Below are 144179 nucleotides of genomic sequence, written 5' to 3' on the forward strand. Positions count from 1 at the left end.
GATAGTGTGGCTGCTAGTAAATAATAACAATGATACAAGAGAGTTTTTTCTTTAATTTCACTGCAAACTATATTCATTTGTCTTCAGAGCAGCTTATACAACAGTGAAGTAAAATTTTCTGAAATTTGATTAGCTAACACAGCTAATAAACATAATGGTCACTGCCATAAGTGAGCATGGAAAGCCATTGTTATTACTGTGTCACAGATTCACCCCCAGTCTGGAAGACCTTCACAGGAGTCTCATACAGATGGCACACATTGCTTTTGAGTGTGACCAGAAGAGGGCGCTGTGGAAATGCTGATGCATTTGTTGCATGACAAAAGCTTCAGTAAAAGCTGTTAGTATTACTGCAAACTATATTTACAGTATTTGTTTTATAGTAATTTTACTTTGGTTGGGTAAAGTAAAAAAAACAAAACAAAACATAATAGGGTTAGTATTTAACTTCTTTTTAAAACCTCGACTACCTCAAGACTACTCCCCTTTTTGCATGTAACCCTGCTGTGCTTCTCATATATGAAAAAGAAGGATATGTAATCGTTCGAAACGCTGTTCAACACAAGCCACACAACAAATGACAAAGGTGGAACTAAAAGATAAAGTAGAATGACGAGCTGATTGTCAGGCTGCTTTTATTTGACTGGTGCCAATGTTCTTAACATGAGACACTTTAATGTTTTTACATATGGTTAAGAAATGGATGAACAGAAGCCATGTGTCATTAACCCCATGTCAATGTCCTCCAGCTAATTTCCACAGGAATCAAACTCTGGATATCAGGCCCTCTGAGAGCACACACACACACACACACACACACCGTGATCTCTTGTTCACACCACCCTCTGATCTCTCGTTCATTGGCATTTGCATCTTCCATGGTTAGTAGAACACGATCCTCTACATATAATATCTGGAATATAGCATCATGAAGAATAATAATAATACAATATTTTATAGAAAGGCTCGTTCTAAACTTATGTGGGTCAGAGGGGCTATAATAGAATCTGTGTGGGTGTTTGGGGTCAGTATGTGTATGTGTGTGTGTGTGTGTGTGTGTGTGTGTGGTGGCCTATAGGTTGCTGAAGAGTTCATTTTTCTTGGTCCAGTCCATGGGTGGTGCTCTCTTGTTGGAACGTTTCTGGTGAGCGAGCTCTTTGACCTGCTGGAGGCTCAGGTTGAGAGCTGGGATGGTATCAACAACCAAACCCTAAAAAATGACAAACACAAAAACAGAAAAAGATAAGTCAAGAATCCAGCTGAGCTTCACAATATGACTGTGTACCTGTTTTCGAAAGTGAACCTTTCACCTTCTCGCTGTGAGCCAACAGAGCTAACCTCTAAGCCACTAAGCCGCCCATCATGCCCTCTCCAACTACCCTGAAATTATTATTATTTTGTTGTTGTTTTGCTGTTAAATGCATGCTGAATTCTGAAAATGTGATGCGACTGTTAAAAATGCTTGTGAATAACTGATAAACAAAAAACCTTTCAAAGTGCCCTAAATCATTTTTTCAGCCACTAGATGTCACACTCGTGCTGTTTTCAGAAGTTTTCCTGCTTGGCCACCTGCTCAACATCCCCCCCCCCCCCCCCCCCACACACACACACAAAAAGCACCCCACCCCCCACCCTGCCCCTCCCTTCCCTGCGTAAACAGCTCTCTATGTGGGAAAAGCCAGATGTATGTGGATTCTTGTCCAACCAAGTTCTTGATCAGAGGCATTTTTAGCCCCTAAATTTGATTTTTGGATGCTTTTCTGTAAAATAGCCATCTTGAAAAATATTCAACAGCTATCTTTCATAAATTAGAGGAGGACCAAGAGTTTGAAAGAGAGGACTCACACCCACTGAATGTGCACACTTAGAAATATCACACACTAAACATGAACGTGCGCCCAGAAAGAGAATATAAACAGGGAATAGAAAAGCTCAGAGCACAGAGGGAGTGTTGCTTCACTCTCTGCACAAGATGCCATTAATCCACAAAATATTTATATAAACAGTCATTACTGGCAGCTACATTAATGTATATAATGTAATTTAGGACACCCTTAAATATGTAGATTTTGCATTATATTCAAGCTTTGCAGGAACACCTATGACTACCGTGCAAAAGAGTATTTTTATAGCAAGTGTAAAGAGTTCTATTTTTCCTATGCTTAAATATGGCGAACTTTTCATGCTAAATACATTTTATGTCCCACAGTTCTTTGTACATTGGTTTACTTTAACCATGTACAATATGACCCTTTGTACCTCAGGTAGAGTGTTTGTGGGTGGAGTTGTAAGCGAAGCGTTGGATGATGCATTGGATGGAGAAGGACTGACTGACAGCTTTGAGTGCCTCTCTGATTCGATGGCCTCTTTACAGTTCACCTGACCACACAAATACAAACCAACGCATTAGTAAGTATGTGCACTCACAGCCTCATTGGCCTAGAGTGAACCTGTCTGCAACAACAATGGACAGCAAAAGACACACTATGAAGTAAAAATTCTAATCGTCTGCAGACTTGCACTACTAAACATCATCACAGTGAAGCAGACTTGCATTTCAGATAGAAGCACAAGTTTATAACAAGCAGCATAAGATTAACAGTTTATCCAGTTTCAAACATGCCAACTTGAAGCTGATGAGGAAGCAGAAAGACACATTTAGGTTCCTGCAGTCTTTAGCTCATATGTCACAAGTTTAAAGCCACAGTGTGTAGGATTTAGTGATATCTAATGGTGTGTTGTAGAATGCATTATGTCATCACTGGTCACCGATTCTGTCCCTCCACATTTTCTCTTCTTTGGTGATGAGGATTCATGCTCCTTTGCCTTCTATTGTGATAAACAATATGTCGGAGCCCCCCCCCCCCTTTTTTTTTTTTTTTTATAAAATGAGGGCTCTCAAACTTCTTCACCTGCACTAGCATCCAGTAGACATCGTATGTGGAAGCAACCACAGGTTCTCCTTCTTTTTTTTTTTTAATCAGCCTTCCAGCCATGCTCTAAAATGTGAAAAGAGGAGTCTGAAAGTTCCTTTTGAGCTACTGTACCAACATGGCCGTGCAACATGGCGGCCTGCATGAAGGGGTCTGCCCCACGTAGACATGAAGGGCTCATTCTAAGCTTATGAAAACATTGTTGAATCATTGTTGCAGATAATTCTAAAATAATGCACAAATGCTTAAGAATTTGTGGTGTACCCGCAGAGAGACTGTAGCTCCCATTGAAGCTGCACACTCATGCAGCCCGCAGCCTCATGCTCTGCTATGGACAGGCTCATTGCACATCTGCAAGAAGAATTTCTGTTAATGCTAAGAGATGAAGACAAAGTGACTGTCATCTCTTCCATGTGCAGCCATGAACCTACTGAACAGAGCGTAGCACTCAAAGCATGTGCACAGCCGAGGTGGCTGAAAGTCCACAGCTCTGGAAAAATAACGAGTATTCCTGACTGTTTCTGAGTGTCTGCTTGCCAGGATCAGTGGGTAGGACGAATGTATTTTTGCACAAAGCGTTGTTGCCTTCTCTTCAGATAATATAGACTTCCTCATCTCTTGTGAAAAGAGAGAAATTGAAGTTATAATCGGAGATTAGTTTTGCTCCTTTTTTGTACTTTTCATGACTTTGACAAAGGCTATTTTTATTCACTGATACTGTTCATATAAAACTGTATCCAATCCGATGGTCTTTGTGATCAGTGACGCCCCTATAATGAATGCTGTATTCCATTTTTTGCTTCGAAACGCCCTAAAATCCTACACATTGTAGCTTTAATAAAACTGGCCTTGACTCAAGGACTTTGCAACCGACTCTACTGCTTCATCCTTTAAATCAAACAAATCTCTCAGCCTTTAACTGTGACTATCACCTGTTATGCAACAATACGTGGAACTTCAGCATTGTACATGCAGTCCTTGAGTAATGGGAAGCACGGACCAGGCGTCATTTTACATACATGGCAACGTGCCATGTATGTAAAATGCGAGCGGTGGGAAGCTGAAGACACAGTAGTTTCTTTTAGTTTTTGTTCTGCTGACTTGATACATTATCTCAGCTTATCAACGTTGAGTTGAAAAGTAGTTTGATTGCCTGGGACCTAGATACTGGCAACTTGAAGGGTGCTGAAAATGCATTCTTGTGTTGGCAGATATGATCAAACACTCAGTTCTTTTTTTGCCATAATATTTTTATTTTAAATTTCACATGCAGCCTTGCATTTACCACCATTTACATATGATACAAAACACGTATTTTGCTCTGATATAATTTAAAAATAAAGCATAACACCTAACCCCCCATGCTGCTTCAGTTTGAACAAAAAGGTATTGAATTTAAATAATTAAATATAAAATAATATAAAAATATTTAAAGAATACAATTTTAAAAAATTGTATTTTATAGATTGTAATTCAATCTTTGGACGATTTAAATTTGTATTCAACTTGTTGTCCTTGGCCAAAGCACTTCAATTAAGTTAATGGAATACTAAACTGGGCGGACTTTCCTGCATGGTACCACACAATGAACCCCAGAGTGTTTGGACAATCACAGGAAAGTCAGCCTAGTACATGTCTCCATGATTAATAACTGAGCGCTGTGGATATGATGTGACAGTGCCAGCTTAATGAATGTTTGTAGTACATTTTATTTTCAAATATGGTTTGACCTTAGCCTGCCGGGTCATCAGTATTCAAAGCTTGACTATTATTGTCCTTCACTCTGTTTGGGAAGAGAGGCGGCTACCCTTTACAATCTGGGTTTAAGCTTCCCAACCAAATTTGTTGGTCATAAAGCACACAATCTGGGACAGGCTGAGAAGTTCGACTATCCGGGAGAGACTCGAAAGCTGGTTCGGGCATGTGGTGAGGATGCCCCCTGGTCGTCTCCCTAGGGAGGTCTTTCAGGTATGTCCAACTGTGAGGAGACCCCGGGGAAGACCCAGGACATGCTGGAGGGATTGAATTCCCCAGCTGGCTTTGTAACACCTCGAGATCACCTGAGAAGAGTTACAGGAGTTGGCCGAGGATAGGGAAATGTGGGTTGAGCTGCTTGGTCTGCTGCCGCCAGATAAGTGATAGAAAATGAATTAGTGGTCATAAAGCCAGAAATCCAATACTCCATCTGTTAGTGTGTGCATGTGTTGGCTGCACTTTCTTGCATGCATTATAACTTTAACAAAATTCACCTGATTTTCACTAAATTTGAACTGGACATCCAAAATGAATGTATCTTGGATGAGCTCAAATTTGTGCATTATCGAGTTTCACAAAGAGCCTCTAAGAACCCCTGACTTTATGAAACAGAATATTATTCTGTTCAGTGACACCTCTCTGGGGAAAGGCGCCTCAAGCAGAATCTCTACCAAACCTTGGTGGTAGAAGGGGTGCGCAGAGAGGATGATGCAACGAGATGGTCCAAGATCGCAGCACAAGCCAAACAGGGCCGTTGGACAAGGTGGGAGGGTCTCGAAAAGAGGAAAGTCACATGGAGACAACTCTGGGGCATGGAAACCAACAGGCTGAGTTTTATTGTTCAAGCCACCTATGACGTGCATCCATGGCTCGGAAAGGTCCCATCCTGCCCACTGTGCAAACCTTAAGCACATCCTGGTTGGCTGTAGGACCAGTCTCACTCAGGGCAGGTATACATGGAGACACAACCAGGTCCTCAGATGTTTAGCGGAGAAGATTGAGTGCAAATGGGTAGCCATTAACACCCAACCCTGCCACAAACAGGATACCTGCCGCTGGCAACAATTGTTTGTCCGGGAGGGGGACAAACCACTTGCTGGCACCTCAGCACCTGACCTGGACCCACTACTGCCAGAGACTGGCAGATGTGAGTCCATCTGGATCAGAAGCTTATCTTCCCCACTGAGATCACTGGGGAGGCTGAATCCAATCCCAGCAGTCACAGGGCGAGAGGTGCGGTACACCCTGGACAGGACGCCAGTCTATTGCAGGACCCTTTTATTATTAAAAACTGAAATTTCTGTAGATGGGGCAGGCTCTGCAGCTTTATTGGGGTCAACGTGAACGCTGTATAAGACAAAATGTCAAAAAATGTAGATCAAAACTGAAAATGTTGTAAAATTCTCTAAAATAGATATTGAGCTTTTTGACAGCTCACATTAAAGTCTGTTACTAATTATTAATATAATAATAACTGTTCGTATAATTTTTAATGAATTTGTACACTTATTCAAGCTCGAGTACAATTGCTTTCGATTCTGTGGCGAGGCTGAGTCAGTGACAAGGTGGTCTTGAGACCAAGACTGGACTCAACTACTAAATCAAATCAAATCAATTTTATTTATATAGCGCCAAATCACAACAAACAGTTGCCCCAAGGCGCTTTACATTGTAAGGCAAAGCCATAGAATAATTACGGAAAAACCCCAACGGTCAAAACGACCCCCTGTAAGCAAGCACTTGACGACAGTGGGAAGGAAAAACTCCCTTTTAACAGGAAGAAACCTCCAGCAGAACCAGGCTCAGGGAGGGGCAGTCTTCTGCTGGGACTGGTTGGGGCTGAGGGGAGAGAATCAGGAAAAAGACATGCTGTGGAGGGGAGCAGAGATCAATCACTAATGATTAAATGCAGAGTGGTGCATACAGAGCAAAAAGAGAAAGAAACACTCAGTGCATCATGGGAACCCCCCAGCAGTCTAAGTCTATAGCAGCATAACTAAGGGATGGTTCAGGGTCACCTGATCCAGCCCTAACTATAAGCTTTAGCAAAAAGGAAAGTTTTAAGCCTAATCTTAAAAGTAGAGAGAGTGTCTGTCTCCCTGATCTGAATTGGGAGCTGGTTCCACAGGAGAGGAGCCTGAAAGCTGAAGGCTCTGCCTCCCATTCTACTCTTACAAACCCTAGGAACTACAAGTAAGCCTGCAGTCTGAGAGCGAAGCGCTCTATTGGGGTGATATGGTACTATGAGGTCCCTAAGATAAGATGGGATCTGATTATTCAAAACCTTATAAGTAAGAAGAAGAATTTTAAATTCTATTCTAGAATTAACAGGAAGCCAATGAAGAGAGGCCAATATGGGTGAGATATGCTCTCTCCTTCTAGTCCCTGCTAGCACTCTAGCTGCAGCATTTTGAATTAACTGAAGGCTTTTCAGGGAACTTTTAGGACAACCTGATAATAATGAATTACAATAGTCCAGCCTAGAGGAAATAAATGCATGAATTAGTTTTTCAGCATCACTCTGAGACAAGACCTTTCTAATTTTAGAGATATTGCGCAAATGCAAAAAAGCAGTCCTACATATTTGTTTAATATGCGCATTGAATGACATATCCTGATCAAAAATGACTCCAAGATTTCTCACAGTATTACTAGAGGTCAGGGTAATGCCATCCAGAGTAAGGATCTGGTTAGACACCATGTTTCTAAGATTTGTGGGGCCAAGTACAATAACTTCAGTTTTATCTGAGTTTAAAAGCAGGAAATTAGAGGTCATCCATGTCTTTATGTCTGTAAGACAATCCTGCAGTTTAGCTAATTGGTGTGTGTCCTCTGGCTTCATGGATAGATAAAGCTGGGTATCATCTGCGTAACAATGAAAATTTAAGCAGTGCTTTCAAATAATACTGCCTAAGGGAAGCATGTATAAAGTGAATAAAATTGGTCCTAGCACAGAACCTTGTGGAACTCCATAATTAACCTTAGTCTGTGAAGAAGATTCCCCATTTACATGAACAAATTGTAATCTATTAGATAAATATGATTAAAACCACCGCAGCACAGTGCCTTTAATACCTATGGCATGCTCTAATCTCTGTAATAAAATTTTATGGTCAACAGTATCAAAAGCAGCACTGAGGTCTAACAGAACAAGCACAGAGATGAGTCCACTGTCTGAGGCCATAAAAAGATCATTTGTAACCTTCACTAATGCTGTTTCTGTACTATGATGAATTCTAAACCCTGACTGAAACTCTTCAAATAGACCATTCCTCTGCAGATGATCAGTTAGCTGTTTTACAACTACCCTTTCAAGAATTTTTGAGAGAAAAGGAAGGTTGGAGATTGGCCTATAATTAGCTAAGATAGCTGGGTCAAGTGATGGCTTTTTAAGTAATGGTTTAATTACTGCCACCTTAAAAGCCTGTTGTACATAGCCAACTAATAAAGACAGATTGATCATATTTAAGATCGAAGCATTAATTAATGGTAGGGCTTCCCTGAGCAGCCTGGTAGGAATGGGGTCTAATAGACATGTTGATGGTTTGGAGGAAGTAACTAATGAAAATAACTCAGAACAATCGGAGAGAAAGAGTCTAACCAAATACTGGCATCACTGAAAGCAGCCAAAGAGAACGATACGTCTTTGGGATGGTTATGAGTAATTTTTTCTCTAATAGTTAAAATTTTATTAGCAAAGAAAGTCATGAAGTCATTACTAGTTAAAGTTAACGGAATACTCGGCTCAATAGAGCTCTGACTCTTTGTCAGCCTGGCTACAGTGCTGAAAAGAAACATGGGGTTGTTCTTATTTTCTTCAATTAGTGATGAGTAGTAAGATGTCCTAGCTTTACGGAGGGCTTTTTTTTTATAGAGCAACAGACTCTTTATCCAGGCTAAGTGAAGATCTTCTAAATTAGTGAGACGACATTTCCTCTCCAACTTACGGGTTATCTGCTTTAAGCTGCGAGTTTGTGAGTTATATCACGGAGTCAGGCACTTCTGATTTAAGGCTCTCTTTTTCAGAGGAGCTACAGCATCCAAAGTTGCCCTCAATGAGGATATAAAACTACTGACGAGATACTCTATCTCACTCACAGAGTTTAGGTAGCTACTCTGCCCTGTGTTGGTATATGGCATTGGAGAACATAAAGAAGGAATCATATCCTTAAACCTAGTTACAGTGCTTTCTGAAAGACTTCTACTGTAATGAAACTTATTCCCCACTGCTGGGTAGTCCATCAGAGTAAATGTAAATGTTATTAAGAAATGATCAGACAGAAGGGGGTTTTCAGGGAATACTGTTAAGTCTTCAATTTCCATACCATAAGTCAGAACAAGATCGAAGGTATGATTAAAGTGGTGGGTGGACTCATTTACATTTTGAGCAAAGCCAATCGAGTCTAACAACAGATTAAATGCAGTGTTGAGGCTGTCATTCTCAGCATCTGTGTGGATGTTAAAATCACCCACTATAATTATCTTATCTGAGCTAAGCACTAAATCAGACAAAAGGTCCGAAAATTCACAGAGAAACTCACAGTAACGGCCAGGTGGACGATAGATAAGTACTACAACACTACATTTGGGCCATATGGTGCATTTCTCTGGGCATGATCCAGCACGCGGGTGCCTCAGTCATGAGGACCGCAGCAGCTGCAGGACGCCAAGGGCACGCCCACAGCTCACCTGGTTGGGGCAGATACATAGTTACATTTGGGAGGTGGGGATGGACTGGTTCTCCGCCTGGGTTGTTTGACATTGAGGACCTTAAGGCAGTTCCAAGTGCTTGCTCCCAGACCTGACCTGTAAGATTTTTAACTGAATTGTCTCAAAATAAAAGTAAGTCCCTTCAGCTTCTCCCTTGTTTCCATAACGGATACGCATGTTGATTTGGCACAAAAGCTTGACACTGCGTGTCTTTCTAGATGCAACTCCGCATTACATTGAGAATGGGCAGGGGTGGTCTTGAAGCAGGAACCTTCCACCCCTGCCTTGAACAGTCTCAAAATATGGTTGATATAACTACAGGAGCTTTATGAGCCACTTAGAGGAAAGTTTGATGTAACTTCAATGGGAGGCCACCAGTAAAATACCTTGGTGCCAATTACCCGCGGGGGATTCTTTGTGCATTAGTGTGCTTTTTGTTCTCGATTTGAAGTGTAATCATTCTGTCAGATCTTTGTGAATTTTACCTTGTCGTCCATCCCTCCATTAACAGCCGGCTCAGGCAGTGGACCTGCGAAAAAAACACACAACGATCAGTCTCCAAAAATCCTGTTAAAAGTGAAAAGCACCACTGAACGTTTACGTACACTGCGATTCAAATACACAAATATCGGCGGGACTGCACTCGAATCCGTGTGGCGTCCTTGCGCTCCTGTCGTTTACTGTGCTCACTGACAGAACTTCACTCCACAGCTCCTCCGCTCAGCTACATCTGAAGTCATGGAGATCACCTTTCATCCCACTAGTGCTTACTTTGTTACATAGCACAGGTATGGTCTGCTCATCTATTATTCACACGTGGCTCATCTCCTGTGAGATGTTCACTGAGCATGCTGCTCCTTCTCCTGCATTTCCCACATCAAATAGCTGCAGGGGAACATTTAGTTATAGAAACACCTTCATACCTCACTTTGAGAAGCACCCACAGCTGCAGTGAGATGGATGATGCACGAGGACCGCCTAATCTCTGTAGAGGGCTGACAGATCTCTTACCTTCCATTCCTCTGGTTCCCCTGTGCAGCCATGAAGTCTTCTCAATTAATGATGTCATATTACTGCAGATATTAGTTGGTAACCAGGTGGCAATCTGAGTTCTCACTGTTTTTGTGGGCTCACTCCAAGAGGAGCCCCTCTAAGGCTTAGTTACGGCCTGAGAGGCCACTTGGAGCGAACACCTTGGAAACCAAACAAAAGTGTCGCCCAGCCTGGCTGCCGATGTGTGTGTGATGAAGTTAAGAGTCAGCGAGAGCAGGTGCCCTGTGAGTGGGCAGTATATTCAGTTACCTGGGAGACACCTCACTGGAATTTCTCCTCCTGTCTGGTATTACAGTTAATCCAGGACTGGAAGGCCACCATTGCGGAAACACTGTAGGATTTGTAATGATATCTGCCTCGGTTCCTCTTTAAAGCACATGGGACATTTCCTGGCCTCTGTGGTGTCATTGTACGAGACCCCTCAGCTGCACGTGGAAACACAACGTGCGCTGAGAATCAGCAGCTGGTCTCTAAGCGTACGGGCCTCATAGACATAAAACAGTTCACACAGCAGAGCGCCCCCTGAAGGCGTTGAGAAGTATATCAGGCTTTCAGGAAAGCACAAGTGGTTATTGAGTTCAGCACATGGAGGAGCATTACAGTGACCTCCTGGGGTCACAATATTTCTAAATAAATTAAGACAGCACAGATACATAAAACACCTGCATCAGTGCAACAGCTGGTAGATGCATCAAAAAAAGTCTTGCAAATTGAAAAAGTCTTTGCAAGCATGGAGAACACAAACAGAACCGAAAGCATAAGTAACATTTGAATATGACAAAATGCCTACTGCAGATTCAAACAACACACAAACACTTTGCAAAGCTCCACAAGACAACAGCAGTACTAGTAACACAAACATAGGGTTCTGTTTAATTTTGTGATACTGGTCCGAAAATGTGGTGCATTTTGTGATGGTATCATGAGCTAATAGATTAATTCATTTTTCATGATGCTTTCATAAGACATCAGATTGGTGGATCCAACATGATCATGCTGGTAGATCCCCCACATGTTGGTAGATCCAACGTGGGGGGGGGGGGGGGGGGGGGTCTAGAACATATGCATATTATGGATTTGGATCCTGGAAGGTAAATGTGACAAACCACCATGTGAAAAATCATACAGTAAATTTTGCAGAGTAAAATATACTCTGCTGGGAAAACATTTGGTCACAGTCTAACTAGAGTAAAATAGACTCTATTATAGAGTGAAATCACCTCCACCGTCTTGTCAAATCAAGTGTTTCTACTCCAATATGAGTTGATTTTACACTATGGTAGAGTTGATTTAGCACTGTGACAGAGTATATCTAACTCTATTTGGACTGGGACCAAATGTTATCCCAGCAGAGTAAATTTGACTCTGCAAAATTTACTGTGCAGTGGTCCATGAATGGGGTCTAGGGAGTGATTTCATGGCATAATGCCCCAGACTTGAACCATGGGACATATAAAAACAACAGCAGCACTTCCATAGTGTGACTGTAGCACAACCTAGGCCACTCCAGAAAACCTCCAGGTGATGTCACAGCTTGTACAAAAATGTTATGGGCTCCATGGAAGTGCAAGTCATTCTCAAGGAATGTCAAAGTTTTAGACATGTTCAAAATTATTTTGATAACTTAAAAGTTTTGTTTGATCATATTGACACAAACTAAGTCCATAGTCAGTGAGCCTGTCGTTGGTTCCATTAAAGCTATAGGGTAGTGATGGGACGAACAACACTGGTGTGTCAGCACTGTGCCGAGCACACAAGAGTGAAAGCCCGTATTGGTGCGTGTATCGCTTTAAGAAAAAAATCATGTGACCGATACAGGAAGTGTGTTGTTCGGATGCGCCGCGCCAAATTGTGTTTATAAGAAAACGAACTGTATCAACATATTGCGGATTTGTTGGATGGAGTTTTGCTGTTAGAGTTGGATTTTGGATTTTTGCTTGCCCTCACCTTGTTCCACTGACTTTGTCGCTCGTTCAAAGAGGTTTTCCACAGTCTGGAATAAGTTTGATTTTTTGACGCCAAATAAGGTAAATCTTTTTCTCCTTTGGGCATTGTTTACTGTTATTTTTTCAATTAAATGTTTGTACTCCTTTTTGGTAAGAGTTTTGAATTGTTTTCAGATAAATTAACATTTTATTTTATTGTAGGTGAAGTGTCGGCTCTGCTCCACAGAGCTATTTTACATCAATAAGAGCACTTCATCAATGCTGAGGCATTATAGAGCTTGGCATGGCAATGCGGAATACTCATGTGAGTACCCCAGGTATATTTTAACTCTGAATTTTATTACAGACAAATTTGCTATATTCTACATACCAACTCAGTTTAGCATTTACACAAACAAGGTTTTAAGCAAAGTTTAAGCTCTTCTCATTAACAGCTTAACTCAATACACAAATTGAGCACATGAAATTATGCAATGATGAGATCATATTTTAAATAGACTGGCGATTGGATATTTCACAGGCTGATGTTGGGTTTTCAGCATGTTAGGTTTTCCATCTTATTTTCATTTTATTTACCTGCAATGATTTTATAACTACTGCAGGGGTCACTATTGAGTGACGAACACAGTGTCAATACAGTGCCGACACAGTTTGTGTAGTGTGTCAATACACTAATACACTCCTTGAGGTATCATCATCCCATCACTACTATAGGGTCACTAAGCCTTTTAAGATTAAAGCATAAAAAGAGTTTTCTTTGGGACCACTGTAATTTTATTTATTATTCTTTAAATAGTAGATTGATAATATGACATCACCAATACAATCAAAATTCACATTTTCAAGAAAAAATTAATAAAAACTTCCCCTAAAGGGTAAATGTTTGGTGTTTCTCTGGCTGCTGATCCAACACGGCTGAAAACATTCAGAAAGCACTGCTTTTCTGTGTAAATCTAAGATGTTTCTCATACATTATGTAAAAGTGAGCGAGAAACACTTCTAAAACTAAAAATGCTGTTCTTGTAACCTGATACCACCTCTGGAGTGATTTACGAGACATCTCATGGACGTCAATGTGCACGTTACGTGTGCGTGCAACACCCATGGTCAAAGGTAACTTCCAGCCTTTTCAAAAGCTCATGCATGAGCACACGCACGCCCTTCTGCAGACAGTGTTAAAAACAAAAGAAAATATTCCTCCCAGATAAATATTAAAAAGATCGGTAATTTTACAAGATGTTTCTAAAATAAATCAACATTATAATGCTTGGATTTAAGTAGAAACCAAATCTGGTCAGTTAGTGAAATTTGGGTAATTGGCGGTACCTTTAAGTACCGCCAATTACCCATGATACACTTAAAAAATAGTCACAAAAACACAATAACGCAAACTTTTTAATCCTGACTCCAAGGTACAGTTGTCACATTACTGAAGCAGTTGGACGAGGACTTTCAGGTTAGCATTTGTTTTATAGGTCCAGTAAACGTTTGTCATATTGATGCAGAAAAATATGTTAAAATAATAAAACTGGCAAAATCCATTTTACAGTGAGAGAGGTGGAATCTGTTTGACCGCGTTGCATCTCACCAGTGAGGTGGTCCAAGGTCGGAGTCACTCTGCACCGTTTGAAGAAGGTGTCTGCTTCGGGATCGACAACCAGAAGGTGGGTCTCACTCCCACCCGCTTTAATGGCAGCCACCACTTCTGAATGCGTCTTCCCCTCTACTGTCACACCATTTACCTGAAGAGAGCAGAGACGCTCTTTAAGACCTGAACGGTCAAACTCAAGAACCTCATAAGTTACATTTTACCATCTCAACAGTACAGTTTGATTTTTGATGTCACAGTAAAGGTACCAAAATGTGGCTTTTACATTGAATTCAATCTAATCACAATTTGTTCCACAGCGCAGCACCCGAGAACAAACATCAGGTCAACAGACAAAGTGGCTGGAGCCTGAATATGGGGCCATTATTGTAGCAAACGTATTTACAAATGTATATTTTGATCCACAAATGTGTAACCAGATCCACAAATGTGTAAATAAATAAATAAATAAATAAAAATCTGTGTGTAACCAGATCCATAAATGTATATTTTGATCCACAAATGTGTAAAAAAAACATCTGTGTCTGATCCACAAATGTGTAAAAAAAAACCTGTGTGTGTAACCAGATCCACAAATGTGTAAAAAACCTGTGTGTGTAACCAGATCCACAAATGTGTAAAAAACCTGTGTGTGTAACCAGATCCATAAATGTGTAAAAAACCTGTGTGTGTAACCAGATCCATAAATGTGTAAAAAAGCTGTGTGTGTAACCAGATCCATAAATGTGTAAAAAACCTGTGTAACTAGATCCATTAATGTGTAATCACATCCACAAATGTGTATTTTGATCCACAAATGTGTAAAAAAACAAATCTGTGTCTGATCCACAAATTTGTATAAAAAAAAAAACCCCTACATGTGTAACCAGATTCACAAATGTGTAAATAAATAAATAAATAAATAAAAAAATCTGTGTGTAACCAGATCCACAAATGTGTATTTTGATCCACAAATGTGTAAAAAAAAAAAAAATTATAATAATGTGTGTCTGATCCACAAATGTGTAAAAAAAAACCTGTGTGTGTAACCAGATCCACAAATGTATAAAAAAAAACCTGTGTGTGTAACCAGATCCATAAATGTGTAAAAAACCTGTGTGTGTAACCAGATCCATGAATGTGTAAAAAAACCTGTGTGTGTAACCAGATCCACAAATGTATAAAAAACCTGTGTGTGTAACCAGATCCATAAATGTGTAAAAAACCTGTGTGTGTAACCAGATCCACAAATGTGTAAAAAAAAAAAAATAATAATCTGTGTCTGATCCACAAATGTGTAAAAAAAAACCTGTGTGTAACCAGATCCACAAATGTGTAAAAAAACCTGTGTGTAACCAGATCCACAAATGTATAAAAAAAAAACCTGTGTGTGTAACCAGATCCACAAATGTGTAAAAAAAAAAAAAAAAAATTATAATAATCTGTGTCTGATCCACAAATGTGTAAAAAAAAACCTGTGTGTGTAACCAGATCCACAAATGTGTAAAAAAACCTGTGTGTGTAACCAGATCCACAAATGTGTAAAAAAACCTGTGTGTGTAACCAGATCCACAAATGTATAAAAAAACCTATGTGTGTAACCAGATCCATAAATGTATAAAAAAAAAACCTGTGTGTGTAACCAGATCCATAAATGTGTAAAAAACCTGTGTGTAACCAGATCCACAAATGTATAAAAAAACCTGTGTGTGTAACCAGATCCATAAATGTGTAAAAAACCTGTGTAACCAGATCCACAAATGTATAAAAAACCTGTGTGTAACCAGATCCACGAATGTGTAAAAAACCTGTGTGTAACCAGATCCACAAATGTATAAAAAAAAACCTGTGTGTAACCAGATCCATGAATGTGTAAAAAACCTGTGTGTAACCAGATCCACGAATGTGTAAAAAACCTGTGTGTATTTTGATCCACAAATGTGTAAAAAAAAATCTGTGTCTGATCCACAAATTTGTAAAAAAAAAAACCTACATGTGGAACCAGATCCACAAATGTGTAAAAAATGTGTGTGTGTGTGTGTGTGTGTGTGTAACCAGATCCACAAATGTGTAACCAGATCCACAAATGTGTGTGTGTAACCGGATCCACAAATGTGTAACCAAGTCCACAAATGTGTAAAAAATGTGTGTGTGTGTAACCAAATCCACAAATGTGTCACCAAAATCCGTGCGTGTGTAACCGTGTGTCTGTGAAAATCGGGCCACTCGGATATGTTCTTACACGTGACTTTTGTTACACTTCTGCCGCAAAAGATCCACAAATGGGTGCAGCAATTTGTACTTGTGTGGAGAATAACCACCAGGAGGCGCAAGCACCAACGATATCAGTCACCGCAACCGTTTTAAGCCTGGTCAGGCTCTCCAGGGACATCTTTAAGGGCGTTTTATTTATTTATTTTTTCCCTGTGTTTCGAAGATCAGGAACATGAATGGATCTTCTTGCGTCTTTTAATTTTAAGTAAACACAAGAATAGAAATGGTAATAATAAGAAAATGTTAAAACAAATAGTACTGTGTCCTACAGAAGAGCATTACATTCACTGGATTAAAAAAAAAAATCCTGTACTTGTAATATGAGAGCTGGAAGTCTGGAGGGGGCCGAGAAGCGGGCTAAGGTTAGCCGATGATAGCACACTGTGATCAGACACACTGTGGATTTTCCCTTAAGGTGTTCCTCTATGAATCAAATTCCTCCAGGGAGGGGCATGGGGCCCCCAGACTGAAAAGCACCTGGCCAGGAGTTCTTCTGGAATTGATACAAATCGAATCGCCATTTTAAATTAAATGACACCTCTCTCCAAACATTCTACAACAGACCAAACAGTTTTCCCGCAAATGAGACGTCCTCCGTTCTTTGTGAATTGTTTCTGTGTAGGCTCTCAGTTGTCCAGGTGGTTTCCATAGTAGAGAAGCTTGAATCTTTGACTGGACTGGGTTGCTTGATGCGAGAACGTTTCACTTCAAATCGCAGAAGCTTCCTCAGCTAAAATTCTTGCTCTGGTAGTCTGACTTCTGTCTGACCCAGTCGAGAAGAACAAACAGAAGCCACAAAAGCTGGAGTTTTAAACCTAACCAGACACCTCCTACCGAGAGGCAGACTGCTATAGGCTAGTGACTAAACAATTGCTTTAATTAGCACCTATTGTGCTCTAGTTAACACCCTCCTAAGGACAGGGTAGCTGTCCCTTCTAACGATGGGACTGACGCCTCTCCTGATGGATCAGACAGAAGTCAGACTACCAGAGTAAGAATTTTAACTGAGGAAGCTTCTGCGATTTGAAGCGAAACATCCTCGTGTCAAGCAACCCAGTCCAGTCAAAGATTCAAGCTTCTCTACTATTATTTGTGAATTACACGGATCTTGACATGCAGCTGGCTTATTACCATTTTTATTCTTGTGTTTATTTAAAATTAAAAGACGCAAGAAGATCCATTCATGTTCCTGGTCTCCAAAACATAGGAATAACAAAAATGAAACACGCCCTCAAAGATGTTCTTCAAGGGCCCAGTCAGGCTTAAAATGTTAGTGGTGACTGATATCATTAATGCTTTCGCCCCCTGGTGGTTAGTCTCCACACAAGTACAAATCGCTGCAAGCATTTCTGGATCTTTTGCGGCAGAAGTGTAGCAAAAGTCACGTGTAACAACACATTCAATCGAATGGCCTGATTTTCAAAGACACACGGTTACACACGCATGGATGTTTTTTTTTTTTTTTTTACACATTTGTGGATCTGATTACACATTTGCTGATCGAAACACACATTTGTGGATGGACACACCAGTGTCTCAACAAGAAGCCATTTCAGTGTGTGTGAGAGAGAACAGGAAACACACGCTCACCACGGCGTGATGGACTGGACTCTATAACAGGAAAGAGGTGAAGACAAAATGTCTAAGAGAAGATGTGCATGTGAATGAGGGGGTTCAACAACAAGTTGGACAAATTCTCTGCAGTTTGTGCCCAAAATAATTTAAAACATACAAGCTGTTTTGTAAGGATTTCTTTCATAATATTCTCAATATCTTTTGTCAACTGTTGCTCAAAGACAGGAAATCCTGTGTGTCCACACAAGCACAGCTCAGTTTAGACTCTATGTCAGACATCATCAGCTTCCAGTCTTCCCGTGTGCTTGCTGATCAGTAGGTTACTATCTCCGAATGTACAGTGGAATGCAAAACTACGGGCAACCTATTCAAAATTTACTCCACAAATTTTTGTATGACATTGAAATGATTAAATAATATATATAAATATGAAGGCCCTTTGGTAAATCATCACTGTTACAGGCAGTTTTCTTTAGACAACTCAGGGGATGGATACATGAACATTTTGTAGTCACTGAATATGTCTTAAACTTCATTTCTATCAATCATTATGACATATATGTTGTGTGGGCCGCTGAAGAGGAGGTACTGCTGGCCCACCACCACCAGATGGCGCCCTGCTTGGAGTGCGGGCTTCAAGCATGAGGGCTTGGCGGCTCCGGTGTTCTTCAGATCCGTTGGTGGTGGAAGCTGTGTGGGATCCGGCTCTTCTCTCGCCAGACGTCTTCTATCTTCGAGCCTGCCCACACGTCACCTTGTGTATAATTGACATTCCACAATATTGTTATTGTCTGTACTTCGTTGTGCGATTCACAACATTAAATTGTTACTTTTTGGCTTATCCATTGTCCGTTCATTAACGCCCCCTGTTGTGGGTCCGTGTCACGACACCTTCCCAACAGGATTTCTCAGCCAATGTCATGGATCCCGAGGGGCGTCAACCACAGCTTGAACAGCCAATGGAAGAGCGAGGTGCACAGGCGCCAGCAGGAGGCGTGTTAGGTGAGCTGCAGCAAATTCTAACTGCTTTCACTGCTCGGTTGGATTTGGTAACCGAGCAGAATGTTATTCTCAATCGGAGGATGGAGGCTCTCACCGCCAGGGTGGAGGCGCGCGATCAAAGCGCTGCTGCAGCACCTCCTCCTGCTGGTCCCATGTCAGACACAGACATTCCACTGGTCGTTCAACGACCCCCCCCCCCACCGTCCCCTGAAGCATACATAAGCCCTCCGGAGCCGTACGGAGGTTGTGTCGAGACGTGCGCAGACTTCCTAATGCAGTGTTCGCTCGTCTTTGCACAGCGTCCCATCATGTACGCGTCAGACGCTAGCCGGGTGGCTTATGTCATTAATCTGCTTCGAGGAGAGGCACGCGCCTGGGCTACGGCGCTCTGGGAGCAGAACTCACGGCTCCTAACGTCATACGCTGGGTTTGTAAGGGAGTTCAAACAGGTTTTTGATCATCCCAACAGAGGCGAGACCGCTTCGAGCGTGCTACTGTCAATGAGACAGGGGCGCCGGAGTGCAGCCGAGTACGCAGTCGACTTCCACATTGCGGCTGCGAGGTCCGGCTGGAATACCGTTGCACTCCGCGCCGGCTTCATAAACAGACTGTCTCCGGTCCTGAAGGAGCATCTGCTGGCTAAGGAGGAACCGCGGGATTTTGACGGGCTTGTCGACCTGGTTATATGCTTAGACAACCACTTAGAGGAACACCGTCGGGAGCAGGGCGGGGGGGCGTGACCAGGCACGAGCCGTCCCTCTTCCTTCCGGGTCCGAAAGGGTGCCGTTGTCCCCACGCTCCACAGCCAGAGGGCCCCGTGTGGCAACAGCTCCCCCTGCTGACGAAGCTATGGACACGAGCAGGGCCAAAGTGAAACCAAATGACAGACAAAGGAGGCTGGCCCGTGGGGAGTGTTTTTTCTGTGGCTCTAGTGGTCATATACAGAGGAACTGCCCCAAACGGTCAAACTACAACGCCCGTCCTTAGAAACTGGGCTAAGGGTGGGCCATAACATGCACGCAGGGAAGCCCCGTAGATCTGCACGAATCCCAGTCACGATCCTTAGTGAGGAGTTAACCCTTCACGCCCCAGCACTCGTAGACACGGGGTCGGAAGGGAATCTGCTGGACAGCAGATGGGCAAAGGAAGTAGGGCTCCCTCTGGTGGCTCTGCCTTCACCTTTGAAGGTACGGGCACTAGGATGGCACCCTTCTTCCATTAATCACACACCAGACACAGCCCGTGACATTGGTTGTGTCTGGGAATCACAGGGAGGAGATTGTGTTTTATGTAACACCTTCTACCTTCCGAGTGATTTGGGGTTTTCCATGGGTGTTGAAACACAATCCCTGGATTGATTGGCCGTCTGGGGTTGTGACGCAGTGGAGCGAAACCTGCCACCGGGAGTGTTTAGGATCCTCGGTTCCACCCGAGGGACAGCTAAAGAGGAGGTCAAAGTCCCCCCCAATCTGACGGCGGTACCGGAGGAGTACCACGATCTTGCTGACGTCTTCAGCAAAGATCTGGCACTCGCCCTTCCCTCGCACCGACCGTACGATTGCGCCATCGATTTGATCCCGGGCGCTGAGTATCCGTCCAGCAGGCTGTACAACCTCTCACGTCCGGAACGCGAATCAATGGAGACCTACATCTGGGACTCCTTAGCTGCCGGGTTGATCCGGAACTCCACCTCCCCGATGGGCGCGGGTTTCTTTTTTGTGGGTAAGAAGGACGGCGGACTCCGTCCATGCATCGATTACAGAGGGCTGAACGAGATTACAGTTTGCAATCGATACCCATTACCTCTGTTGGATTCAGTGTTCACGCCCCTGCATGGAGCCCAAATATTCACCAAACTCGATCTTAGAAATGCGTACCACTTGGTTTGGATCCGGAAGGGAGACGAGTGGAAGACGGCATTTAACACCCCCTTAGGTCATTTTGAGTACCTGGTCATGCCGTTCGGCCTCACAAACGCCCCCGCAACGTTCCAAGCGTTGGTTAATGACGTCTTGCGGGACTTCCTGCATCGGTTTGTCTTCGTATATCTAGACGACATACTCATCTTTTCTCCGGACCCTGAGACTCATGGGACCAAGAACCAATGATCGGATGCCATGTCCCGGGTGCATGAAGAGGAGGCCAAGGCCGAGTTGTCAGACCCCACAGAGACCATCATCCCCGAGTCCACTGTCGTGGCCACTCTCACCTGGGACGTGGAGAAGACCATCTGGGAGGCCCTGACACGGAACCCGGACCCGGGGACCGGCCCGAAGAACAAACTGTACGTCCCACCAGAGGCCAGAGCTGCGGTTTTGGACTTCTGTCATGGTTTCAAGCTCTCCTGTCATCCCGGGGTGCGCAGAACCATGGCAGTGGTCCAGCAGCGCTTCTGGTGGGCGTCTATGGAGGACAACGTCCGGGACTACGTCCAGGCCTGTACCACCTGTGCCAGGGGCAAGGCTGACCATAAGAGGACTTCGGGACTCCTCCAGCCCCTACCGGTACCTCACCGCCCCTGGTCCCACATCGGCCTGGACTTTGTGACGGGCCTCCCTTCGTCCCAGGGCAACACCACCATCCTCACGATAGTGGACCGGTTCCCCAAGGCGGCCCACTTCGTGGCCTCCCGAAGCTCCCTACGGCCCAGGAGACAGCAGACCTCCTGGTCCACCACGTCGTGCGTCTGCATGGGATACCAGTGGACATCGTCTCGGATCGTGGTCCTCAGTTCTCCTCCCAGGTTTGGAGGATCTTCTGCAGGGAACTGGGGGCCACCGTGAGTCTCTCGTCCGGGTATCACCCTCAGACAAACGGACAGGCAGAGCGGGCTAACCAGGAGCTGGAGCAGTCCCTCCGCTGCGTAACCTCCGTGCACCCGACGGCCTGGAGCACCCATCTGGCCTGGATCGAGTACGCCCACAACAGCCAAGTGTCGTCAGCCACCGGCCTCTCCCCGTTTGAGGTGTGTTTGGGGTACCAGCCCCTATTGTTTCCACTTGTGGAGGGAGAGGTCGGTGTGCCCTCGGTCCAGGCCCACCTCAGGAGGTGCCGCCGGGTGTGGCGGACCGCCCGTTCTGCCCTGTTGAAGGCCCGGACGAGGGCCAAGGCCCATGCAGACCGCCGGCATTCCCCGGCCCCTGCATACCAGCCCGGGCAGGAGGTGTGGTTATCGACCAAGGACATCCCCCTGCAAGTGGAATCACAGAAACTCAAAGACAGGTTTATTGGACCGTTTCCCAACCTCAAAGTCCTCAGTCCAGCCGCAGTGAAGCTAAAGCTGCCAGCTTCACTGCGGATCCACCCGGTGTTCCACGTGTCACGTCTCAAACCCCATCACACCTCACCACTCTGCACCCCTGGACCTGCACCGCCTCCTGCCCGGATCATCGACCGGGAGCCGGCATGGACCGTGCGTCGGCTCCTGGACGTCCGTCGTAAGGGTCGGGGGTTCCAGTATCTGGTGGACTGGGAGGGGTATGGACCCGAAGAACGCTCCTGGGTGAAGAGGAGCTTCATCCTGGACCCGGCCCTCCTGGATGATTTCTACAAACGTCACCCGGACAAGCCAGGTCGGGCGCCAGGAGGCGCCCGTTGAGGGGGGGGTCCTGTTGTGTGGGCCGCTGAAGAGGAGGTACTGCTGGCCCACCACCACCAGATGGCGCCCTGCTTGGAGTGCGGGCTTCAAGCACGAGAGGGCGCTGAAACTAGTGGAATGACAGCTGTCACATCATCAACACCAGCTGTCACTCATCTACGTCATCCTCCATAAAAGCCGGACTGCAACTCCACCTCCCCGCCGAGAAATCAGCTACCATTCAGGTAATTTTCTCTGCTGACTTAAAACATTGAGTAATAATCTGAACTTCTTTGCAGCCGTTTTCCTGTGGTGTTTTCCTTATCTGTGGGATTGGCGTTTGGTGTGATCAGCGACGGCTTCGCTTCACACCCCAACCAGATAAGTGATTAGACAGGAGCTGCATGAGTGTGTGATTGGAGGTGGAGGTGCTCCCTCCCAAAAGAACACAGACTGTGGGATTACTGAGTGTGCGAACTCACACTCATCAATACTGTTTCTGTTCTCTGCCAGCAGTACCGGGTCTGAATGCTGAAGACAGTGGCCACCTGGGGCGCAGGGCTTGGCGGCTCTGGTGTTCTTCAGATCCGTTGGTGGTGGAAGCTGTGTGGGATCCGGCTCTTCTCTCGCCAGACGTCTTCTATCTTCGAGCCTGCCCACACGTCACCTTGTGTATAATTGACATTCCACAATATTGTTATTGTCTGTACTTCGTTGTGCGATTCACAACATTAAATTGTTACTTTTTGGCTTATCCATTGTCCGTTCATTAACGCCCCCTGTTGTGGGTCCATGTCACGACACCTTCCCAACAATATAAATAGTATGGTACTGTGTGGTAAATGGTATGTCTAGAGTAGGTGGTTCTGACAGACCTTTAAGGTTTAATTGTTGATCAAACACACCAACACACAAACAGACACGCTATAATAACAAATAACAATAAAGAAATTAAATGAAATAACAAATAAAACCAGAATTCCTGTTCACATTTTGTGTAACTATTTTAGAAAGTACTGACAGCTCACACAATATGAATATTAAAAAGGTGCTATGTTCAAACAATACAAAACAGTGTAATATAATATAAATATAACACAATGCTAAAATACCCTCAGCCATATGAGCATTGTGATCTTTATAATTTGCAGTTGTTTCGTTAATTAAGATCCTATTGTCTTACGTACAATTTGCACATGTTCAATAAATCCCCTCTATCAATCAATCAAAAACAATGTTTATGATTTAAAGGCATCTACAGGAGGCCTTGTGTGTGTGTATACATGGGCTTTTGACAAGAGCAGAAGTTGTGCAAATCAAGGAATATTTGTAGATCACGCTCTATGCATTTGCTGGTATTAATAAGACAAATTTAAATCCATAGAAAGTTAGCTTTGAGTTAGCAGATGTTAGCATGCATGCTAACACTGCAAAATGTCATAAATGACTCCAGAGGAGTTATCGGGTTACAAAAAGAGCATTTTCCATTTTATAAGTGTTTATTTTTCACTAGCTTTTACACAATAAATGACAAAGATAATATATTTACACATAAACTAAACAGAGTTTTGCAGATAGCTACCAGCCTGTGACATCACCATGCTAACGTCTGCAAAATGTCTTTAAAATGGGTACAAATGCGGTCCTTTAAAGGGTTTGGTGTGGGGGAGAGTTGGGGGGGAGTTGCCCACACCTCACCCCTGTGGGTGCGCCTCTGCACCAGAGGCCTGCAGAGTGTGTGTGCAGCAGCTGCAAAGAAATAGTTCTCTGTCTGCTCTTATCGACTTCATGCTCTCAAACAGCAAGCTGATCTGAAATTGAGTTATTGTGTATTTAAAGTGAAGCAGTTTGTTCATGTATTAAAAAAGTGCCCTGGAGCGAGAAGACGTGCATGTTTTTCAAGTGAATCAACTGACTAATAAAAAAAACACCTTTATTGGATTTGATCAGAGCTTTCTTCTGTTCATGAACAGGATGGATTTATCAATCTTTTGTGCTCCACAGCCTCACACGAGGCTGCTATGTGTGTCAGGAATGAGCCAAAACTCACGACAATGACAAAAAAATGATTTCACCACTTTCGAAAGAAAAATTTAACTTGTCCGGTTCGGGCAAAATTACAAATGATCTGTGCTGTCTGATCAGATTTTTTTTCCTTGTCCCAGACAAATGGATAAGCGTGACTTTTTTCTTTTTTGTTTTTTGAGGGCTTGCAGCAGCGCCCCTCCAGCAGGTGGCACCCTAGGCAGCCGTCTATATGGCCTATGCCAAGACCCGTCTGAGCAGAGGTAACAATGGCCTTTTCTCCGGCGCTCAGTGGGGGGTGCAGCCGATTGGGGCCACTGGGGGACTGGAAACGTCTTGCTCAACTCCAACAGTTACCCTAAACTCTGGATTCCTTTGAATATCACTTCTCCTGCACTTCCACCTCCTCATCTCTGTTGCCAATGCCTCCGTAAGGAAAGTCGCTATTGGTTGTCCTAAAAGTCGCTAAATGACGTTATCATCCAATTTGCATAATTGGCATGTGCATGTAATTGTCACTGATGCTGCTCTGAGAGAGAGGAAAAACATCGTGGGAGGGACAACAAGTGAGTAAAAACACAAGAAATATGTTAAGAACTACAAATGAACTTTCTTTTGTTTATTCTTAGGTTTGGAACCAACAAAAGTGACCCAAAAGAGACACTCTAACAGAGTTACTTGTTTTGTTGTTGTTGTTGTTTTGGGGGGGGGAGGGGGGTTCAATTCAATTCAATTTATTTAATTTATATAGTGCCAAATCACAACAAAGTTGCCTCAAGGCGCTTCACACAAGAAAGATCGAACCTTACCAACCCCTAGAGCAAGCACACAGGCAACAGTGGTAAGAAAAAAACTCCCTCTGATGATTTGAGGAAGAAACCTCAAGCAGACCAGACTCAAAGGGGTGACCCTCTGCTTGGGCCATGCTACCAACACAATTAACAATATAAATATACAGGAAATTTTGGGAGTCATGCTTAACTTTACTTTACTTTACTTTTCTTAATCTGGTATTTAGTGCAGCGATTTATTTTTGACAAAGAAAATTCTGACCAGAATTGACGTGACACAATTTATTTATTATTTTTCTGTTCTGCTTTAATTTTGCATGTTAGTGAAAAAAACATTTAACACTTGGGCTAAAAATGATTTATGAATAGAATCTTATGTGGTGAAAAATAAGCATGGGCAGCACGATGGCTTGGTGGTTAGCACTGGTGCGTCACAGCAAGAAGGTCATGGGATCGATTCCTACCTGTGGCCTTTTTGTGTGCAGTTTGCATGTTCTCTTCATGTTTGTGTGGGTTCCTTCCCAGTGCTCCAGCTTCCTCCCACATCCAAAAGACACACAGGTTAAGTGAATTGGGAACTTTAAATTATCTGTAGGTGTGAATGTGTTTGTTTGTCTATATGTGGCCCTGTGACAGACTGGCGTCCTGTCCAGGGTGTACCCCATCTCACACCCCATGACTGCTGGGATAGGCTCCAGCCCCCCCCCCCCCCCCCCCGTGACCCTTAATTCCAGTAAGCAATTGAAGATGAATGTGTGTGAAAAATAAGCATGCAAAGTTGCGACGTCGGAGGCAGGAACCAGCCTGTGTTGCATCTGTATGAGCCAATCAGTGCGCAACTCAAAGAGCTCTGAGCCAATGAAATGGAGTAACAGCACCTTGACACTTGCACGCATTTAACCCCCCCGGCTGCCGCACAATTCATCGTGCCAATGTGACCCGCTTTGTGCCGCTGGACACTGTGTTAGATAAAATAATCGTTTTGGTGTGGATTAATCATTTACTCTCAGAATTTGACTGATGAAACCACCTCTAATCACTCCGGAATCACAGAGGACCATTTCAGCTGCAGCTGTTCTGGTGTGCTTCATGACACGGAGAACGCATTTGGAATCATCTAAAAAGTAATTATCTGTAATATTTACATTATAATGACTTGGTAAAACAGTTGCATTTTCATTCCTTTTTATGAGTATCTGTAAAATTTTGTTTATTATAGATTCAACATCTCGTCATAATCGTTCGGATAAGCTGCGCTGTGGTGCGCAGCACTGACGCAGTGACTTGCAGTGGCACAGTGTTTTTTAATTGTTTGTGCAATGTTCACGAGTAAAAAGTAAGTCCCTTCGGCTGCTCCCTTGTTTTGTACTCGGGGTCGCCACAGCAAATCCAAGGTGGATCTGCATGTTGAATTGGCACAAGTTTTATGCCGGATGCCCTTCCCAACGCAACTCCACATTACATGGAGAAATGTGGTAGGGGTGGGATTCAAACCTGGAACCTTCCACACTGAAACCAAGTGCATTAACCACTTGGCCACCACCCCTACGCAATGTTCATAAGTAGTTCACAAAATTAATGCGTGAAAGAGATTTTGAACATTTCAAAATTTTCTTTGCAGACTTGCACAAAGCTGTGCACAGTTTACAACGGTTTTCAACGGGTTTACTCTCTGGCACAGCAGATTGCGAGCCAGTGCACGGATCAAATTCATGCAAGTGTCAAAGTATCTTAACCCGCCACTGGTTGTCTGCCTCCTCTTCCGCGCGAGTGGAGGAGGCGGGCGGTCTCCTGTGAGTGCTTTGGGATAGGGGAGGGGCCCAGTGCCACAGCAACAGCCGCTGCTCATTTCACATCAGAGTGTCCAAACGTCTCCAATAACACAGAGAAAAGTCGCTACATTTCTTGGTAGTCGCTTTATTTAAGAAAAAAAAAGTTGTTAGAGGGGTCTGAATATAGTTGCTGCATTTACGCAGCAAAGTCTGTAAGTTGGCAGCACTGCTCCTCATTTCTGCCACTCTGATGTGGCAACATACTAAAAAACTATATGACTCATTCAAACAGTGTTTCTGCTTTTGGTGGCTAAATCTTTAAGCAAAGTAAAAAAAAAAAAAAGTGACCAACCAGGATATTTTGGTGCAGTGTGCAACTCACACACTTTGCAAATAATTTGGTTTATGTAAAGCTTTAAGATAATAATGACTGAGGAGTTCATTCTAGGCTGTCGTTATGCAGTTTGGACACACCGATGCTTCATAGGGTGTTATTTTCTGTCTCTCTCTCTCTCTCACACACACACACACACATGCCTCTTTGGACCAGCCGATGTTGTAAAGTGTGGGCGGAGCAGACTTCACAGCAGTGATAAAACTCGTTATTCCTGACCTTTAATGATTTTGAGCAACGCATGTGTAAAAAATCTGGGCTGTTTGTATTCTCTGTAAGTCCTGTGTGGGGTTTAAGGCCACACACAGTCAGCGCCTGTTGGTCTAAATGATGTTTTTCTCTGAACATGGTTAACACCAGGAAACGATCCAACCACTTCTGCAGTTCAGAGAACAGTATTTAGCATATCTGAGTTTGGGGAACTAATGATTTACAGGACTGTGCAAGAAACCTGATTAAATACAACCAGATTTCCTCATCAATTTCAGGATTTAATCCAAAAGAAATTACATTTTTTCTAAAATGGTCACACATTTTGCTAACTAATATTTATTTATGTATTATTATCGAGCAGATGTTCATTATTTCAAAATATATCTGACACATTAAATGCACCTAAAGCTTTTGCATAGCGTGTAGTTTTTTCAAGACAAAAAAAAAGGATGCATACAACTGACTGAAGCTTTATGGCTTAAGAAATGTTAGATGCAATTGTACGTGTATATACTTTAATTTTGTATAACCTAATATCACAATACTGTAAAAGCACTCAGGGGTTTTATGTACATTTATGTCTTTAAGTCTTTAATTTGTAAATCTGAAAACAGATCTCTATCATGTGAATGTATAGTGTTGAAAAAAATTCCACTGTCCCATTCCTTCCCATTTTGGAAGCCTTCCTCCCATTGCTAAATTTTGATTCTCTATGATTTGGGGGGCAAATGGAACACACAACTGGGGCCTGAAATTGGGTGTAATCAATGGCAAAAGTAGCATTAAAAATATGATTAAAATTTGTGATGTCAGGTTAAATTATGATCCAAAAGACTGAGTAATTGGAGTTAACTGGTGCAGATTGGGGACAATCTTGGGTAAAAGTAGGTGTAAGTAGATAATAGGCCTTATCAGGACCTTCCTTCTGTGTGTCAAGCAGTTTCACCCAGTAAGTCCTGTGTATTTTTCCTCCTGTTCTCTGAGTAGAAGCCTCCTGGTAATCCTCCTCCTCAGCACGAGGCCCATGAAAAGCAACAGAAGACATGTTTGAGATTTAAATAGAGACGTTTTAGCTTTTTGGAAAAGTGTGGAGAAAACACGGTAAGAGGAAGAGGAAGTAGGGTTTTGTACACATATTTGCACACACACACAAATAAAACATATAATGAGAATTGTGTGAAAGTAAATGCATTCAGCCCCCGTTCTTTCCATTTCCATCCCCTTCTTTCCACGTTACTGCTTAAGGTGCATTTACACATAAGCAAGACATGTTACAAATGTCATTTTTCTGTCATTCGTGACACATTCCTGACATTCTTAATGTGACTTAACGCATCTGAATAGGTTTCTTAATAGTGCGTGATATTCTTGATATTTGTGGAGCATGTTTTTGCCTGTCAAAAAATCTTCCACGAATGTCACACCCTCATTTCGTCTCACGTCGTGGAGGTCGCAACTGAGCATGTTGATCCGTCTTGATGAGTAGTGATCCTTAATAGAACGTGACAACGTTCGTAGTGATTCCTGTGATGGTTCTTGGAGCCCAAACTGTCACGCGTTATTACGAAGTGACACAGAAACTGTCAAGTTTGACACGACTTGTAACGCGGCGTCACATTTCACTGCGCGCCATGACGAATCAGTTTTCTGTCACGTGCGCACAACTAAATTCGGCTCCAAATGTCGGTCCACAGTTCCTGCTGAAGCTCCTCAGGACGCTCCTGCAGGTGTTCCACCTGCTGTTGTAACCGATGAGCGGGAGAACGAGTCTGAGCAACCAGAGGAGCGAGAGGAGACTCACGTGCAGCCAGACATCTCTGCACCTTCTCCAGTCCGGCGGAGGAAGAAGCGTGCGCACAATTAAACCCTGCTGCACAACATTCAGTTTGATTGCTGACACCAACTCGGCTAAAAGTCTAATTTCAGTGCTCTTCAGCGCGCTCCTGCAGGTGTTCCACCTGCTGCATGTGCCTGATGTTTGGGAAAATGCGCCAGACGAGAGCCGCATGAAGCCACACATCTGGCGCTGTCCTCCTCCTCCTCCTCTCTGCACCACTCCATGGCACAGAGCCCAAATATGCATGCAGTCACAAAGTTCTGAAAAACTGGAGTGATATGAATTCGGTTGGATGAATATGGGTGTGTGTGTGTGTGTGGAGACAATTCACTTCGTTCACAACGTGACAGAACTTAACGATGCGCTGTTACGCGCAATAGCGCGCGATAACGCGTAACAACGCGGAACACTATTCTTCACCGTGCGTAATGGTTCCTAATAATTCTCCGGCAACATGTGCCATTAATCGTAACGTGTGGTAACAGGTTGGAGCAGTTCCTGAGGACACCTGACGCCTCTGCCCCGAATAATCACATTTGTGATCAGCGGCCAAGAATGTGTAGTTCGTGGCATTCGTGACTTGTCGCTATGTGTAAACGCAGCATTAGCTTAGTGGTGAGTGGAAGGACATGTCTACTTTCCTCAATCAGTGAAAAATCATGATATATGTCTCTCTCTCTCTCTCTCTCTCTCTCTCTCTCTCTCTCTCTCTCTCTCTCTCTCTCTCTCTCTATATATATACATATATAACTGCTTCTATGGCTGCTCACACTACGGCTATTGGATTTAGCTTTCTTGTATCATGGAAACATTTTTACATAAAGCTAATGGAGGCATTCAATACAGTGAATTGTACAGGAGATAAATGCATGGTAAATAGTACTAAAATGCACAGTAAATAGTACCAAAATATACAGTAAATAGTACTAAAATGCACGTTAAATACAACCCCAATTCCAATGAAGATGGGACGTTGTGTAAAATGTAAATAAAAACAGAATACAATGATTGGCAAATCCTCTTCAACCTATATTCAATTGAATACACCACAAAGACAAGATATTTAATGTTCAAACTGTCAAACTTTATTGTTTTTGTGCAAATATATACTAATTTTGAAATGGATGCCTGCAACACGTTTCAAAAAAGCTGGGACAGTGGTATGTTTACCACTGTGTTACATCACCTTTCCTTCTAACAACACTCAATAAGCATTTGGGAACTGAGGACACTAATTGTTGAAGCTTTATAGGTGGAATTCTTTCCCATTCTTGCTTGATGTACGACTTGTTCAACAGTCCGGGGTCTCCGTTGTCATATTTTGTCCTTCATAATGCGCCACACATTTTCAATAGGTGACAGGTCTGGACTGCAGCCAGGCCAGTCTAGTACCTGCACTCTTTTACTACGAAGCCACACTGTTGTAACACGTGCAGAATGTGGCTTGGCATTGTCTTGCTGAAATAAGCAGGGACGTCCCTGAAAAAGACGTTGCTTGGATGGCAGCATGTGTTGCTCCAAAACCTGGATGTATCTTTCAGCACTGATGGCGGCATCACAGATGTGTAAGTGGCCCATGTCATGGGCACTAACACACCCCCATACTATCACAGATGCTGGCTTTTGAACTTTGCACTGGTCTAGATGGTCTTTTTCCTCTTTTGTCCAGAGGACACGACGTCCATGATTTCCACAAACAATTTGAAATGTGGGCTCATCAGACCACAGCACACTTTTCCACTTTTGTGTCTGTCCATTTCAAATGAGCTCGGGCCCAGAGAAGGCGGCGGTGTTTCTGGATGTTGTCAATGTACAGCTTTCGCTTTGCATGGTAGAGTTTTAACTTGCACTTGTAGATGTAAATATCACTTGACCCAGCTATCTTAGCTAATTATAGGCCAATCTCCAACCTTCCTTTTCTCTCAAAAATTCTTGAAAGGGTAGTTGTAAAACAGCTAACTGATCATCTGCAGAGGAATGGTCTATTTGAAGAGTTTCAGTCAGGTTTTAGAATTCATCATAGTACAGAAACAGCATTAGTGAAGGTTACAAATGATCTTCTTATGGCCTCGGACAGTGGACTCATCTCTGTGCTTGTTCTGTTAGACCTCAGTGCTGCTTTTGATACTGTTGACCATAAAATTTTATTACAGAGATTAGAGCATGCCATAGGTATTAAAGGCACTGCGCTGCGGTGGTTTGAATCATATTTGTCTAATAGATTACAATTTGTTCATGTAAATGGGGAATCTTCTTCACAGACTAAAGTTAATTATGGAGTTCCACAAGGTTCTGTGCTAGGACCAATTTTATTCACTTTATATATGCTTCCCTTAGGCAGTATTATTAGACGGTATTGCTTAAATTTTCATTGTTACGCAGATGATACCCAGCTTTATCTATCCATGAAGCCAGAGGACACACACCAATTAGCTAAACTGCAGGATTGTCTTACAGACATAAAGACATGGATGACCTCTAATTTCCTGCTTTTAAACTCAGATAAAACTGAAGTTATTGTTCTTGGCCCCACAAATCTTAGAAACATGGTGTCTAACCAGATCCTTACTCTGGATGGCATTACCCTGACCTCTAGTAATACTGTGAGAAATCTTGGAGTCATTTTTGATCAGGATATGTCATTCAAGCGCATATTAAACAAATATGTAGGACTGCTTTTTTGCATTTACGCAATATCTCTAAAATCAGAAAGGTCTTGTCTCAGAGTGATGCTGAAAAACTAATTCATGCATTTATTTCCTCTAGGCTGGACTATTGTAATTCATTATTATCAGGTTGTCCTAAAAGTTCCCTAAAAAGCCTTCAGTTAATTCAAAATGCTGCAGCTAGAGTGCTGACGGGGACTAGAAGGAGAGAGCATATCTCACCCATATTGGCCTCTCTTCATTGGCTTCCTGTTAATTCTAGAATAGAATTTAAAATTCTTCTTCTTACTTATAAGGTTTTGAATAATCAGGTCCCATCTTATCTTAGGGACCTCATAGTACCATATCACCCCAATAGAGCGCTTCGCTCTCAGACTGCAGGCTTACTTGTAGTTCCTAGGGTTTGTAAGAGTAGAATGGGAGGCAGAGCCTTCAGCTTTCAGGCTCCTCTCCTGTGGAACCAGCTCCCAATTCAGATCAGGGAGACAGACACCCTCTCTACTTTTAAGATTAGGCTTAAAACTTTCCTTTTTGCTAAAGCTTATAGTTAGGGCTGGATCAGGTGACCCTGAACCATCCCTTAGTTATGCTGCTATAGACGTAGACTGCTGGGGGGTTCCCATGATGCACTGTTTCTTTCTCTTTTTGCTCTGTATGCACCACTCTGCATTTAATCATTAGTGATCGATCTCTGCTCCCCTCCACAGCATGTCTTTTTCCTGGTTCTCTCCCTCAGCCCCAACCAGTCCAGCAGAAGACTGCCCCTCCCTGAGCCTGGTTCTGCTGGAGGTTTCTTCCTGTTAAAAGGGAGTTTTTCCTTCCCACTGTAGCCAAGTGCTTGCTCACAGGGGGTCGTTTTGACTGTTGGGGTTTTACATCATTATTGTATGGCCTTGCCTTACAATATAAAGCGCCTTGGGGCAACTGTTTGTTGTGATTTGGCGCTATATAAAAAAAAAATTGATTGATTGATTGATTGATGTAGCGACGAACTGCGTTAACTGACAATGGTTTTCTGATCTTCTGATTATATTATGGACTGTAGATGATGGAATCCCTAAATTCCTTGCAACTGAATGTTGAGAAACATTGTTCTTAAACTGTTAGACTATTTTTTCAAGCAGTTGTTCACAAAGTGGTGATCCTCGCCCCATCTTTGTTTGTGAACAGCTGAGCCTTTTGGGGATGCTCCTTTTATACCCAACCATGACACTCACCTGTTTCCAATTAGGTGTTCTTTGAGCATTCATCAACTTTCCCAGTCTTTTGTTGCCCCGTCCCAACTTTTTGAAATGTATTGCAGGCATCAAATTCAAAATGAGCAAATATTTGCACAAAAACAATAAAGTTTCAGTTTCAATCAGTGTGAACATTAAATATCTTGTCTTTGTGGTGTAATCAATTGAATATAGGTTGAAGAGGATTTGCCAATCATTGTATTCTGTTTTTATTTACATTTTGCACAACGTCCCAACTTCATTGGAATTGGGGTTGTAGTTCCAAAATATACAGTAAATAGTGCTAAAATGCATGGTAAATAGTACTAAAATACATGGTAATAGGACCAAAATATACAGAAAATAGCACTAAAATGCATGGTAACAGTACCAAAATATATGGTAAATAGTACTAAAATGCATGGTAAATAGTACTAAAATGCATTGTAAATTGTACTAAAATGCATGGTAATAGTACCAAAATACACAGCACAGTAAATAATACTAAAATGCATGGTAAATAGGACTAAAATGCACAGTAAATAGTACTGAAATGCACAGTACATAGTACCAAAATATATGGTAAATAGTACTAAAATATACAGTAAATAGTATTAAATGCACAGTAAATAGTACTAAAATACATGGTAATAGTACCAAAATATACAGTAAATAGTACTAAAATGCATGGTAAATAGTACTAAAATTTACAGTAAATAGTACCAAAGTATACAGTAAAGAGCACTAAAATGCATAGTGAATAGTACTAAAATGCACAGTAAATAGTAATAAAATGCATCGTAAATAGTACTAAAATGCACAGTAGATAATACTAAAATATGTTGTATGGGCCGCTGAAAAGGAGGTACTGCTGGCCCACCACCAGAGGGCGCCCTGCCTGAAGTGCGGGCTTCAGGCACAAGAGGGCGCCAGAGCAACCGGGAGTGACAGCTGTCACTCATCATCAGCACCAGCTGTCACTCATCACCACATCACCATAAAAGCCGGGCAGCAACTCCACCTCGCTGCCGAGATATCATCTACTGCTTAGGTAATATTCTCTGCTGTGTCTGAACTGTGACTTACATTTGATCTGTTTGCAGCCATTTTCCTGTGGTGCACTTTCAGCTGGATTGGCTATCAGTGAGAGAATTGACGTCCTCGCCTCTCACTCCAACCAGATAAGTGGTTAACAGGAGCTGCTATTGTGTTCCTACTTCGGAGGTGGAGGTGCTCCCTCCCGGAGGAACTGTATCTGTGTGTGGGGATTTACTGGGTGTGTATCCACACACCCACCATTAACTGTCTCTGCTTCCTGCCAGCAGTACCAGGTCTGAAAGCTGGAGACGGTGGCCACCTGGGGACTCAGGACTTGGCGGCTCCGGTGTTCTTCAGATCCGTTGGCAGTGGAAGCCGTGTGGGACCCGGCTCTTCTCTGGACAGACGTCTTCTATCCTCGAGCCTGCCCACACGTTACTTTTCGTATAATTGACTATCATTCTCAAACTGCATTTGTCTGTATTCCATTGTGCACAATTCGCAACATTAAATTGTTATATTTTGGCTTATCCATTGTCCGTTCATTTACGCCCCCTGTTGTGGGTCCATGTCACTACACTTTCCCAACAAAATGCACGGTAAATAGTACTAAAATGCACAGTAAATAGTACTGAAATGCACAGTAAATAGTACCAAAATATACGGTAAATAGTACTAAAATATACAGTGAATACTATTAAATGCACGGTAAATAGCACTAAAATGCACAGTAAATAGTACTAAAATGCATCGTAAATAGTACTAAAATGCACAGTAAATAGTACTAAAATGCACAGTAAATAGTACTAAAATGCATCATAAAAAGTACTAAAATGCACAGTAAATAGTACCAAAATATACGGTAAATAGTACTAAAATATACGGTAAATGGCACTAAAATACACGGTAAAATGTACGAAAACGCATGTTACATGGTGTCACACATACAATGTTCCAAATAATGAAATTCACATGACATACAAACCACCAATCAAATGACAAGGATCTATTTAGGTGTCAAAAAATAGGTAATAGTAATGTCTGCTATTACATACTAATTCTGGCTCTGATTTTCACCTTTATGGGTCCAGACAGGGGTGTCGGACTGGGGGGGTAAGGGGTACTATGTACCCAGGGCCCATAGCATGGGGGGGCACAAAAAACTGGCATAAAATACATTTTTGTGTTGCATGTTATTAATGTTCATACAATTCATGTTGTAAAATAATATAATTAGAAAGAATGTATAAATGTTGCAAAACATAATTCTGCTCTAACAATAATATTGAAAGATCTCTGAGGGCCCTTCCACCCCTGTACAGTTATACAATGGTTTAGTCCAGGTGCACAGGAGACACTCCCCCCACCCCCTCCCCCCCCACACACACATCCCAAACGGGATCTGACAGAAAGAGGAGATGTTTACTAGTGCTGAAACAACTAATCGATTTAATCGATTATTAAAATAGTTGTCAACTAATTTAGTCATCAGTTAGTTGTTAAATAACTTTGTTTTACCGCAAATGTTTTGTTTCTTCCATATAAATCAACCGTTTCTGCAGCGCGGCTTTGCTTTGAACCTTGAACCTATCGAAGCAGTGATTCGCAGATTGAAGCAGCGCTTCGATCTGGTGCTTTGTTGAGTCAGTGTTTTATTTCGCTTAATCTTAATTTTTCCCCACTAAAACCCCAAAAAGCATATGCCTGTGACTAACACTGACCTTTTTATGTTAATCTGACCTGTTATGGTCTTCTGAAACAGTTGATAGATGTATTTTATAACTTAAAAACGGGACTGATGCTAACGCGTTAGCATGTCTATGGCGTTTTCAATGATAAAGTTAGCATTAAGCTGTTGCAGCTGTCAGCACATTTGTTTTCTGTATAATAATTCATGGCTCAGCGTTTGTTGTCGTAAAAGAGTCAAATGTATTACAAATTGTAATATTTTATTCATTCATTTTTATTTATATTTCAATAATAATAATAATAATAATAATAGAAACAACAACAATAATAGTAATAATAACTAATAATGCCACAATACAGTTTTAGAGAAACGGACAAAAAGAATCTCATAAAGTAGACCTGCATTGAAATAAATGCAGTCAGATCTTTGGACCAAAAAATGACTTACATTTACACATAAGATCCTTCTGAATGTAGTAAAGTAAATCTGGAAGCCCAGATCTGTCATTCAACGGAGAAATCTTCATTTAAAAATGACAAATTTACAGCTAACATTTAGCCCTCCGCAAAACTGTCCCTCTCATCATGGACGCTGCCGAGACGTCACGGAGAAGACCCTCTCTCCCAGCATGCATTGCGCGCCAACTGTAATTTGTGGATTTACGTCAGTTTGCATCTGCACCTTTTTCAATCAATCAATCAATCAATCAATCAATCAATCACCATTTATTTATAAAGTGCTTTACAGCACCGACTGGTGTCCAAAGTGCTTAACATTAAAAACACAAATTTACAAAAATAAAACACATATAAAATAAAATTTTAAAACAACACATAAAAAAGTACATAAAATAACAGAACATGTCACCTCCCCACTAAGTGTTAAAAGCCAGTTTAAATAAATAAGTCTTTAACTTAGATTTAATGTTGTGTGTTGGGGGGGGGGGGGTTTGGCTGGACAAGGTTGGGTTGTCTTGTGTTTATTTTCCTTCCCAGGTGATTTGGGGCTGTTCTCTAAGGAAAATGTGCTGCAGAAGAGTCTCTCTCCTCTGTTACGATGATTGGCTGCACCTGTTGCATTCTCGTGCGGCTCTCTATCAGGACAATCCACAACACCTGTGATGTTCACGTGCAGATCTGAGGACTTCCAGCTGGTACCAATGTAGTGATGAAGAACTACATTTAAACCAGCAGTGAGTTGGATAAGATTGCCGGAGAATACGACCTTGTGACGACCGTGTGGGGACGCTGACGGCCGTTTCAGAGTCTGACATCGCGCCTGTGAAGGAGGACGAGGGTGAGAGGCAAACGCTGTCAGCACATGACAGAGGTGAATATTCTGAAAAGTTTATCCGTGAATGTAAACTGGTGGAAATTGTTTGGCATGCTCCTCACGGCAGTGGCGTGCGGATTAATGATCCTCCACTAGCTGTGAGCAGCAGCCTCTTTGAACTAAGTTTGAAACCAGACCTAAATGTGTAGCTGATAAGTTTGCCTCTAAACAATATTTCGTAGTAATAAGTGTTGAATAATCTCATCTCTGTTCCTCCTTCGCAGAGTACAGTCTGGGAAAGTCACCTGGGGGGGGTGGGGGGGGGGGTGTTGGCGGAACTCCTGAGTCCTGAACGTTCGGACTCCGACTGTTAAGACGCTGAGAGAGCGCGCCGCCTTTTCACCTCACAAGAACTTTGATTATTTAGTATTTCATGTATAGCACAAAGGGGGAAAAATAAATGTTTTCTTTTTGGAACTGCTTCTGATTATTTCAAGCTGGGTTCAGTCAGATACTGGACCGCTCCTCAAGCCGCGTCTTATCCATAACAGAATTCTCCGGCCAAACCACTATGGACCCAGTGGCAGAAGCAGTTCCATTTCAGGTGAAATTCCAGAAGCACCTGGAGATGAAAACAAATGCCGCGGTTCAACGATTGCTGAACCTCCGACAGGGGCGACGAAGCGCAGCTGATTATTCTGTGGATTTTCAAGTCTTTTCCGCTCAGTCTGGTTGGAATGCTGCTGCTTTGAGGGGGGTGTTTGTAGACGGGTTGAATGACTCCCTGAAAGATGAGCTAGCCGTCCGTGACGAACCGAAGGATTTAGATGAGTTAATATCCGTGGTTATTCGTCTAGACGATCGGATTAAGAAGCGTGGACGAGAGAGAGGGCGAGTGTCCGAGCGGGGTGTTTTGTCTCGGGGTTTTCCCCGACACAAGTCCGGACCGCCTCTTCTTCGTTCCTCTGAGACTCCTCCGACGGGACCTCTAGCTCCTCTAGTGGACGAGCCAATGCAACTTGAAAGGGTCAGAACAGCCATATTGCCCCGGTCTTACTTTTGGATGTTGAAACCAGGACATGTATAAGTAACATTACTAACAGATAAAATCAATTTCAATGCAGGATCGGACTGAAGGCGGGAGCGCGTCGTCTTGTCCCTGACGTCATGGAAATGATACGGCTGTACAAACTGTTTTCACAGAGGGCTAAATTTTAGCTGTAAATTTGTCATTTTTAAACGAAGATTTCTCCGCTGAATTACAATTTTGGGCTTACAGATTTACTTTACTGCATTCACAAGGGTCTTATAAATACATATCAGCTATTTCTTTCTGAAATCTGACCACATTTATTTCAATGCAGGTCTACTTTAAAACAAAACAGAAAAGATTAAACCAACTAACAATGAACATAAATAAATATAGAAATAACTGTTTCCTGTGAACACATAGTGACTCTTAAACCTCCACTTCATCCCTGTTTTATTAAGTTTAATGACAGTTTGTTTCGGTCAAACCACATCTAAGATGTGTTTTTACACAAGAAAAAATAAAATGCAGTAAACTGCACATTTGTGTCTTTTTTCATGAAAATACAAGGTCTGTTAGAAAAGTATCCGACCTTTTAATTTTTTTCAAAAACCATATGGATTTGAATCACGTGTGATTGCATCAGCCAAGCTTGAACCTTCGTGCACATGCGTGAGTTTTTTCACGCCTGTCGGTTGCATCATTCGCCTGTGAGCAGGCTTTGAGTGAGGTGTGGTCCACCCCTCTCGTCGTTTTTTTATTGCGAATAAATGTCTGAACGATTTGGAGCTTTGCTGCATCAATTTTTTTCCAGAAACTGTGAGAGACCTCCAGGTGGACACCGTTCGGAAAATTAATATGGCTTTCAGGGACGATTTTATGGGGATTACACAGATTAAGGAGTGATCCAGACGGTTTAAAGACCGCCCACAACTGCTGAGAGTGCGGCGTGCTCCCAGCCCCCATTGACAGGCTTTCCATGAAAAAAACTCCTGTAACAGTGGAATGTGCCAAAAAAGTGCTGATGTCCACGACTTCTGCCTTTTTGTGAAAGTCAACAAAGCCTTCACGTTGGAAATGATCTGGTTGTTTCAGTGGGGTCTGAGCCTGTTGATCGGCGCTCGGAGTGCGCTGCGCTCTCAGCAGTTGTGGGCGGTCTTTAAACCGTCTGGATCACTCCTTAATCTGTGTAATCCCCATAAAATCGTCCCTGAAAGCCATATTAATTTTTCGAACGGTGTCCACCTGGAGGTCTCAAACAGTTTCTGGAAAAAAATTGATGCAGCAAAGCTCCAAATCGTTCAGACATTTATTTGCAATAAAAAAACGACGAGAGGGGTGGACCACACCTCACTCAAAGCCTGCTCACAGGAGAATGACGCAACCGACAGGTGTGAAAAAACTCACGCATGAGCATGAAGGTTCAAGCTTGGCTGATGCAATCACACGTGATTCAAATCCATATGGTTTTTGAAAAAAATAAAAAGGTCGGATACTTTTCTAACAGACTTCGTATGTTTTTAAAGATCACATATTACACTTAAGTCAGGGCTTTAAAATACTTTCGTGGACTCTTGCTGTAATATGTTGTCAGTGGTTGAGATAGTTGCTGTAGGCATTTAAACCTGATAGAAATCTCTTTGTGGTGTGTCAGTGATGTATATGTGCAAAATAAAACAAAACACTACTCCAGGTATGTTTTTGACGAGAATATAACATAACTTTGTTACAAGTTCAAACGTTGATGTTGTGTGATAAAGGCCTTTTAATAATAACTCAAAGAAATAATGGCAAAACTCACATTTAAGTAAAAAAAAAAAACCCCAAAATGATTAATTGAAAAAAATAATCGACCGATGAACTGATTAGTAAGATAATCGTTAGTTGCAGCCCTAGTGTTTAGGCTGAAATAAAATGTCTTTCCTAAAAACTCAAAGTCCGGATTTCAAAAAAGAAGAGAAAAAAGGACAGGGAAAGAAAACTAAATGAGGGAAAGCAGCTGCTAACCAAATTCTTTGAAAAGAGAGGTGAGCTTAAAAGCTAGCTATATTGATTTGGGGGGTCTGGGGGACCAAACTGCACCATTTTCTAGAAAAATGGTGCAATTTGGTGCATTCCTGTGCATCTTAACAGACGGGAATGCACCAGATTGCACCATTATTCTAGAAAATGGTGCAATTTGTTCCCCCAGACCGCCCAACTCAATATTGCTCCCCCAACTTTAAAAAGGGTTCTGACTCTCAGGTGTGATCTAAGGTATACATGATTTAGACCTGGTTTGACTACGCATTAGAAATTTGGTGTTTGCTTTAATAAAAAAGAACATAACAGTGTGTGTGTGTGTGTGTGTGGGGGGGGGGGGTGTCTTCAATATGGCTTAGTACCTAGGGCCCAGAATTTGGTGCTACGCCCCTGGGTCCAGAAACATAAAAAAACGTTGATGTGGGATCACCAATGGGTTCATGAAACCCTGGGAGTTAAAAAAAAATCATGCCTGATTTCCTCAGCTTTGAAAGTGGAATGGAAATCAGGGCCAAAAATCTTTAATGGCAGATTGCCTTTTATTATTATTTTTAAACCTTGGATAATTTCTTTGTATATATTTTAAGTCTTGTAATCTTTTTTTGGTAAAGATCACAATAAAGTGGCTTAAGTAGAAAAAGGGAAACTGTTTGCTTGCTGCATAAAATGTAAGTTTTTATTTTTTAGTACGTAATCCTTCTATGAAGCCAACAGTAAAAAAGGGCAATAAACATACGGAGGAGAAACAATATCCTGCCTGCTGGCTGCAGCCCTGCGTGGGGTCACAGATTCCTGTTTCTGGCTGATTTTGGTACCTGAACTATCCTGTCCTTGGGCTGCAGGCCTGCTCTCTCTGCGGGAGAGTCCTCGTCCACAGCCCTGATGTACTGTCCCGGCCGCGCCCTCTCGCTGTGCAGATTGAAGCCGTATCCATTAGACCCTTGCTGGATCACGCAGAGACGTGGTCGCAGAGATGTGGACGCTTTCTGCGAGGAGGCAGAGGGCAGAAAATCACATTAATGTGCTGCATGAGAGACAATAATGTTACTTTCATCAGTGACGGAGAGGACGGAGAGTTGCAGTCTGTCACTGCACGCGGACGTATAGAATAAAAGTCTTTAACAGTGAACTTGCAATGACTCTAAGTGATAAATGTTTTCCAGGAAAAAGGAGAAACGGCGTGATGTGAGGTCTGCTGGCCAATAGGTGCTGCTTTGACCTTGAGGGTCTGAGGAGCCGAGGAGGGGGACGAATTCCCAGAAGTCTGACTTGCTCCAGCAAGGACAATGAAATCTGGGCGTTGACCTGCGACTGCCTCCCTCGCTCTCTCCTGTCCGGTTCCTCACTGGGATGGCAGGAAGTGTGAGAGCGGTATTGTCATCCTGGAAAAAAACTCAGTCCCAGAACCTCCCTTCCTTTGTGTGGATGAAGCCGTTGCAGTTTATTTCACGATGACTTTTGTCATCAAGGAGATGAAAACGTGCTCAGAGCCACACGGCGGCACGGACAGGATCCTGTTTGTCACTGTGGTCCAGTCTCAGCTGACATTCTGCATCAGTTTCTGCTTTCGCCTTCAGTCAACTGTAAAACAAAGAAGGGCTGAGAGCGTGACTCATTTTCTACATAAAATACTGGCAGCCGTGTGACTGATCAAAGCTCCTCACAGTATAATGTGTAAGAAATGTGCACTGAGGCCGTCTAACTCAACAGCTCCTCCCTCTCTCTTATACGAACATACGCAGCCTCTCAGGACCAATGACTGACTGTCACTTGACTGTATTGAGCGACGTGATTGTTCTCAGCTAACACTTCCACCTATGTCAACTTTCAACCTGTTTTAAAGGGTCTCACTGTGCATAATGCTTTTTTTTTGTTACCTTGTGCAGTAACATATGTTGGTATTTGATATTAAACTTCCTCAAACTCCCATAAGTCTGAGTTTGTGCATGTAGGAACTACGCTGATGTAAGCAAAATTTAGCATGACACGCCTTGTTTTACACCTCTGTGACATATGTCACAAAAGTCAATATCTGATTCCAGCTTACTCTGTCAGACACACCCACCGATCCATCCTGTACTATGTGAAACACGCCCACACATTCTGCAGGAGAGAGGCAGAGATGCCAGAGTGGGCGTGGCACAAGTGGCAGCTGCTTTCTATTTAAAGAACCAGTCAAGTAAAACAGATTGTTGCTCTAAGACCTGAAATCAATTTTTAAAGGACGTATCACCTCAGTAGCAATAGTGTAGTTTGGACTATAATATTTAATAACAATATTAATAATAATGATAGTAATAATAATAATGCATTTATGTGCTTCAAATGTGCTATACAACCATGATCAAGTTTTTTACAACAACACAATAATATCCAGCATTAAAAAAGAACACATTTATATATTACAAACATAAAACAGCATATAAAATACAGAAATAAGGGACTAATTAAAAAAATAATGGTGTATCTAAGAGAAGAGTTAAATTATTATTCAAGAAGCCATAAAATCAGAAAACACATCATGGAATAACATAAAGAGAAAAGATCAACATCTGTTTTTAAGATACCTGCTGACTGATAATAGATTGATTTAAATAGTGTAAATTATATAATGCATGAATAGATCCTTATCATTTGATTGGTGGTTTGTATGTCACGTGATATGGATTATTCATACCATTTCCCATTGTGTTCCATTTACCGTGCAATTTTGTACGTTTTGTGCCATTGCACACCACGAATATGGGCCCGCCCACACTAGCAGTTATGGCGATTAGCTTAAAAACAAACATGGCGGGGTTTGTTTTGATGACAGATGACATTTTAAACGAGTATAGTATTATTATTATCAGTACGCCATAAACCGTCTGGAGGCATCTGCAGTATTCGTTGGGATGTTTGTGGCTGAAGTACACGCACTGTCGGATGATTTCTGTCGCAATTTTTCATTGGACTGAGGGAAGCAGATGGCAGTCTGTACTTGAAGAATGGACTACATCGTCAGGATTGTTTTGGAACTATCTGACTGTTTTTGCAAGTTGACTGAGAACAATTTTTTTCATTGGAATGCTGTTTAAAGTTTGTGTTAGACTGTTTGGAACCTCTTGACCTCAAAGGACCAGGAACATGCACCGAAACGTAAGTCCCTTTTCTCTTGTTTATGAATGAATAAAATATCAAATGAGAAGGATCTATTTTAGGTGTTATATAATACACATAATGAATGACTCATTGACTGGAACATTCCAGCTTTCACCTCATGAAATATTCTTACCATTGCACTCATACACATTCATTATTTGTATAATATAAACCTCTTAAATACATGCTTGGAAAAAAAAGAGTTCACATCATGTGACCCAGGAGGTGGTAATGGTAGAAAATATATATTTTTTTCAAATATGCTTACATCTACTTCAGAGATTGTGCATTGTGTAATTTGGGAGATATTTCATATAGGAAGTGGGTGTCTACCATGACAAAAAACCCCCACCCCATGCAAAAAAGAAAACTGCAATATATACTGTCATTGTAACATCTTTCAAAATATTAGAATGTAATTGTTTTGACTTCATGATTAGTTTTGATGAACCCTGCATTGAACACAACATTCAAGTTTATGATATATAATGCTCCTGACTTGGTAGTACTTGTTTTAGAGAAGTCACAAAGCTACATAAGTACTGATATTATTACAGTGATCATGCAATTACACATGTAATTTAAAGTCACAGCATGGCAAGTTGTAGTAAATCAAGTGTCATGGCCAAGCCAAAAACAAGATCTCAGGCTAAAGAATTTGATAAAACCTTTGACAATGGTTTATGTTTTTAAAGTTTTTGAAGAGCATGGCCTCCTCCTAAGTTCACACAGTGTTACTGAAATAAAACCTTTGTGAAAGAATTGTGTTTACAAAGATTTTGAAGAGCATGGACAAACTTTACACATAGCGGAATAGCCAGATAATTGATAATAGACCATACTTTTTTACATTCAAGGGGTGGGGGGTTATTTTCAAGATATAGGATTAATTTTGATGCTAAAATGCTGGTATTAATATTGTGAATCATTTCCCAAGTGGATGTATTGAAATTCTGACTTGTGATTTTACCACTTCCTGCTAATTTTACGCTATAATAACATAAATAACAAAAAGCAACAAAAGAAAAATGGAAATAATTTGAATGTTAAAAAGGATATCAATTTAGATTTTTTTAATAATGCAATACTTCATATAATATCAACTTGATATTGCCTTTAGAAGAAAATGATAAATGAAAACAACACCCAGAATAATGACAAAACTTGTGAAACCCCCCAAATGAATGATTGCACCAAATGGGAGTGCATGATCATTTCAAAATGAAACCTTTAAATAAAAAAAATGAACTGAAAACTGAGCTGCAGATGGAACTGTCTGCTGCCAGACGGAGGACAGACACAACATTTTTCATGTCAGTGAGTCCAGCACTGGTCACAGGTATCATTGAGGATTTTGTGTTGTTGCCTTGTTTTGTGTTTGTCAGCAGGATTACTGAAAAACTAATCAGCTGATCATATGACGTTTGCTGAAGGTGCAGGTGAGGAAGAATCTTTTAAATTTTTGGTGATGACTCAAAACAGAACATAGTCCCAGACATTAATTACACCTCGCTTCAGCAAGGATCAAAATCGGCTGTCAGGATCCTTGCTGACTGTCTGCTGATGCACCTCGATGCCGTCATACACTTGATGCCTCAAATGTAACTGCAGCCTCTTCTAATCAAAGCAGAATGATGCAGATTGGTCTTTTTTGCTGCTGTGTCTCTGCACTGAGAGTGCAGGAGTGCACACTCAACACTCACTGTGCTGATCACACAAAAGCCCTACAGCTTGAATTTCATCATCCTGGTAACTGATTATTATGGTGCGGTCGCTTGTCCTTGGCTTGTTACTTGCTCTTTTCTGGCTGATTTGAGTTAACTTGGGCGTGAAGCTGGTGAGATCTATGGTAGATATGGTATGTAAAGCATCTATAAGGATGTGGCCACCTTGTTTAGGATACAGTTTCCTGCTAAACAACACAATTCATTGTCTGGTAGAAATTAAACCTTTAAAGCAAATTTCTTTGACCTTCAATTGGATTAATGACCTTTGGCTAACTTGCCAGACCTAGAACCTAAGAACCAACGTAGGAGGCAAACTACTATTACTGCCTAGTTTTACTAAAGTTTGCAGCCGGCCGTACTTTCACGCGGTGATTAGAAAGCGAGCGTTAACACATGTACACGTGCAGTGTTGCTTCATGTTTGTGATTCAGCTGGCAGAATTTGGACAAAGTAATAATTACATACCCTGCAACACAACCGCACCCAGCTGATTTTACTTTCCAGTGTTGCTCAGGCTTCATGTGTTTCTGTATGCTTCGATACATCCAAGATATGTTCCAAGTTCAACATGAGGGTCAGTAAACATCCGATAGCCATGTGTTTCTGGATTCTTTATTTTGTCCAACCACAGCTAATAAGCAGGTAGGTAGCGTGTAGAAATAAAGTATAGTTGTCAGGTGCTTCAAAGCCAAGCGTTTAATGCATTGAAAGCGACTGTAAGGTTGGCAAAAATTCCATGATTTTGACGACAGTATATTATGTATTATGGATTAATTTTTGTGGCTATGCGAAATGGACAATTCTGGAATCTGTCTACATGTGTTTGCCAAGTGTAGCCTAAATCAGGATGAAAATCTAGTTCCTGGACCATGACCCCTATGACCTTTACCTATGTAACAACAAACCCTTTAAGGCCAATACCAAGTCAGCCGTTATCCACATAGAGTGTTTAGGAGATATCTGCCAAAACACTCTTGAAGACTAGACCAAAGATCGGCAAAAATAATCTTGACACTAATCATTAATCTTTAGTCAAATATGACATGGCCTGGTGAATTCTGGAACCTAGAAACTTGGGATACATGTGCCATTTTTGATACAAACTGAAGTGGGGAGGGATGGGGGGGATGGGGGGGGTGACCTTTGATCCCAATGACCTTGATCTCAATTAGTGACATTTTGTAAAATTTGACATAATTTGGCTAATTCTGGAACCAACCTATTACGTGGGGCATGTTTGGTGCAAATCAGAGTGAAAAATCAAAATTTTGACCTTTAAATTGAATAACCATGACTTTTACTATAAATGAAACCTTTGAGAATAATTCAGTTTTAACCTTCATCCATATAACAAGTTTAGTGGAAGTTGAGCAAAAGACCTAGGGCATCAAAACAAACAAACAAACAAATGTTACACAAAATGTATAATATTCTGTTTAGCTGCTGTAGCAAGAAATGACTAAAGATGGAACGTGGCGCAGACGGTGACCACGTGCCACACTAAACTACGAAAACCAAAAGTAAATACTAAGAGGTGACTGTGACACTGAAGCTGTGAGGTTTGCTGACAGCCAGCGGGAGCTTGGGATGACATTAACCCCGCCTCTGCAGGGCGAGAGGCGCTCCCCCAGGGCCAACAGAGGAGAGTTCATATCACAGAGGAGAGGAGGGCCAAGAAATGTCCACGAGGGTATGAAATCTGTGGAATCTGCTGAACAGGCATGAGCCAAGCTTTTCTCCAAGGAAGTGACCCCACAGCCACCCCGCGGCTCACTCCCACGTCTGGCTGAATATATGTGCATCTCCGTGTCCCTGCTGCAGAGTGCACGTATTCCTGACCAACTTCATTCACTTAAGGTCTTCAGAAAGAAAAGATGCTGCAACAACAATAATAATAATAGTAAGTCCCTTCGGCTGCTCCCTTGTTTTGCACTTGGGGTCGCCACAGCAAATCCAAGGTGGATCTGCATGTTGAATTGGCACAAGTTTTACGCCGAATGCCCTTCCTGACGCAACTCCACATTACATGGAGAAATGTAGCAGGGGTGGGATTTGAACCCAGAACCTTCTGAACTGAAACCAAGCGCATTAACCACTTGGCCACCACCCCTGCAAAATAATAATAATAAAGTAAATTAATTTACATTGAAGAGTACCAAGCATTAAAGACAAAAAATAAATATCACTTAATTATTTCAGGTGAACTATCGAATGATTTTCCAACAATATTATGTTGATTAATTTATTATCCCCAGACTGTTGTCTTTTTGGAATCCTACATTAGACACTAAACCTACAAAATAATCAAGTTTTTCATAACCTGAAAATTGTATTAATACATTTTAATATTTAATAAAAAAATTGCTTTAATAAAATAAGCAAACATCTCTGGAATCTTTCATTTTTTTAAATTAACAGTAAAAAATTGATTACTGTATGGAACCAAATCTGCCTCGAAACATAAGTCACAGAACAGTGGAGCTCTATACCCATCTAGCGCCCTTCTAGTTGATGTTTTTATTTCTTAGTATAACAGTAAATTACTAAATTTAAAATTAGCCAATTTTCTGAAGAATTTTTGTCTATGAGAAATATGGATGATCTGTTATTTGCTGCCCTAAACTCGTGGTAAAAGTATTCTATTAGTGGCACAAATTTTATCTTTCAGGGGGGAAGTATGGAACAGGAGCTACTGAGACATCTTCTTTCAATATGGTTCTTTTTGTGTGAGCTCTGCTTTTTGATATGTGTTGGAAAAAGGCAGTGACGTAAGCCATTTTCCTGGGAATTCCTGGCAAACCAATATTGGCTCCAGCAGCTGACAAAGAACTTTTAAGGCAGATCCAAATCAACAACAAAATTAACAAGAGCAATCTGAGATTTCTGATGTCCACCAAGGGGTCACGAGGACTCAAAATAAAAGATTTGTGATTCACATCGTGACCCGGAGTTTACCTGGACCTGGATTCCACAACACAATGTAATAATTGCATCCTGATCCAGAATGATCCGACTGATCAAGATGTTGCAATCTGATATTTAATTCACAAGCTGAAACAAAATAGTGTTCCTGATGTTGGTTTTACATCATGATGTCGTATCCGTGAAGTAGTTTTTGACGTCATCCTGAAAAGTCTACAAAGTGAAATCCTGATCCAGAATCCAGATCCAGATCCAGATCACCTCCAAAATTTAATGGAGTCTTCCAAGGCCTAATAAAAATTTGAAAATTTGGTGATAATCCGTTCAATACTTTTAACGTAATCCTCAAAATCTGACAAAGTGAAGCGTAAAAATTTAAATCATGATCTAGAATCTGGATCCAATGTCACAGACTGAACGGTCCACCCTACAAATTGGTCCGCCCTGCCTTCACTGTGCATTTGGGACCACAGCAGCACGTCTGAGTCTGACTCAGTCTGACTCACCCAAAGTGATAAAAGGGAATAATGTGATTATTAACCATCATATGGCAAAGTAAAACCTCTTAAATCATTCTAAAGTCAGTTTTAAGCAGAAATTAAGCTGTTTTAAGCAGAAAATGAGGCGATAATCAGTGAGTTGTTACTGACGCTTTGAAATGACGGAGGCGCAGCAGCACGCGGAAAAGACTGTTGTACAAAAGCTTCAGATATCTGTCAGTGAGGTAGATGATGACTGGAGTGCAGTTTGAAGCAGAAACGATGTGATAATAAGTAAATCGCGGCTGACGCTCCGAAATGACACATGCGCACTGAAGGCAGGGTGGACTGATTTTCAGGGGGGACTGTTCGGTCTGTGACACCGGATCACCTCCAAAATTCAGTGGAGTCTTACATGCCCTAATATCTATCTGTCGTGCAAATTTGGTGAGAATCCGTGAACTATTTTTTTTTTGACGTAATCCTTCAAAGTCTCTATAAAGTGAAATCTTGATCCTGATTCTGGACCCGGATCATCTCTAAAATTTTATGGAGTCTTCCATGGCCTAATATCTATCTGTGGTGAAAATTTCATCAAAATCCATGTAGTAGTTTTAACGTAATCCTGCTAACAGACAGACAGACAAATAAATATATAGAGATAATTTTATTAGGTGGACGTAATAAACTCCTCCATTATTCCCACACATGTTCTCACTGAGATTTAGTCACTGCATTTCAAGACCTTGTAGGGCTCTCACTAGAAGGCATCAGACATCAACAATCCAGATTTTGACGCCTGTTGACATAAGACTATTGGACATTTATGTCTTCACTGGAAGGAGGGTTTCTGGCAACGAAACGTAACCAGCTGCTGTGAATACCAGTGAATCCAAAACAATACTAGGGGCCATTTTAATATTCTCAAAACACACTGTTGACTCCTACGTTTGTCTCAAGAGGCCCTGCACCTGCTGTTTCAATTCTGAGTTCCTCCAAGTCTTTTTAGGACTTTCAGGGTCCCAAACCCAGAGGCTTAATCCTGTTTGAAGCCTATTTCTGGTTATCCTCGGAAGTGATAACCAAGAGATAAGTCGATGTAGAGAATCTTACGTCACAAATCACAGAGTGCAGCTGCAACCATGAGTTTACAATACTGTATGTACACCTTACCCCCAAAAAACCCTTTCAAATGTAATTCTCCCTGAGTGGGCACACAGCATTTTGTCATCTATGAACAGTTAATTAAAATTAATCCTTACAAGATCGATTTCAGTTTTTCGATGTCAGAGAATCAGTGGGTCAAAGGTTTATATACATTAAGAAGAATGCCTATTTAGAAAGCATGGAAGATTTCAGAAGATTCCAAAACATGATGCATTTACTTCTCACTTCTCAATGATATTAGAATTTAAGGACATGCAAAGCTGCACGGTTACTAAATGTTATCACAACAAAACTGCCTCAAGGCACGTCACACAAGTAAGGTCTAACCTTACCAACCCCTAGAGCAAGCACACAGGCGACATAATAATGAGGAAGAAAACTAGAAGTAGACCAGACTTAGAGGGGTGACCCACTGCTTAGGCCATTCTAACAGTTACAAGAGTTTTGCAAAGTTTTACAGAGCTGAAGAAACAGAAAACAGGAAATCAAACAACACTACATAACAAAAGAAAAGAAGATGCATTTGATGAGAAGTCCACGCAGACATCCAGCATTTTTCATGTCGTCAGTGGGCCTATTCCCGCGACAACGTCCATGCCAAATGCAGACTGCCGTGTGCCGCACCAGCTTCAGGCCTGGCATGTCACGATCAGTGAGGTCCCTGCATTTGTGCTGAAGGGAGAGCTCAACCTGGCTGCTCGCACCAGGCATGCACCCCCACCCCATAGGTACCACACACCATCTAGAAATGGGGGAGGTTCTCCAACAGCCACATAGCACAACCCCCCATCCCCCTGAGAACCACAGGCCAACAGCATAACCACCACTCGGGCTGCCCGCTATCTGCCCACAGGCCCAATGTTCAATGTTCAGGCCAATGCCACGGGGTACCAGAGGGTCACAGCCAGAACCCCCCACCCCCAACATATATCGGCCCTTGAACTTTTACGAAAGCTTGAAGACATGGAATTGTGGAAATAGCAGTGAAACAATGTTAATTCACTGATCCATCAGTAAGTTCATAGTACATTTAGATTGATCCATCAGTCTGTGAATCGATGTAGTTGTAGCTATGACTTTAAAATTGATTTTTGATACATATTGGTGAATTCTTACATTGCTAATTAACACATCTATCAAATGAAAAAATTGTCACAAGATTTCCAGCAAAAAAAAAAAAATCTTTAAAAGCACTTTGCGGAGTGCACATTTATACTTACAAATTAGATTTAGTAACTTAAATAAAGTGCAACAACAACAAAAATAATACAAGAAAGAAAATGGCAATATTTTACTGTCAAACTGCACATCCAGTCGTAATATTACAAACATCAGCAATCATGAACTTCAGCACACGTCTTGGTTGCAGCAGCACAGGTTCCTCCTCTTTTTTAACTTCCAGGTATCTGCACAGCCTGATCGATGTGCATTTTCTAAAACCTTCCACGTAGTATTCAAATAAACAACAGCTGCTATAATAACCATCCAGCACGTCTATCAGCCTGTGACTCAGCTGCTGCCAGGCTCTCCTGCTGCCTGGAATTGACAGAGGAGCGCTGTAGCCGCGAGATGCTCAGCTGGCATGGAGGGAGCAGCCTGCATGCAATGGGGAGTGACGCAGTGCCAATCAGCATCATATAGAATGAGCAAACACAAGAATCAAATAAGCTGTCAGAATCGGTAGAGAACATATGGATCACGATTCCTTCAATACATATTGAGAAATCTTAAGAGTGTTTCTATTTGTACCACCCCCCCACTCCCCCCTCCATCCGCTAGATTTCATAATGTTTGTTATTGGTTTTCTCATGTGTGTGTATTGTTCTTTGATTGATTGTTTCTAAATTGTTGGATGCGTATCCTGGAGAGGTCAAGTCAGATCTGGGAGTATACACTGGTGTCACGCGTCGTCACATCCACTGCACTACAGAGCCGCCTTGGGTCCCGGATGGGAACCACTCTGGTAGACCACTGGTCCATCACCACCTCTTTAAAGTAACCATCTATCTGTCACAACCAGGTGAAACGTGGGTGTGTCTTTGTCCTTTTTCCAGTTGTTGGGATCCTTGAAACAGAGGCACCTGCTTGCTGGATCATGCACAGTGAAATGTACACAAGGCCAAAATGTTCCCAGCAAGCACATGACATTTTGTTAACATTATATGTTGGTTATTTTAATTTTCAATTTATTTTTATTTATATAGCGCCAAATCACAAAAGAGTTGCCTCAAGGAGCTTCACACAAGTAAGATCTAACCTTACTAACCCCCAGAGCAACAGTGGTAAGGAAAAACTCCCTCTGAGGAAGAAACCTCAAGCAGACCAGACTCAAAGGGGTGACCCTCTGCTTGGGCCATGCTACAAACATAAATTACAGAACAATTCACAGAATGAATATACAGGAAATGCTGTTGGAGCACAGGACAGGAGGGTCTCCAGCACAAATACCACACCCATCTCTAGATGGAGATGTGCCTTAAACAGAGAGAAAAAACAGAATCAGGCATCAGAAAGACAACAAATACTGTATAATTGGTCAGCATTAAACAACAAGAAAAACAGGAAATACTAAGGTGATCACCGGCCACTACCCCTAAGCTTGACTAAAAGACCCAGAATTTAGGTAAAGTTGAGGCCGCGGCCTGCTCCGTTTCCTAATAAAATGAATTGAAAGAGTAAAAAGTGCAGAACTACACTAAAGTGTAAAACAAAACTGTACCAGTATGCTAGCCATATGAAAGGGAAAATAAGCGCATCTTAAATCTGGACTTGAAAGTCTCCACAGAATCTGACTGTTTTATTGACACAAGGAGATCATTCCACAGAACAGGGGCACGATAAATCAAATCAAATCAATTTTATTTATATAGCACCAAATCACAACAAACAGTTGCCCCAAGGCGCTTTATATTGTAAGGCAAAGCCATACAATAATTATGGAAAAACCCCAACGGTCAAAACGACCCCCTGTGAGCAAGCACTTGGCGACAGTGGGAAGGAAAAACTCCCTTTTAACAGGAAGAAACCTCCAGCAGAACCAGGCTCAGGGAGGGGCAGTCTTCTGCTGGGACTGGTTGGGGCTGAGGGAGAGAATCAGGAAAAAGACATGCTGTGGAGGGGAGCAGAGATCAATCACTAATGATTAAATGCAGAGTGGTGCATACAGAGCAAAAAGAGAAAGAAACACTCAGTGCATCATGGGAACCCCCCAGCAGTCTAAGTCTATAGCAGCATAACTAAGGGATGGTTCAGGGTCACCTGATCCAGCCCTAACTATAAGCATTAGCAAAAAGGAAAGTTTTAAGCCTAATCTTAAAAGTAGAGAGGGTGTCTGTCTCCCTGATCTGAATTGGGAGCTGGTTCCACAGGAGAGGAGCCTGAAAGCTGAAGGCTCTGCCTCCCATTCTACTCTTACAAACCCTAGGAACTACAAGTAAGCCTGCAGTCTGAGAGCGGGTGATATGGTACTATGAGGTCCCTAAGATAAGATGGGACCTGATTATTCAAAACCTTATAAGTAAGAAGAAGAATTTTAAATTCTATTCTAGAATTAACAGGAAGCCAATGAAGAGAGGCCAATATGGGTGAGATATGCTCTCTCCTTCTAGTCCCTGTCAGTACTCTAGCTGCAGCATTTTGAATTAACTGAAGGCTTTTCAGGGAACTTTTAGGACAACCTGATAATAATGAATTACAATAGTCCAGCCTAGAGGAAATAAATGCATGAATTAGTTTTTCAGCATCACTCTGAGACAAGACCTTTCTAATTTTAGAGATATTGCGCAAATGTAAAAAAGCAGTCCTACATATTTGTTTAATATGCGCATTGAATGACATATCCTGATCAAAAATGACTCCAAGATTTCTCACAGTATTACTAGAGGTCAGGGTAATGCCATCCAGAGTAAGGATCTGGTTAGACACCATGTTTCTAAGATTTGTGGGGCCAAGTACAATAACTTCAGTTTTATCTGAGTTTAAAAGCAGGAAATTAGAGGTCATCCATGTCTTTATATCTGTAAGACAATCCTGGAGTTTAGCTAATTGGTGTGTGTCCTCTGGCTTCATGGATAGATAAAGCTGGGTATCATCTGCGTAACAATGAAAATTTAAGCAATGCTGTCTAATAATACTGCCTAAGGGAAGCATGTATAAAGTGAATAAAATTGGTCCTAGCACAGAACCTTGTGGAACTCCATAATTAACCTTAGTCTGTGAAGAAGATTCCCCATTTACATGAACAAATTGTAATCTATTAGATAAATATGATTCAAACCACTGCAGCGCAGTGCCTTTAATACCTATGGCATGCTCTAATCTCTGTAATAAAATTTTATGGTCAACAGTATCAAAAGCAGCACTGAGGTCTAACAGAACAAGCACAGAGATGAGTCCACTGTCTGAGGCCATAAGAAGATAATTTATAACCTTCACTAATGCTGTTTCTGTACTATGATGAATTCTAAAACCTGACTGAAACTCTTCAAATAGACCATTCCTCTGCAGATGATCAGTTAGCTGTTTTACAACTACCCTTTCAAGAATTTTTGAGAGAAAAGGAAGGTTGGAGATTGGCCTATAATTAGCTAAGATAGCTGGGTCAAGTGATGGCTTTTTAAGTAATGGTTTAATTTTAAAAGCCTGTGGTACATAGCCAACTAATAAAGATAGATTGATCATATTTAAGATCGAAGCATTAATTAATGGTAGGGCTTCCTTGAGCAGCCTGGTAGGAATGGGGTCTAATAGACATGTTGATGGTTTGGAGGAAGTAACTAATGAAATGAAATGATAAGAGAAAGCTCTGTGACACACAGACTTCTTATTTGCCCTAGGGACACAAAGTAGTCCTGCACCCTGAGAACGCAAAGCCCGGGGCCGGTACGTAAGGTTTAATTAGGTCAGCTAGGTAGGGAGGTGCTAGTCCATGAACAATTTTATAGCCTAGTAGCAGAACCTTAAAATCTGATCTCTAATGCTGGACTGCGGTAAACCAGAAAATTATATATTTAGGTTATGGTTATCAGAAACATTTCTAGAATGTTTCCATAACATTATTACTTCCTTTTATATATTGACAGGTCATGTTTATAGTCGAGGAAAATTTGACCCTTGAATGTTCCCAGAATGTTCTGGGAAAGTTTGGATATAAGATTTATATTACCAGAATGTTCTGGGAACCAAAAAGAATCTTTCCTTAAAAACATTCCCAGAACGGTAGGTTTAACATTCTCAAAACCTTTGTGCTAACGTTATTGTCAAACATTCTGGGAACCAAAAAGAAACTGTCCTTAAAAACGTTCCCAGAGCATCACCTCTAACGTTCTCACAAAGTTTGTGCTAACATTACTATTAAACGTTCAGGGAACCAAAAAAACTTTACTCAGAAACATTCAGAGAACTTTACAGCTAACGTTCTGATAATATTTGACAAATGTTCTTATAATGTTTTGGGAACTTTATTTAGTTAGCTGGGTAAAGACCTTATTTTTGTAGAATGTTCTGGGGAAGTTTTTGAGAGTTATAGTATGAACAGTTAAATTGTTATAATCATTGCTTTGAAATGTTAAAGTTGTAATATTTGCAATTTTAAAGTTATAGCATAATAGGAAGAAATCACTGAACAATAAGCTAACTTTTTTATGTGATTATTTTAGATGATAATATAATACAATGAACTTTGTGATAGAATTCAAAGAATGCTATTTTGAATGATCTATCTATATATATATATATATGTGTGTGTGTGTGTGTGTATACGCAGGGGTAGGTTAATGGGCTTGTTTCAGTGTGGAAGGTTCCTGGTTCAAACCCCACCCCTGCCACATTTCTCCATGCAATGTGGAGTTGCATCAGCAAGGGCATCTGGTATAAAATTTGCACCAAATCAATAAGCAGACCCACCTTGGATCTGCTGTGGTGACCCCTAATGAAAACAAGGGTGCGGCTGAAGAGACTTACTTTACCTTTATATAGTCTAATTACAAATGTTCTGAGAATGTTTGACCTGACATTCTCAGAACATTTGTGCTAACGTTACTATCAAATGCTCTGGGAACGTAAAAGAAACTTTCCTTGAAAACGTTCTGAGAACTTTACAGCTAACGTCCAGATAATATCTGACAAATGTTCTTATAACGTTTTGGGCACTTTATTTTGTTAGCTGGGTTCTCCTTATGGTTTCTCTTGTGTTGTTTTTCTTTTGTTTCTGTCTGTTGTAATCTTCTTCTTCTTGCTCTATTAAATTATAATTGTTGTGCTGTACAGTAGCTCTGTGGGAGCACCCCCCAGTTTTGTTGCACCCCCCTGTACATTGACAATAAAGTCTATTCTATGTTCCCACACAATGCAAGTGCTGCTACTAATCCTAGCCTCCATAACTGTTATGGGTCCAGAAACACAAAGATACATTGGTGTTGACTGTTCATTTGATCAAAGGCATGCAGACATCAAACACAATAGATTTAATGGAATTCTATGGAATTTAATGGAAATCTATTACTGGAAACTTCTGTCATTATTATTGCTTCATCCGAGGGGGAAAACACAGTCACGTGCACAAATGTGCTGTTGGAACAATCGTTTGTGATTACGTGCATGCATCGGTGTGCTTTCGCAGTGACCAGCAGATAACATCCAAGTGACTAACACGAGTCCTGCAAATTATCAACAGAAATCAGTCACATTCCAGCTGAGCGTGACCGTTTTCTCTGCAGGCAGGTATGTCACCAAAAGCGCACTTTATCCCCATAGCTCTCCTGTGAGTGCTCAATGACGTGCAGCAAGGCAGCATGGGTACTCAGTGCCATATGATATAATCACGGGTCTGCTTGTGACTGTTGCATGAAGTTTGTAGATTAACAACCTCAAGGACAGACTGAATAACTGATGGCCTAAATCGTGTTGTTTTTCTGTTGGCCGTAAGAGCAGGTTTTCTGTGTGCTTTTACAAAGTGCATCGCTCTTTCAAGCATGATGGGGAGAGTTGGATTTCAAGCTCGACCATGGAACCAGCTGTGAAGCAGGCCCAGACGGGAACAAAGCACCCCAGTGTGCTGCCTCGCTTCCATCTGAAGATGGAACTGACGCGACAAAAGACACTACAGACAGGTTCAATTGAGAAATTCTGTTCCAGTGCACGTAAGAAGAAAGCCTGAAAATACAAAGACAATGTCAGTCATGCAGTCCAGCAGGGATTCAGACACTGATAAAAGCAGTGCAGACCGAGGCCACATTAACTGACAAACTTATCCTATTAGAAACCAGAAACGTGTTTTATCTGGCTAGATAATCCTATCCACAGCATTCCTCCCTGAAAGTTCTGACAGAAGAGTAACAATGTGCACAAGAGCAGGGGAGGGCAAAAAAAAGACAAGAGCAGAAGTTAAAGTAACTAAATGTTGAAGGTTATGCCGCACAACTGTGGCGCACAAACAGCAGTCACACTCAGTGGCTACGTTTACATGCCGTTGATATTCGGGATAAGGTCAATATTCCGGTTTCTGAATCATTAGGAATAACCCGTTTACATGCTTAGGCAGACAGATTTACTCCTGTATACATGGTCATTGGTATCATTTGAAAAATTAATTGATTGATTGATTGATTGATTGATTTGGAATATCCCCATCTAAACAGCGATGCACGTCTTCCACCGGTGCTTGATTTGGTCTGGCGTTCGTGCAAATCCTGCTTCGCGTAACTTTTCAGCCACCTTCTTGTAAATGTCGCCATCTCGGTACTTTCTACCGTCAATAAAAGACATTATATTCACGTCTTTCACAATACTAATGAAGTACTTTTTTCCTCCTCGCTCCAAAAGTGTGGTGCTGAGCTGCCACGTCTGGATTTCCCCATGCTTATGTTTACCTCTGCTTCTGTGGTGTCCGGTGGGTTGCGCGCGCCACATACAAGTAGTTGCCATACTCAAAAGACCAAGATTCCTTGCGGATAGGACATGCGCAGAACACAAAATAATGTTCCTTTCTATGGGGATATCCTGATGCGCATTTATATGACCTGATATTCGGGTTAGAAAAGGAGTAACCCAGGGGTCTTATTCGGGTGTATGGTTTTCTTCAGGGTGTATAAAGCCATATTCACTGGTGAACAACTTGATAACTGATAATATTCCGGTTATGAAAGGGTTATGAAAGGGTTATTGGCTGCATGTAAACGTAGTCAGTGCAGCATTCACCACAATCACAAGTGACATTACTGGAAGTTTCGACCTGTGTAAACAGAACGGCAAAACTACAACAACATGAGCTTTGAATGCTGAGCTTTAGGCAATCTACAGTTTTGTGTTATGTGTCGGACGCAGCTCGGAGAACCGACCAGCGTTTGAAGGACCCAGTATGAAATAAGCAGAGCACGGTACAAAGGCTAACTGAATTTAATACATAACAGTGATGTGATACAAAACAACAAAAGAGTGTGCGGTCTGGCGTGGTGGTGATACGGTGCGCTCCCAGCAGCGCTAACGGTCCGGAGCCAGAAGCCGTTCGGACCCAAGGACCCCGCCGACACCCCCCAGGTGGCCGCAACAAACCGAGTCTGTGAAAGAAGGAACCATTATGTGAGTCCACACTCTACACACAGAGAGACCACTCAAAGGTGTACATAAACAGCAAACACTTCCTGGCTTAATTACTAATCAGCTTCCCAACCTGCAGGCATGGAACATCCAGTTCACAAAACTCCACTGCAGTGGAAGCCGATACATGACTAACGTACAGCTCAGTATAATAAGGTGTGAGGGACACCACATTTACTGACTGTATAAATGTTAGTCACAAAATCTAACGTACCTCAGGAAGTGTGCTGACGAGCGTGAGACCTCACCCCCTCCTCTTTCACAGACTGTGCATCAAACCCTGGACGTTCTCTGCATCCACTGATGATGAGATGGCTCCCGAGATGACGATCTCACCCGTCTGGTCACAAGGTCGAGTCTCTGGCAAATACACACTGTATACTCCAGTCTTAAATGCCACCATGTTCCAATCCATATAGATGCACCACAGCTGTGAGTCCTGACGAGCCGCAGGTGATCAGGGTGAGGTCCTGATAACCTCAGCAACACAGCCACTCAGTCCCAAATGCAAGCCACCTGGAAGGAAAAACAAAAGACAGAAACAAAAAGGCAGCCAGGCCCCCCAGCCATACAACAGTTTTGATAAAGTTGAAATGTTTGCAAATCAGAAATCTTACCAGCAGCCCAAAAAAACCTGGAGGAACAACCATTACTCCACTGGTTATGGATTTGCCCACGCTGGGAAACACTGAGTGAGTAGGACCCAAACCAGTGTATGTATGTCACCGCTTCATCAAGTCTTGTTTATATAGGGATTACTACCCTGTCCAATACAGGCTCCGAGGTCTGTATCAGCACAGGTGGATGTCCATTTGATAGTTGCTGGGGAGTTTGACAACTAATGAAAATATAGTAAGTCTCTTGTTTGCACTCAGGGTCACCACAGGAAATGCGAGGTGATCTGCATGTTGAAGTGGGACAAGTTTTACACCAGATGCCCTTCCTGATGCAACTCCACATTAAATGGGCAAACGTGCCAGGGGTGGGATTTCAACTGGGAACCTTCTGCACTGAAACCAAGCGCACTTACACACTAAATTTTGCTGAGTAAAATAAAAAGTATAATAGAGAATACATACATAGCTGGTCTGCTCTGTGTCAGCCTGATCCCGTCAGATCTCAGAAGCTGAGCAGAGCAGGATCTGGTTAGTATGCGGATGGGAGACCTCTTTGGAACACCAGCGGCTGCGTGTGTTTCTCCAGGTAAAACTGGAGTTGCGTCAGGAAGGGCATCCTTCCTGACGCAACTCCAATGTGCGAATTACCAATGCGGATCTGGTTGTATCCGCTGTGGCGACCCCGAACAAAACCGGGGGCAGCCGACTAAACAACAAAATACAAATAAAATACACTCTATTATAGAGTGAAATCAGCTCTACCGTCTTGTGTTTTTACTCCAATAACAGTTGATTTTACACTGTGATAGAGTTGATTTAGCACTGTGATAGAGTATATTTAACTCTATTTGGACTGGGACCAAATGTTATCCCATCAGAGTAAATTTTACTCTGCAAAATTTACTGTCTACTTGGCCACCACCCCTGCTCTTGACAACTAATGAAACTCGTTAGTCAAATAGTTGGTACCAGCTGACTAGTTGATGATTCATCGACAGTTATGCTTGACAACAAATTAATAACGTCAAGCAGCGAAACTCCAAACTGACTTCAATTAAAAAAAACAACAACATAGCACTACAATTTGAAAACATGGCATTAACACTGTGAACTACATAGAAGCAATATTTGTGGTACTACTGGAATCAAGATATTTATTCAATGCCTTTAAGTGACGGGAGTGCTGGCTGCTAGTGGATGTTGCCTTGTGTTAGTTCCTGCTCGATCTCTGTCCTCGGGGAAACAATCTTTGCAAGATTACCCTGTCTTTGTTTTTGATAACTGTGCAGGAAAATCTGAATGACCTGACTAGTTGTGTATAAGAAAATTAGCTAGTCAGGTACTAGCTAGTTATAGTTAGACAAGTATAGTAAATATAGTAAGTCATCATAGACTAGGCTATTATGACTAGTCATCCCAATCCTAGTTGCCAGAGAGTTAGTGAATCAAAATAACACCATGAGTCATGAAGTCTTTAGACAGAGGTGTTTGGTGATGCCAATATCTTTGCAGGAGAATGAAGGTCCAAGTCTTTAAAATAAATTGTAAATGGACTACATTTATATAGCACTTTTCCATTTGCATCAGACGCTCAAAGCGCTTTACAGTAATGCCTCAAATTCACCCCGATGTGAGGGTCCTGCCATACAAGGCGCTCACTACACACCGGGAGCAACTAGGGGGTTAAAGACCTTGCCCAAGAGCCCTTAGTGATTTTCCAGTCAGGCTGGGATTTACACCGAGGTTCTCTGGTCTCAAGCCCAACGCTTAACCACTAGACCATCACCACCTTTAGGGTCCTGCTGCTTCCTGTCTTACTACATGGTTGTGAGACTGGATGTCTTTGGTACTAGGTCTCTTTGAAGGATCCTTGGGTATCACTGGAAACAAACAGTTACTTTGGGAGACTCACGTGAGGAATCTCAGTTGCATTGTGAGGGAACATTTCTCTGAGCCTAATCCGACCAACACACAGGTTCCTCGTGGCTGAATCCTGTTTCCTCTGATCATCCTTGAGATGTTTCTACAGCTTAATTGGACTCCACCTGGGGTACATTCATTGATTCACTCTAAACCTGAACGTTGATTTAAAGCCTACAAACAGGCATTGAAAAAACATTCACTTTGGAACCATTTTTGAATGTCTTTTCAACAGTGGCTGTAGACATTTTCTAAACCTCTTTTCAATGTAAAAATGCTCACTGGGATGTTGGATGTTGGACATTGTTGTTGTCCGATTTTAAATTGTTTTGGAATTGACTGACCTTGCCCCCCTGGGCTCCTACATGGTGCCTCACATGATGTGCGTTAGTTTGCTTTGTCTTGGTCGCATTGTGTGGATGCCGTCTCTGTCTTGTATGGTGGGAAGGGAGGTGAAGGGTAAGTCTATTTCAGGGTGAGCAGGGAGTCATTTCCTTCTGCACCCCCCCCAACAGGGCGCGACTCTCCGGCTCATTGTCTGGCCGGGGTGGTGAACCTTCTGCAGAATAGAATTGGAAATGGAATGTGGCATTGTAGAATTCTCTGTTCGGAATCCTGTGGGACCTAATCACCAATGGTCCCGCCACCAACATGGTGCAGGTTCCACCCCTGACCTGCACCAGAGCAGCCTTGGGGACGGGACAGTGGTGCTGTTGTTTGGACTGACGTCATTGAGAAGTTTGAATGAGATAGAGAGAGAAACTGTTGTATTTGCATAAAGAAAATATTGCAATAAAAATGTTTGTTCCATTCCAAATCAATACTGCTGCATATGTTTCCTTCTTTTGATTCAAACTTCTTTTTTGTGCCTGTTATCTCACGGCTGTTTGACATTTGCATACTGCCATATTGTTAAAACAGCCTTTATGCTTCTTTTTAGTGTATGCCTCTTTCTCTCTCTCTTTCTCTCTCGCTCTCTTATTGACATTCCAACATTATTATGTGAGAATGAGATAAAACTGTCAAAGACGACTTATCTGGTAATATTAAATAAACTCAATCAACCTTCCTGGATCCGCCCCAAAATGTACTGTTTTTTCCAGGATTATTCCTCATCTTTCCACCAGGATTCAAGAAAATCGGTTCAGTAAGATGTCTTACGTTGGCTGAAGTGCCAACCCCACCACCAACACCCAAAAAGGAGCTATCTGCCAGTTGAAGGGCCACCAACCGGCAGATAGTTTCCCGACACTTTGTGATAACATCGTATCACTAGTTACTCTGCGATTCCCACCCGTAATACACACAAAAACAGCTGATCCGACGAACGCCAAGAGAAGCTCGTGCAGCTAGAGTTGATGTCAGTCGGCTGAATGTTACTAACCAAACAGAAACAGCGAAGCACAATCACTGCAGCATTAAGATCTATTTATTTGTACAATACTGATTTAATCTAAGAGTAAAAGATTAGTAGCATTATCAGAAACTATGGGTGCTTAATCTGATTTTAACAACTTAGTGCAGCAGATAACTGAAACAATCTTTCAAATGGTGATACAAACACCAAATTTGGCAGACAAACATTACTCTTTTGAGAAAGCAGACTATCCATTTGACTGTTCAATAGGCGGCCAAGTAGGGGTCAGTGAAGAATTACACAGGGGTCAAGATTTACAAATGCTCCAATCATATTGAAAAGTATACCACATTATTCATCTGATCATACAGATACCAAAAAGGTATAGTTTGGACTATCTTTGATTGAATGTTATGAAGTTACGGGGTAAAAACAGCATAAATGGTACCAACGGTCAATCTCAGTTTGTACAGGGGGCCAAAGTTAAAGTTGCTCCAATTTTGGTACAAAGTGATGCAAATTATTGGTTGAGTAAATAGGGTTTTAAAAAGGAATAGTTTGCACCATGTGTCATACTTAGTTATCATGTTACAGGGTAACATATGGTATACGCCATATAATCCAATGGACGTTGACATTGTTTGACCTTTACTTTGGACAGTAAACATTCAACATGGTCAAATCTATTTAATTTATTAATCCTATTAGCTCAACCAATAATTTGCATTACTATTTACCAAAATTGGAGCAACTTTAACTTTGGCCTCCCGTACAAACTGAAACTGAGCTTTGTCACCGTTTTTGCTGTTTTTGCCCCATAACTTCATAACATTCACTCAAAGATAGTCCAAGCTATACCTTTTTGGAATCTTTATGGTTGGATGAATAATGTGGTATAGTTTTCAATATGATTGGAGCATCTTTTAATTTTGATCCCTGTGTAATTCTTCATTGACCCCTACCTGGCTGCCTATTGAAAAATCGAGTGGATAGTCTGCTTTTTCAAAAGAGAAATTTCTCAGGACTATTTGTGTTGAATTTGGTGCTTGTATCACCATTTGAAAGATTCCCCTGTAAATATTCTCTAATCTGCTGCACTGTTTTCATGTGACATGAGTTCATTTGTTACAGCTATAATCCAGGTTCATGCAGTTTTTTGTCATTTCGCCTCAACATGTGCTTGTAATCTAGACTTAACAAAAATATTGCATCAACCATTTAAGAATTACAGTCATTTATTTTTTTTATACATTTGAAAGTTACAAAATTACAAAAATTGTGTCACCGTTCAATTACTTATGATCCTGACTGCAAAACACTGCAAGCATAATCTGCTGTAACTTAACCTGAAATGTTATCTTGTACTTTTAAATCGACAAATCTTTGTGCGGAAAGAGCGAGCCTCTCACCCTCCTTTGCTTTGTGGGCAATTTCCCATGAACACACAACACAACAATCAGCAAAGCCTACGAGGATCCACAAATCTTTCTTGTGGACGTGCAAGCTCACATGTGCAGACGTGAAAACTTTCATGGAAAATAAATATACATGCAGCACGTATCCAAACCTATGAACAAGTACGTGTGTGTGTGTGTGTGTGTGTGTGTGCGTGTGTGTTTGTGTGTGCAGTCAGGCTCGAAAGAAATGAATCATGGAGAACGTCCGATCCGATGACAAGAGCTCCATTAGTCAAAGACAACCTCAACAATACCTGCTTTGTGACACTGGATTCAGTGAGAACTAAACAAACAGCCACAGCTATCAGCTGGCTGAGAGAAGATTGTTGACTTTGAATCATAATTCAGCATCTGTTCCTGAAATTTCCGACTCTTTAACATGTATCTGTTGCTTTTATTGTGTTACTCCAGTAGCAACTGCCGGTGCTGAAAAATGAAGCCAACGCTAAAGTGCCAAAGCCTGCAGTTCCTTTTATGACCACTTGGCTCCAAGTCCCATAGAACCCAATGATAAATTTTCCAACTTTTATAGCAGAAATAAACATGTTTACAGCCTGGTACAAAAAAATTTTTTTTTGGTCTCTATAGCTAGTTTGCCTGTTCATGACAACTGTATGGGATGAATTTTTATATAACTCATCAGTTTAAGCTATTTTAAGCCATAATAGCATGAATAATTTATTTATATCTCATCAGTTTAAGCTATTTTTAGCCATATTGTAATGGATATTTTTTGCATAACTCATCAGCTTAACCCACTTTAAGACACAATAGCATGGATAATTTTTATTCTATATATAACTCATCAATTTAAGCTATTTTTACCCATACTGTCATGGATATTTTTTTGCATAACTCATTGGTTTAACCCACTTTAAGACATAATAGCATGGATAATTGTTTTTTGATATAATTCATCAGTTTAAGCTATTTTTAGCCATATTGTCATGGAGATTTTTTGCATAACTCATCAGTTTAAGCTACTTTAAGACATAATAGCATGGATAATTTTTTATATATAACTCATCAGTTTAAGATATTTTTAGACATAATAGCATGGATTATTTTTTATATATATAACTCATCAGTTTAAGCTATTTTAAGACATAATAGCATGGATAATGTTTTTAGATATAACTCATCAGTTTAAGCTATTTTAGACATAATAGCATGGATAATTTTTTATATATAAATCATCAGTTTAAGCTACTTTAAGACATAATAGCATGGATATTTTTTTTTCTATATATAACTCATCAATTTAAGCTATTTTTACCCATATTGTCATGGATATTTTTTGCATAGCTCATCAGTTTAATCTACTTTAAGACATAATAGCATGGATATTTTTTTTTATATATAACTCATTAGTTTAAGCTATTTTTAGACATAATAGCATGGATAATTTTTTTTATATATAACTCATCAGTTTAAGCTATTTTAAGACATAATAGCATGGATAATTTTTTTTATATATAACTCATTAGTTTAAGCTATTTTTAGACATAATAGCATGGATAATTTTTTTTATATATAACTCAACAGTCTAAGCTATTTTAAGACATAATAGCATGGATAATTTTTTTTATATATAACTCATCAGTTTAAGCTATTTTAGACATAATAGCATGGATAATGTATATATATATATATATATATATATATATATATATATATATATAAACTCATCAGTTTAAGCTATTTTTACCCATATTGTCACGGATATTTTTTTGCATAACTCATCAGTTTAACCTACTTTAAGACATAATAGCATGGATAATTTTTTATATATATAACTCATCAGTTTAAGCTATTTTAAGACATAATAGCATGGATAATATATATATATATATATATATATATATATATATATATATATATATATATATATATATATATATATATATATAAATAATGTCTTGGATAGTTAGAGGCATTGCCACTTTGAGTGCTAGTGTGTTGGGTCCAGCCAGTAGCAGAGGCTGCTCAAATGTCTTTCTCCTTTTTGAGCAGTTTATTACTAATATTTGAGACAATATGGCTTGCTGCGTGGTTAATTGTAATAATGAACCAGCTAAGAAGTCTATCCTCCAGCATTTCCATTTACTTAAATTTTAGTATTCACATGTTCGCATCATTCATTCTAATTATGGGGCTATTCCAGAGAGCACTGTTCCTTCCTGTTTAATCCCAAATAGCAAATTGGGGCTCATTTTGAAGCATCACAGTAACTTCTTGATCCATCTTTGTCAATCTTGAACAAACTTGATATAAGTAGTAGTTACAGCCATCATCTGCACCAGATTTGAAATTGGGATCCAATTTTTGAACTGTTCAAAAATGTCATCCCGATTCTTGAAATTGTTGATATTATGTAGTAACTTTGGGGTATGCATAGTCTTAACGGCTTTAATCATGTTTGAACTTCTTTAAATGGGGTATTCTTAGTGACTACGGCTTGAAATTATTTGATCATGCTCCATTGGTGTAAAAATTTGAGCATTTGTTGCAGTTCTTGATCATGTCTATCTGAGGGTGTATGTCCTTTCTGTTGTTTTCAGGCGGGTTGCCAAGTCTACACTTTGTAAGCCAACCAGTTGCCAGATCTGCACTATATAAACCAGCCTGTTAGGAAGCAAGACGGATTAAGCTGTTTCATCCCTTTTTTGCAGTTGTGTAGATTGTGGCTAATCATAGTACAACGGCACCCCATTAGCAGATATAGATAACTTGGTGATGCTAGCTACATTGCCAGTGCCACAATTCTTGGGGTAGTATGTTTGTCTTAGTTTTAACAGCCACACTCAAACCACCGATTATGAAAACCACTGCCTAATCTGCAAAATATGTTAATCAAGCATCCAAAACAAGTGACATAGCCTGTTAGTCATAGGTAGTGTGGTAACTACAAGACAGCCAGGCGCTTTTTTGGGGCTTCATTCATCCGCACCTTTATCCATTTATTTGTTGGCCGGGATTTAAGCGGAGTCATGCGCTACCAAGGTGGCGACATCTAGTGTCACCTGATTTGAGCTTCAAATGCGATCTTCAGAAAACCTGTGAGTGACGTCACGGAGAATTTATCCGCTGTATATCCAGTCTACGGTGTTATCCCAGGTTATCTGGCAGGGTTTAGTTGGAGTAATTCAATTGAAGGTGAGTGACAAACTCTGAGCTGTTGGAATGCTTTCTAGTCCGGAGCGGAAAAGAGGATCGAGGCAAAGAGTTGGTCGGTGGGGAGGATTCTTCCGGCAACAACAATGACAGGAAACCAGTACAATCATCCTGAGGTCTGTGAACTGACCAAGAGAGCAGCAGCAAGCCAAAAACTCAAATAGCTGGTGAAGGTGGGGTCATTCCTTCTTCAAATTATTCAACGCAATTTCTTCAGTTTCAGATTTTCTAAATCAATTTTTGCAGCCAAACTCAGCAAACTGAGTAATTCTGCTTAAAATGAAAGTTACTTGTGCCTTACCTTTGAGATAAGTAACCAAACTGCATTTTGCTTAATTAAACTTTACTTCATTGTGCGTGCGCGCGCGCACACACACACACACACACACACACACACACACACACACACACACACACACACACACACACACACACACACACACACACACACACACACACAGGATGCCAAAACAGCAAGTGGAGGGTTGCATGAATCCTCCTACACAGACACGGAGTAACATGTCATCATATTTAGTGAAAATAACTCTGTGCAGATCCAAAGGGAAAAAAAAAAAATCCCTGCAGTCTGTGTGTTAGTTCCATCTAATTTTAGGCCAGTTTGCAGGCTGCTGGTGAATCACACTGAGTGACATATTTGCAGATATGTGCAGAAATACCTACAGAAAAGGTTTATATAGAAAATCTCAAAGAAGAACAGGCCCTCCTCTCCTGAAATGTTTCTGTAAAAACATTCGGCAGTCACTCTGAAGCTTCACACCCTCACACTCCCACTGAAATCTCAATAAATCACAGCAGAGTGAGTCCTTCTTCAAGCTCCATTTAGCCTCCAAATGATGCTCATTTGTTTATAAAGGAGTCCTTGATTTTGTTGACTTTGTATCCTCACGATCAACCTGCACAGGACGACATTAACCCTCGTCCTGCTCCCTGAGGCGGGCTGGGACCAGGTTACTGCGATCTGCTGAACTGAAACACTTACAAAAGGCAGAATTTCACCCTGCCTCCATCTTCTTTCAAAATCAACCAGATTCAAGTCAAGTCTGTGAACATGCGCATCCACCACATCACAAAACGGTCTATGTTCCTGAATGGCAACCAGGCAGACATGTGAGTCTCTCACATGTGTTAACATTTCTTTGACACAAAGTCATTCCAGATGAACCCAAGGATCACCCAAACAGGCCAAGTAGCAAAGACATTTGATGAGTTCAGATGCAAAACCCAGTATCTCTAAAACCATCATTTTTTAGTTGAGGCCAACATGTACTTGTCTGTCAAGGGGACCATCAGTGTCCAAAATATTAAAGAATTTGAACAAACTGTTTTCATTTTATTGATGAAAGTCTGTGCATTTCCAAATATGGTTTCCTTTAAATCTCCATTTTCAACTGCATTTTTCTCCATTTAAAAAACAAATACTGGGTTTTCCATCTGAACTCTTCATTTGTGTCCTTAGGACATCGGGTAGAGTTCAAGTCTCACAACCACACAGTAAAGCTACTGTCTCACTGACGCACGACTGGTGGAGAGGAGGTGGAGACACAAAATCACGCAAAAACAGGGGAAAAGGCAATAACTTTCTCATGTGCAATCTCACTGAATTGGTCCTCCCGATACGTACGCGCATGACGGCCGACTGTCCACTGAATGCCATCCAGAGTGTTGCCGAAAATTACAGCCACAATGCTCGAGCAGTCCACACACATACCATGTGAGAGCCACTGATTTGGCGCACAGTACACATGCGAAAGTCAAGTTGCACTGGAGCGGCCTTTGCAGGTGCAAGGATTTGAGTGTGACTATCACACGGCAGGCGCACAAATGTGCCACTGGTGTGGCTGAAATGATGACATGTTTGTGCTCACAGTGCTCAGAACAGATGTGGACTGTTACAGTGTTATTAAATGAAAGAGGCTGTGAAAATTCCCCCGACGTTAGGCAGAAAACTCACTGACAAAAGAAAAATTCATAATAAAATAATAATAAATAATAAGTAAAAACACAGGGAACACGCGGAAAGCCACTGACGGACTTGCAGAATGATGTCCAGGAGATGTCTCCAGCCTGTGCGTGCACAGTTAGTGTGCGCCAACCAGGAGCACTGAACTTAAATCCACTTCTGTCCTCAGAAAAATAAATAAATAAAAACCCAATAAATCTGGTTTGTGCAGGTCTTCTATGGCCGGACAGGATGTCTCCAGCCTGTGTGTGCACAGTGGGGGTGTGCCGACCAGGAGTACTGAACTTAAATCCACTTCTATCCTCGGAAAAATAAATAAATAAATACAATCAATCCAGTTGGAGCTCATGCGTCCAGCCTGGCGCTTGTGCACGCTGATTGGGTGCCGGCCGGATGCAGAGAGGGGTGGCTGGAGGCTGCTTGAGTGTTCAATTGCTTCCAGAAGCGCTGTTCCTCTCCAGTCATATAAAAGGAAACGTGTGTGTCAACCCCTCACGAGTTGTCTCACAAGTTGTGCACATTTTGAGTCGCAGAGACAACATGGTGAGAGGTTCGAGGTGCTAGCCTGACAATTTGGCAAGGGAGATAATCACGGCAAATTTTTTGGTTTGTTCAAAAGTCAAACAACGCATGGACGCAGCTTGGGCACCAACTGAGGTGAGGAAATGGTGATCGGCTGCGAACCTTGTGCTGAACTGCACAAATTTCCTCGCAGATGCCCTTCTCAAGCTGTTGCAGTCCAGTGAGAAACTACCCAAAGCACCAGGACCCTAAAGACTTAGACTTCTGTCCAGCAACCTTGTGACTCCATAAACATTTCCAAGGCATTTCTCTATCTCAAAGACTGAGGACCCACAGACATGAAGGTCATAGCCGAGATAAGTGAATGCCTTTACAAATTCATTTTCACCACATAGAGATACGGCTGATGGCCAAGTCCAGGAAGTCACTAAAAGCCTGGATCTATGACCATCACAAACCCAAACACCATGGTCCACCATTCAGCCTATGAATTTCTGCAACCAGAGTAGCCGCTGATTCCACAAAGGTCACAAACATCGACCGCCACGTCAAGGTCAGTAAACCTTTCCTCACCTGCCCATCTACCCAACATGTTCATCATCATGACCATAACGACATGAAAATGATGCAGGCATGGAGACCTGGAACCTGGACATGTCATAAAAGGCAAACCTGAGGCAAAGTATCTGCTCTGATTTAACTGCACTCACTCAACAATAGCTGAGTGAAAATTTTACTGCCTGGTAAACACAAAGTGACCTTTGGAACTATTGAAAATGTTTTGTTCCTAGAAGATCACAGCAGCTTTTATTTCAACCATCGAGCTGCATCACCACCGCTTTCATTTTTCACACCACCCCTACGCATCGCACTACGCTTGCTTTCACCCTCACACCAACACACACTCCACGTAGGCTGCACACACACAACCTGTGTGTATCCATGGTGACCTCCTGCGAGGCTCCACAGTTTCCGGAGAAGGTGTTTCTCCTCAGGCCCTCTTTTGTGTTGGTCCGAAGAGGGCAGACGTCAGTGTGACTGCAAAACCAACACTTTGTCTGTCTCTCCAGGCAGGCGTGTGTTTGTGCTGTTTTGTGAGTGTCCCTACATCCTGTCTGGATGCAGGGAGAAAAGTCCAGAAACAGTGGAGTTAAGAAAAAAAAACACCCTGAGGTGCTTCTGACTGTAACATGGAGACACTAAAGTCCAACCTGCTTCCTCAGAGTTAACTTAATACAATCGCAAATAGATCTGTAATGATCAATTAATTAATTATTGATTAATCCACCATTAATTCATTGACAACTATTTTGATAATTGATTAATTGTTTTGAGACTTTTTAAAATCCAAATTGTTTTTGTCTTTTTGACATTTTATGGAGGGATTTTTGCTGTAAACCATAGAAAAGGACACTCCAGGAATCAAGACGGGATGCAACAGGAACATTAACAATATGGAAGTACTGCTGACGGACAGCGATGAACGGAAGTGATTAATATTATGGAGGTGAAAATAAGAAGACTGGGTGATGCTGTTTATGTGAGCTGTGAAGGAGAGGGTGCTATCGTGGATGACACCAAGACTCTTAACCTGAGAGGAGGGAAAAACAGCAGAATTATCAGTGAATAATGAAAAACTATCAACTTTCGAAAAAGTAGATTTGATTCCAGTGAGAAGGAATTCAGCTTTATTACCATTTAATTTAAGAAAGTTATGGGAGAATCAGGCTTTAATATCTTGCAAACAATTGATAAGGGAGGAAGGAGGAAGAGTGATGGTAGGCTTAGAGGTGAGGTAAAGTGAGATGTCATCGGCATAGCAGTTGTCTGAAAATATTGTTAACAAATGTCAAATTGTGTTCAGCAGAATTCAGCAATGAAATCTGACTTTCTGGGCGAAATAATTACTGTTCTTTCCTACGTACAGCTGGGTTTACATAGGGACAGATACAGGAAAGATTGTTCATTAGACTGAAAAAAGAACCAACTTAATTGAATTGTTTCAACTGGTAACACATAAATGAATTAAGTTATTTGAAATTAAGGTAATAAATTAGATTGACACGTGTTAATCAAATTTATTAACTTAATTATTTTGGTTTAAGTACTTTGTTTTTTCAATGTATTTATATATGCTCAGTTGTCAGTTTCACTTCCCTTTGGGGATTTAGATTCCCATTTAGTTAAAACAGGGAACTTGTGACCAGAGGATTCCTGGTTCAAATCCCTATCAGATTGAAAATTCACAAAGAGCCCTTAGGCAAGGTACTCAATCCCCAAGATGCTCCCGGTGTGAAGTTGAGCGCCTAGCATGGCAGCACTCTGATATCGGTGTGTGTGAACCGGTGAATGTGAGGCATCACTGTAAAGCACTTTGACCATGAAATCTAGTTCCCTGTAGGTGCAAAACGATTAACAAGTGTCCACAAAAGTGGAAGCTATTAGATTACACCTCGCAGAGTGAACTGCAAGAGACATGAATTTCGACATCTCAACAAGTCTGACACTTATGCCACGTACCATTTACCTGAGAAGTTGTAAGTCACAACTGGGAATGACATCATGCATGAGATTAACATGTTCCAGTTTCCACACAACAAGTCAGAAAATAAATTGGACGTCTCCAGGAATTTGTAACATCGAGTGCTAATATGCTGCCCACCAAAGAGACCTCATGGAAAAGGACAGATGGTGCAGAAGTTACATTAGTGTTTTAATTTACTGCTCAGTTTGTAGCATGGTGCAACCAGTCATTGTTCTTAGCAACATCTGCCAGATTGTTTTGTAAATTGTTTTGTAATTTCTGTCTGTAGCATGGCCCAAGCAGAGGGTCACCCCTTTGAGTCTGGTCTGCTTGAGTTTTCTTCCTCAGAGGGAGTTTTTCTTTACCACTGTCACCCGTGTACTTGCTCTGGGGGTTGGTAAGGTTAGACCTTAACTGTGTGAAGCGCCTTGAGGCAACTTTTTTGTAATTTGGCGCTATATAAATGAAAATAAAATAAATTGAAATTAGCCAACATAATGGGCACAAGTTGATAAACAACACATTACATGGTATTTAACACATAAAACATGTCCACAGACCCGTGGAAACCCCTCTGCGGTGAGGAAGATTGTTTCTTAGTTGATTCCTGGAGAGGATGGTGGACACCCAGGGTCAATCTGGAGATGCCTGTGCATGAGTTTGTTTAATGTGAGAATGTTGTTGAACACTGACAAACACAGGGTCTTTGACAGATCCGTAGCCTGGTCTGATGGCTGGGAAATCCCAGAAGCTGCTGCAGCCTTCACAGCTGTTGGGTTACAAACCATCACGTCCACTATCTGATCCATCATTGAGGACTTAGTGGTTCTGCAGAACCCTGTCAGCCATCTCTGTTCAGGGTTCCTGTTGGGCCATCATCGCTACCATAACTGCCACACAAGTTCCCCAACATATTTCACCCCAACAGACAATCCCCTACTTGCTATGTTAGCCAGGTGTCCTGACGTAGAAAAGGGGTTGGATTTTGACACCTTGTCCACAGAGACCAGTCAGACAGTACTGTGTACACAAATTATTAAACTGGACACACACGCTCATAACCTCCCAGAACTACAGCTTTCGGTACTGGATATATGTGGAGCAGCTGTCTTTGATTGTGAACTTGGAGTATGTGTGGTTCAAACAAGTTGGCAAGTTTGGAAAGCACAAACGGCCAGAGGCATCCTTAGTGCAGCTCAATCGAACTTTTACGTCCAGGAATGGCCTGTATTTACACTCTGTATTCAGTAGTTCGTGCATTCATTAAGTGCTCTGTTGGCATATTAAATACAAGATAGTGTTTAGCCATCAACAATCTGAGCCCTTATACTAATCCACCAAATATTCAGTGTGACAACAGTGCAAACAGCTGCAGTTGTCTCCATCTAGGATGCTTTGAGAGGCGCAAATGTTCCGGACTGGAGAAACCCTCTTCACATCAAGCACTTCTGAATGAACCGTGATCCTCGGTTCCTTAATTATGAGCCGCATCTACAACCCCTGGCAAAAATTATGGAATCACCGGCCTCGGAGGATGTTCATTCAGTTGTTTAATTTTGTAGAAAAAAAGCAGATCACAGACATGACACAAAACTAAAGTCATTTCAAATGGCAACTTTCTGGCTTTAAGAAACACTATAAGAAATCAAGAAAAAGATTGTGGCAGTCAGTAACTGTTACTTTTGTAGACCAAGCAGAGGAAAAAAAAATATGGAATCACTCAATTCTAAGGAAAAAATTATGGAATCACCCTGTAAATTTTCATCCCCAAAACTAACACCTGCATCAAATCACATCTGCTCGTTGATATTGACCCTATGTGTCTTTTTGCAAGGAATATTTTCACAGTTTATGCTCTATGGCAAGATGCATTATCATCTTAAAAAATGATTTCATCATCCCCAAACATCCTTTCAATTGTCCAAAATATCAACATAAACTTGTGCATTTATTGATGATGTAGTGACAGCCATCTCCCCAGTGCCTTTACCTGACATGCAGCCCCATATCATCAATGACTGTGGAAATTTACATGTTCTCTTCAGGCAGTCATCTTTATAAATCCCACTGGAACGCCACCAAACAAAAGTTCCAGCATCATCACCTTGCCCAATGCAGATTTGAGATTCATCACTGAATATGACTTTCATCCAGTCATCCACAGTCCATGATTGCTTTTCCTTAGCCCATTGTAACCTTGTTTTTTTCTGTTTAGGTGTTAATGATGGCTTTCGTTTAGCTTTTCTGTATGTAAATCCCATTTCCTTTAGGCGGTTTCTTACAGTTCGGTGACAGACGTTGACTCCAGTTTCCTCCCATTCGTTCCTCATTTGTTTTGTTGTGCATTTTTCGATTTTTGAGACATATTGCTTTAAGTTTTCTGTCTTGACGCTTTGATGTCTTCCTTGGTCTACCAGTATGTTTGCCTTTAACAACCTTCCCATGTTGTTTGTATTTGGTCCAGAGTTTATACACAGCTGACTGAACAACCAACATCTTTTGCAACATTGTGTGATGATTTACTCTCTTTTAAGAGTTTGATAATCCTCTCCTTTGTTTCAATTGACATCTCTCGTGTTGGAGCCATGATTCATGTCAGTCCACTTGGTGCAACAGCTCTCCAAGGTGTGATCACTCCTTTTTAGATGCAGACTAACGAGCAGATCTGATATGATGCAGGTGTTAGTTTTGGGGATGAAAATTTACAGGGTGATTCCATAATTTATTCCTCAGAATTGAGTGAGTCCATATTTTTTTCCTCTGCTTGGTCTAAAAAAGTAACCGTTACTGACTGCCACAATCTTTTTTTCTTGATTTCTTATAGTGTTTCTTAAAGCCAGAAAGTTGCCATTTGAAATGACTTTAGTTTTGTGTCATGTCTGTGATCTGCTTTTTTTCTACAAAATTAAACAACTGAATGAACATCCTCTGAGGCCGGTGATTCCATAATTTTTGCCAGGGGTTGTATGTACATTAACAAGTGGCCAATCTGGAATGTTTAATAAACATCAAAAGTCTAAAAAAAAAATTCATATATATATATATAATATGGGATGATTTTTGGGGAGAAGCTTTTAAAACAACAAGGTTTTAAAACTGTTGCCTGCTGTTGTTGTGGTTAGTCACTGTAAGCTCTTTGTTATTAACCTTTTGCGTACAAGACAATAATGGCCTTTCATTAGAGAGTAACATCCAAACATGCACATCCATACGTGCACATCCACTTTACTTTAAAGACAAACAATGACATCACTGGAACAGCACGCTCTGATTGCAGAACAGACACGTTTTAAAGTCAATTACTGCAAGACTGCTGCAGGAAAAACACATTGGAAATCCAAACCACGTTTGGTTTTGTGTCAAAAAGGAGGAAAACTGAAGAGAGGGTCACAGATGGGGGGTGTCAATCTGATTTCACCCCTGTTTATACGATCTCAAAGCTGAACCAGATTGTTTGTCCTCTGCACCCACAGCAAATGTCCAGCCAACTGACCCTGCCCACGACCTGGCAGCTCCGCATGTGAAGCATGTGGGTGCAGCTGCCCATGTTAGCCCTGCTATTGACACAGAGCACCTATTCACTGACAGATAATACTCCCTTAGTAAGGCTTTCTGCAGGACATTTGTAATTCCATTATTACTAAAGGCACACACATTGTGGTAAAGTACTTTATCATGAAACACAACTGGTACAGCATATAAATATATAACCTGAAAACTGCTTTGGGAAATATTTTAACATTCATTCACAGGCATCTCAAAAAAAAAAAAAAAAAAAGCATTATACTATAATTGAGGCAAATTCCTTCTGGTCAGCATATAACAGTGTTGCCACAGTTACTTTGAAAAAGTAATCCAATTACTGACGACTGATTATTCCTTGAAAAAAGTTACTTAGCTACTTTACTGATTACTGGCAACATGAAAATGACAACCTGTTTTGCCAATACTCACTTTATTGGAAGTGCAATTTTAATAGTAACGTAAAGTAAACAATGTATGTTCTGTCATTTTAAGATGAACTTGACTACTATTTCCTGAAAAAAAAGTTTTTGTAAAATATGAAATAAAGTAAGTCTTTCTTGACTTCAATGAACACAAATACTTGTTTCATAAAAAATATCTCCCTCTAATGCTTTATGATGCATAAATGAAAGCGAGTGGACCTGAAGGCCGATTATTTTTAAACTCTACTGCATGTCTCCCCACACAATTTGTCAAAGCCCGTTAGGATGGCCGTTAGTGCTAACTGTAATACAGTAAAACTTGCCTAAACTGTCATTGTATAAACCGGATATTCACACTCTACGGACAAAAGCAAAAGTCCCAAAGCTTTTGTATGGTTTTCCATGTAAGAAACACCGTATATAAATTACTGTATTTTCGCTTACATCGGACAAAACGTCCTGTCCGATTGCAATGCATTTCCATTAAAAAAAAACCCTCACATGTACCGGACAGAGCAGTCTGGACATACCCAGTAGCAGAGGCATGAAATGAAGTTCAGTACTGGCATTTGAGGAAAGTGGGTACCGTTTTTCTGTAAAAGACCGGCCGTTTATATTTTCAAACTGTGCTCAGACACGGGACCTAAATGAGGCAGATCATAATTCAAGGCAGGTGATTATTCACAAAATGCTGCTTGTTGTCTGCACTGTAATATTGTGTTAAGTTTCCCAAATTTCCCTGGGTATGGTGAACAAACCTCTTTAGAGCAGAGCCCTCTGCGAACCCACACACATGCTAAATGATGGACACCGTGAAAGGCTGTGATTTGTCACTTTTAAGTTTTCACTCCTTCCTCTCCCATCATATTTTTAAAATTTTGTAGTGTGCACGCTGATTACATTTCGATCATGAATCAAATACATTTGGCAGAAAAGTCTGCAAATATGACCAACTTCACAACACAAAGTCGGAAAAAGACGCTGAAATGATCCGTAATTCATGGAGGAAAAATGCATCTACCATTGGTTTGAAGGTTGATGATTGTATAAAGAAGTGGAGCTTGTTGAGGGACAAATTAACCCAGAAAAAGGTACTATTCTTGTGGCAAATTGCATTAAGACGTGATGGAGAACTTTAAAAGGGTTATGTGCACGTTGATGTCACTGCATGGCCACGGAGTGACAAAGTTGGAGAAACATGAATCAGGCAGGGTTAAGACTTTAAGGTATTACTCAATAGTGAACTTAAAGAAAAAAGAGTGACTCGACCAAATGTAAACTTAAGGCAGGCATGTATTTTTTAAGCTGAAGTTTTGACCCCGTCATTAAATGAGGCAGGTCCCGATTCAAGGTCAGGCATTTAATCAAAGAAATATGTAAACCTAACTGGTGCTGGGGATTCCCCATACATTGTTCGGTGCCTCCTGACTGTAACTAATCTGTTACATACATATAATGGATATTGTCTGTTTTATACATATAATGGATTTCAGTTATAATGGACACAATTCACTGGTCCACCTGAATCCATTATATGCAAGTTTTACTGTACTTGTTTTCTAGATCCATTGACAATTTGGCTTGTTAATGATCTCAGGCTATTACTGGGACCTTCTCTGTTCAATGTTATCTTATTGCTCTCCACAGTGTTGCTCGTGTTTGCTATAAAACACGCCGTGGGGTGCATCATTCCACTCAAAGTGCACCTACTAAAGGGGTGAACCATTTGTTGTTGGGTGTGGATGCAGACTACACTTCAGAGACTCTGAGTGATGCATTTTATCCAGTCGATCATTGCATATGTTTCACAGAACCAAATACTATTCTGGTGTGTTTGGTCAAATACGAGTATCAATGTCATTTTAATATAAACTATAAATGTGAGTCTTTTTGAGTAATTAGTAAATGGTCTTGATTTTAAGTTAGTTTACTTGGGATGCTGAATTTTGTCTTTATTCCTATCTGCTTGCTTGGTGTTTTATCTGTATTTTATTTTGTTTTTGTGGTTATGTAAGTATGGACAAATAATTTACTTACCTGTGAACCGATCTTGAATAAGTGGTTGGAGATGAATGAGTGTGATAACTTATGCAGATAATAGCTTCTTTTAATGTATAAACTCCTCAACAGATGCTGTGCCATGCTAACAAACTTATGGTGCATGCCATCTGTAGTTGGAGGCTGGAATTTCCCGGTTATGCACCCCAGGAATTATTGGCTATATACAGTAGTGTTCAGAATAATAGTAGTGCTATGTGACTAAAAAGATTAATCCAGGTTTTGAGTATATTTCTTATTGTTACATGGGAAACAAGGTACCAGTATATTCAGTAGATTCTCACAAATCCAACAAGCCAAGCATTCATGATATGCACACTCTTAAGGCTATGAAACTGGGCTATTAGTAAAAAAAAGTAGAAAAGGGGGTGTTCACAATAATAGTAGCATCTGCTGTTGACGCTACAAACTCAAAACTGTTATGTTCAAACTGCTTTTATAGCAATCCTGTGAATCACTAAACTAGTATTTAGTTGTATAACCACAGTTTTTCATGATTTCTTCACATCTGCGAGGCATTAATTTTGTTGGTTTGGAACCAAGATTTTGCTCATTTACTAGTGTACTTGAGGTCATCGTCTTGTTGAAACACCCATTTCAAGGGCATGTCCTCTTCAGCATAAGGCAACATGACCTCTTCAAGTATTTTGACATATCCAAACTGTTCCATGATACCTGGTATGTGATATATAGGCCCAACACCATAGTAGGAGAAACATGCCCATATCATGATGTTTGCACCACCATGCTTCACTGTCTTCACTATGAACTGTGGCTTGAATTCAGAGTTTGGGTCGTCTCACAAACTGTCTGCGGCCCTTGGACCCAAAAAGAACAATTTTACTCTCATCAGTCCACAAAAAAAAGGTCAGTTGATGTGTTCTTTGGCAAATTGTAACCTCTTCTGCACGTCTTTTATTTACCAGAGGGACTTTGCAGGGGATTCTTGTAAATAAATTAGCTTCACACAGGCGTTTTCTAACTGTCACAGCACTTACAGGTAACTCCAGACTGTCTGAATCTACTGGTACCTTGTTTCCCATGTAACAATAAGAAATATACTCAAAACCTGGATTAATCTTTTTAGTCACATAGCACTAATATTATTCTGAACACTACTGTAATATGAGATTTTCATGAATGTATCGATATCTGTGTCATTTCTGTTGATATGAAACTTTTTTAGTTTATGAAATAATGCAGAATAACACTTTGGCTGTTGGAAATGGTGTCATTACATAGTTCTTCCAGCAGAGAGCACATCAGCAGTATTGTTTAGTGTGCTGTTAAGCATGGCTGGGACCCCATCACCCTTTGGTCACATTAGCTACTGCAAGAGGCAGAGACAAAGCATCTTGCAGTGCTTTATAGAGACAAGAGAAGACACACACATCTGAGTGTGTCTTTTTTCTGAGTGTTTCAAGATGGCGCCGTTGTATGTGGCCTGCCGTCGGCACTCGCTTCTTTTAGTGTCGTTTTTATTGTTTTTACACTTTGTTGCATGGAATGTGTCACCGCTCCTGGTGTATGATCGCCAAACTCTTATCAGCGTTTGGGCTTCGCTGGAGAATTTCGCTGTTCCTGGCTCGGGCGGACGGCCAGGGACGCGGCTGCCCCCGCCGCCTGTCTTAGCGTCCGTACCAGACTTTCTACGCCGGCCGCTTGGCGTGTTGCCTCGGCGTCTGCGCCGCAGAGGACGTGGGAAGAGAGGAGGAGTCCGTGTTCGGCTCAGAGTGTGCCTGGCTGTTTCCTGCAAACATGCTCCACGACAATTCATAGCCGGATTCTTCACACCATATGACGGCTACGACGTGCGGCGTTCCCTGACTTTTCACTATCGGTGGCTCCGGCCGGTTGTCCGGGGTGCCGGGTCTCCACTTCCGCGTCGCCGTCCTGTGAGGAGCTGCAGTCGTGGCTGCGTGCAGGAGAACCTGCGCCCGCTCGGTTGTGTCTCCCAGCAGACTGACGTGCGCTCAGTCCGTGTGGCGCTCATCAACACAAGGTCACTCACAAGTGAGACTTTCATTTTGAATGACTTTTTCTCCAGTCGTGATCTGGACTTTCTCCTGTTAACGGAGACCTGGTTGAAACCAGGTGAAAATAGCGCCTTTTCTGAGCTCCTCCCCCCCGGCTGCTCGTTTTTCAGCTCCCCGCGAGCATCAGGTCGAGGCGGTGGTGTGGCCACGGTTTTTAAAGACAGTTTTAAATGCCGATTTTTATCTTCTAATGTCTACTCCACTTTTGAACTTCAGTTGTTTGTGATGGAGTTCGACTGTCCTGTGCTCTGTGCTGTTGTTTATCGTCCACCAAAATTTAATAAGGATTTTATTCAGGAGTTTTCTGAGTTTCTGGCAGATTTTATCCCAAAATATGACAAATTTTTGGTCTGTGGTGATTTTAATATTCATATCTGTTGTCCTTCTAATCAGCTGGCTGATGATTTTAAAAGCCTCCTGAACTCTTTTGGTCTAACACAAGTTGTGGATGGACCAACACATAATCTTGGACACACCTTGGACCTGGTTATTTCTTTTGGGCTCTCAGTTTCACTTAAGGACATATCAGACATTGCTATTTTAGATCACTTTCCTGTTATTTTTGAATTTATTGCTCCTCCATCTGCTAGTAAGCCACTTGTTCCTGTCTCTCGCCGCCGTTTGGTCACCTCCTCGACAGCGGGGGACTTTGCTGCTGCCTTCATGGACTCTCAGTTTTATGCCATGAATGGACTGGTTTCTCCATTACTCCCAGATAACATCCTCTCTTCTTTCCACTCTACATGCACAGTCATTTTGGACTCTGTTGCACCGATGCGCTGCAAATCCAGGAAATCAAAATCCGACTCCTGGTTAAATGCCACGACCCGTGCCCTCAGGCAACGCTGCAGACGGGCGGAGAGAAAATGGAAAAAGGACAAACTACAGGTGTCTCTGGGTTTTCTGAGGGACAGTCTAACTGACTATCAGAAGGCTGTGAAGGAGGCAAAAGCACAATATCTGTCTCATATTATTTCGAGCAGTTGTCATCGTCCCAGTGTGTTATTTCAGACTATAAACTCAGTTGTAAATCCACACACCTCTGTTTTGTTGGACGCTACAACCACAACCTGTGAGGAGTTTCTTCAGTTTTTTATTGATAAGGTTTCATCAGTCAGACAGAACGCTGATCAGAGCTGTAATGTTGAGTTGTCTGCTCCTCGTGCACATTCTGCTGTGCTCGAACAGTTTGAGCCCATTTCTTTTGCATCTCTCGCTGATGTTGTAAAACACATAAAATCTACAAGTTGTCCTTTTGATGTTGTTCCAGCTAAGGTGCTGAAGGAGGCTTTTAATACTGTTGGGGCGGGTCTCCTAACTTTTATCAATGCTTGCCTTAGATCAGGGTCTGTTCCAGCTGCTTTTAAACATGCTGTGGTTCGACCTCTTCTTAAAAAACCTCACCTGGACTCATCAGTTTTATCCTATTTTAGACCTGTCTCTCATCTGCCATTTCTATCTAATGTTTTAGAAAAGGTTGTCTTTTTACAGTTACAATCATTTTTAGAAGACAATCTCATCCTTGAAAAATTCCAATCTGGGTTTAGATCGCGACACAGCACTGAGTCAGCACTTTTAAAAGTTCATAATGATATTACTCTGTCGGTGGATGCAGGGAATCCTGCTGTGCTGGTTCTGTTGGACCTCACAGCAGCCTTTGATACTGTGGATCACACAGTACTTGTTTCCCGGTTGGAACATTTTATTGGCATTCATGGTACTGCACTTGAGTGGTTTAGATCATATTTGGCTGAAAGGAGCTTTTCTGTCATGATTGGGGACCTTCCCTCATCAACTGCTCCTCTGTGCTGTGGAGTGCCGCAGGGATCTGTCCTTGGGCCGATTCTATTTTCTTTGTACATTCTGCCATTGGGGTCAATTATAACCCAGCACAATTTGTCCTTTCATTGTTATGCAGATGATCTGCAAATCTATCTGCCTGTGAGGACTAATGGGAGTGATGCTTTGTCATCATTATTTAATTGTATTCGTGATGTAAAGCAGTGGCTGTCCCGAAACTTCCTTTACCTGAATGATGGTAAAACTGAGATCATGGTGTTTGAGCACACTGGCATACCAAATGTGGTAACACCAAATTTTGGTGCTTTGGCTAACTATGTAAAACCAGCTGTCAAGAATTTGGGAGTGATATTTGACAGCTGTTTGAGGTTCGATCAACAGATAAATTCTGTTGTCAAAGCTAGTTTTTTCCAACTTCGCCTCTTGGCTAAAATAAAGCACTTTCTCAGTAGACGTGATCTTGAGACGGCCATTCATGCTTTCATCAGCTCCAGACTTGATTATTGTAATGCACTTTATGCGGGCATTAATCAGTCGTCTCTTGCGCATCTCCAGTTGGTGCAGAATGCTGCTGCTCGTCTTTTGACAAACACTTCTAGACGTGAGCATATTGCGCCCATCCTATACTCACTCCACTGGCTTCCAGTTCATTTTAGAATTGATTTTAAAATTTTAATGTTTGTTTTTAAAGCTATTTATGGCCTTGCACCTCCCTACTTGTCTGAAATTTTAACTTTGCGCACCTACAGTAGGACATTAAGGGCGTCTGGCCAGCTTTACTTAGATGTTCCAAGGTCAAGATATAAACGCTGGGGTGATCATGCTTTCGCGGTAGCTGGCCCCAGACTGTGGAATGAGCTACCTCTTGAGTTACGTACTATTCCATAGGTATTAAAGGCACTGCGCTGCGGTGGTTTGAATCATATTTGTCTAATAGATTACAGTTTGTTCATGTAAATGGGGAATCTTCTTCACAGACTAAAGTTAATTATGGAGTTCCACAAGGTTCTGTGCTAGGACCAATTTTATTCACTTTATACATGCTTCCCTTAGGCAGTATTATTAGACGGTATTGCTTAAATTTTCATTGTTACGCAGATGATACCCAGCTTTATCTATCCATGAAGCCAGAGGACACACACCAATTAGCTAAACTGCAGGATTGTCTTACAGACATAAAGACATGGATGACCTCTAATTTCCTGCTTTTAAACTCAGATAAAACTGAAGTTATTGTACTTGGCCCCACAAATCTTAGAAGCATGGTGTCTAACCAGATCTTTACTCTGGATGGCATTTCCCTGACCTCTAGTAATACTGTGAGAAATCTTGGAGTCATTTTTGATCAGGATATGTCATTCAAAGCGCATATTAAACAAATATGTAGGACTGCCTTTTTGCATTTACGCAATATCTCTAAAATCAGAAAGGTCTTGTCTCAGAGTGATGCTGAAAAACTAATTCATGCATTTATTTCCTCTAGGCTGGACTATTGTAATTCTTTATTATCAGGTTGTCCTAAAAGTTCCCTAAAAAGCCTTCAGTTAATTCAAAATGCTGCAGCTAGAGTACTGACGGGGACTAGCAGGAGAGAGCATATCTCACCCGTGTTGGCCTCTCTTCATTGGCTTCCTGTTAATTCTAGAATAGAATTTAAAATTCTTCTTCTTACTTATAAGGTTTTGAATAATCAGGTCCCATCTTATCTCAGGGACCTCGTAGTACCATATCACCCTAATAGAGCGCTTCGCTCTCAGACTGCAGGCTTACTTGTAGTTCCTAGGGTTTGTAAGAGTAGAATGGGAGGCAGAGCCTTCAGCTTTCAGGCTCCTCTCCTGTGGAACCAGCTCCCAATTCAGATCAGGGAGACAGATACCCTCTCTACTTTTAAGATTAGGCTTAAAACTTTCCTTTTCGCTAAGGCTTATAGTTAGGGCTGGATCGGGTGACCCTGGACTATCCCTTGGTTATGCTGCTTTAGACGTAGACTGTGGGGGGGTTCCCATGATGCACTGTTTCTTTCTCTTTTTGCTCTGTATGCATCACTCCGCATTTAATCATTAGTGATCGATCTCTGCCCCCCTCCACAGCATGTCTTTTTCCTGGTTCTTTCCCTCAGCCCCAACCAGTCTCAGCAGAAGACTGCCCCTCCCTGAGCCTGGTTCTGCTGGAGGTTTCTTCCTGTTAAGAGGGAGTTTTTTCCTTCCCACTGTTGCCAAGTGCTTGCTCACAGGGGGTCGTTTTGACCGTTGGGGTTTTTCATGATTGTTGTATGGCCTTGCCTTACAATATAAAGCGCCTTGGGGCAACTGTTTGTTGTGATTTGGCGCTATATAAAAAAAAAGTTGATTGATTGATTGATTGATTGATCTCACCTCGTCACAGTTGATGCTCAGTTTTTTCTCCACGTGCTCGTGGATTTCCCCGTTTGTCTCCGGGACCGGCGTGGACTCCCTGGGTGTCCCCTCCACCACCACGGCCTCCACCTCCACTCCTCTCCCGCGTGTCTCACCCCGGTCCTCCTCCTCTTTCTCCTCCTCCTCCTCCTCCTCCTCCTCCTCCTCCTCCTCTTTCTCCTCCTCCTCCTCGCAGGGTACCGGGATTCCGTCGGTGACAAACTCTTTCAGACACTTCATGTTGTGTTTCTTCAGCAGCTGCTCCGTGTCCGGATCAACCACGATCAGCTCCAGCCGGCCCTCGGTGGATCGTATCCGGGACACGACCTGCTGGTGGCTCTCGCCGTCCACGTCCTCTCCGTTCACAAAAACCAGCCGGTCTCCGGCTCGCAGCCCGGAGCTTTCTGCCGGACTGTCGGGCTCCACTAACCGGATGAACTGTCCGGTTTTGCCTTTCTCCCCGTGGAGGTGGAAGCCGTAGCCGTTGTCCCCTTTGTCCAGCGCGCACAGCCTGGGACGGAGACACGGGCTTCGACTCGGCATGTTGGATCAACCTGTTGAGTGGACGGAGGAGACCTGGATGCTGCTGAGGAGGAGGAGGAGGAGGAGGAGGAGGCGGGTCTGCGACTGAGTGGCAGCCCTGAAACAAACAAACAAACAAACAAACAAAAAAACACGCACCCCGCCTCTTGGAGAGGACGATCTGCAGTGTTTGTCCCACTGTCACATTAAAAAAAAAAACACAAAAACTTGCTCTGGTCTTGGTCCTGACCTGAGGACTGATCAGACCCACGCAGCAAAAAGTGAAGGAGAGAGAGAAAGGAAAAAAACAGTCAGGAAGCGGGAGGTGCGTTCACGGAACAGCCCAGCTGTCCGCCTCCGACAAAATAACACACAGCAGAGTGAAATACGCACAGATTGAAACTATTCACAGCAACAATACCGCCCTCTTCCTCGTGGGAACTGTGCTTTAGCTGCAGAAAGTACTGACAGTCAGTTTAATGGAAAGTTAAAGGTCTCAAACTGGTGGCCCGAGGGCGGGCTAAGAGCTGGTTTTTAACTTTGAAAGACCGCAAATTCGGAACAGTAGGGCAGCGCAGTGTCGTTTGAACCCTGTGTGATATCACTAGATTTGACCACTTATGGGAACAGCCGGTGTTCTGACGAGATGTCATTCTTGTCGAGAGGCCAGCCCTGTGCAGTTCTCTCTACCCAGACTTTCACACCTTCCCCCGTCGAGTTGAGGTGCCTCTCTTTACGCGTTAAACTCCCCGACCAAGAAACCAAAGAATGAAAATACAACAGCAATAAGTGTCTTTTCAATTTTAAAAAGTTAAAATTTGCATGTGCACACTGTATTTACAGCACAATATTGTCGGGACGCTCAACTCGACAGAACATTCACAGGGGGAATTGAGCTCTCCCACACACAAGTTTTGTCATTACATGAAAACACAACAGCAATAAGTGTCTCTGCAATTTTACAACCCCAATTCCAATGAAGTTGGGACGTTGTGTAAAATGTAAATAAAAACAGAATACAATGATTTGCAAATCTTCTTCAACCTATATTCAACTGAATACACCACAAAGACAAGATATTTAATGTTCAAACTGATAAACTTTATTGTTTTTGTGCAAATGTTTGCTCATTTTGAAATAGATGCCTGCAACACATTTCAAAAAAGCTGGGATAGTGGTATGTTTACCACTGTGTTACATCACCTTTCCTTCTAACAACACTCAATAAGCATTTGGGAACTGAGGACACTCATGACTGGGTATAAAAGGAGCATCCCCAAAAGTCTCAGCCATTCACAAGCAAAGATGGGGTGAGGATCACCACTTTGTTAACAACTCCATTGGAATTGGGGTTGCAAAAAGTTAAAATTAGCATGTGTACGCTGTATTTACAGTACAATATTGTTGGGACGCGGAACTGTTGATTTGTGCGACGAGACGCAAAATTCAACAACACCGCACCCGTTGCACAATATATACACAGCATAACATCACTCGGGAAAATGGTGTACTGTTTTCGGCTGCGATCACAGAAGAAGTCATGAAATTTTTTTTTTTTTTTCGGTTCCCAGAGGAGAAGGGAAGACAAGGCGACTGGGAGATGTCTTGTCAGTAAGTGTTAGCCTACACAGCTAACCAGAGCGGCTGCGTTCTCCCGCCTGCAAAACCAACGCAACATGTTTGAGCTCCGGGTCATAAACAAACTGCAACACATGTCCACTTTCCCACAGCATCGTCACTTTTTCTTTGCATTTTCACTTTGTTTGCGTGTAATTTGCCAAAAAAATCAGAAAAAATGCTGTGTTTCTGTCCCTGGAAGTAGAGAAATGACATCATATGTGTCATATTTTACCCCTTTAGCACCTGCCCTCAAACCAGACTGCGCTGTCCGATTAATAGCTCATTTCATCCGTATTTGTGTCTGTTTTCTGAAAGCTTAGAGTGATTTTAGCACAGTAAACTGTCACGCAACTTTAGGTACAACCCCAATTCCAATGAAGCTGGGACAGGGGCAACAAAAGACTGGGAAAATTGACGAGTGGTCAAAGAACACCTGTTTGGAACATTCCATAGGTGAACAGGTTAATTGGAAATAGCTAAGTGTCATGATTGGGTATAAAAGGAGCATCCCCAAAAGGTTCAGCCGTTCACAAGCACAGATGAGGTGAGGATCTCCACTTTGTGAACAACTGTGTGAAAAATAGTCCAACAGTTTAAGAACAATGTTTCTCAACATTCAATTGCAAGGAATTTAGGGATTCCATCATCTACAGTCCATAATATAATCAGAAGATTCAGAGAATCTGGAGAACTTTCTACACGTAAGCGGCAAGGCTGAAAAGCAACATTGAATGCCCATGACCTTCGATCCCTCAGGTGGCACTGCATTAAAAACGACATCATTGTGTAAAGGATCTTACCGTGTGGGCTCAGGAACACTTCAGAAAACCATTGTCAGTTAACGCAGTTCGTTGCTACATCTACAAGTGCAAGTTAAAACTCTACCATGCAAAGCGAAAGCCATACATCAACAACATCTAGAAATGCCGCCACCTTCTCTGGGCCTGAGCTGATTTGAAATGGATAGACACCAAGTGGAAAAGTGTGCTGTGCTCTGATGAGTCCACATTTCAAATTGTTTTTGGAAATCATGGACGTTGTGTCCTCTGGACAAAAGAGGAAAAAGACCATCTAGACCAGTGCAAAGTTCAAAAGCCAGCATCTGTGATGGTATGGGGGTGTGTTAGTGCCCATGACATGGGCAACTTACACATCTGTGATGGCACCATCAATGCTGAAAGGAGCAACACAACACATGCTGCCATCCAAGCAATGTCTTTTTCAGGGACGTTCCTGCTTATTTCAGCAAGACAATGACAAGCCACATTCTGCACGTGTTACAACAGTGTGGCTTCATAGTAAAAGAGTGTGGGTACTAGACTGGCCTGCCTGCAGTCCAGACCTGTCGCCCATTGAAAATGTGTGGCGCATTATGAAGCATAAAATACGACAACAGAGACTCCGGACTGTTGAACAACTGAAGTCGTACATCAAGCAAGAATGGGAAAGAATTCCACCTACAAAGCTTCAATAATTAGTGTCCTCAGTTCCCAAACGCTTATTGAGTGTTGTTAGAAGGAAAGGTGATGTAACACAGTGGTAAACATACCACTGTCCCAGCTTTTTTGAAACATGTTGGTGGCATCCATTTAAAATGAGCAAATATTTGCACAAAACAATAAAGTTTATCAGTTTGAACATTAAATATCTTGTCTTTGTGGTGTATTCAATTAAATATAGGTTGAAGAGGATTTGCAAATCATTTTATTCTGTTTTTATTTACATTTTTCACAACGTCCCAACTTCATTGGAATTGGGGTTGTACTTGAAACTTTGGTGAAACTGGGTTGCTGTTGAGTTGCACGTCTGAAACACACTTTAGTGGCAACACTTTCAAAACTCTCAAGTTTCTGAATGCAACAGCCAATCAGAACATGGATATTATGTCACACGGTGACATCAAACAACTGTAGCATCATTTCAGCTGGACTACCGCTCACCAAAAAGATCAGAAAATGGACAAACAAGTGTTCTCTATTGCTCCTAAAGTTTTAGTGGGAATCAGAAGTGTTTCTAAAAGATAATCTGATATCTAATATCACAAGGATGAGAAAAAGAGCTGCTTATTTCAAAGGTAGACTGCACTCATCGGGGGCTCGGTGGATCAGCAACACGTTGAAGGTGATGCTGGTATTATCCAGTGAGAAAATGACACATTGCAATACAAAATATGATACAAAGTTGCAAACAGCATTACAATGACCCTTTAAATTTGATGTTTTCTTTCTAAAAAACATTACAGCAGATGAAATTAACAGTGTAGCTAAAGTAGCTAAAACATATTTTATCATTGCTTTTTGTGTCAGTGCAATTCGATTTCATTCCCTACATTTACATGAAATTTGTGTTTTGTACATGTAAATTGCAACTAGCTGCATAAAAGTTTTACCGTGTAATGCTTACTTACTTACTTACTTACTTACTTACTGCCCATATAGGAATGCCACACCTGCCTGTCCCAGGCCAACTTCTTAATGGTTCTTCAGGTGTGATGGAAGGTCTTCAGTTCCGCCTCCACAGTCCGATGCCAGGTATTCTTGGGTCGTCCTCGCTTCCGTTTCCCCTCTGGTGTCCAGTGAAGGGCAGTGAAGAGCAACTGTGCAAAGCAGCCTTCTACAACCCGATCTCACAGCAGTTCATGATGGCATTATGAAAAGTCAATTAATGTATGGGTTTGTGATATTGTCACGAAAATCAGGTGCTTTTGTGACGAGGGCACTAAATGTGGGGTGACGTGGGAGGGGAGTCTGGGGTGGGGGTTATGGTTAGAGTTAGGAGAAGGGGGAGGATTGTAAATAGTAAAATAAAAAAAACTGTCACGAAAGGCGCACCATTTTCGTGACGGAGGCATGAACAAAGCGTGATGGCCTCACCGGCAACCTCTATCGGCAGCGCTTATCTACGCGTTTGTCTCTTTTGCAGTATAAACATTATTACAACTTCTATAACCATTGCTATTTTTGATGTTGTAAAAAATTTATAAGACAGTTTGCAGTGCCATCTTGTGGATATTTTCTGAATAGCTGTGCTAATGTAAAGAGCATATGAAAGTGCGTGGACGGTGATAGGTACAATCCAGTCGATGCGTTCCACTCTGACGTCAGCACTCAGTGGCTACACATCAGTTGGGTGACAGCAACCTGGTTGCAAGTCAGTTAAACATAGATGCTTTAAGATCTCAAATTTATTTATTTATTTTTATAATGAGATTTTATTTGGTTTTAAACATGAACAAGAACAAACAACAAAACAAAAAAAGATGTCAACAACACTGAGCAGACTGCATGGGAAGTAACTTAAAAAAAAAGGTTACACAACAAAAACACAGAGGGCATAAAGTAAAAACAAAACACAACTGTTAAAGTAGACACGGAATCACACCGCAAAGCAGAATCGTCTGGTCAATGTACAAGAGCTTTTAATAATAGTGTCTGCAAGGTTCCTGGGAAGGTAATCAATAAGAGGCTGCCACATTTCTGTAAACAAGTTATTGCCCCTCAGTTTTGCACTTCTTCTTTCCATTGGCATAACTCTAAAAATTTCATTGTACCACTCTGTGACTGTAGGAGGTTTGTCCATTATCCACTTATTCAGGATGCATTTCCGAGCCAAAGAGAGAAACTTCTTGAGTAATTTACTGTTGAAGTATGTAGTTTTAGCTGGCAGTCCTAATAAAAACTGACCGGGCTCCAAAAAGATTTTACATTTCAAAATTGCACCAATCTCCTTTGCTATCAGGAACCAAAATCTTGATATTTTAGGACATGACAAGAAAAAATGAAAATAGGTACCTGCAGTCTGGTTGCACTTTCGACATGAAGAAGATCTGGAAGAGTCAAATTTATTCAAGACATAAGGGGTTCTATGCTGCCTATGAAAAATTCTAAATTGCATTTCTCTTAATCTGTTACTCAGAAAAACTGAGTAGATATCACGGATTGCTCTATGCCAGTCCACTTCATTGTAAGAAAGACCAATATCCTCCTCCCATCTCTTAACAAGTTTCTCCACACTGTTCCTAGTAAATTTAAGTAACACACCATAAAATCGAGAAATAAACCCTTTTGTAATTTTAGATGTGGACAAAAAACTCTCAAGTGGATTTAATAATGATTCATCCTTATACAGAGATTTTACACAGACATGGGGCCAAATACAAAAGTATTTGTATTTGAAAATACTTAAATACATTTTTCGGAGTATTTGTATTTGTATTTTCTGATTTTGAATTCAAAGTATTTGTATTTGTATTTCAAATACATCAGTGATCCCAAGTATTTCCAAATACTTTTACAAATACTTTTTCAAATACTTTTCAAACTTGGGAATCTGTGACACTGTGTTGAATATAGATTGTGATAGTTTGATTATTGCCTGTGATATTATAATAGTGAATTTGTGATAAAACATTTAATCCTTTACTTAACAATAGTATTTGGTCATGCTATTTTCACAATAAATTGTCACGGGTTTATCAGTTTTTGTGTTGATTTGTTGTTTATAGTTCATAGAAAGCATTTGTATTTGTATTTGAAATACTCAAAATATAAAGTATTTGTATTTGAAAAAGTACAAAGTATTTGTATTTGTATTTGGAATTCGAAAATCTAAAGTATTTGTATTTGTATTTAAATACAATGCAAAGTATTTGGCCCCATGTCTGATTTTATATTGCTATTTATAAAATGCCGAACTTGTAAATATGCAAAAAAGGCATTATTAGGGAGGCCAGAAACATCCTTCACCTGTATAAAAGACATGAGACTATCATTTTCACTGAAAAGATCTTTTGCAATACGAAGACCTCATCCATACCAATCAAACACTGCATTGCTTACTCCAGGAAGAAACATTTGATTATTTAAAATAGGTGACAGAAGTGAAAAGCAACACTTCCTCCCAACATACGAAACCATATCTCGCCAAGTTTTGACTGTATTTAACAGGAGGGAATGACAATGCACCTCTGCTGTAATATTCTTAGATGTAAGATCTCCTAAGAGATTAGAGCACATGACCATGCTTCAAAAGGGTCCATACCCTCATTTAAGTAGGCCTGTATCCACTCTCTTATAATTCTGCCATGACAAGCCCAGCCATAACAACCTGATATCAGGTAAGGCAAGTCCACCTTTCTCTTTTGTCAATTTTAAAACACTCAATTTCAACCTCTGTTTTTTATCCTTCCACATAAAACCTGAGAAGTCTCTTTCAATCTCCCTAGCTTTCTTCTTAGTCAAATATATACAGTAGTGTTCAGAATAATAGTAGTGCTATGTGACTAAAAAGATTAATCCAGGTTTTGAGTATATTTCTTATTGTTACATGGGAAACAAGGTACCAGTAGATTCAGTAGATTCTCACAAAACCAACAAGACCAAGCATTCATGATATGCACACTCTTAAGGCTATGAAATTGGGCTATTAGTAAAAAAAAGTAGAAAAGGGGGTGTTCACAATAATAGTAGTGTGGCATTCAGTCAGTGAGTTTGTCAATTTTGTGGAACAAACAGGTGTGAATCAGATGTCCCCTATTTAAGGATGAAGCCAGCACCTGTTGAACATGCTTTTCTCTTTGAAAGCCTGAGGAAAATGGGACATTCAAGACATTGTTCAGAAGAACAGCGTAGTTTGATTAAAAAGTTGATTGGAGAGGGGAAAACTTATACACAGGTGCAAAAAATTATAGGCTGTTCATCTACAATGATCTCCAATGCTTTAAAATGGACACACACACACAAAAAAGAGACGCGTGGAAGAAAACGGAAATCAACCATCAAAATGGATAGAAGAATAACCAGAATTGCAAAGGCTCACCCATTGATCAGCTCCAGGATGATCAAAGACAGTCTGGAGTTACCTGTAAGTGCTGTGACAGTTAGAAGACACCTGTGTGAAGCTAATTTATTTGCAAGAATCCCCCGCAAAGTCCCTCTGTTAAATAAAAAATATGTGCAGAAGAGGTTACAATTTGCCAAAGAACACATCAACTGGCCTAAAGAGAAATTGAGGAATATTTTGTGGACTGATGAGAGTAAAATTGTTCTTTTTGGGTCCAAGGGCCGCAGACAGTTTGTGAGACGACCCCCAAACTCTGAATTCAAGCCACAGTTCACAGTGAAGACAGTGAAGCATGGTGGTGCAAGCATCATGATAAGGGCATGTTTCTCCTACTATGGTGTTGGGCCTATATATCACATACCAGGTATCATGGATCAGTTTGGATATGTCAAAATACTTGAAGAGGTCATGTTGCCTTATGCTGAAGAGGACATGCCCTTGAAATGGGTGTTTCAACAAAACAATGACCCCAAGCACACTAGTAAATGAGCAACATCTTGGTTCCATACCAACAAAATTAATGTTTTGGAGTGGCCTGCCCAATCCCCGGACCTAAATCCAATTGAGAACTTGTGGGGTGACATAAAAAAAAGCTGTTTCTGAAGCAAAACCAAGAAATGTGAATGAATGGTGGAATGTTGTTAAAGAATCTTGGAGTGGAATAAAGGTGCCACAAGTTAGTTGACGCCATGCTTTGCAGATATGAAGAAATCATGAAAACTGTGGTTATACAACTAAATAATAGTTTAGTGATTCACAGGATTGCTAAAAAAGCAGTTTGAACATAATAGTTTTGAGTTTGTAGCCTCAACAGCAGATGCTACTATTATTGGAAACACCCCCTTTTCTACTTTTTTTTTTTACTAATAGCCCAATTTCATAGCCTTAAGAGTGTGCATATCATGAATGCTTGGTCTTGTTGGATTTGTGAGAATCTACTGAATCTACTGGTACCTTGTTTCCCATGTAACAATAAGAAATATACTCAAAACCTGGATTAATCTTTTTAGTCACATAGCACTACTATTATTCTGAACACTACTGTAGGTAACATTTGTAAGGGATATAAAATTCTAGGAAAAACATTCATTTTTAACAGACTAATTTTACCCATCCAAGATACTGGCAGATCTTTCCACCTCATAAGGTCAAATTTAATTTTTAATTTGCATTTAAAAGTGTAGCCCCTTCGATTTACCACAACACTGACAAAATGTAGTTTGTGCTGAAATGCAGTTATTATAAAATACTTGTATTTTTGTGGTCCCATCTTATCTTAGGGACCTCGTAGTACCATATCACCCCAATAGAGCGCTTCGCTCTCAGACTGCAGGCTTACTTGTAGTTCCTAGGGTTTGTAAGAGTAGAATGGGAGGCAGAGCCTTCAGCTTTCAGGCTCCTCTCCTGTGGAACCAGCTCCCAATTCAGATCAGGGAGACAGACACCCTCTCTACTTTTAAGATTAGGCTTAAAACTTTCCTTTTTGCTAAAGCTTATAGTTAGGGCTGGATCAGGTGACCCTGAACCATCCCTTAGTTATGCTGCTATAGACGTAGACTGCTGGGGGGTTCCCATGATGCACTGTTTCTTTCTCTTTTTGCTCTGTATGCACCACTCTGCATTTAATCATTAGTGATTGATCTCTGCTCCCCTCCACAGCATGTCTTTTTTCCTGGTTCTCTCCCTCAGCCCCAACCAGTCCCAGCAGAAGACTGCCCCTCCCTGAGCCTGGTTCTGCTGGAGGTTTCTTCCTGTTAAAAGGGAGTTTTTCCTTCCCACTGTAGCCAAGTGCTTGCTCACAGGGGGTCGTTTTGACCGTTGGGGTTTTACATAATTGTATGGCCTTGCCTTACAATATAAAGCGCCTTGGGGCAACTGTTTGTTGTGATTTGGCACTATATAAAAAAATTGATTGATTGATTGATTGATTGTGGTATCTTACTAAGTTGCAGCTAATTTTATTGGTATTAAAGTATTTACTTTGGTGGGATTCCACTGCAAATATAGCGTGTCCATGCAACACAAAGGAACCATATGCGTGCATGCAGAAAGTCAGACGTTTACTGACTGTGTGTAAAACATTACTATCCCTAATGATGTATTTTGGCAAGCCAGATAAAAAAAAAAATATGACAGAGTAGACCTGTATGACCTGTCCAGCAGATATCCAGCAAAACTTTCTAGCGAAATATATAAATATATGTCCAGATTCTATCCTACGTTCTTTCTAGTGTGATTTTTTTTTTTTTTTTTTTTTGCTGTCTGGCTCCTCAGTCCATCACTTTCTTTCTGCTGTAATTGAGTGTTTTAGCACTTTCAGTCACAGTTGAAAGTCTGTGGTTTCTGCAGCTCCATGATGCTTGAACTGACCAAGCTTACTGTTTGAAGGTCTTAAAAGTCCCACACATTGTGTCTGATCTATGTCACGTTGTCTATGTATTCTAACCCACATAGATCAAAATCTTCAATTCTTCCAGATAAGAATTTTAATCATTTTAGCAATACAAGATTGTGAAAACTTTATTTGAACAGAAGCAGTAATACCTATGTAGGCCCCAAGCTTCATGGGTGGTGTTTAAGAAGAAGAAGAAGAAGAAAAAAAAAAAAAATCAAAGGGACAACACCTTTAAATTGATTATTTGTATATTTAAAAAATGACAATTACTAAATGTACCTTTAATTGGAATAAGCAGGTATATAAAATGAATTGATCACTGTGAGTGAATGTCACATTAAGAACAACATTTGGTCTTAGATTAATGTAAATTCACTTTATTACCTGACACTTTGGTTCAGTGACAAACTCTGAACAACAAATGTTGAACTAAAGCACATCAGTGGAACAAAACAAGCAAACTGAAAACGTATCTTACTTCATTTCCTCTCACTTCTTCATCATGAACTTCCTTTTTTGCTGCCTGCTCCTCTGCTTGTACTTTAGTTGGGGGGGGGGGGGGCAGCTGCCACCCCTAAAAATGCCTTGAATATTCTGTGGGTTATATTTGTGTTCTCTGTGTTCGCAAGCATTTCTCTACAGTGATGCTGGTGACACGTTACTCTAATCTGACCACTTTTTCCGGTAACAAGTAATCTAACGTGTTAATCTTTCCAAATCAGTAATCAGATTAAAGTTACTTCTCCCAGTCACTGTGTGTTACTATTATTTTTGTATTGTGGGTTGATTGCAGCACATGAGCAGAGGGAGGTCGGCGTTCAGTTGATCTGCTCACTTCACCCACTTTCAGTCAGCTGCAAGCACGGAGCCATATCCGCTGTGCAGCAGCTCCGAGTTGAAAAGCAGTTGTCTCTCAAAGCACGGTGATGCTCAGAGCTATGGTTTACAAAGACATTTTTACACTTTTTTTCTTTTAAACTCTGTGCCACTGCAGTGTCTCCTCATTAAAAACAGCTGATCCGCGATGTGTTATAAATCCAAATACAATCTCTTTGTGAGGATGACATGATGTAAAATGCTGATAAATCTTTCTTATCTGTCAATCTGGTTATGTTTTCTGCATAAATAAGTGTTATCCATTCTGTTCAAACAGCATGTCAGGGGTGAATCCATGCGGGAAGGGGGCATAGGCGGGAGTGGGGGACATACATGGGTCCCCACAACAGCCCTAGTTTAAAAGTCTACATTTGAAGACATTTTTTCATACTATTACTACTACTACTACTTATAATGATAATAATAATAATATCTAATATATAATATCCATGATTTTCAAAAACAATTTGAAACGTGGACTCATCAGACCACAGTACACCTTTTCACTTTGCGTCTGTCTATTTCAAATGAGCTCAGACCTAGAGAAGGCGGCAACATTTCTGGATGTTGATGTATGGCTTTTGCTTTGCATGGTAGAGTTTTAACTTGTACTTGTAGATGTAGCGACGAACTGTGTTAACTGACAATGGTTTTGTGAAGTGTTCCTGAGCCCACACGGTAAGATCATATTCACAATGATGTCAGTTTTTAATGCAGTGCCACCTGAGGGATCGAAGGTCACGGGCATTCAATGTTGGTTTTCGGCCTTGCCACTTACGTGTAGAAAGTTCTCCACATTCTCTGAATCGTCTGATTATATTATGGACTGTAGATGATGGAATCCCTAAATTCCTTGCAACTGAACATTGAGAAACATTGTTCTTAAACTGTTGGAATATTTTTCACGCAGCGGAGTCTAGGTTGACCTACGTTGCACTTGCCTTCTACTAGCTTATCATACAGGAACATCTTGTTGATGTGCTGATCATTTATCTGCATCACATGACCAGCTCATCTGGGAGAGCAAATGGGTAGCAAAAAAAAAAAAAAAAGGGAAGTTGGCTCCTTGACCCTGGGTCAAGTCACCAACAGGCTCAGTGTGCACACTATGTGCACATTCTGTGGAACATGTATCCTAGCCCAGATCTACTAATCAGCCACCACCGAGTGCACTCAACTGAACATTAAACAGAAAGTAGTGGTGGCTCTCTGGGATCCATCACCTTATTGTGGTGGAGAGGTTTGCTGGTATTTTGACTGTATTTTATTACAGAATTATTTTGGCAACAACATCTGCCATTTTTTCCCCATGACATCTCTTTGTCTTTTTTTTAAGTGCAGCAGTCACTGAGGTGATAATGATGATGATGATAGCAGCTATTATTAATGTTGCAGTATTTCAGTATATTTTCTTTTGCAGGTTGTCAGTATTACTGGATGAACACAATATATTAGATCATTAGCAACATTTTTATTGGTTTTAATTGGGGAAAATGCAAAATCATTCAGACAAATGAAATGATTGTGTGTATATATAGAAATACACTACTGTGAAAAAGTTTGCACAAGAAAAATATGTAAGAGATATAAATCTATGAGCAGAGTGTAGTCGCGCTAATGAAACGTGTGATAACATGAATGATTATGAGGAATTCCATAAGTAATGAGAAGACATGTACAGCAATAGGTCCAGGACCCCATGCCGCCAGAAGGTGAGGCGCGATCACAGGCACCGACCAGCCATGAAAGGGTGGAGGACCCAAAACCACATATAAAGAGAGGACCAATGGGACAGCTCAATGAGACATGAGGCGGCTGCATTCCAAAGCACCACTGCACCCTCCAGGGTCAAGATCCCTACACTGGGACCAACAGCAAGTTCCCACTAACTTGCCAACCCTGGGCAAGCACCAATTCCAACTGTCCAAAAGGTATCCATGTCACTGAGAAGATCCTTGACCTTCAAGATTCCAAAATGCCTGGAAAGAGATTATGGAGTTATGGAGTTGCTAGACAGAGGTGTTTGATGATGCTGACATCTTTGCAAGAAAACAAAGGATCAAGTCTTTAGGGTTCTGGTGTTTCCTGTATGGTGGAGCGACTTCGATGATAACCAGATGACTGGATGTCTTTGGTACTTGGTCTCTTTAGAGCAGTGTTGTCCAAAGACATTACAGAAAGGGCCAAGAGGTTGCAGGTTTTCTTTGCAACCACTGACTCTAGCAGGCGATTTCACTGACTAACATCACGCTGAACAGATGGAATGAGGTCATCAGTGAAACCACCTGGTGGAGTCAGTGGTTGCAAAGAAAACCTGTAACCTCTTCTCTCTTTCTGGAATGTCTTTGGACACCACTGCTTTAGAGGATCCTTGGGTGCCACTGAAATTACGTTCTGTGAGTTAATTAGACTCAGATGAGAAGTTTTGCTTGCACTGTGAGGGAACATCACTCAGGACATTTTGGCCATATGCTTCTCTGGGCATGATCCGCCATGCAGGTGCCTCAGTCTTGAGAACACCAAAAACTGGAAAAGGAATGAGAGGATGCCCAGGTTTATCCTGACTGTAGCAGATATATTTTTAAGGTGGGGGGGGGACCAGTTGTCTTCTTGGGTGGTTTCATAGTGTGGTGGATGCGAACAACGCGTGGCACCAGCACACACTCTGTTCCTGTAACTTTGGACATTTTATTAAATATTCTGATTATGCAAAATTGCATCATTTGCATTAATTTCTGAATTGATTTCTAATTCTCAAGACATTATTATAATACTGAATGTGATGGTGTGATTTTGGCAAACATACTGTTAATATGTACAAACCTACTAGATTAAGTTGCATTAAATGAAAAGCACAACAGTTCTTTCTATTCTTGAGCCACATAGTGAACAATAAACAGTGTATCTGCTGCCACACAGTGGCTTATTCTTCTCAGCACACCTTTGAAACACATTCACCCCAACGCGCACACACACACACACACACACACACACACACACACACACACACACACACACACACACACACACACACACACACACACACACACACACACACACACACCTCAAAGCACACAAAAACAAACAGATGAGACTCACTTCACTAAAAAAAGAAAAGAAAAACAGCACCACATACACGTACGTTACAAAATAGACTTTTATATAACATGATAACAAAGCACTTTTTCATGGCACTTTGTGATCACCGTGACGCCTCCGAAGAGGGACAGATGTGACATCTAGCAGGTTTGACAGGCAAACATTCATCATGAACGTCATAAACAAATAAACGTATTACATGGTGTGACGTGTGAACAAACACAACTTCAGTACAATCCAGACACCCGTTGTCAAACGACACACCATAACACTTGGAGCACCGTGTCGCTAACGAGTGCAACATCAAGATAAGGGCAAAAAAAAAAAAAAATTTAACAGTGGTAACCTCCACACCAGCAGTTACACATACACAGGTTTTGAATGACATTTCATCAGGCCTGAATTGAAGGTCAGACAGACACAAGTGGGGCAAATGCCCTGAAAATATTTTATTCTAACACCAATACAGATGTGAGCAGATGAATGATTTTTAGCTACAATCTAACCGTGAGACCCAAATCCATTTAGATCCCCCAGCAGTTCATTCTACAATAATAGCAATCAAAGGGAGTCAGTCCACAGCGCGGTAAAACAGGGCTGAGAAGCGGAGCGAGACTTCCGCGGAAATGGTCCACTAGTCCTAGGGTCCACTGGTCCTAACCTCCTTATATTATTTGATGGTGTATATGACAACCCCAAACTGATTTTAAAGTTCATCCTAACCCTAACCAGGAAAACTAGTGAACTCAAGGACGAGTGGATCCTAAGACTATGACTAGTGGACCTTAGGACAAGTGGGAAGTTCCTGACTTCCGCAGCTAAATATTTTATTTCCATAAGACACGGACTGAGTGAGAGTAGAAAATGGCTGTGATAAAGTCATTCTTTCTGTCCCTGCAGACGGCTATAGCATTTTAGCAGCAGTGGGCACAGCTAAGCAGAAATAAAAAAAAAAAGCTTTCATAACCATTAATCCACTAACTGAATAGTTAACTGTGATAATGCTAAACCAATGAACAGGTAAAAATTTAGCTGAAGCTAACTGTTAACCATCCATTTTCTGACACTCATCGATGGCAGACCAAGTAGCTCAGCTAACTGATAACTTTTAAAGGAGAACTGTGAAACTTAGCTTAGGTTTTATTTTTATTTTATTATTTATTTATTTATTTTTGGCTGTAAAACAGACTTAAATAACTGAAATTTTAATATGTTGAAGCATAAACATGATCCCAAAAATCTTTAGCATGCTAACATGAGATGATGATCAAAATATACATAAGTAATTAAATGAACAGTAGTTTCCATTCAGCATAGTTTCACATATTTTGTGACTGTTCAGCTTTTTTCCTAAAAAAAAAACTTATGTGACTTAAGGTGACAGTCAAACTAAAATTAGTGGGAGCTAATTGGCCCGCTATTGGTTTTCAAAAAATCGGCTAACGAAAACGTTAACTTTGCTAATTAGGTGTTAGCTTTACTAGCTGAAATGTACCCACCACTGACATTTTAGATTGTAACTCCGAGTCCTGACTCATACTTTTTTGATACAATTTGTCACCACAAAGACCACACATATTTCTGCACGACATGAAAAGTTTTAAATTCACATTTCTGAGAAGGGATGGCGGGCCAAGAAAGCTGGGTAGAGAAGAGGATTTCGTCTCCTCTCAGGCTCGGTGTCTGGATTGGCTTATTATCGGCATTAGCCAGATGTTTTTACCTTGTTCCCTCTCCCCATATCCGTGTACATTGCTCCGTCTCGACTAGTCAAGGCTGCAGCAACCTGTCTTGCGCTTCTGAGACTCAATATAGTCATGTATCTGGAACTTGGGCTCATTGGGCTGGTGTGTCTCTCTATGCTTCAGCTCCCTAAAGAAGACAGAGAGAGAAAGGGAGAGGAAAAAAAGTGAGAGGAAGAGCAAGTTAGATGTTGAGGAGGTGGATGTGTGGGATGGAGCACAGACGGGGTGAGCAAATCAAGAAAACGAGAAAGGAACAGGAAAAAAAATGCAAGAGCATAGAAAGGGACAGCTCTCTGCAATGAAATAGTAACAACAACAATAATAATAAATCGCATCAAGCATGATTCATTTAACCAAATGTGCACTTAAAATACCCGTTACATGACTGACACTGTTTTCTCCTTCAGCACAATTTACTGCCATTCAGTTAGAACAGTCTGTGCACTCAGAAGGAACGAAGAGCCCCAACGAGGTCTCATCACATTATAACGAGTCAAGATGAATAAACAAGAAATTAGCACAAACCCATTAGAGCGTATTAACTGGAGGAATCACGCTGCTTGCCGAGTCAAAAAACAGTATTTACAGCCACTGTATAGTTTATTTTAACTGTAAATCATTTTGCTTTAGTTACAGACGTCCTTCTAATCACAAGCATTTGTAGCAGAATTGTATGAAAATCAATTTTATCATTGTCAAAGATACTTTTAAAGCTCTGAAAGTGTGGAATATTTGTACTGTGGCTAACATTCCGTGAAGTCAGACAAGAAAATTACGTGTTTATGAACTAGATGTCACCTAACTTGATTTTGATCAAATTTGGATGGATGGATGGATGGATGGATGGATGGATGGATGGATGGATGGATGGATGGATGGATGGATGGATGGATGGATGGATGGATGGATGGATGGATAAACATTCAGCTGTTGGACTATCCTTATTCACATTTGTAAAATGCAACATAAAATTATTTCCTGTGGTGGCGGTGACTTGAGTTGCTGCCTGAACCACACGGTGCCTGCAGGCTTGTTCTCTTATGGACATACATCTTGGAGCAAACATAAATATTTGTTTGGACAAATGCAACTTTTATTACAAGAATTATACCACATAATTTGAGCAACATTTCTGTGTTTGTTGTTTTACTCCTCCAGGGCATTGGTCCGATTTACACGAAACTTACACGGATGAAGGTCAAGCCCAGAACTGCCCTTAAAGTGGGAGTTTGGTTTGATTCACTCCTACGTCTACTAAACTTGCCATACATATGGAGATGGGTTCTGGAATTGCCCAGGAGAAATCAAATTTAATAAAGGTCAATGATCAGGGTCAAAATCCAGATTTTAACTCCAATGCCTACCAAATTGGGCACACACATGTAGGATCTACCCAAGCATGGTGAAATTTGCCAAATGTTAATCACTGAGTTCAAAGGTCAAATTTTTCCGTTTGGATTTGCACCAGATTTGGCACACATATGTGAGTTCTGGAATTGCCCCGGCAAGATCAAATGACCAAAGGTCAATGACTGGGGTCAAGGTTACTGGGCTGAAATATTGAGAATGTTAACATCTGATGAAACTGCTTTCAACACTCACTTTGCTATAGCGAGAAAGGCCAGCTCCACATTGACTCCTGTCTTGGCGCTGGTCTCCATAAATGGTACTCCATATTCCTAAAATGGGAAAGCATTAGAAGATGAAGATGAAGGGGCTGCTCTTAAGAACACACCTGTGGTTCGGGTCATTACCTTAGCCAGCTTCTCTCCCTCCTCTCTTTTCACAACCCTCTCTGCAGCCAAGTCTGACTGTAAGACAACAGTGGAAAGAGCAAGAGCAGAGGTCAAAGGTCACACTTTCAACATGCCTTTAACGGGTGTGCGTACATCCCCTTATCCGTCTTCTCTGCTGCTGACTGGAGAGACCAGCTCCAAAAAATGATACGAGATGTCAGAAACCACCTCCAGCTTCTTCAGAAGGACACTGCTGGTCCTGTTGCTCTCAAAGCCAATGATTGAGCAGCTGCTATGTGACATCTGTGACCCCAGGAAGCGTTTGTACTTGCTGAGCCACCAGAGGGAGTTTTCAGATATATTAGCGCTGACTGCTGGTCATCATGACAATGTGAAAGTTTGTCTTTTCATAGCTGGCTGCAGTGTATTGTGTGTAAAGTGGCTTTGTGCAAGCATGTGTTCTGTAATTTCTGATGTTCAATAGCACCAGTCCAAACAATCTTTCTATTGATAGGTAAACAACCGACATACTGCTGAAGGTCAAATTCAAAGTAGAACACGAAATGGAATTAAATCTATAACAGCCAAGTGGCCTCTGTGGGTGTGTGTGTGTGTTTAGCTTCGATCACGCAGAAACCAGGGAGAGCTGACATTTTCTGTTTGGTATGTTTATGTATTTTTGGTCAAGGATGAACGCTGCGAAAACAGAAAGTTGATAGGACTAACATTTTTGGAGAAATTAGCAATTTTAGCTAACCTGAAAACAATGGACATTGTGCTACAATGCGCCATGGGAGTTTTGGGGTTTTAAATGTTGTTATTGTGGTTCATCTTAGTTTAACAGTGGTGTTACTGTTATTAATATATTGTGTTTTGTAGTTCAATTGGTTTATTCAGATTACCCAGACAGCAAATACATCCAGGCCAGATGTAGTCCAACATCTGGTACCAATCCTGAAAACAGATCCGGTCCAGACAGTTTTTGTACCCTGGCCCAGATCCGGCACGGCTCCGCTTTACAGTTCTGGAACAGATCCAGACCAGATCTGAACTGGATCTGCAAAACACCAACCGTGTACAAACCATATCTGGCACAGATCTGGGACAGATGTGGTCCGCATCACAGCACCGTGGCATGAACATGGGGCATAACGATAAGCGGTTATAAACTCTGTACTCTGTAATCATGATCGTCACTGAGGCTTTTTTAAATGCTTATTGCAAAGCGGTTTGTTTCTTTACGACAATTAAGTTTTATAAGTCCAGGGACACTGATCTGTGTGTTATAGATACAAATCTGTTTCCTTGGATCAACGGAACTTACCCCTGTAAAACTTGTTCCTGCCACGGTGCTGTGATGCGGTCCACATCTGCCCCAGATCCGTGCCAGATATGGTCTGTAAACGGTTGGTCTTTTGCGGATCCAGTTCAGATCTGGTCCAGATCTGTTCCAGAACTGTAAAGCGGAGCCGTGCCGGATCTGGGCCAGGGTGCAAAAACTGTCTGGACCCGATCTGTTTTCAGGAATGGTACCAGATGTTGGACTACATCCGGCCCGGATCTATTTGCTGTCTGGGTAGTTAAGTGTCATGTTGTCGTTACCATGAGTGAAAAGAGTATTGCTTTTGATGTCTTCCGCCACCGTCTCGGTTTGTACATGTATAAAAATTAAAAGCACCGGTTTGCAGCAGAATGCAGAAAAAATAAAAAGCTCTGTGTGTGTGCAGCTGCTTTTTGTGGTAGTTGTGGATGAGGCTCTCTGACAGTAAAACTGCCATTGAATATGTCTTGGACTTTATTTTAAGGATATGATTCCTTCTTTATGTTCTCTAATGCCATATACCAACACAGTGCAGAGTAGCTACCTAAACTCTGTAAGTGAGATAGAGTATCTCGTCAATAGTTTTACATCCTCATTGAAGACAACTTTGGATGCTGTAGCTCCTCTAAAAAAGAGAGCTTTAAATCAGAAGTGCCTGACTCCGTGGTATAACTCACAAACTCGTAGCTTAAAGTAGATAACCCGTAAGTTGGAGAGGAAATGGCGTCTCACTAATTTAGAAGATCTTCACTTAGCCTGGAAAATCAATCAATCAATCAATCAATTTATTTATATAGCGCCAAATCACAACAAACAGTTGCCCCAAGGCGCTTTATATTGTAAGGCAAGGCCATACAATAATTATGTAAAACCCCAACGGTCAAAACGACCCCCTGTGAGCAAGCACTTGGCTACAGTGGGAAGGAAAAACTCCCTTTTAACAGGAAGAAACCTCCAGCAGAACCAGGCTCAGGGAGGGGCAGTCTTCTGCTGGGACTGGTTGGGGCTGAGGGAGAGAACCAGGAAAAAGACATGCTGTGGAGGGGAGCAGAGATCGATCACTAATGATTAAATGCAGAGTGGTGCATACAGAGCAAAAAGAGTAAGAAACACTGCATCATGGGAACCCCCCAGCAGTCTACGTCTATAGCAGCATAACTAAGGGATGGTTCAGGGTCACCTGATCCAGCCCTAACTATAAGCTTTAGCAAAAAGGAAAGTTTTAAGCCTAATCTTAAAAGTAGAGAGGGTGTCTGTCTCCCTGATCTGAATTGGGAGCTGGTTCCACAGGAGAGGAGCCTGAAAGCTGAAGGCTCTGCCTCCCATTCTACTCTTACAAACCCTAGGAACTACAAGTAAGCCTGCAGTCTGAGAGCGAAGCGCTCTATTGGGGTGATATGGTACTACGAGGTCCCTAAGATAAGATGGGACCTGATTATTCAAAACCTTATAAGTAAGAAGAAGAATTTTAAATTCTATTCTAGAATTAACAGGAAGCCAATGAAGAGAGGCCAATATGGGTGAGATATGCTCTGTCCTTCTAGTCCCCGTCAGTACTCTAGCTGCAGCATTTTGAATTAACTGAAGGCTTTTTAGGGAACTTTTAGGACAACCTGATAATAATGAATTACAATAGTCCAGCCTAGAGGAAATAAATGCATGAATTAGTTTTTCAGCATCACTCTGAGACAAGACCTTTCTGATTTTAGAGATATTGCGTAAATGCAAAAAAGCAGTCCTACATATTTGTTTAATATGCGCTTTGAATGACATATCCTGATCAAAAATGACTCCAAGATTTCTCACAGTATTACTAGAGGTCAGGGTAATGCCATCCAGAGTAAGGATCTGGTTAGACACCATGTTTCTAAGATTTGTGGGGCCAAGTACAATAACTTCAGTTTTATCTGAGTTTAAAAGCAGGAAATTAGAGGTCATCCATGTCTTTATGTCTGTAAGACAATCCTGCAGTTTAGCTAATTGGTGTGTGTCCTCTGGCTTCATGGATAGATAAAGCTGGGTATCATCTGCGTAACAATGAAAATTTAAGCAATACCGTCTAATAATACTGCCTAAGGGAAGCATGTATAAAGTGAATAAAATTGGTCCTAGCACAGAACCTTGTGGAACTCCATAATTAACTTTAGTCTGTGAAGAAGATTCCCCATTTACATGAACAAATTGTAATCTATTAGACAAATATGATTCAAACCACCGCAGCGCAGTGCCTTTAATACCTATGGCATGCTCTAATCTCTGTAATAAAATTTTATGGTCAACAGTATCAAAAGCAGCACTGAGGTCTAACAGAACAAGCACAGAGATGAGTCCACTGTCCGAGGCCATAAGAAGATCATTTGTAACCTTCACTAATGCTGTTTCTGTACTATGATGAATTCTAAAACCTGACTGAAACTCTTCAAATAGACCATTCCTCTGCAGATGATCAGTTAGCTGTTTTACAACTACCCTTTCAAGAATTTTTGAGAGAAAAGGAAGGTTGGAGATTGGCCTATAATTAGCTAAGATAGCTGGGTCAAGTGATGGCTTTTTAAGTAATGGTTTAATTACTGCCACCTTAAAAGCCTGTGGTACATAGCCAACTAACAAAGATAGATTGATCATATTTAAGATCGAAGCATTAAATAATGGTAGGGCTTCCTTGAGCAGCCTGGTAGGAATGGGGTCTAATAAACATGTTGATGGTTTGGATGAAGTAACTAATGAGAATAACTCAGACAGAACAATCGGAGAGAAAGGGTCTAACCAAATACCGGCATCACTGAAAGCAGCCAAAGATAACGATACATCTTTGGGATGGTTATGAGTAATTTTAATTTTAATTTTAATTTTTTTTTTTAATTTTTTAATTTTATTTAATGCTTTGATCTTAAATATGATCAATCTATCTTTGTTAGTTGGCTATGTACCACAGGCTTTTAAGGTGGCAGTAATTAAACCATTACTTAAAAAGCCATCACTTGACCCAGCTATCTTAGCTAATTATAGGCCAATCTCCAACCTTCCTTTTCTCTCAAAAATTCTTGAAAGGGTAGTTGTAAAACAGCTAACTGATCATCTGCAGAGGAATGGTCTATTTGAGAGTTTCAGTCAGGTTTTAGAATTCATCATAGTACAGAAACAGCATTAGTGAAGGTTACAAATGATCTTCTTATGGCTTCGGACAGTGGACTCATCTCTGTGCTTGTTCTGTTAGACCTCAGTGCTGCTTTTGATACTGTTGACCATAAAATTTTATTACAGAGATTAGAGCATGCCATAGGTATTAAAGGCACTGCGCTGCGGTGGTTTGAATCATATTGTCTAATAGATTACAATTTGTTCATGTAAATGGGGAATCTTCTTCACAGACTAAAGTTAATTATGGAGTTCCTCAAGGTTCTGTGCTAGGACCAATTTTATTCACTTTATACATGCTTCCCTTAGGCAGTATTATTAGACGGTATTGCTTAAATTTTCATTGTTACGCAGATGATACCCAGCTTTATCTATCCATGAAGCCAGAGGACACACACCAATTAGCTAAACTGCAGGATTGTCTTACAGACATAAAGACATGGATGACCTCTAATTTCCTGCTTTTAAACTCAGATAAAACTGAAGTTATTGTACTTGGCCCCACAAATCTTAGAAACATGGTGTCTAACCAGATCCTTACTCTGGATGGCATTATCCTGACTTCTAGTAATACTGTGAGAAATCTTGGAGTCATTTTTGATCAGGATATGTCATTCAAAGCGCATATTAAACAAATATGTAGGACTGCTTTTTTTGCATTTACGCAATATCTCTAAAATCAGAAAGGTCTTGTCTCAGAGTGATGCTGAAAAACTAATTCATGCATTTATTTCCTCTAGGCTGGACTATTGTAATTCATTATTATCAGGTTGTCCTAAAAGTTCCCTAAAAAGCCTTCAGTTAATTCAAAATGCTGCAGCTAGAGTACTGACGGGGACTAGAAGGAGAGAGCATATCTCACCCATATTGGCCTCTCTTCATTGGCTTCCTGTTAATTCTAGAATAGAATTAAAATTCTTCTTCTTACTTATAAGGTTTTGAATAATCAGGTCCCATCTTATCTTAGGGACCTCGTAGTACCATATCACCCCAATAGAGCGCTTCGCTCTCAGACTGCAGGCTTACTTGTAGTTCCTAGGGTTTGTAAGAGTAGAATGGGAGGCAGAGCCTTCAGCTTTCAGGCTCCTCTCCTGTGGAACCAGCTCCCAATTCAGATCAGGGAGACAGACACCCTCTCTACTTTTAAGATTAGGCTTAAAACTTTCCTTTTTGCTAAAGCTTATAGTTAGGGCTGGATCAGGTGACCCTGAACCATCCCTTAGTTATGCTGCTATAGACGTAGACTGCTGGGGGGTTCCCATGATGCAGTGTTTCTTTCTCTTTTTGCTCTGTATGCACCACTCTGCATTTAATCATTAGTGATCGATCTCTGCTCCCCTCCACAGCATGTCTTTTTCCTGGTTCTCTCCCTCAGCCCCAACCAGTCCCAGCAGAAGACTGCCCCTCCCTGAGCCTGGTTCTGCTGGAGGTTTCTTCCTGTTAAAAGGGAGTTTTTCCTTCCCACTGTAGCCAAGTGCTTGCTCACAGGGGGTCGTTTTGACCGTTGGGGTTTTACATAATTATTGTATGGCCTTGCCTTACAATATAAAGCGCCTTGGGGCAACTATTTGTTGTGATTTGGCGCTATATAAAAAAATTGATTGATTGATTGATTTACATCAATTACAAAGAAATACAAACAGTATGGCACTCTATGGTAAATCTGCATGGAGTAAACAATATAATTTCTTAGTTTTTTATTTTTAATAAATTTCCAAAAAATCACAAATAATCTTTTTTCACATTGTCATTATGGGGTATTGTGTGTAGAATTTTAAGAAAAAAAATTTAATCCATTTTGGAATAAGGATGTAACATAACAAAATGTGGAAAAATGAAGCGCTGTGAATACTTTCCTGATGCACGGTGAGAAAAGTATTTAACAGCCGTTTTGACTCACTCCTGCAGTACAGCAGTGTTAGGGCGGGTGGTGGCTTGACACAGGGAACAGTAGGAGACCAATACAGACTTACAGGCATGGTAGGTTTAGATGAATATAAGGCTTTATCTGTTAAACAGGCATTGGGTTTGGTACAGAGGAAGTCAGACATACAGGCAGAGGTATCAGACATGGTGCAGGCTGGGACATGGTCCATAAACCAGGCAGGGTTCGTTCACATGGTGTTGAGGAATAAAGCAGGCAAAACAAAGGCAGAGTCAAGAAACAGGCTGAGTTGAGGGTAATGGTGAGCCGGAGATCAGAGTACAAAAGCAAGGTCAAAAACCACTGAAGAGCAAACAGGACGAAAACGAGGGGTGAGAAAGTGAACTAAGTCAACAATCGGGTGGTGAGCTGTGGAACTGTGAGGGCTTAAATAAGGAGCAGGCTAATCAAGGTGATGTGAAGCAGGTGCGTGGAAGCTTCTGGAAAGAGATATGGTTTTGTGAAACAAAGAAGAGGGAAAACTAACTGTGAATAACGTGACGTGCTCCAAACAAACAATAATGCGTAAGCAAAACAAAAGGGGCAAAACGAAGAACTAACGTGACTAGTCTAAAAAGGGGGAAAACAAGAATACTAATAATAACCCAAAACTAATATGGGACAGATGTTGGCTGATACATAAAAGTGAATACAATAAATGATGATGACAAAAAAAAAAAAACTATTGGTAAAACAGAATACAGTGGGGTAAAAAAGTACTTAGTCAGCCCCTGACTGTGCAAGTTCTCCTACTTAGAAAGATGAGAGAGGTCTGTAATTTTCATCATAGGTACACTTCAACTATGAGAGACAAAATGAGAAAAAAAATAATTTATTTGCAAACAATGGTGGAAAATAAGTATTTGGTCACACAAAAACAAGCAAGATTTCTGGCTCTCACAGACCTGTAACTTCTTCTTTAAGAAGCTCTTCTGTCCTCCACCTGTTACCTGTATTAATGGCACCTGTTTGAACTCATTATCTGTATAAAAGACACCTATCCACAGCCTCAAAGAGTCAGACTCCAAACTCAACCATGGCCAAGACCAAAGAGCTGTCGAAGGACACCAGGAAGAAAATTGTAGATGTGCACCAGGCTGGGAAGAGTGAATCTTCAATAGTCAAGCAGGTTGGTGTGAATAAATCAACTGCGGGAGCAATTGTAAGAAAATGGAAGATATACAAGACCACTGATAATCTCCCTCGATCTGGGGCTCCACGCAAGATGTCATCCCATGGGGTCAAAATGATCATGAGAACGGTGAAGAAAAATCCCAGAACTACACGGAGGGACCTGATAAATGACCTGCAGAGAGCTGGGACCAAAGTAACAAAGGCTACCCACTATGCAGAGAGGGACTCAAATCCTGCAGTGCCCCCCTGCTTAAGCCAGTACATGTCCAGGCCCATCTAAAGTTTGCCAGAGAGCATATGGATGATCCAGAAGAGGATTGAGAGAATATCATGTGGTCAGATGAAACCAAAATAGTACATTTTGGTAAAAACTCAATTCGTCATGTTTGAAGGAAGAAGAATGCTGAGTTGATATCTACTTTGAAGCATAGGCTTCCAAAACCTCCTTCCATCAGTGAGAGCATTGAAGATGCAACATGGCTGGGTCTTCCAGCATGACAATGATCCCAAACACACTGCTCGGGCAATGAAGGAGTGGCTCCGTAAAAAGTATTTCAAGGTCCTGGAGTGGCCAAGCCAGTCTCTAGACCTCAACCACATAGAAAATTTGTTGAGGGAGTTGAAAGTCCATGTTGCCCAGTGACAGCCCCAAAACATCACTGCTCTAGAGGAGATCTGCATGGAGGAATGGGCCAAAATACCAGCTACAGTGTGTGCAAACCTGGTGAAGACTTAGAGGAAATGTTTGACCTCTGTCATTGCCAACAAAGATTATGTTACAAAGTACTGAGTTGAACTTTTGTTATTGACCAAATACTTATTTTCCACAATAATTTACAAATTAATTCTTTAAAAATCCTACAATGTGATTTCCTGGATTTTTTTGTTCTCATTTTGTCTCTCATAGTTGAAGTGTACCTATGATGAAAATTACAGACCTCTCTCATCTTTCTAAGTAGGAGAACTTGCACAATCAGGGGCTGACTAAATATTTTTTTGCTCCACTGTAAACAAAACTGGTGACTACAGCAGTGATTTTCAACCTTTTTTGAGCCGCGGCACCCTTTTTATATTTACAAAATCCTGCGGCACACCACCAACCAAAATAATATTATAATGCTATTACCTCTGGTTTTGCGCAAAACCCAATTATCGCAATAGAAAATCGATACAGAAAACATCGCATTTCGAAAATCCTCAAGCATTTTGCGCTCTGATCTCAAGTAGGGCTGTCACGATTAGGAATTTCTGGAGACGATTAATTGTCAGACAAATAATTGCGATTGACGAATATATTGTCTATTTTTTTTCTTTTTTCCCCTTCTTTATATTCTACTATTGTAGTATAATTACACAACTCTGGAAGAACGTTTGGCTTCTGTGAGTGGAGAAACTGGGAATGGTGCAACATTTTTATTTTTATCTTCATTTTACATACAGTCCCAACTTTTTCTGATTTGTGGTTGTTTCTGTTGCATTTCTGAAATTATTTCTCCTCATCAGTCACGTTTTGTGCTTAAACACTGCATTAAGCCCATATTGAACAAATAAATACCTTTGGAAAGTAACAGCTGTTAAAGTTCAGAGTTCTCACCTGCTTTTTGTGATCTGTGCGTCTGAACATTGTTTTTTTTTGTGGCTCTCAGTTCATTCATATATTCTCATTTTTTAAATATGTTTTTAAATATATTTGACCGTTTATTTCATCTCATGATCTCATAAATTCAGCATACGACGCGCGCATGGTGTGAACAGGACGGTAACGGCAGAATCACACCTTTAGAGAAAGTTCAGAGAGAAGTAAAGGCAGCTTCATGTTTCCGTTTTGTTAACGTTCACTCCGGTTAAAATCCTCTCTCTGCTCTGCGCTCGCTGCGCACTGAACGTGTCGCGCCTGCATTCAGGAATCTCCCTCACCCACCCCCTCCCCTCCCTCACCCACCCCCTCCCTCGCAGTCTGCAGCCTGTTAACTCTGCGTGCGCGCACACACAGGCACAGACACACACACCGACAGCTCTGCATTTTAGACGGCTTTTGAAGAAGACGGCACTGTTTTAATCGGCCGTCAGCCTCCTTGTTATTGTCCCGCCTTAAGACGAGAGCGAGGCTGCAGCACGTTTGACATCAGATTCTGAGTCGTTTTATGCTTTGTGGATAAAATAAATAATTCACGGTAATCGCGAATATGAAAAATAATCGCGAATATGAAAAATACTCACGGCACCCCTGACGATCAATCACGGCACCCTAGGGTGCCGCGGCACCCCGGTTGAGAATCACTGGACTACAGAATAATGCAATAAATAAAACAAGATAACTGATAAACAGAAAATGCAATAAATAACAAATGGAAGATAATATGATAAGAAACACTGAAGATAAATAATAACCAAAACCTGTGACTAAAGCATAATACAATAAATGTGATAAACAGAATTAAACTAAGGCTAAAGTAACAAAAGGGACCAAGAGTAAAACAAAACAATAACCAAAGAATGAACTAGTGACAAAAGTGCAACACAAAGAAAAGCAATAAATAGAACCAAGGTGAGATTTACATGATTTATATGAAAACTAAAGCCAGAAAACCATAGAGGAAATAACGCAAAGAACTAAGAACTAAACTCAGAGCCAGGGCAGAGCATGACAAACAGGAAAAACTGGTGCTTTAATCGTCACAGCCTCAGTGCTACTGTGCTGAGGAGAGTCCTCACATGCACCAGAATGATGACTGATTTCCAAATTAAAAGGAGTTTTTTTTTTCCCCACAGCATTTCTTTTCCACTGGTCTTTAAAACAATGCTTTATTTACTTATTTTTAGATATAAATGGGTTGTTGTATAATTTGACTGTTGATTTGCCACTGTGTTGACAGGTTGCACAATCCACACTGTGGCACTAGTTTGCGCAATAGAATTTTCTATATCAATTTTGTTTCCTTTAAAGGGTTACAAAAATTCATCTGGATGTAGGTTTGTGGGTCAAAAATAACTGCTTTTAAGAAATCAGTCCAGGATAAATTCTGGTCCAAATAAGACCATTATTAAAGGGGTCATGTAACGTCACATTTTATCTCCCTCTTATGCATTTGTGTATTTAAAGCAGAATGGAAAATATCTTAAAACTCACGTAATTCTGTGGCTGACAGCTTGGTGTAGACCTCTGTGACGTATGTAACAGAAATAACACCCATCTGCACCTCAGATTGTCAACAACAACCAAAAAAAAACATCCCCACTTTGTTCCAAAATCCAGCTGGGGGTGGGGGAGAATGCCAATATGTAAAGTTTTGTGCTTTGAATAGCTAAAAATATCCAAATGCAGTTTGTAGAACTTTTGCTCATTAAGCTTTGATAACTTGGGAAATACAATCCAGTCCATAAGTACATGGACGGCGCCATCATTCACCAAGTATCCACAAGAATACAAGGAATTTGACTTCGGTTTGAGCTGCACTCTTTCTGTACGGCATGTATAAATATACACTAAACACTGAATAAATCACAGTAAAAAATATGCAAATAAATGTGCAAGTAAAATAAAATGTGCAGTAAGAAAAAAAATGTGTACTTTTGCCTCCGTACACCAACACAAAAGAGCTGAAATTTAGCAATCAAGACGCCAAATGTGTTTGCAGTGTAGAATGGTTCCATTCAAGGGGTTTAACAATGAATAGTGTATTAACCATTTAGAAATTACAGTCAATCGCAGCACTTTGGCCACTTTCTCCACAGAATCCTATTGGTCCTACAGAGTTGTCTGGGTGTCTTTGTGGCTTCCCTCACTCGTCTCCTTCTTGCACATCCATTCAGTTTGTGAGAATTGCCTCCTCTAGACAGATTTACCATACAGTACCATACCATTTTGCCTAATAATTGATGGAAATTAAATTCCAAACATATTCAATGACTTGGAAATGTTCATATATGCATTTCCTGTGTTATATAAAGAAACAGATCATAAAAGTGATGATTTGTACTGGCAATAATCATTTTGTCCAATTACTTACAGGCTCTGAAAATAGAGCAACTGTGCATAAAAATGGCTGTAATTCCTAAAAGCGTAATGTGATATTTATGTTAAACCCCTTGAATTAAGGTTGAAAGTCGGCACACAAGAACATCTGGATTTTTAATTTCAACTCCACTGTGGTGGTTTACAGAGATAAACCAAACAGTCATCATACAGGCCTCACAAATCACAATTACAAATGCAATATTTTCCTAAATAATTGCAATGTGACTTTATAATAGATTCACTGTGGTGACCGCGAACGAAAGTCACACACAAATAAAAGTGTATAGAAAATGAACATGAACATTTTAAATGCAAAATAAAATTTCAGAAGAACAAAAACACACATTATTCTCCCGATCAGTAATTTACTGATCTTCAGGGAGCTTGTCAATTCCCACGTCGGGCTAAAACAGAGACAAAATGGGTCAAACTTGCCCCATGGGTCACAAATTAGGCAGTCCTGTTCGATAAGTGTTAGCGTAATATGCAGCCAGAAACTGAAGCATTACATGGCCAAGAATATAAACAACAAGACCAAACTGAGATTTCTGACGCCCGACAAGCCAGATCCAGATCACCTCCAAAAGTCAGTAGTCTTCCACGGCCTAATATCTATCTGTGGTGCAAATTTGGTGAGAATCTGTGAAGTAGTTTTGACGTAATCCTTCAAAATCTATATACTCGTAAAGTGCAATCTTGATCCAGAAATCTTGACCCAGAATCCAGATCTGGATCTAGATCACCTCCAAAATTTAATGGAGTCTTCCATGGCCTAACTTCTATCTGTGGTGAAAATTTCTTCAAAATTTGTGCAGTAGTTTTGACGTAATCCTGCTAACAGTCAGACAGACAAATAAATGCTGATGATTTATCTCATACTGAGAAATCTCATACTGTAAATCTTTGGCTGAAACTACTTAATGACCCTGAGGTTCTATTTGATCTCATTTAAACTTTTTTTCCTGCTAAAAATGTCCAGAAAGGTCTGCTTTGAGCTTCTGAACCCCACTGAACATTCTCGTTGAAAACAACCAGGAATGTCTGTTGTATGGTGGCCCTGAAGGACATCACACAACAAGAAAACACAGCAGTAATCTCATTTCAATTTATTTTCATTTATATAGCGCCAAATAACAACAGAGGCGCAACAGAGGCACCTCAAGGCTCTTCAAACAAGTAAGGTCTGACCTTACTAACCCCCAGAGAAACAGTGGTAAGGAAAAACTCCCACTGAGGAAGAAACCTCAAGCAGACCAGACTCAAAGGGGTGACCCTCTGCTTGGGCCATGCTGAAGATAAATATTACAGAACAATTCACAAAACGAATATACTTGAAATGCTGTTGGTGCACAGGACAGGAGGGTCTCCAGCACAAATACCACACCCATCTCTGGATTTAGCTGCACCTTAAACAGAGAGAAAAAACAGAATCAGGCATCAGAAAGACAAGAAATACAGTATAATTTGTCAGCATTAAACAACAAGAAAAACAAGATACTAAGGTGATTGCCGGCCACTAGCCCTAAGCTTCACTAAAAGACCCAGAATTTAGGTAAAGTTGAGGCTGCGGCACGCTCCATTTCTGAATAAAATGAATTAAAAGAATAAAAAGCGCAGAACTATATGATGCCAGTATGCTAACCATACGAAAGGGAAAATAAGTGCGTCTTAAGTCTGGCAGTATTTATGAAAACACAACAGTATTTATAAAAACACATTAGTTTTCATAAATGTCACATTTTCTGAAATATTGTAGTACATTTATCTTTAGGGGTACCGCGGGTGACCTTTGATCCACATAAAACAGCCCCTCCCTGATAGATTATTAGGTTATCAGAAGGTAAATAAAAATATCTGAACACCAGTTAGGTCACCTTCTCACGACTAATGCGGAAGCAAAGTGGTTTTTGTATGTTTGGAATCATTTGACACTGATATCAAAAGTCAAGAAACAGTCCAAAAAATCTAGTTCTGGGGCAGCACCCGGGGTAGCTGGTTTGTACAGTCGGGAATATTTGCCTGGTTTGATTATGTTAACATCTGCAAATGGACAAAGATTATTACTTCTGAAAGCACTTTGTAGCATTTAAGCATCCATGTCTGTGAGACTGTGATAAGGGTGCGTACAAATTATCCTCCTAATCTTTATTCTGTCACGCAAAACAAGGAAGCGTCACTCACCTTGTTGCCGAGCAACATGATGACCACATCCTTCTGGGCATAATCATGTATTTCAGTCAGCCAAGCCTTTAAAAGTATGAGAAGAGAGAGGTAAGAGACAGAAACACAGAGCGAGACAATCATGTGGAATGCGGATTGGTTGATAAACAAAATACAGGTCGCCACTTCACGATGGCGTGCTGCCTCGTCTCCTGTGCGGCAGTGTTTTATTACAATCCTCCAATCAATCATGGTGACATTGAGTCACTCTCATCCTTGAGCACTTTTATTGCTTTTCATCACTGAAAGTGGGAACTGTGTAACCAAGGAAACTGTAGCCTCATGTCTTTCCTAAAGAGGACTGTGAGGAAATGTTGTACGCCTTTATATTACATTACATGTAAATTAACTGGGTGAGGCTTAAAAAATAGAAAGAGCAGAAAGATGCATGTAACAGAGACATCTTACCCTGATGTTGTCAAATGATAGCTTGTTGGTGATGTCATAGACCAGAAGTAATGCTGTCAAGAAAACAAATTTCAGCTTTACTACTATTTGCAATAAACAACATGAATAAATACTGTTTTCTCTGTGCACTGTTCAAAAGTACTGTATTTTTTGTGGTGTATCACTTTTTGTTTGTTTGTTTGTTTACTAGTTTGGGGCGGGGTCCTGTGACTTATATTTTGGAGAAACTAATATATGAAAAAAATACTGCATTATCATTTATGGCTACAAGATGGATGTCTACAGGTGTGACAAGCTACTGGATGAGGTACTGTGATTCAAAGCTTGGAGCAGCAACAGCAACAGCAGAAGAAGACGAAGAAGAAGAACAAGCTCTGAATCCGAAAAATGTTCTTTGCCTGAGAGAATGAGTAAATTTAAGAAATCATGCTCTCAAACTGAAAGATCATGCTCTGGAATAAAACCAGAGAATATACCTTTTACACTAATTAGAAGAATCGTTGTTTGGACTGTGTCAGAAAACAACAACAGCAAAAACAAATCAGTTAAACTAAGGTAAGTCTCTTTTACTACAACCCCTGGCAAAAATTATGGAATCACCGGCCTCAGAGGATGTTCATTCAGTTGTTTAATTTTGTAGAAAAAAAGCAGATCACAGACATGACACAAAACTAAAGTCATTTCAAATGGCAACTTTCTGGCTTTAAGAAACACTATAAGAAATCAAGAAAAAAAATATTATGGCAGTCAGTAACGGTTACTTTTTTAGACCAAGCAGAGGAAAAAAATATGGAATCACTCAATTCTGAGGAAAAAATTATGGAATTACCCTGTAAATTTTCATCCTCAAAACTAACACCTGCATCAAATCAGATATGCTCGTTGACATTGACCCTGTGCCATGACATTGACGCTACGTGCCTTCTTGCAAGGAATGTTTTCGCAGTTTTTGCTCTATGGCAAGATGCATTATCATCTTGAAAAATGATTTCATCATCCCCAAACATTCTTTCAATTGTCCAAAATATCAACGTAAACTTGTGCATTTATTGATGATGTAATGACAGCCATCAGTGCCTTTACCTGACATGCAGCCCCATATCATCAATGACTGTGGAAATTTACATGTTCTCTTCAGGCAGTCATCTTTATAAATCTCATTGGAACGGCACCAAACAAAAGTTCCAGGATCATCACATTCCCCAATGCAGATTCGAGATTCATCACTGAATATGACTTTCATCCAGTCATCCACAGTCCACGATTGCTTTTCCTTAGCCCATTGTAACCTTGTTTTTTTTCTGTTTAGGTGTTAATGATGGCTTTCGTTTAGCTTTTCTGTATGTAAATCCCATTTCCATTAGGCGGTTTCTTACAGTTCGGTCACAGACGTTGACTCCAGTTTCCTCCCATTCGTTCCTCATTTGTTTTGTTGTGCATTTTTCAATTTTTGAGACATATTGCTTTAAGTTTTCTGTCTTGACGCTTTGATGTCTTCCTTGGTCTACCAGTATGTTTGCCTTTAACAACCTTCTCATGTTGTTTGTATTTGTCCAGAGTTTATACACAGCTGACTGTGAACAACCAACATCTTTTGCAGAATTGCATGATGATTTACTCTCTTTTAAGAGTTTGATAATCCTCTCCTTTGTTTCAATTGACATATCTCGTGTTGGAGCCATGATTCATGTCAGTCCACTTGGTGCAACAGCTCTCCAAGGTGTGTTCACTCCTTTTTAGATGCAGACTAACGAGCAGATCTGATATGATGCAGGTGTTAGTTTTGGGGATGAAAATTTACAGGGTGATTCCATAATTTTTTCCTCAGAATTGAGTGATTCCATATTTTTTTCCTCTGCTTGGTCTAAAAAAGTAACCATTACTGACTGCCACAATCTTTTTCTTGATTTCTTATAGTGTTTCTTAAAGCCAGAAAGTTGCCATTTGAAATGACTTTCAGTTTTGTGTCATGTCTGTGATCTGCTTTTTTTCTACAAAATTAAACAACTGAATGAACATCCTCCGAGGCCGGTGATTCCATAATTTTTGCCAGGGATTGTATTTTGTTTGTATTATAAATAATGTGTTTCGTTTTCAAACATTTAATTACATTGCACCAGAGGTGGGATGAAGTCACTAGCAAGTCACTTTCAAGTCATGAATCAGCAAGTCACAAGTTTCAAGTCAAGTCCCAAGTCAAGTCTCAAGTCATAATGACCACCAATTGTTTGTAAGCTGACTTGAGACTTGTGTCTTGAGACATGCCGATTCATGACTTGAGAATGACTTGACAGTGACTTCGTCTCACCTCTGCAATGCACATTTACCTCAGCTATAACCATCTCTTCAGTAGTAACAAGAAACAGTTTACCCACATTTTGTGCCTCAAACAATAACATAACAAGTCACTCTTTAGCTTCTGCTTGCTAACAAAATGAGGTGGGCTTCATAGATAATTGGCAAAGCTTCTGGGGAAAACCTGGTCTTGTTAGGAGAGACGGCATCCATCCCACTTTGGATGGAGCAGCTCTCATTTCTAGAAATCTGGCCAATTTTCTTAAATCCTCCAAACCGTGACTATCCAGGGTTGGGACCAGGAAGCAGAGTTGTAGTCTTACACACCTCTCTGCAGCTTCTCTCCCCCTGCCATCCCCTCATTACCCCATCCCCGTAGAGACGATGCCTGCTCCCAGACTACCAATAACCAGCAAAAATCTATTTAAGCATAAAAATTCAAAAAGAAAAATAATATAGCACCTTCAACTGCACCACAGACTAAAACAATTAAATGTGGTCTATTAAACATTAGGTCTCTCTCTTCTAAGTCCCTGTTAGTAAATGATATAATAATTGATCAACATATTGATTTATTCTGCCTTACAGAAACCTGGTTACAGCAGGATGAATATGTTAGTTTAAATGAGTCAACACCCCCAAGTCACACTAACTGCCAGAATGCTCGTAGCACGGGCCGAGGCGGAGGATTAGCAGCAATCTTCCATTCCAGCTTATTAATTAATCAAAAACCCAGACAGAGCTTTAATTCATTTGAAAGCTTGACTCTTAGTCTTGTCCATCCAAATTGGAAGTCAAAAAAACAGTTTTATTTGTTGTTATCTATCGTCCTCCTGGTCGTTACTGTGAGTTTCTCTGTGAATTTTCAGACCTTTTGTCTGACTTAATCAATCAATCAATCAATTTTTTATATAGCGCCAAATCACAACAAACAGTTGCCCCAAGGCGCTTTATATTGTAAGGCAAGGCCATACAATAATTATGTAAAACCCCAACGGTCAAAACGACCCCCTGTGAGCAAGCACTTGGCTACAGTGGGAAGGAAAAACTCCCTTTTAACAGGAAGAAACCTCCAGCAGAACCAGGCTCAGGGAGGGGCAGTCTTCTGCTGGGACTGGTTGGGGCTGAGGGAGAGAACCAGGAAAAAGACATGCTGTGGAGGGGAGCAGAGATCGATCACTAATGATTAAATGCAGAGTGGTGCATACAGAGCAAAAAGAGAAAGAAACAATGCATCATGGGAACCCCCCAGCAGTCTACGTCTATAGCAGCATAACTAAGGGATGGTTCAGGGTCACCTGATCCAGCCCTAACTATAAGCTTTAGCAAAAAGGAAAGTTTTAAGCCTAATCTTAAAAGTAGAGAGGGTGTCTGTCTCCCTGATCTGAATTGGGAGCTGGTTCCACAGGAGAGGAGCCCGAAAGCTGAAGGCTCTGCCTCCCATTCTACTCTTACAAACCCTAGAAACTACAAGTAAGCCTGCAGTCTGAGAGCGAAGCGCTCTATTGGGGTGATATGGTACTACGAGGTCCCTAAGATAAGATGGGACCTGATTATTCAAAACCTTATAAGTAAGAAGAAGAATTTTAAATTCTATTCTAGAATTAACAGGAAGCCAATGAAGAGAGGCCAATATGGATAAGATATGCTCTCTCCTTCTAGTCCCCGTCAGTACTCTAGCTGCAGCATTTTGAATTAACTGAAGGCTTTTTAGGGAACTTTTAGGACAACCTGATAATAATGAATTACAATAGTCCAGCCTAGAGGAAATAAATGCATGAATTAGTTTTTCAGCATCACTCTGAGACAAGACCTTTCTAATTTTAGAGATATTGCGTAAATGCAAAAAAGCAGTCCTACATATTTGTTTAATATGCGCTTTGAATGACATATCCTGATCAAAAATTACTCCAAGATTTATCACAGTATTACTAGAGGTTAGGGTAATGCCATCCAGAGTAAGGATCTGGTTAGACACCAGATCCTTACTTAGTGCTTAGCTCAGATAAAATAATTATAGTGGGCGATTTTAACATCCACACAGATGCTGAGAATGACAGCCTCAACACTGCATTTAATCTATTATTAGACTCAATTGGCTTTGCTCAAAATGTAAATGAGTCCACCCACCACTTTAATCATATCTTAGATCTTGTTCTGACTTATGGTATGGAAATTGAAGACTTAACAGTATTCCCTGAAAACTCCCTTCTGTCTGATCATTTCTTAATAACATTTACATTTACTCTGATGGACTACCCAGCAGTGGGGAATAAGTTTCATTACACTAGAAGTCTTTCAGAAAGCGCTGTAACTAGGTTTAAGGATATGATTCCTTCTTTATGTTCTCTAATGCCATATACCAACACAGTGCAGAGTAGCTACCTAAACTCTGTAAGTGAGATAGAGTATCTCGTCAATAGTTTTACATCCTCATTGAAGACAACTTTGGATGCTGTAGCTCCTCTGAAAAAGAGAGCTTTAAATCAGAAGTGCCTGACTCCGTGGTATAACTCACAAACTCGCAGCTTAAAGCAGATAACCCGTAAGTTGGAGAGGAAATGGCGTCTCACTAATTTAGAAGATCTTCACTTAGCCTGGAAAAAGAGTCTGTTGCTCTATAAAAAAGCCCTCCGTAAAGCTAGGACATCTTACTACTCATCACTAATTGAAGAAAATAAGAACAACCCCAGGTTTCTTTTCAGCACTGTAGCCAGGCTGACAAAGAGTCAGAGCTCTATTGAGCCGAGTATTCCTTTAACTTTAACTAGTAATGACTTCATGACTTTTTTTGCTAATAAAATTTTAACTATTAGAGAAAAAATTACTCATAACCATCCCAAAGACGTATCGTTATCTTTGGCTGCTTTCAGTGATGCCGGTATTTGGTTAGACTCTTTCTCTCAGATTGTTCTGTCTGAGTTATTTTCATTACTTACTTCATCCAAACCATCAACATGTTTATTAGACCCCATTCCTACCAGGCTGCTCAAGGAAGCCCTACCATTATTTAATGCTTCGATCTTAAATATGATCAATCTATCTTTGTTAGTTGGCTATGTACCACAGGCTTTTAAGGTGGCAGTAATTAAACCATTACTTAAAAAGCCATCACTTGACCCAGCTATCTTAGCTAATTATAGGCCAATCTCCAACCTTCCTTTTCTCTCAAAAATTCTTGAAAGGGTAGTTGTAAAACAGATAACTGATCATCTGCAGAGGAATGGTCTATTTGAAGAGTTTCAGTCAGGGTTTAGAATTCATCATAGTACAGAAGCAGCATTAGTGAAGGTTACAAATGATCTTCTTATGGCCTCAGACAGTGGACTCATCTCTGTGCTTGTTCTGTTAGACCTCAGTGCTGCTTTTGATACTGTTGACCATAAAATTTTATTACAGAGATTACAGCATGCCATAGGTATTAAAGGCACTGCGCTGCGGTGGTTTGAATCATATTTATCTAATAGATTACAATTTGTTCATGTAAATGGGGAATCTTCTTCACAGACTAAGGTTAATTATGGTGTTCCACAAGGTTCTGTGCTAGGACCAATTTTATTCACTTTATACATGCTTCCCTTAGGCAGTATTATTAGACGGCATTGCTTAAATTTTCATTGTTACGCAGATGATACCCAGCTTTATCTATCCATGAAGCCAGAGGACACACACCAATTAGCTAAACTGCAGGATTGTCTTACAGACATAAACACATGGATGACCTCTAATTTCCTGCTTTTAAACTCAGATAAAACTGAAGTTATTGTACTTGGCCCCACAAATCTTAGAAACATGGTGTCTAACCAGATCCTTACTCTGGATGGCATTACCCTGACCTCTAGTAATACTGTGAGAAATCTTGGAGTCATTTTTGATCAGGATATGTCATTCAAAGCGCATATTAAACAAATATGTAGGACTGCTTTTTTGCATTTACGCAATATCTCTAAAATTAGAAAGGTCTTGTCTCAGAGTGATGCTGAAAAACTAATTCATGCATTTATTTCCTCTAGGCTGGACTATTGTAATTCATTATTATCAGGTTGTCCTAAAAGTTCCCTGAAAAGCCTTCAGTTAATTCAAAATGCTGCAGCTAGAGTACTAACGGGGACTAGAAGGAGAGAGCATATTTCACCCATATTGGCCTCTCTTCATTGGCTTCCTGTTAATTCTAGAATAGAATTTAAAATTCTTCTTCTTACTTATAAAGTTTTGAATAATCAGGTCCCATCTTATCTTAGGGACCTCATAGTACCATATCACCCCAATAGAGCGCTTCGCTCTCAGACTGCAGGCTTACTTGTAGTTCCTAGGGTTTGTAAGAGTAGAATGGGAGGCAGAGCCTTCAGCTTTCAGGCTCCTCTCCTGTGGAACCAGCTCCCAATTCGGATCAGGGAGACAGACACCCTCTCTACTTTTAAGATTAGGCTTAAAACTTTCCTTTTTGCTAAAGCTTATAGTTAGGGCTGGATCAGGTGACCCTGAACCATCCCTTAGTTATGCTGCTATAGACTTAGACTGCTGGGGGGTTCCCATGATGCACTGAGTGTTTCTTACTCTTTTTGCTCTGTATGCACCACTCTGCATTTAATCATTAGTGATTGATCTCTGCTCCCTTCCACAGCATGTCTTTTTCCTGGTTCCCTCCCTCAGCTCCAACCAGTCCCAGCAGAAGACTGCCCCTCCCTGAGCCTGGTTCTGCTGGAGGTTTCTTCCTGTTAAAAGGGAGTTTTTCCTTCCCACTGTCGTGCTTGCTCACAGGGTGTCGTTTTGACCGTTGGGGTTTTTACGTAATTATTGTATGGCCTTGCCTTACAATATAAAGCGCCTTGGGGCAACTGTTTGTTGTGATTTGGCGCTATATAAATAAAATTGATTGATTGATTGATAACACAGTGTTTGCATTAAAATAAATAATGCATTAATTCAATTCATCTTGCTTCTTGTTGTATGAAGCAGTACCACCACATTTAAAAAAGTAAATGCACCTCATAGACCGATCTGACTTCTATATTTTTTTTCATGTTCATGATGCATTAATGGAGATTTACAGTCCAGAAAATATGGTACATATCTCAGTCAGGCTGCAGATGCACCATGAGGAGGAAATGAGATATAAAAAGCAGAGGTTACCCTGTGCATCTCTGTAGTAGGCGTGCGTTACACTGCGGAATCTCTCTTGTCCGGCTGTGTCCCAGATCTGTGAACCAAACCACAAAATTACACAGTGGGAAAGACTGGAAAACTACACTCTGTAAAGCATTTCAGCAAATCCAGAGCAGTCAGTGATTTAAGCAGAAGACAACGATCATAAACTCATCACAGGAGAGTACTTTTTTTGGGGGGGGGGGGGGGGGGAATCACAGGATATTAGCATGTGCACAGCCCAAGCAAAGGCAAGCTGAGGATTTACTACAGTTTGCAGGGGAATCTAAATTTGGCACCTCCTACTCAGAGTGTTGAATGAGCAGGTTATGAGAGATGTGTGCGTCTTCGATTGACAGTACATGCTGATAGATCACCCACTGCTAAATGGAAAGTAATGCCTTTGATTGAAAGGATCACATTGGGCAGAACGGTTTTATCTAAAGTTTATTGTTACTGCACGTGCAGGCACTTCCACGAACAATAAAAATTCATAGTAAATAGTCTAAATAAAAAATGTATAATAAATATTATAAATAAGTGTATTATAAATATTTTATAATATTATTATAAAGATTTAGAGTCTGAGTCTGTTGAAATCTGCAAATGTTTTGATTAACGATAGTGTTTTTCCTGTATTTTGGTTGGATTTCATTTTGCAGTGTCTACTGTCTGTTGCTAGCCTCAAACTACATGTATTGCTGCCATTTGTGACAAGGTCTCTCTTGAAAAAGATTTTAATCTCAAAAAAAGTTAAATAATAATAATGATAATCTATATTATAATAGCCAAGGGGTCTCTATGTGTATGTGTTTGCATGCGTATGTATGGCTTTGATCACGCAAAAACCAGAGACAGCTAACGTTTGCCATTTGCTATGCTTATGCATTTTGGGTCAAGAACGAACACTGTGAAAATGGAAAGTTGATAGGATTAATATTTTTGGAGAAATGAGCAATTTTAGGTAACCAGTAAACAATGAACATTGTGCTGCAATGCACCATGGAAGTTCAGGGTTTGGGGATTTTAAATGCTGTTATTGTGGTCCATGTTAGTTTAACTGTGTTGTTAGTGTTATTGATTTATTGTGTTTTTGTATTTCAATTGGTTTAATCAGTTCAGTTAAGTGTCATGTTGTCGTTACCATGAGTGAAAAGAGTATTGCTTTTGATGTCTTCCGCCACAGTCTCTGTTTATGCGTATGTAAAATTTAAAAGCACCCGCTTGCAGCAGAATGCTGAAAAAAACCCAAAAAGCTCTGTGCGCATGTGACCGGGGACAGCTGACATTTGCTCTTTGGTATGCTTATGTATTTTGGGTCAAGGATGAACGGCACCAAAATGGAATGTTGACAGGACTAATATATTTGGAGAAACTACAAATATAAGCTAACATTGCTAATTATATTCTGGAGTAATTCAAGCAGGGGGTGGTAAATCATCTTTATATTAAAAGCAAGTACGTTATTTTATTCAGTACGTTCAACGTAAGTACATAATATAATTGTAAATACGGTAAAAATACATGGACGACACAAGAAAGTAAAAACACTTATTTCCATTATGGTGCATTTAAAAATCAAATGACAAAATAGAAGTAATAATAAAATACAAGAAAAATAATAATACTGATAATAATAATAATGATAATAATAGTGTGTATATGATAACAAGAACCTAAACAATTTATAAATACATTAAGACAGTAAATTAACATTTAAAAATTACATAATTAACAGGAAATAAAAGGGTTGCGTTCATCTTCTAAAAATTGTTGCAGTCTAAGGTTCTAAAAACATTCTGGACTCACACGCCATCCCAACTCATTATACAAACTTTGCTTAATTTATTACCACTTTTGAAAAATGCCAGCTGCCTATTTTATAAACGCTACCTAATCTAAAGCCCATAGATCCCCACGGGCAACACGCTAGTAATAATCTATCATGGCTCTATGTAGAAGTCCGTGATGTACGTATGTGACATATTTCCACATCTGCATTTGTGTTTGCTCTGTGCAGCACAACCACAAGGTCTGTTGGAGACAGATAGAGTGTTCAGTAATTGTGTTGCTCCTGCTCCCCCTTGCTTTGGAGTGTGTGGCAACCAGCAGCTACTTTCCATTTAAAGTAACATGCACAGAAACAGGGTATTTCACACGAGTGGACCTGTGAAGAGCGGCGGCTTCACATTTGTTTTCTTGGTCCGATTTAAACCCTGAGCTCTGATGGTGCCATCCCTGCATTCTGTAATGTGAAACTGATGAGAAACTACCACTTCCTCAAGATGGCACAGCAGTCTGATGCAGGTTACTTCCCCAGCTGAGGCTGCTACCCATTTCCAGTTGGGTGGACTCAAACAATGTAGATCGTCTTGTCCAAGGACACAGATAGGTATCATGAGCAGGATTCAAACCCAGGTCTACATATTGGCAGGCCAGCTCCTCATCTATTAAACTACCTGCCCTACAAAGTTTCACAGTGATCCAAAATTAGATATGATTTAAAAATCGTAACAATTACCTTTCCAAAATTTGAGAAGATTTACTGCCTATAACAAGAGAAAAACTATAAAGCTAACAACAAATGTCACAGTCAGGTTGTGGTTTCTCTCTTTTGTTTCACTTAACTTTTTCTGTATGTTGGACTTCCTTCTTCCTGTTTCTCAATTTCACCACAGCACCAACTCAGTCAGAAAATAGGATTCCAAATAGCAAGTATCAATTTTTAAGTAAGTTTACAGTGGGTGGGAGTTCTAAAATTCTTCAGGGTTATAGCCCTATCAAGCCCCATCCAAGAGGCACCTACGACATTGACCTATATTAGGTTGCTGAAAAGATGTATAATGTGACGCCTTAAAGTGTTACTTGTAAATGAGTATTTAGGACTAATACCAGATGAGTGCATGTGGTATTGTATGAGGCATTGTATGAGGAAGTCTGGAGTAGCAGAGAAGTATGTGAGGGTAGTGCAGGACATGTGCAAGGACAGTGGGACAGCTGTAAAATGTGCAGAAGGAATGACAGATTCATTCAAGGTGGAGATAGGATTACACCAAGGATCAGCCCTGAGTAAATGGTAAATGGACTGCATTTATATAGCGCTTTTCACTCTGTATCAGACGCTCAAAGCACTTTACAATAATGCCTCACATTCACCAGGGTGCTGCCATACAAGGCGCTCACTACACACAGGGGGCAATAGGGGATTAAAGGCCTTGCCCAAGGGCCCTTAGTGATTTTCCAGTCAGGCAGGGATTTGAACCCATGATCTTCTGGACTCAAGCCCAACACCTTAACCACTAGAGTCCTTCCTGAGTCCTTTCTTGTTTACAATGGTGATGGACAGGTTGAAGGATGAGATCAGACATTAGTCTCCATGGACTACGATGTTTGCAGATGACATTGTGATCTGTAGTGAGAGTAGAGAGCAGGTTGAGTCTACCCTGGAAAGGTGGAGATATGCTCTGGAGAGAAGGGGAATGAAAGTCTGTAGCAGCAAGACTGAGTACATGTGTGTGAATGGGAGGAAGCACAGTGGAAAAGTGTGGTTACAAGGAGTAGATGTGGTGAAAGTAGATGAGTTTAAATACTTTTGGTCATTTGTCCACAGTAATGGAGAGTGTGGTAGAGAGGTGAAGAAGAGAGTGCAAGCAGGGTGAACTGGGTGGAGAAAGGTGGCAGGAGTGATTTGTGACCAAAGAATATCAGCAAGAGTGAAGGGGAAAGTTTTCACCTCCCCTTAGTTTAGGGGAGGTGATGGTCTCGTGGTTAACGCATTGGGCTTGAGACCAGAAGATCCGTGGTTCAAATCCCAGCCTGACTGGAAAATCACTGAGGGCCCTTAGGCAAGGTCTTTAATCCCCTATTGCTCCCGGTGTGCAGTGAGCGCCTTGTATGGCAGCACCCTCACATCGGGGTGAATGTGAGGCATTATTGGAAAGTGCTTTGAGCGTCTGATGCAGATGGAAAAGCGCTATATAAATACAGTCCATTTACTATTTTACAAGACAGTAGTGAGACCAGCTATGCTGTACGGCTTAGAGACAGTGGCACTGACAAAAAGACAGGAGGCAGAGCTGAAAGTGGCAGAGCTAAAGATGCTGTGATTTTTTGGGGGGAGTCATGAGAATGAACAGTAAATGAACATATTAGAGGGACAGTTCAGGTGGGACGATTTGAAGACAAAGTCAAAAAGGTGAAATTGAGATAGTTTGGACATGTACAGAGGAGGGACCCAGGGTATATAGGGAGAAGGATGCTGAGGATGGAGCCACCAGGCAGGAGGAGAAGAGGGAGACCAAAGAGGAGGATTATGGATGTGCTGAGGGAGGACATGCAGGTGGTTGGTGTGACAGAGGAAGATACAGAGGACAGGGTGAGATGGAAACGATTGATCTGCTGTGGCGACCCCTAACGGGAACAGTCAAAAGAAGAACAGGTGAGTGCAGATTAGCATTTCTCATTTGGTGAGCTGAAATGTTGAATGAATAATTCATTCTATTCCATGGATGTGTACTTTATGTTCTCACCTGCATTTTGACTTTCACGTTGTCAACAGTCACCACTTTATTCTACAGAAAAGAGAAAAGCTGTGAGTGCCTGATAATTCGCCATACACTTTAAAGACGGGTTTCTGTGCAACGAAATGAATTATGACAGCAGAGGAGGAAAAAAAGCCTCAGACACAGCATGTGCCAAACGACACCAGACAACTAAAAGTGGGTTTGAATTTTGGTAGAAAAAAGCAATTTACAACACCTACATAATGACAAGGTCTTCGGATGACAATTAAACAATGGTGAGAAAGACGACTGGCAGTAAAAACAACGGACTCCCATTCATTTCCTGCAGGCCTGAGGGCTGCCCTCTGATTTCCTCATAGCGCAGACAGGCCTAAAAGCATTTAACCTTTTGAAGCTGGCAAAGATAAAACATAAAAAACAAAAAAAACTAATAATAAGAATTATGTCAGAAAACATCATATCACACCACCACCTTCCACGTCTCTGGAAATACGTCACTGTCATGCACATGGATTTGACAAAGCAGTCAGACTACATAAAAGCAAAAAACTACTGTGGTTAGATTAGGTTACCTCATTTCACAACTACAATATTTATAACCTACAGGTTTGACAACTTACATGTCAGGACACACGAGTTGTCACTTAAAATGGCCATGACCTTAAATATGGCATAAAACAACTAAGACGTTATTCCCCCCCGTACACTTATCATGGAGGGCAAAACTATTTTTTTTCTGTACCAGGTTGTAAACATATTTATTTCTTCTCTAAATTTGGACTTTTTAACACTGGCTTCTATGGAAATCTGCTCCTTTCTTGAGTCAGCCTCAAGCAGCCAGTCAGAAACTGCAATTTTTTCCTCTTGTGGGTGTGCCTCATTTTGGAAGCTTACCGCTTGATAAATCCACACAATGTTGCATTTTTACACTGAACACAAATATGCACTAATTGTACAGTTCAGTCTTTCCAGGTAACCCCTGACCGAATGCAGGACTTCTACAATACCAGCCCCCAAACGGGTCTTTCTCTGCCATTTCCAATCTTCGTGGCACTGTTTGGTTGCTGGAAGTAAGTGGCTTAGTTTAGAGTTGATAGTAAAACACGGTGCAATCCCAGATTTTATCTACCTTTTACAGGGAAATATTATCTAGGTTTAAGGTCAAACATCCTCAAAGTTCCATAATTATACATCTCTTCATGTACAACCCCAATTCCAATGTGTAAAATGTAAATAAAAACAGAATGCAATGATTTGCAAATCCTCTTCAACTTATATTCAATTAAATACACCACAAAGACAAGATATTTAATGTTCAAACTGATAAACTTTATTGTTTTTTGTGCAAATATTTGCTCATTAAAATAGATGCCTGTAACACATTTCAAAAAAGCTGGAACAGTGGTATGTTTACCACTGTGTTATGCTCAAAGAACACCTGTTTGGAACATTCCACTGGTGAACAGGTTAATTAGAAATAGATGAGTGTCATGATTGGGTATAAAAGGAGCATCCCCAAAAGGCTCAGCCGTTCATGAGCAAAGATGGGGCGAGGATCACCACTTTGTGAACAACTACGTGAAAAAATAGTCCAAAGGTTTAAGAACAATGTTTGTCAATGTTCAATTGCAAGGAATTTGGGGATTCCATCATGTACAGTCCAGAATATAATCAGAAGATTCAGAGAATCTGGAGAACTTTCTACAAATAAGTGGCAAGGCCGAAAACCAACACTGAATGCCCGTGACCTTTGATCCCTCAGGTGGCACTGCAGTAAAACTGACATCATTGTGTAAAAGATCTTACCACGTGGGCTCAGGAACACTTCAGAAAACCATTGTCAATTAACACAGTTCGTCGCTACATCTACAAGTGCAAGATAACTCAACCATGCAGAGTGAAAGCCATACATCAACAACATCCAGAAACGCCACTGCCTTCTCTGGGTCCGAGCTCATTTGAAATGGACAGACGCAAAGTGGAAAAGTGTGCTGTGGTTTGATGAGTCCACGTTTCAAATTGTTTTTGGAAATCATGGATGTCGTGTCCTCCGGACAAAAGAGGAAGATGACCATCCAGATTGTTACCAGCACAAAGTTCAAAAGCCAGCATCTGTGATGTATGGGGGTGTGTTAGTGCCCATGGCATGGGCAACTTACACGTGTGATGGCACCATCAATGCTGAAAGGTACATCCAGGTTTTGGAGCAACACATGCTGCCATCCAAGCAACGGCTTTTTCAGGGACGTCCCTGCTTATTTCAGCAAGACAATGACAAGCCACATTCTGCACGTGTTACAACAGCGTGGCTTCGTAGTAAAAGAGTGCAGGTACTAGACTGGCCTGGCTGCAGTCCAGACCTGTCACCTATTGAAAATGTGTGGCGCATTATGAAGCACAAAATATGACAACAGAGACCCCGAACTGTTGAACAACTGAAGTCATACATCAAGCAAGAATGGGAAAGAATTCCACCTACAAAGCTTCAACAGTTACTGTCCTCAGTTCCAAATGCTTATTGAGTGTTGTTAGAAGGAAAGGTGATGTAACACAGTGGTAAACATACCACTGTCCCAGCTTTTTTGAAATGTGTTGCAGGCATCCATTTCAAAATGAGCAAATATTTGCACAAAAATAATAAAGTTTATCAGTTTGAACATTAAATATCTTGTCTTTGCGGTGTATTCAGTTGAATATACGTTAAAGAAAACTTGCAACTCATTGTATTTTGTTTTTATTTACGTTTTACACAACGTCCCAACTTCATTGGAATTGGGGTTGTATAATCTCCTCTGCTATTTTTGATGTGAGCTTGACATCAACAGACTGCCATCATCTTTTATTTGAGGGAAACCAAGTGTTTCTTCTGCAGCTTCAGCGTGTTGAAAGGACACTGTGTACACAAAGTTTTATGGCATTTCTCATAAACTTTAATATCACCTACAAAGCAGATCGCCTACTATTTAGGCTAGGCTAAAGCTGCGATGGGTGACGAAAACCATTAACAAGAACACTGCTGCATCTTTCAATTTCACAAATTATATAATTAAAAACTACCCCCCAAAAACCCTGCAAAAAAAAAAAACCAAACAAAAAAACAAAGTCTCCCATCTTTCCTTTCCATCTGTTATTGCAGTGACAGCACTTCTGCTCCAGTGTCCAGTATAACTATTTTTGGAATGTTAAGGTGAATGCAGAATTAATACAGTGAGGAAAATAAGTATTTGAACACCCTGCAATTTTGCAAGTTCTCCCACTTAGAAATCATGGAGGGGTCTGAAATTTTCATCTTAGGTGCATGTCCACTGTGAGAGACATAATCTAAAAAAAAAAAAAATCTGGAAATCACATTGTATGATTTTTTAAATAATTTATTTGTATGTTACTGCTGCAAATAAGTATTTGAACACCTACCAACCAGCAAGAATTCTGGCTCACACAGACCTGTTAATTTTTCTTTAAGAAGCCCTCTTATTCTGCACTCTTTACCTGTATTAATTGCACCTGTTTGAAATTGTTACCTGTATAAAAGACACCTGTTCACACACTCAATCACATTCCAACCTGTCCACCATAGCCAAGACCAAAGAGCTGTCTAAGGACACCAGGGACAAAACTGTAGACCTGCACAAGGCTGGGATGGACTACAGGACAACAGGCAAGCAGCTTGGTAGAAGACAACAACTGTTATGATTATTTATTAGAAAGTGGAAGAAACACAAGATGACTGTCAATCTCCCTCGGTCTGGGATTCCATGCAAAATCTCACTTTGTGGGGTAAGGATGATTCTGAGAAAGCCCAGAACTACACAGGAGGACCTGGTCAATGACCTGAAGAGAGCTGGGACCACAGTCACAAAGATTACATTAGTAACACATGATGCTGTCATGGTTTAAAATCCTGCAGGGCAGCAAGGTCCCCCTGCTCAAGCCAGCACATGTCCAGACCCGTTTGAAGTTCACCAGTGACCATCTGGATGATCCAGAGGAGGCATGGGAGAAGGTCATGTGGTCAGATGAGACCAGAATAGAGCTTTTTGGAATCAACTCCACTTACCATGTTTAGAGGATGAGAACAACCCCAAGAAAAACATCCCAACCGTGAAGCATGGGGGGTGGAAACATCATACTCTGGGGGTGCTCTTCTGCAAAGGGGACAGGACGACTGCACTGTATTGAAGGGAGGATGGATGGGGTCATGTATTGCGAGATTTTGGCAAACAACCTCCTTCCCTCAGTAAGAGCATTGAAGATGGGTCATGGCTGGGTCTTCCAGCATGACAATGACCCCAAACACACAGCCAGGGCAACTAAGGAGGGGCTCCGTAAGAAGCATTTCAAGGTCCTGGAGTGGCCTGGCCAGTCTCCAGACCTGAACTCAAGAGAAAATCTCCGGAGGGAGCTGAAACTCCAAACCTGAAAGATCTAGAGAAGATCTGTAAGGATGAGTGGACCAAAATCCCTGCTGCAGTGTGTGAAAACCTGGTGAACAACTACAGGAAACATTTGACCTCTGTAATTGCAAACAAAGGCTACTGTACCAAATATTAACATTGATTTTCACAGGTGTTCAAATACTTATTTGCAGCAGTAACATACAAATAAATTATTAAAAAATCATACATTGTGATTTCCAGATTTTTTTTAGATTATGTCTCTCACAGTGGACATGCACCTAAGATGAAAATTTCAGACCCCTCCATGATTTCTATGTGGGAGAACTTGCAAAATCGCAGGGTGTTCAAATACTTATTTTCCTCACTGTATAACACATTTTACACATTAGAAAAATAACATTTTTCAGTAACTTTTAACTCACCTCTAATGAAATAAGCAAATGTGGTTTAACTTTGGTGGCCAGGACCTTTTTATGCTAACAGTGTTTTTGTGTGATTTTTTTGCAGGAAATAAAATTTGAAACACATGTTCAGGATTTTGTTAGTCATGCACCGAGTCATGCAGCATCTCCTTAGCATCGTTAGTTGACAAATGCAAAACCTCTTGCACATTTTAATAAAGGGCAAACACGGGGTAGCGGAAATTAAATGTCCCTTTGCAATAATTGTGCAAGACTTTGAAAACTGCCAGTAGTTAAAAAAAGCATATAGGCCTGAAACAGCTCATTGTAAATTTATGCAGCAGAAAACTAACACAAAACAACACAGACTCTGAGCTGGTTAACATTCAGAGTGACACACCCACACGGAATATGAAAAACTGTTCAGCCTTTACATTGCTCCTGTTCTGCCTCCAATCTGAAAGTGTGGCAAGCATGGACTACTCACACACACACACACACACACACACACACACACACACACACACACACACACACACACACACACACACACACACACACACACACACACACACACACACACACACACACACAGTTGTGCTCAAAATGCCAGAATTCTTTTAGTTTTTGGCCATTTTTCAGAGAATATGAATGATAACACAAAAACTTTTTTTTTTTCACTCATGGTTAGTGGTTGTGTGAACTCATTTATTGTCAAACAACTCTGTTTACTCTTATCTTTTTTAATCATAATGACAACAGAAACTAATCAAATTGCCCTGATCAAAAGTTTGTATACCCTGGTGATTTTGGCCTGATAACATGCATACAAGCTGACACAAACAGGTTTGAATGCCTAGTGTGTATAAAAGGTCAGTGAATTTCTGGGCTCCTGACAGACCCTTGCATCTTTCATCCAGTGCTTCAATGATGTTTCTGGTTTCTGAGTCATAGGGAAAGCAAAAGAATTGTCAAAGAAACAGTAATTGAACTATATAAAGCAGGAAAGGGACATAAAAGATATCCAAGGGACTGAGAATGCCAATCAGCAGTGTTCAAATTCTAATTAAGAAGTGGAAAATGAGGGATTCTGGTGAACCCAAACCACAGTCAGGTAGACCAACAAAAATCTCAGCAACAACTACCAGGAAAATTGTTCGGGATGCAAAGAAAAACCCATAAATGCCTTCAGATGAAATACAGGACTCTCTGAAAAATGTGGTATGGCTGTTTCAAGATGCACAAAAACGAGGCACTTGAAGAAAAATGGGCTGCAAGGTTGAGTCACCAGAAGAAAGTCATTACTACGCAAAAGCCACAAAGTATCCCACTTACAATATGCTAAACACCCCAGAGAACAAAGTCATTTTCAGTGATGAGAAAAATTGAACTTTTTGACCACAACCATAAACATTACATTTGCAGGAGTCAACAAGGCCTATGATGAAAGGTACACCACTGCTACTGTGGGGCACGGAGGTGGATTGCTGATGTTTTGGGGATGTGTGAGCTACAAAGGCACAGGAAACATGGTCAAAATTGATGGCAGGATGAATGCCACATGTTATCAGAAAATATTGGAGGAAAATTTGCACTCATCAGCCCAGAGGTTGTGCATTGGACATACTTGGATGTTCCAACATGATAACAATCCAAAACATAAGGCTGAGTTGACCTGTCATTGGCTACAGCAGAATAAAGTGAAGGTTCTGGAGTGGCCATTTCAGTCTCCTGACTTCAATATCATTGAGCCACTCTGAGGAGACCTCAAACATGCAGTTCATGCAAGACAGGCCAGGAATTTACAGTAACTGGAGGCTTTTTGGCAAGAAAATGGGCACCTTTACCATGAGAGAAAATAAAGAGCCTTGTCCACAATGACCACAAAAAAGCCCAAGCTGTCATTGATGTTAAAGGGGGCAATACACTGTATTATGAACGGGGGTATGTAAAATTTTGATCAGGGTCACTTGGGTAGTTTCTGTTGTCATTATGATTTAAAAAAAGTAAACACAGTTGTTTGACAATAAATGGCTTCACACAAGCACTGACCATGGAAACCAGAACACTACCCCATCTTTCTTCCACCAATTGTCTCAGTCACCATGGAGTGACAGTGGAGACAATGTCACCAAGTATTTATAACTGACAATTCATGATAATGGTGCTAACATACAAATTAAATCAGACAAAATTTTGTTCAACAGAAATACTGGAGCACAGACCTCTTAAGTCACTGATGTAATAAAAGGTCAGAAAATATGTGCGTTACAATGCGAAATGCGTAATTTAATGTGAAATAAGCAAACTGGCTCGGTGACATTTGTTTCATGTCACAGTTACTCTAACTAGTCTGTAATGAGATCACAACACAACATAAGAGCAGTTCAACCTCGTACATACAGCCACAAACACGGAAGTGTGAATATTCTGCAGTACTTCCTCTGCCACTTCATAACCCTGTCTGTGAGTGACAGGTCATCACACGCCTTAGCCTGCACATACATGGAAATGCTGACGTTTGCAAAGAAATGCAGAGAATGTGACACAACAACAGCAGAAACAATAACAACAAAATGCTCACATGTATAGAAAAACCATTGCTGGCAGCTACAAGTGCCACCTGCTGAATCCTCGGCCTTGGCAGAATAACCCCTGCATTAGTTGCCATGGGTTTCCACTTTTCCCCCAATTATGACGTGAGAGGAGCCTGCACGCTGAGTAACTGCTACAAGGAAGCGTGCTGAAAATAGACTGAGCGTGTTCCCAACTGCCAAACAGCCTGCCTGCCTATCCGCACGCAGAGGTCAACCTCAGCATATTGCTGCACTTGGCACTAAGATCTTCCCCCTTTTCACAATTTATTTCATGCACATTTTCTTAATGAATCCTTTTGTGCATTCACAGCTGCAATACCTGTTGTTTTTTTTTGGGGGGGGGGTTCTTTTTTTTTGTGAGCGGGGGTTGAGTATAAGATTCGACAGCATCCTCTCAGCCAGACATCCATTTATGCTCCCTTACATCCTCGCTGCCAGCAGAGGAGACATCACTCTGGCTAATGCAGCACAATTTCCTCCTTAAACCTCCCCGTACTTGACTTCCCATTAGCCTGAGAGCGTTTGCCCTGATTGGAGGTAAATGGGAGGTTGGTGAGGTGGAGTCAAGGGGGCGATGATTAGCCTGATCTCATGTTTGTTCTGTGAGATACAAAGTAGGCATCTGCTCCAGAGTCTGTGGCAATCATGAGTTGGGTAAAAGCTCATCTGTTGGCTGTACAACTGCTCCAGGATGGAGTTGAGCCGCCGCCAATCTACGCACAAGACATAGACGTGGGCAGGCATCTGCTGAGGCATTTACGACGCTCTGAGGAGTGCACGTGGACTGTGAAGTTGAGTGATTGGTGAGAGGATTTGTACATTTGGCGCTATCGTCACTGAGTGGGGAAGTGTTTGGTGGTGACACGGGCTGGTAGTCGGGCTGCTGTCTAGGTCACCTTTCACCATGTAATCTGTTTTCTGAACAGCACTTCTCACCCTAAAGTCTATTCCGACGGTGGCTATGAAGTTTCCTCCAAGAAATGCCCCATCCTTAAAACGCACCAGGAGGCAAGTCTTCCCCACAGCAGAGTCTCCAAGAAGCATCACCTAGAGAGAAGAATGAGAACTAAGACTGTAAAATAATAAAAACACAAAAGAAACCCTGAAAAATTATAATTTTTTAATGGGAGGGGGGATAAAAACAGCTGTGGTTGCCACTATAAAAAAATACAGTAAAAATCTGTAAATATAACAGAAAATTCTGCAATTTTTTTACAGTATAAATCAGTTGTAGTTTGCAGAAAAAAATTTAAGAGAATGGTGTAAAGGGGTATTCTGTTTGGGAAGCATGCACACTATACCTGCTTGCACCACCCCCATTCTAGTATTTGGGTACACTGTTAAACCGAACACTCCATTTTAATACAATAATTAAGTTAAGGTAACTCAAACTTTGAAAAAAGTTATAATCACTCATTTCCATTCATTAAACTAGCTCAAAAATTAATTGTTGTCATAACAACTCAGTTCCTTTAAGTTCATTTAAAGTTTTGGTGCATTTAAGTGTTGATGATGTATTTCCAGTGCATTCCATTCACTCATTTCAATTGAGTTTATGTAACAGACGCCAGCAGGTTTCGCTGTGCAGATGTAGTTAGTAAACCTCACTCCCAACAGCTCAAAAGAATTCTCTGGTCACAAGGCCAGAACCTCGGGTTTTAGGCTTCTGGTTAGAAAGTCCGACTTCCATGCCAGAGATCGTGAGTTCGCGTCCTGAGGGGTGCAAATGGGCGGAGTCATAACAACCCAAAGTCAACAAGTAAACCAAAGAATGCATTAAAAAATGTAATGCAAATTTTTTAGGCAGAAATTTGTCACTTTTTTATTGAAAAGCATAAACTAGATTTACATAAGTTTAATTAACTATAAATTGTTAAGTTACTAAAACTAGTAACTATTAATTAAATTAGTCAAAATTATTTTATTTAAGTTGGCAAACTCAAATGGTTTAAGGCAATTGGTTTCCTCAAATGGTTTGAGTTCAACTAACTCATTGAGTTTTACAGTGTATACGTCACTTCCAGCAAAAATTTGGCAAGAATTTGTATTTCCGCACACGTGTGACTGGCCGCTCGGTGAAAACACGCTTGAGCTGTTTGCTTTTAAATTGAAATCAGCCGGTTTTGTGTTTTGTCTGGTTTGTTTTGTTGGCCAGTTGGCCTACAACTATCTAGAACGATGAGATTTTTTCACCAAGTTGAGGTTGGAGTCATCAATAAAGTCAATTTAATGGTCAATGGTTCATTTCACGGCTTTGTTTTTATGTGTTTTTAATTTTTGATTCTGTATTGTTTTTATTTTACTGTAAAGCACTTTGGTCACCTTGAGTGGTGTAAAGGGCTCTATTAATAAACACTGATTGATTGATTGATTGATTGATTGATTGATTGATTGATTGATTGATTGATTGATTGATTGATTGATTGATTGACCAAATTGTATGTATTTGTACCTAGTTCGGCAATGTTTTCACAGAGTGAAAAATGACCATCAGGGGGTGCTGCCAGATGAACAAGTTTGAGAATAGTCTGAAAATTCAATGAACTGCGGAATACAGTTTATGCTAATGACATATTACCTACTCGATTCTAAACAGACGTGACTTTTTCAGAGCTTCTCATATTAACATACATTGCTGTACAAATACATTAAAAAATATGCCGAGATGGCAAAATGTTATACTTCTTCTTCTTCTTTGTCTTTTGGCTGTTCCCGTTAGGGGTCGCCACAGCAGATCAATCGTTTCCATCTCAAACTGTCCTCTGTATCTTCCTCTGTCACACCAACCACCTGCATGTCCTCCCTCAGCACATCCATAAACCTCCTCTTTGGTCTCCCTCTTCTCCTCCTGCCTGGTGGCTCCATCCTCAGCATCCTTCTCCCTATATACCCTGGGTCCCTCCTCTGCACATGTCCACACCATCTCAATCTCGCCTCTCTGACTTTGTCTCCAAACCGTCCCACCTGAGCTGTCCATCTGATATGTTCATTCCTAATCTTGTCCATTCTCGTCACTCCCAAAGAGAATCTCAACATCTTCAGCTCTGCCACCTCCAGCTCTGCCTCCTGTCTTTTTGTTAGTGCCACCGTCTCCAAGCCGTACAACATAGCTGGTCTCACTACTGTCTTGTAAACGTTCTCCTTCACTCTTGCTGATATTCTTCGGTCACAAATCACTCCTGCCACCTTTCTCCACTCACTCCACCCTGCATGCACTCTCTTCTTCACCTCTCTACCACACTCTCCATTACTTTGAACAGTTGACCCCAAATATTTAAACTCATCTACTTTCACCACTTCTACTCCTTGTAATTGCACTATTCCACTGGGCTCCCTCCCATTCACACACGTACTCAGTCTTGCTTCTACTGACTTTCATTCCCCTTCTCTCCAAAGCATATCTCCACTTCTCCAGACTAGACTCAACTTGCTCTCTACTCTCACTACAGATCACAATGTCATCTGCAAACATCACAGTCCATGGGGACTCTTGTCTGATCTCATCTGTCAACCTGTCCATCACCACTGCAAACAAGAAAGGACTCAGAGCTGATCCTTGGTGTAATCCCACCTCCACCTTGAATGAGTCTGTCATTCCGACTGCGCATCTCACCGCTATCACACTATTCTTGTACATGTCCTGCACTACCCTAACATACTTCTCTGCCACTCCAGACTTCCTCACAATACCACAGCTCTTCTCTTGGCACCCTATCATAAGCTTTTTCTAAGTCCACAAACACACAATGTAACTCTTTCTGGCAAAATGTTACACAACTCATTATATTTTCAGTTCCTACTGTGTGACATCATAGCAGTACAAACAATGAGCCTGCTTGCTTCCCAAGTAAAATATCCCAGATTCAAAACTTCTCTAGACCCATTCTCCTTATACAGATGCAGCTGTGTTGAGAAAAAGCAGATCAATGTGTGAATCCGATGTCTAAATCTCTGGTGGTGGTCCTGATCAAAATGGGAGCAGCACAACAAAACCTCACTGAATGGGGAAGTAATTACACAATAATTTTAATTTAGGGTTTAAAAAGTATTTTTTTATCAAATATAATAAGTTTATACTGGAAAATTTACACATTGTATTAAATTTACACAAAGGTATTTCAACATTTCAATCAATCAATCAACATTTATTTATAAAACGCTTTACAGCACTGACTGGTGTCCAAAGTCCTTAACATTAAAAACACAAATTCACAAAAATAAAACATATATACGAGAATAAAATGTTAAAACAGCACATAAAAAAACAGAACATGTCACCTCCCCACTAAGTGTTAAAAGCCAAAAATATAGTACAAATATTTACCTATTTGTACTATATTTTTGATAGAGCTATTCAGGCACAATCACAATATACATGCAAATATTCACATCTAGCCTCATTATATTATTATATAGAGTCAGATAATATCTTATTTTTTAGTGTTATCCAAAATTGCTCCATGAGAACCACAAATGCTTTGGAGTTCTGGACTGCCACATGTGTCACTAACACCAAGCTCCACTCCCCATGTTCTTTTTTCACCACCCTGTATTTAGTTTAATTATTTAGTTTATTTTTAGAGTACTCTCCTTCAGAATACATAATTACAAACAACAAGATGTGCACTTGTGCAGTCCATTCACAATTTGGTTACATCATTCACACAGACTCCCACAATAACAAAGTTAGTGAGACAAAGTTTCTTTTTTTACCCCTTGATGTGCATCAATTTAAAGCAAACCTGCAAAACACCTCTGCAAAAGGACTTTTTGGTTGGATATAGGTGATTAAATATCTAATGGAAGGGGTTAGTAGAAGGCGCAACAAGTCCACCTTCAGTCAATATTTGCATGTCATGGTGGAGACATGGAGACACTGAAAGAAATGCAGCTTTAAAAAAATGAATTTATCCTTAATTTTCCTGTGTTTAACTGTAGATTTCGAGCTTATATCATGTGGCCCCTACACAGAGGCATTTTCCCATCTTTTACATTGTTCCTGTTTGGACACCTGTTCCACCTCCTGCTCAGCAGCACAAAGAAAAACAAGACGCAAATACCTTGAAGGCAACATCATAGTACTCGTTAATAGAGGCGCATCTCTCCAGCACATATTTAGTCGTCCCGTTTTTGGTCTGCTTGTCCGTCAACGATGTCTTCTTCGTGGACATCCTGCGAAAAGCCCGAACCACAGTGTCTCCGAGAGAGCGAGAGAGAGAGAGAGACAGAGAAAGAAAGAAACAGAGAAATACACAGAAAGAGAGATCGTGTCCGAGGAGGACGCGCGCCGTGTGTGGTCAGTCCACGCTCTCCAGCCGTCCTGCTCGCATTCCCGCGCGGCCACGAAACGAACACCGACAAAACCGATGTCGCCTGTCAGAGAGGTGGAAGCCACCGAGAAGTTGACAGGGATCAGAGCTTGGCATCTACAGGCAGCGAACAGGCGGAAACATTTTGCAGAGCGCAGCGGCACATCCTGGCGCGCGTGGGTTGATGACTAAAACCGCGGGGGGGAAAAAAGGCGACACCGCCGCGTGAGAGCGCGCGCGGTGTTCACGGGGAGACTTTTTCACTCTGAGGCTGACGTGGGTGATGTTGTCCCACGTCAGTAGGACACGGCGGTAGGGGTCATGGTTTGTTTTGTTTGTTTTTTTTCGCGCCCCTGTCACAAAAATGGGGCGCTTAATTTTTTTTTTTTACTATTTATAATCCTCCCGATTAATTGACTTTTCGTAATGCCATCACGAGCTACTGTGAGACTGGGTTGGGGTCATGACACACCCAAGCCAGAGGAGCGTTAAATACGTTTACGCACGAAGTTTACGCATATACATTTACATTCAACATTATCATCATCATCATCATCATCACACACACACACACACACACACACACACACACACACACACACACACACACACACACACACACACACTTTTAAATTTCCAGATTTTGTCTTGTCCTCCTTTTCCGCCTCATGTTTTCAGCTCACTCACTTTTTCTTTTGACTTCCTCACGCACAAATATTTGTGCAAATCTTACAAATATTTAGCTGTGCACCCGAAACCGCAAAAACATGCCATGTGACCCAGCCCCCACCTCCGGTCCTATTAAATGATGCACACAAAGAAGTGGTAAAGCTTGCAGTTCTTTGAATGGCCACTTGAAGCTGAGCGAATCACTTCCCGTGGACCCCCATGTTAAATTCTCCAAATTTAAAGCTGAAATAAACATCTTTGCAGCCTAGTACAAAAAAACAAAACAAACTGGTCCATATAGTTCGTTTCCCTTTTCATGACCACTCTATGGAGGGGGTTTAATAACTCATGAGGTTAAGATATTTTAAGCTGTAATGTTATGAATAATTAAAGGTGGGGTCCTTTGAGTGACTGTGTACTGGTTAGCCCGTACTCCAAGGTCCTGCAAGCAGAGATTGCTAGCAGCAACTACTAGCTGTTGTGGACGACCATATCTGTCCTTTCTGAGAATTTTATTACAAATGCCCAAGATAATATGGCTTTTCATGTCATTAATTTTACTAATTGACCAATAAGTTCTTTCATATTTCAGTTGAGTGAAATTTTCCTATTTAATTTGTATGTTAGCACCGTTAGTACACTTAGCAAGTATCGTAGCTTGTTAATAATAATATGGCTTACGTGGTTAATTCTACTAAGAACCCAACTCCATACCCTAGAGTTTCCATTTAATTAAATTTTTTGTGTTGTTTAATTTGTATGTTAGCACTGTTAGCAGGTACCGTAGCTTGATGACATTAGGCCCACTGTTACTGCAATAAGGCAATAAGGTGGTCATAATTTTTTATACATGCACCAAATCCACTCATAGTGAAAACCACTACCCAGTCCACAAAATCATGCATAAAACACTCAAACCAAGGTTAGCTTGTTAGTATTAGCTTGTTTGGTAACTCTAAGATGGGGGTGCTTTCAGGCTTCATTCGTCCCACCCAGGCCATGTTGTTGTTGCTCACGGCTCCACCTCTTACCCAGTTATGGGTTGACTGGGGACATAGGTGGAGGCAAGATGGCGGAGTACATTTGAAGCTGTTTTGGGATGGAATGGAAAATGAAGTAGTGATTCTTACATTTTCTTTGACTTTTATTTCATTTCAGACTGTATGAACCCAAGACATTCCATGTTTTTTTTTGTGCTCAATTTCATTTCATTCAATATACATCTTTTCCTGCATTTCAGGACTGCAACACATGACAAAACATACCAGGTGTTATCTTGTCCCATTCTTCCCTCAAACAGGTCTTAAGGCGTGCAACAGTATAGAGTCCTCACCCTTGCATTTTTCTTTTCAGAAGTCTCAACAAGTTCTCTGTTGGGTATAGGTCAGGAATGCAAGCAGGCCAGTCCAGTAGCTGAACCCTCTCCTTCAGCAGCCATGCCTTTGTAACATGTGCACAGCTGGAGCAAATAAGTATGACTTTTGTTTTTTTCTCTCTGTTTGAGGTGTGGCTCCATCCAGAAGTGGGAGTGTCTTCTTCTGCAACCCTCCTTTCCTGTACACCAGCATGGACTCCCAAAATTTCCTGTATATTTGTTTTGTAAATTGTATTGTCAGTTGTGTTGGTAGCATGGCCCAAGCAGAGGGTCACCCCTTTGAGTCTGGTCTGCTTGAGGTTTCTTCCTCAAATCATCAGAGGAAGTTCTTCCTTACCACTGTCACCTGTGTGCTTTCTCTAGGGTTTGGTAAGGTTAGACCTTACTTGTATGAAGTGCCTTGAGGCAGCTTTGTTGTGATTTGGCACTATATAAATTAAATTGAATTGACAGTGTAATTGAATGACAGACCCTGGCTTTTGGACTTGTTGCTGATAACAGTGTGGATGGTCCTTTTAGTCTTTGATCTAGAATACTGACCGAGATTCCTTTGAGATCAGAGAAGTTGATGCAACTTTTGGACAAAGTTAAGATAAGTCTTCTTTTTTGCACACTAAATTTTTTAAGTGGCATTTCCAAAATAATATCTTGTCCATGTGGTTATATCAGCTATTGATGAATGATGGTTCTGGGAGCAGTGCCGCCTGAGGGATCGGAGATCATGGGTGTTCAGTTGAGGCTTGTGTCCTCTCCCTTTACAGACTGAAATTCCTCCAGATTCCTTGCATCGTTTAATATTATGCACTGTATGAGGAAGAGATATGCAAATACCTTCCCATCTTTCTTTGAGGAACATGGTTCTTAAACATTTCCTCATACATTTGGCAAACTGCAGATCCTCTGTCCATCTTTAGTCCTCAAAGACTCAGCCCAATGCTGCTTTTGTACCAAATCATGATTACAATCACCTGTTGACATCACCTGTCTGTAATAACACAATTGATGTATTTACTTATTTATTTATTTACCTTCCTCCTTACCTGCCCTATTGTCCCATTCCAGTTTTTTAATGAGCAGCAGGCCTTAAATGTGGGAATGCACTGTATTGTATATGAAGAAATGAAATAAAGTTGTCCACACAACATGTAATATATTGAGTCCTTGTTTTTGACAGTTTGTCTCCCCCTTGTGTTCATCATAGTAACTGTCTGCATATTCTCTGATTGTAGAACAGGACTAATCAGGGATTTTAAAGAAGGTACATATTTGGT

General features: G+C 40.9%; 2 protein-coding genes across 3 annotated transcripts; both read right to left on the reverse strand.

The window, feature by feature from the left end:
- Positions 1–618: 618 nt before the first annotated feature.
- On the reverse strand, positions 619–84854 carry LOC117527547 (Na(+)/H(+) exchange regulatory cofactor NHE-RF1-like). 2 transcript variants are annotated; one of them, XM_034189944.1, is made up of 7 exons: positions 84381–84852; positions 84180–84329; positions 41196–41366; positions 13986–14139; positions 9884–9927; positions 2260–2379; positions 619–1210 (listed from the first exon to the last, which is right to left on the reverse strand). In XM_034189944.1, exons 1-7 carry the CDS (start codon positions 84741–84743, stop codon positions 1073–1075), a joined length of 1140 nt encoding a protein of 379 aa, XP_034045835.1. In that variant the 5' UTR covers positions 84744–84852; the 3' UTR covers positions 619–1072. The 2 variants fall into 2 exon arrangements, with proteins under 2 accessions (XP_034045835.1, XP_034045834.1); XM_034189943.1 differs by having other exon boundaries at positions 84180–84854.
- Positions 84855–98593: 13739 nt separating this feature from the next.
- Positions 98594–140957, reverse strand: LOC117527865 (ras-related protein Rab-37-like). The gene is made up of 9 exons (XM_034190366.1): positions 140616–140957; positions 136492–136602; positions 128167–128208; positions 123626–123692; positions 116198–116250; positions 115751–115816; positions 102053–102109; positions 101901–101977; positions 98594–100425 (listed from the first exon to the last, which is right to left on the reverse strand). Exons 1-9 carry the CDS (start codon positions 140724–140726, stop codon positions 100320–100322), a joined length of 690 nt encoding a protein of 229 aa, XP_034046257.1. The 5' UTR covers positions 140727–140957; the 3' UTR covers positions 98594–100319.
- Between the last annotated feature and the right edge of the window lie 3222 nt (positions 140958–144179).

This window comes from Thalassophryne amazonica, chromosome 16 (genome assembly GCF_902500255.1).
Source record: "Thalassophryne amazonica chromosome 16, fThaAma1.1, whole genome shotgun sequence".
Taxonomy (NCBI): Eukaryota; Metazoa; Chordata; class Actinopteri; order Batrachoidiformes; family Batrachoididae; genus Thalassophryne; species Thalassophryne amazonica.

Coding starts and splice junctions, on each gene's coding strand:
- LOC117527547 (XM_034189943.1), bottom strand. CDS start 84,743: ATGCCGAGTCGAAGCCCGTGTCTCCGTCCCAGGCTGTGCGCGCTGGAC. Junction 41,367..84,179: donor TGAGCATCAACTGTGACGAG/GTGAGATCAATC, acceptor GCCTCCTCGCAG/AAAGCGTCCACATCTCTGCG. Junction 9,928..13,985: donor GACCTTGGACCACCTCACTG/GTGAGATGCAAC, acceptor TTTTTTTCGCAG/GTCCACTGCCTGAGCCGGCT.
- LOC117527865 (XM_034190366.1), bottom strand. CDS start 140,726: ATGTCCACGAAGAAGACATCGTTGACGGACAAGCAGACCAAAAACGGG. Junction 128,209..136,491: donor CCGTCGGAATAGACTTTAGG/GTGAGAAGTGCT, acceptor TCTTTTCTGTAG/AATAAAGTGGTGACTGTTGA. Junction 100,426..101,900: donor GCCTTTCTCGCTATAGCAAA/GTGAGTGTTGAA, acceptor TGTCTTCTTTAG/GGAGCTGAAGCATAGAGAGA.